General features: G+C 39.0%; 8 protein-coding genes, 2 long non-coding RNA genes, 3 other non-coding genes and 1 pseudogene across 15 annotated transcripts; 11 read left to right on the top strand and 3 right to left on the bottom strand.

Annotated features, from left to right (window-relative positions):
- Positions 1–3,809: 3,809 nt before the first annotated feature.
- LOC122656246 (RING-H2 finger protein ATL67-like) lies at positions 3,810–4,600 on the top strand. The gene has a single exon (XM_043850733.1). It carries the CDS (start codon positions 3,915–3,917, stop codon positions 4,521–4,523), a length of 609 nt encoding a protein of 202 aa, XP_043706668.1. The 5' UTR covers positions 3,810–3,914; the 3' UTR covers positions 4,524–4,600.
- A 4,956-nt stretch (positions 4,601–9,556) lies between these two features.
- Positions 9,557–10,892, top strand: LOC122656264. The gene is made up of 4 exons (XR_006332071.1): positions 9,557–9,804; positions 9,891–10,096; positions 10,475–10,479; positions 10,881–10,892. It is a non-coding gene; the product is annotated as an uncharacterized LOC122656264 (long non-coding RNA).
- A 1,931-nt stretch (positions 10,893–12,823) lies between these two features.
- On the top strand, positions 12,824–14,671 carry LOC122656228 (probable methyltransferase At1g29790). The gene has a single exon (XM_043850709.1). The coding sequence runs from the start codon at positions 13,099–13,101 to the stop codon at positions 14,515–14,517; it is 1,419 nt and encodes a 472-aa protein (XP_043706644.1). The 5' UTR covers positions 12,824–13,098; the 3' UTR covers positions 14,518–14,671.
- Positions 14,672–15,479: 808 nt separating this feature from the next.
- On the bottom strand, positions 15,480–17,507 carry LOC122656219 (glycosyl hydrolase 5 family protein-like). Its single transcript, XM_043850698.1, has 3 exons — positions 16,906–17,507; positions 16,209–16,806; positions 15,480–15,986 (listed from the first exon to the last, which is right to left on the bottom strand). The coding sequence occupies exons 1-3, from the start codon at positions 17,491–17,493 to the stop codon at positions 15,550–15,552; spliced, it is 1,623 nt and encodes a 540-aa protein (XP_043706633.1). The 5' UTR covers positions 17,494–17,507; the 3' UTR covers positions 15,480–15,549.
- A 5,772-nt stretch (positions 17,508–23,279) lies between these two features.
- On the top strand, positions 23,280–29,502 carry LOC122656257. The gene is made up of 2 exons (XR_006332070.1): positions 23,280–23,334; positions 29,302–29,502. It is a non-coding gene; the product is annotated as an uncharacterized LOC122656257 (long non-coding RNA).
- On the top strand, positions 27,195–29,502 carry LOC122656236 (reticulon-like protein B2). Its single transcript, XM_043850723.1, has 5 exons — positions 27,195–27,512; positions 28,102–28,282; positions 28,365–28,506; positions 28,813–28,882; positions 29,004–29,502. Exons 1-5 carry the CDS (start codon positions 27,302–27,304, stop codon positions 29,171–29,173), a joined length of 774 nt encoding a protein of 257 aa, XP_043706658.1. The 5' UTR covers positions 27,195–27,301; the 3' UTR covers positions 29,174–29,502.
- A 4,927-nt stretch (positions 29,503–34,429) lies between these two features.
- Positions 34,430–37,336, bottom strand: LOC122656211 (pentatricopeptide repeat-containing protein At5g16860). Its single transcript, XM_043850687.1, has 2 exons — positions 34,681–37,336; positions 34,430–34,536 (listed from the first exon to the last, which is right to left on the bottom strand). The coding sequence occupies exon 1, from the start codon at positions 37,274–37,276 to the stop codon at positions 34,691–34,693; it is 2,586 nt and encodes an 861-aa protein (XP_043706622.1). The 5' UTR covers positions 37,277–37,336; the 3' UTR covers positions 34,430–34,536; positions 34,681–34,690.
- A 2,144-nt stretch (positions 37,337–39,480) lies between these two features.
- LOC122649292 lies at positions 39,481–39,632 on the top strand. The gene has a single exon (XR_006331256.1). It is a non-coding gene; the product is annotated as a small nucleolar RNA snoR145 (small nucleolar RNA).
- A 2,633-nt stretch (positions 39,633–42,265) lies between these two features.
- LOC122648193 lies at positions 42,266–55,089 on the bottom strand. 2 transcript variants are annotated; one of them, XM_043841444.1, is made up of 17 exons: positions 54,715–55,089; positions 52,046–52,167; positions 51,858–51,946; positions 51,619–51,654; positions 51,206–51,299; positions 48,585–48,627; positions 48,382–48,485; positions 45,881–45,945; positions 45,215–45,711; positions 45,042–45,129; positions 44,803–44,937; positions 44,008–44,576; positions 43,477–43,615; positions 43,331–43,399; positions 43,062–43,193; positions 42,707–42,914; positions 42,266–42,654 (listed from the first exon to the last, which is right to left on the bottom strand). In XM_043841444.1, exons 1-16 carry the CDS (start codon positions 54,933–54,935, stop codon positions 42,801–42,803), a joined length of 2,517 nt encoding a protein of 838 aa, XP_043697379.1. In that variant the 5' UTR covers positions 54,936–55,089; the 3' UTR covers positions 42,266–42,654; positions 42,707–42,800. The 2 variants fall into 2 exon arrangements, with proteins under 2 accessions (XP_043697379.1, XP_043697385.1); XM_043841450.1 differs by having other exon boundaries at positions 51,245–51,299.
- A 10,638-nt stretch (positions 55,090–65,727) lies between these two features.
- On the top strand, positions 65,728–65,811 carry TRNAL-CAA. The gene has a single exon. It is a non-coding gene; the product is annotated as a tRNA-Leu (tRNA).
- A 3,046-nt stretch (positions 65,812–68,857) lies between these two features.
- Positions 68,858–122,804, top strand: LOC122668517 (S-type anion channel SLAH3-like). The gene is made up of 5 exons (XM_043865072.1): positions 68,858–68,942; positions 119,066–119,269; positions 120,557–121,327; positions 122,145–122,176; positions 122,273–122,804. Exons 1-5 carry the CDS (start codon positions 68,883–68,885, stop codon positions 122,676–122,678), a joined length of 1,473 nt encoding a protein of 490 aa, XP_043721007.1. The 5' UTR covers positions 68,858–68,882; the 3' UTR covers positions 122,679–122,804.
- On the top strand, positions 73,755–84,881 carry LOC122668498 (annotated as a pseudogene).
- LOC122668484 (S-type anion channel SLAH2-like) lies at positions 106,547–111,988 on the top strand. 2 transcript variants are annotated; one of them, XM_043865044.1, is made up of 5 exons: positions 106,547–106,721; positions 107,146–107,682; positions 109,757–110,527; positions 111,247–111,278; positions 111,375–111,988. In XM_043865044.1, the coding sequence occupies exons 2-5, from the start codon at positions 107,158–107,160 to the stop codon at positions 111,694–111,696; spliced, it is 1,650 nt and encodes a 549-aa protein (XP_043720979.1). In that variant the 5' UTR covers positions 106,547–106,721; positions 107,146–107,157; the 3' UTR covers positions 111,697–111,988. The 2 variants fall into 2 exon arrangements, with proteins under 2 accessions (XP_043720979.1, XP_043720985.1); XM_043865050.1 differs by lacking the exon at positions 106,547–106,721 and having other exon boundaries at positions 106,886–107,682; positions 111,375–111,733; positions 111,874–111,988.
- A 1,043-nt stretch (positions 122,805–123,847) lies between the features above and the next one.
- Positions 123,848–123,931, top strand: TRNAL-CAA. The gene has a single exon. It is a non-coding gene; the product is annotated as a tRNA-Leu (tRNA).
- The last annotated feature ends 19,920 nt before the right edge of the window (positions 123,932–143,851 follow it).

Here is a 143,851-nt window from a genome sequence, read left to right as displayed (position 1 = left end):
TTCAAGTAAAGTTGTTGATTACTAAGAATAGATGGCAATAATAATTGGGATACGGGCGCATCATAAGCCGTGATGGGGGGAGAAATAGTCATCGCCGCTAACCAGCGGGAAACATTGTTAAGGACCACCACCGGGTCCGCAATAGCGTTACACATAACCACCTTGTTCCTTACATCCCATACAAAATAACATGTTAAAATAAAAACAGAAAAAAACCGACGGAGGGAAGCCTTATCCAACTGAAGATTGCCAAGTAAAGAAGTAACGAGATCAATGAGAGATGGAGTAGCTAGATGCTCAGTTCTCAGTCCAAGGGGACCCGAAGCCCATATATGCTTAGTCCAATTACAAGACAAAAATAGATGGCAGATGGACTCAACACTAGAGCCACAGAGAGCACATTGAGGCTCGATAGCCATCCCATTCGAAAGGGTGCCACGAGTTGGTAATCCTACATGTAAAACACGCCAAAAAAAGATTTTAAATCGTGGATGAAGTGGTAATTTCCAAAAAAACTTCCACCATTTGGAATGAGAAGACTGTGGGGGAAAGGAGCTATGTAGAAATTGAGCCATTTTTTGTTGGAGAAAGTTCCATTCTTCAAAAGGGTGCACCACCACGGGTCCTCATCCCCATGAAGTGGGATTTTCAGAATAGGGTGCACAGTAGATGGATGAAAACAGCCGACTGATGTAGGAACCATCCAGGTATTATGAGAAATAAATTCACTAACACAACTGTAATTAGGTAAAGGAAGTTTTACCTGGGGCAAATCCTGTCCTGTCTTGACTTGAATCCATGGGTCAAACCAACAGGACGTAGTGCAGCCATTACCAATCCGACGAAATACAATTTTCCTTAATCCAGGAAGGGTTTTTGCAATACTATTCCAAGTCCATGAACTTCTCCTTTTCCCAACTCAGGGGTCAAAAATTGATGAGTTGGGAAAATACTTGGCTTTAAGTATTTTGGCCCACAGAGAATGGGGTTCATTTAACAGCCGCCATCCAAGTTTAGTGATCATCGCTTGGTTGTGGATGGACGACTTACGGAGACCAAGCCCTCCAGCGGCCATTGGTTTACAGATCTTGTCCCAACCAATTAGCCGACTATTAGCCTGAATCTCCGAACGATTGTGCCAAAAGCGACTGTAAATTTGGTCCAATTCCTTACAGGTTTTTTTGGGTAATAGAAAGTGAGGCATATGATAGGCCGGGGTAGAAGCCAGCACAGATTGCACTAACACTTTCTGTCCAGCAAATGAAAGAAAATTTGCCTTCCAGGTTGAAAGTTTAGAGCGGACTCTATCCACCAACGTAGACAAGTCCTTATGCTTAGATCTAGAATGGCAGAGTCTGGTTCCTAGATATACACACTTAGAGGTCATTCCCTTCATGCTGAGGAGGCGACACAGGTGGGTTCTTCATCCCTCCTCAACATTTTTACTAAAGAAAATTTCACTTTTACCATATTTAATCTCCTAACAGTAAGATCCGAGAATAGATCCAGAACAGATTTGATTGTAGAAAAATCTTCCTCATTTGCATGGCAAAAAATAAAAGTATCATCAGTAATTAACAAATGAGAAATTTTAGGAGCAGCTCGTGCCACCTTGATCCCTCGAAATAGGTTAAGGTCCTTATATGCCCCAAGGAGTCTGGAAAGAACCTCCATAGTAAGCAAAAACAGATAAGGGCTGAGTGGGCAACCTTGTCTTAAACCTCTTTGGGGGACAAGATAGTCAAACGAGCTGCCTCTTAATTTAATTGAAAAGGAGGCAATAGTCATTAAAGCCAAAATCAATGAAATCCAATGCGAGTCAAAGCCCAAGAATTTCAATAGGTTAGACACAAGCGACCATTCAACTCTGTCATAGGCTTTAGACATATCAATTTTTATAGCAGCAAAGCCACCCTTCCCTTTATGCCTGCGAAGAAAGTGAAAAATTTCTTGAGCAATGGCTATATTTTCCCCAATTTGATGCCCAGCCACAAACGCAGCTTGGAAGGGGGATACTAGTTGAGGGAGCAGGGGCCTGAGCCGGTTCGCAATGATTTTAGCAATGATTTTGTAGCTAACATTGCAAAGACTAATGGGCCGGTAATCAGCCACAGTTGTGGCATTGGCAGACTTGGGAATCATGCAAAAAAGTGTATGATTACAATCAGCTGGGAGGGTACCAGAACTGAAAAAGGCCTGCACGAACTGACCCACATTGGGCCCAATAAAGTCCTAGCAGTGTTGGTAGAAACAGGCCTGGAACCCATCCGAGCTAGGGGCTTTATATGCCCCAATCAAGAACACCGCTGTCCTGATTTCATCCACCTCAGGGGGTAAGGACAAATTGGTCAAAGACTGGAGAGCGGGAATGGGGGGAAAAAGACATTCAACAAAAGTGGTGTCAAGAGGGTTGGAGGTTTGAAAAATCATGGCCAGATGGTCAGAGAACATTCTAGCCATTTGCCTAGGGTCATCAACCTTGTGGCCTGACTCATTTAACAGAAAGGAAATATGTTGAGTCCGAATATGTGATTTAGCAACAGCATGATAATATCTAGTGTTACGGTCTCCATCCCTAATAAAGTCCTGTCCAGATTTCTGGAGCCAGAACAACTCCTCACCCCTGGAAATCCATAAGAGGTTTGAGTGAAGATGCTGCAGCCCAAGTACGTTTCCAGGTGTGGGTGCCACATCCTCCAGCAAGAGGAATTGCTCAAGGTAGTGCTTCTGCAGTGAGGATATATGCCCAAAAACAGATTTGTTCCAAACCGAAAGAAGTCGACCAAGGGCACAGAGTTTTGCTTGCAAAGGGTCAGGCAAGAGTAACTGCCATGTAAGAGAACAGAAGGACCAGAACTCCGGGTGACAGGCCCAGGCAGCCTGGTAATGGAATAATTTCCTAAAGGTTTTGAGAGGAGGATTTGTGTGAAGAAAAATCGGGTTATGGTCAGAACCAACAGAGGGTAGTTTAGACAGCCTAGAGAGGAGAAAAGCTAGAGTCCAGCCCGGGGAAATTAATGCCTTATCCAGACATTCCTTAATAAGGTTAGGTGGTTTCTGGCGATTGGACCAAGTAAAACACGACCCAGCCGGGGTGAGACAGTCAAGTTGATGATCCGAGATAAGATCCAACAACCCCTGAGCAGATGAGTGAATGGTAAAAGGTATCCCCCCAAAATTTTCAGTCGAAGAAGTAACTTCATTAAAATCGTCAATTATGAGAAAAGGAGAAGATAAGGTATGAAGAAACTGGGAAAGGGTGGTCCAGACCCCACCCCTTTCAGATGCATGGGGAGGGGCATAAAGGAAAATTACCCAAACCGTGGGTTCTATAGCTTGATGGACAGAAACAGCCACAAAGTGCTGGTGGGCGACACCAACCACAGTCTGAAGATGGGGTTTAGCCAATATCCAGAGTCCACCCTGTTTGCCCGTGGACCCTGTACTGCCAATATCATTAACAGTTCGAAATTGAGAGGTGAGAAATTGAAATTTCAAAGAGTCATGGTGCATGCATTTTGTTTCACAAAACAAAACCATATCAGGGTAGATTTTATTCAAGTGTTGCATGATGCAATTCTTAGTAAATGCGTTGTTTACTAAGAATAAAGTAGCAAGTCCAAAATGGGCTAGTTTTAATGTTGAAATTACTGCTGTTTCAATCCGATTTGGGCCTCTGACGATCCATCAACATGAAGCCCATCAACTCCCACCTATACCGTATTTATGAACCTTCCATACTTATATAACTTTCGTATTAAATGCTGCAGCTGGAGAAACCCACCACCTCGGAAGAAAGAGAGAGAGAGAGAAAGTGGAAGAAAAAAAAAAAAAATCCTTCCCGTTATTCTCTCTATCACTCTCTCTCCTCGCAGAAATGAAATCTGCTGCATCTTCCACCACCTTTCCTCAAAATGTCCAGCAGCGTTTCTACCGCCTCCACCGGCAACGGTGGCGGTGGTGGAAGCTCCGGTTACTTCCATAGGAACTTCACTAGTTTCGGCCTCGGCTACGCCATTGCTATAGCTCTAGGGTTTCTGGTTTTCCTATCCACCGTCCTCCTCGCCTCTTACGTCTGCTTCCGCGCCCACTCCCGCACCCGTGCCCGCTCCCGGTCTCCTAATAATCCAGAGAGCGCCGACACCTCAAACGCTGACGGCGTCATCCTTCCTCGTATTATCTTCGTCGCCGAAGACGACGACGGCAGTAGAGACGAAGAGAGCGTCGTCGGGCTCGATCAAACGGTAATCAATTCGTATCCAAAGTTTCCGTTCAGCAAATCTAGGGATTGTGGGAGTGGAGATTCCATGTGTTCGATTTGTCTTTGTGACTACAAGGATGGGGAAATGCTAAGGATGATGCCTGATTGTCGACATTTCTTTCATCTCTATTGCATCGATGCTTGGTTGAGACTCAATGCTTCTTGCCCTGTTTGTCGCAATTCACCATTGCCCACTCCGTTATCGACACCACTCTCGGAGCTCGTGCCGTTATCACAGTATCCATGGGATCGGAGGAGGTGATTCTCTGTTCCCAACCTGCGATGTTTTGATCTTCTCGCTTTTCTGTGAATATTGAGTTGGTAAAGTTCTTAGGTTGTTAGAAAGATTGGATTTTTTTTTTATTTTTTATTTTCTTTCGTTTCCTTCATTTGCTTTTTGGGGCTAATGGATTGTATTTATTTAGGGGTTTTGGATTAAATGTTTTTGCAAAGAATTAGAGCAAAACTAGATACTACTCTATGTGAACTATGGGAACATTGTACTCTGCTTCTAAAACTAGATACTCTGCTTGTAAGAGTTTGAAGCAAAACTAGATACTTCTCTTTCATGCCACATGCATTAGTGTTCTTCTCCCTGGCCTCTGAAGCTCTGTTTAAACTGTGTTGCTGTCTTTTGAAGCTTTGAATTGCTTTTCATCCTTAAACACAGCCAATAAATTGGGTCACTGGAAATGAGTCTAATAGGGTAATATGTTAATGCTGTATTGGAGTGTTCAAAGATGGGGAATTCAATCAGGTGCTCTAAAAAAACCATGACCACTGGTTTGCACAAAAGTAATTTTAGCTTTCTTTTTGTATTTGTATACTTTTCTTAGTTATAAACTGCAGAGATGCAGAGAACAGGATAAGTTACAGTTGTGGGTGTGTTTGTCGACTTAAAATTCCTTGCTTTAATCAAAGCTTTTGGGAAAAAGGTTCTGCTTACCCCAAGCTAGCGCTTGTTGTGTCTATCTATCTCTTTTCCCTTTAAATTGACCCATACTTTTCTTTTATGATGCCTCCGTCCTGTGGCCTAATTAGTGCTACCCGTTGGCTTACCACTTGCGAGCGGTAATAAGGGAAAAAGAACATTGCCTTGTTGCTTGGATCCTGCACCCCAAACACGAGCATGCGAGATTAACACCCCAATCCTATTGAAATACAAATCTCATCCATGTTGATGCCAATGTCACATGCTCTCATTGTCCCCTCCATTGGTGCAAGGGCCATGTGACTAGGCAACGATCTCTTAACCTAAGAATAAAAGGGCAAAAGAACACTACCAGGCAGCGTAGTGTATGCTAACGCCTCCTATATATATATATCTCCTCCCTCCTATGAAACTCAATCCCCCCCCCCCCCCCCCCAAAAAAAATAGGGGAGGAATCTAAACACTGCCCACTTATATTGCTTATATTGGCATCTGACATGTCAAGCCAATAATAGGCAGCATAAGAGTATATTTAAAGATAGAGAAGGGAACCCCCGTATTTAATATAAGAGAGAGAGAGAGAGAGCTAGTGCACCCTCCGTTGTCGGCTTAGAGATCTTTTTTCCAAGGTGACCAAGGTGGACTCAGGCTTAAAAAGATAAAGGGTTTTCTTCCCAATCACCATGCCTAGTGAAGTATAATACTTCAGTATCTGTCACATCCACACAACATGTGTTAGTCCATGTGATAGACCAGGCAAGCATCTCATTGTTACAAATTTCAGCTTAATATGAGTAGAGGAAGTAGTTAAAATTACAAAAGACGTCATTGTATTTTTATAGTCATCTCCATTTGATGGCATTTTGATAATTTGATTAAAACTTTGAATCAGAGTTTGAGCAACTTTCCTTGCTCACTTTGAGTTAAAATTTGGTCATATATATATATATATATAGGGTGTCCTTTATCTTCTATGTTTTTTGGTAATAATAGGGTGTCCTTTATCACATGGACTAACCCATGTACTGTCAGGTGACTAATAATAAATCGCCATAGTGATGCCTTGAAGGACCCAAACATAAAAGATACAATCTCTTGCATAACATCAACTAATTTAGAGTAGCTGTGGATGATGCGTCAATTTCCCCATCTAAGATTTCCTCACAATGATGCTTAGGAGTATTAAGTTGATGAGCTTAGCTTAATTTTTTCATCCATTGCTCCACCGACAAAGTAGCAATTGGGTTTGACTTAAATCCTAAATTTAGGCCAATCCAATGGCCTAGACAGACTATTGTGCTTATATGAATTGTATCGTAGAACAGTTTCTATGATTTGAGTGTTTATAGGGTCGGATTGGCAAGAAAATGTTATTTATTTAGGGGAAAAGATGGCTACATAGTCTCAGCTGGCTGCTGCATCAGTGTAGGGCCCAATGAGAGCATGTGCAAGAGAATTAACATGTACAATTATTAAAAAAAAAGAGGGAATTAACATGGATGAGATTTTTTATTTCAAGGGGTGGGTGGTAATTTCATTTGCTCCTAAGTCGGGGCGTAGGATTCATATGACCAGACATCATTCTTTTTCCCTTTGTTCTATTAAGGATTTTCTTTTGGACTGTCCTTAGAATGATATTTTATGAGAAATTTTACCTCATATAAAATTTTTCTTATTTTTCAATGTAGTTTGTGTATTTTACTTCAAAACAACCAGTGAAAATTTCTGTTTTAGGAGAAATTTTTTGTTAACATAAAAGCAAACTGAGTCTATGGAAAATTGGTCATGGATCTCTTTCTTTCCTGTAAATTATTGAAAATATTTGTTTCTTTGAAAATGAGTTCTATAATAAGAAGAATTATTGGTTTTATGAGTAAGACAAAGTTAAAGGGAGAGTGTGTGCAATTCCCTAGGGATTGCATTTTGATGTAAAATCAATTCCTATCATAGTGAAGCGATATCCTTGAGGGCTGGTTTTGATGCGATGGTAATGGTTTCTCCATTGTGATCAAGTGGTTAAATGGTTATGGGTTCGAGACTAGAAATAGTCTCTTTGTAAAAGCAAGGATAAGATTGCGTACATTATGACCCTATTCAAACCCTGCAGTGGCCTGAGCCTCATGCACTAAAACGGGAAAGGGTATCAAGAGGGTATTTTAAAACATATTCTTAGAGGGTTTGTGAACCGTAGGATGGTGGGTGAACCGTCAAACGGAGGGAAACTTAGTCCTGAAATAAAATGAAATTTTTTGTTAAGAATTCCCAATCTTTGCAATCGATTCTACCATTGGAAATACAAGGCAAGAAGTGGAATTTTTAAATCTAAAAAAGAAACTTCCATAGTCATAAGTCATTATCTCACACGATTATATGAGTAACTCCAAATCATTCTATTTTTTGTTATTAATGTCACTTTACTTTATATCCATTAGATTTGCTTAATAAAAAAATCCATTGGATTTGAAAAGTAAAATAAAAGTACATCTACAAAATGTCTTTTTTTTTTGGCATAAAATTTAAAAAATTTTATACAATTGTGTTGGATAATAGTTACAAAAATTTTCCCTTTAATTTCCTTGCAACCAAACGTAGTCCCTAAGAGAAAAATATGTCAAACAAGGGGAATCATATGATAGAATTAATGTCTCAAATTTGACATGAGAGCAATACAAACATTCTCTTCCCATCCAACAGTGTGGATTCGCTCACTTACCAAATGCGGAATGGGAGCTGCCTTCCCTCTCTACACCTTCACAGCTACCTGGTCTCAACCAAATTATAAATTTGAAACATTCTATTAAAAAAAATCCTCACCTTAATTAAGATCATAGGTGGGGGGAGGGGTAGATAATTATGACCGTAGATTCATGGGTGAAGGAAAACTTTCCCCTTCAACCAACACTATATTCATTAAGAAAAAAAAATAAAACTCCATATTTAAGTAACTTATAATGGGCATATAGTTGGTTTTTTTTTTCAAAAAAAAAGGACTAAAAAAAAGAACATGTTTCTTTCACCCATAGTGAAGGGATTCCTTATTTCAACGTCGTTGAATCAAACTCCCAAGGGTACAAACGGCTTTGTACAATAGGGACCAACATATTTGACTATTGATTTATTCCATTGTCGGTGAAGGAGTACTTAAAAAAAAAACGGAAAAATTTCATGGACACCCCCTAAAAGTATCTAATATCTCATAAATTTATCATACTTGGTGAAAATATCACCGACACCCTCTATTTTTTTGAATTTATTTCAATTTAGTCCACTCCGTTAGTCTATGCAGTTAAGAGCCTGTTAACTCTTTTTAAATGGCAAAATTACCCTTACCACAGTGAAATCCCTATAATACCCTTAATGATGAATTAATGATGTTAGAAGTTAGTTTTTGGAAAAAGACAATTTTGCCCTTATTTTTATTCAATATTTTTTTTTATTCCTTTTTTCTCCCTTTCTTCTCCTTCTGCTGTTTCTTCCGCCGCCGCCACCGCCACCGCCACCCTCTCCAGCCCTCCTTCTCTTGCTCCCCTGCAACCCCGCCACCGCCCTCTCCAGTCTCCCCCGTCCGACCATGCTCTCAGCAATCCAACCCAATAAAAACCCTAACTCTACAAATTAAAACCCTAACCCTACAAATTAAATGCTAAATGGACATCAGCGAAGAATCCATCGTCGTCTCTCTGCTGTCTCTGTGGGTTTCTTTCTCTCTCTCTGTGAAGCAGGAAAAAGGCAAAAATGGACATCAGCGAAGAATCCATGGCAGCTCACAAGCGAACTTTCATGGATTTCTTTCTCTCTCTCGAGCATAAGAATTCGGGGGAGTTTTGGTCGAATTCGAGCAGTGAACAATCGGTTTCCAGGAAAAACGATTTGGGTTGTGGTGATGTGAGAGACTGGGAAAGTGGATTTGGGTTTTGAAGAATCTGGGGAAAGCAAACGAACTGAACCTAAAAGCATGGATTCGGCCGAGTTTTGGTCCGATTCTGGTGGAGATGGATCCTCTCCTGCGAAGATTGAGAACACTGAGGGAGACTCTGGCTCAGTCTCTGGTGATTACAACCCAGAATTTGTCACAGGGGCTAAATGGGTCGAATTCAGGTGCGATCATGGAGGTTGCAGCAGCGGGAAGTGAATTTTTTGGAGTGGCAACCATCTCAGGGGAAGAGGGGAAAGCAGGAGAGGAAGGGAAGAGGAAGATTGTCGCAGGATGGGAAGGTGATGGTCGCCGGAGACTCACAGTCACCTTTCTATCTCTATTTCTCATGTCAACTCCTTTGTTAAATTGACTCACAGATGATTCTCTCTCTCTCTCATGTCAATTCCTTTGTTGAATTGACTCACATATGACCTCTCTTCTCTCTCTGTCTCTCTCTCTTTCTCTCTTTCTCTCTTTCTCTCTCTGTTTTTTCATGTCAATCCCTTTTTGTTAAATTGATTCACAGATGACCATTCAAAGGTAGGACTTCTCAAGAACTTCCCTGAAGCAAATACCAAATTACGGCTGTTCAAGGCTGATATCTATAACCCAGATGAGTTCAATCTCCCCATCCAGGGCTGCGATTTTGTGTTCCATCTGGCCACTCCCTATCAAAACAGCACCCAGAGCTCTCAAGTCTGTTAATTTCTCTTTCTTTTATCTTTTAATTAATTCTTCATTCATTCTCACTGGATTTTTGTTATATTTTGATGGTTAAACAGTACAAAGACACAACTGAAACAACCGTAGCATCAGTGGAGAACATAGTGAAGTCCTGTTTATGATCAGGAACAATAAAGAGACTCATATATACTGCCACGGTGATGGCTGCATCACCATTGAAAGAAGATGGTTCTGGTTTCAAGGACTCCATGGATGAGTCTTGTTGGACACCTCTTGATCTCCCAAATGATTATTACCGTTCCAAGTTTCTGAAGGTGATTAATTACTTTTCTCAGTTATTGAGTGCGACAATCTTCCTCTTCCCTTCCTCTCCTGCTTTCGCCTGGCGAAACCAGGGATGGTTGCCACTTCCGTTCATCTTGGCCGGAGCAGGTGGTGGTCGCCGGAGCCGCAGCCATAGAGGGAAGAAGATGAAATGACAGTTTTGTCCTTTTATTTAAATAACTAAGGAGTAAAATGGATATTTAGGGAAGAAGATGAAATGGCAGTTTTGTCTTTTTATTTACATAACTAAGGGGTAAAATGGATATTTCACCTTTGATACCGACTGTGCTTAACGTTTGGAGTGTCTGTGACATTTTGACCAAGTATGGTAAGTTTCTGAGATATTGGATACTTTTAGGGGCTGTTTGTGAAATTTTCTCCAAAAAAAATATAGCTTAGGTCATTCTAGGCGTCACTATGCCTAATGAAGTATAACACTTCATTTTTGCCACTTCGCACTACATGGGTTAATCCATGTGATATAGGAGAAAACAAACATCTCATTTGTACAATAGGAGAAAACAAACATCTCATTTGTACAATTTCAGTTTTAAACAAGTAGAGAAGTAGATAAAGTTACAACAGATGCCATTTTGTATCGTATATTCATCTCCATTTGATAACATTTTGATAATTTTACTGAAACTTTGAATTAGAGTTTGAGCAACTTTCTTTACTTAATTTGGATTAAAATTTCACAATTGAAATGTATGTGAGATCTTCTATTATATGGACTAACTCATGTATGATCAAGTGGCAAATAGTGAAGTATTATATTTCATTAGGCATAATGATAGGGAAGAAAACCCATTGATGCGGGCAAAAACTGAAGGTGCGGCGCAAAGCCGTCAAATGCTCCAGCCTGCACAAAAGAAAGAGGATACAAGAGGTGAATTAGGGCTAGCCCCGGTGTAATCTTCTGATGCCTAAGTCAGTTTTCGGGGCAACTAGCCAAGGGGGAGAGACAGATTCGAGAAGAAATGTGGAACCAGATCAAGGATCCTTGACCGTAGTCGAATCACTTCCAGAACTAGCCCTAAAGTGGTAGATTGAGTTCAATTTGTCTTACTTGGAGTCTTTAGCTAATCTTTATAGGCGATCGAGAGGATGTGTCTTGATGTGACACAATGGGACGTTGAGTCCATGCGCGACATGAGATTGGTCGACTTATGCAAGCATGCGTTAAATGCAATGCGGCTTGTCAGGAGATAATAGACCCTTTCGGGGGATATTTGATCAACCTAAACATGCCTTCATTAAATGCTTCTGAATTGTAACGTGCTTCGAGATAGGACGTATCGGGGATCTGGATGATAGTGGTCTGTTCCCCATCCCCCAATGCCAAATGATTGACATTTTGCGTTGTCCTGGCACCTGCACCGTCATGATATGTGTTTCAGATACAGGCTTTATATCCTATAAGATATTGGGCTAGCCACCCCTGGTTCCAAAGGCTTCCATGAATCAATATCGAACCCTGCTTCATGCAAACCGTCTGCCAAGCTTTCCGCATGTCACTCATTTGTAGAACAAACTTTTAGTGACACATCACCCATCTTTTAAAAAACAAAGATGGATATCTGTGTCTCTTGAGGTTAAGAAGGACCGGATCCTGATCTTCTATGGTGTGCTTCCTATAGCGGCGTAGTCACAGGGTCATGTGCAATGTCTGCCTTACCCCTGCTCGGGCAAGGGTAAGGCGGAAATGGGTGCAGCCCTGGGAGTGCACCGCTAAGGCCGCTACGGGCAGCGCACCGTAGAGAATCTGTATTGAAGAAGGACCTCTCTTTCTGGGCTACCAACAAAACCTAAAGAATTGCAGGCATAGTGACACTTTGACCTTTGAGAATCCCCATTTGTTTAGTTGAAATCGTATGATGCTAGGCTGTTTGATCTGTTTATAATTTCAGTGAAAACCCAGTTGCCTTCACGTCTAAGGCTGATGTTACTTTAGAAACACAAATTAAATATAAAATTTGTAAGTCTTATTTCTTCCCCACGGCCTCCTTTTTAGAGTATACGTTGCCTCTCACTGAATGTGGGGTCTGGAGTGGGGAGAGGGGCTTATTATTAAATTAGGTCCAGAGACTCACAAACCCAGGAGTGCCTTTAGTGGAATAATAAAAACGAGAGAGTGAGAGAGATCCAAGTGGGTTTGGCATGGTGATGTCTGATTTGTTCCAACTGGTCTTGGGAGCTTTCCTCGCTGTTAGTTAGAAACCCATACACAGACTGTACTACAGATTTTGACAAATTGTGATCTGCCTCTGTTCCTCTGTCCAGTCGCTGAGTGCCGCAGCAAATCTGATTGATGAATCACTGCCACATAAAGAGAGAGAGAGAACAAATTACCAACAGGGTCATGGTTTGCAGTAATCACCACCCAGAATTTGTGGTGATTGCAGATGAAAAATGGGCATAGGAGGTGTTCCTCTATAATTTATTGGGTCGCCCATTAAACCTACAGAAGGAGAGAAGTGAGATATTAGCATCACATGGGGTGACTTGGATAAGTAAGAAATACGAGAACTCCCAGTGACCAGAACTGTAGAGTTGAAAATTTTGTGATGGAAGAAGTCCAACCAAAAAGCCAAAACCCAAAGGGCATCAGAGTAGAAAAACCAAACCTCACGGGCTTTGATCTTGAAATACTCGTATTCAGGCTATTCTCAATATTCTATTAGACTTCGCTTCTTGATGGGGGAAAATTTGCATAAATGGTAAGTCGCAACCTTCCCAAGTTCTTCCTCTTCCCCCCGCCCCCCCCTGAAACTTTGGTATTGGAAGCGTTCTTCCCCATCTCTAGTTTGCTTCACAATGAATACACCTTTCTACTGCTTCTCTTATCCTTCTCTAGTACTTTGTTGGGTACCCGATAAAAGATTTTGGATCGGCTTCATGGTTTGTCTCGAGTTGTTCTTACCGACTTGATTTCTGCAAGTGATACTGGTTATGTCCTTCACTTAGCAACGAGATCAAAAGATGCGGAGCTCAAATCTCTTTTTGAAGTTTGGAGCATGGAGAGGGATACACAGGGTTATCTTCATAGTGGGTTTACTTGCTCTTCTCCTCAGTGTTAGCTCCTTGTCCAACTTCTACTCTCTCACCTCAATTCTTAACCCTGATAATTTCTGTAAGCATATGAACCCTGTGGATCAAGACAGAAACAGAAACGAAACAAGCAAAACTTTAGAGACGGTGATCCAGAAGATTCATGAAGAAATGAGACACATAAGAGAATCACCGGCGGAGTCCTCTGTGGTGAGACACAGTGCTTTCCTTGGAGACATTTTGGGTTTGCTAGAGTCTGTGCAGGCATCTCTGTCGTCGATTGAAGGAACCCATCAGACACAGAATGGAATCGGTGCTGCCCATCCTCTGTTCAGGCCCTCGCAACAATCTGATGAGCCCGGCAATTACTTTCTGGTGGAAGAGATTAGAAAGTATGTGAAGATGAAGCCCAATCGATTAGGCAAACAAAACTTCATGGGAGCAAATGGGACCTTCACCAGCATCGGTCATGCCTGTTTCTCCATGAAAGCAGAGCTCCAAGAGTACATGGATTACGATGTGGGGGACATTTGCAATGACGATTGGAAGCTCGCTCAAAAGCTCATTGTTCATGGGTGCGATCCATTGCCCAGGAGGAGGTGTTTGTCAATAGCTCCAAAGCTGTACAGAAAGCCCTTCCCCATTAATGAATCTATGTGGAAGCTCCCTGACGATCGAAATGTTCGATGGAGTCAGTACAGATGCAAAAACTTCAGTTGCCTGGCTAAGAAGAACACGAAGAAGGGGTTTTTCAAGTGTGCAGATTGCTTTAATCTAGTGGATCATGAGATGCCCAGATGGATTAAACCTGTCAATGTTAATCCAATTTCAAATCTAACTGCCGATTTCCTTATACCTGAAGTATTGGGTATCAAGCCCGGGGAGATCAGGATTGGACTGGATTTCAGCATTGGTACTGGAACTTTTGCAGCTCGGATGAGAGAGTTCAATGTCACTATAGTCTCGGCGACCATTAATCTAGGGGCTCCCTTCAATGAGATGATTGCCCTGCGAGGGCTCATCCCTCTCTACTTGACCATAAACCAAAGGCTCCCATTCTTTGACAACACTCTTGACCTTATCCACACAACAAGATTTCTTGATGGTTGGATCGATTTTCTGCTATTGGACTTCGTCTTGTATGATTGGGATCGTGTTCTGAGACCGGGTGGTCTGCTTTGGATTGATGACTTCTTCTGTTTGAAAGAGGATTTGAATGATTTTTTGGAGTCATTTAAGATGATAAGGTACAAGAAGCATAAATGGGTGATTGTGCCAAAGCTTGATAAAGATGACAGAGAGGTCTTCTTTTCTGCAATTCTAGAGAAGCCACTTAGGCCATTCCGATGACCACATCAGAATAATACTTCAATTCTGTAAACTTTTCATATATTACCATTGTTTAATAGCTCCACTCTTGTATTCACTTCTCTTTTAGAAAAATTTGTTCCTTCAGAAAGGAACCCCCATGAAATGGAGAGTTTTGAAAGGCTTAATAGTTGAAGCAGAACAAAAGTCTGTTTTTTTTTTGACAATTTGTGTTCATTGTGAGTGACTAGGTGCCTCCACAGCTCAAAACAGGTGTTCTATCCAATCCCTTGCTAAGGTATGTGTTTCAATTCTCATCTCCCTCCCCCCCTTCCCCCCTCTTCTTCTGGTTACTTTACTTCAAAACAAGCGGAGCCTAAGTGTAAACTCATCTAAGATGTTCAATGGTAGTTAAATGTAGGTCTATTTAGGTCTGGGTGGGTCAGTTGGATGAAAATCATGGAAGGTACATGAGTTATATGCAAGGGGGTTTATGTAGAGGGTGAAAGAATTCTGTTTTGGAATTGTTGGTTGCTATCTTTTCAACCTTTTTAATTCAATTTATGATTTCCAATTCTCTACCAAAAAAGATGCTCAATGGTAGTTTCCTTTGTAGCATTGTCTCAACGGAGCATGGACATGGCTGGACCATTTGGTTTGGTAACCAATCATCAAGACCTGGATGGCCTACACCCAGTTCATTTTTTTGAGATTTGCCTTCTGGAATTGTAGTTTCAAATACCAGATCAATGTCAAACCCAAAAAAGTGAAAGGATCTGCTTTTGGTTTTCCTGGTTCCATTGCTTGTTTTCACTAAAAACTGGGAATCATTACCCAAGTAATCCAACACTGTACATTTGTTATAAAATGGAGATGGCAATGATTCTGGTAGCAGTATATATAATAAATAATTAAGGAAATGAACAAAGAAAGTCCCATGGAAAGAGCTCCCTTCAGAGTCTGTCCTATATATTGAACCCCCCCCCCCCCTTCTATTTTTCCATCTTTTCTAGATTCTACAATTACAATTCTCACATGACTATGCGACAGGAGAAACCCTCGCGGGACAAAAGATCAATTTAGTTTTAGATTTGTGGGAATAAGTTTAAACCATTTAGTTTCAAGATTCTCATCACAATTGTTATCATCTATGGAGCAAACACACTTGCTTGTCAAAATTGTTGAAGAGTTGGAAGAATTGATCTCCAGGCATAAAGCTCTTCCCTCCACATCCTTGGCAGCTACATGTAGCTTGGAGCTTGAAACTATGCTCCAGTTGCTCTGTTCACTAGAGCAGGTAGATGAGAGAGTCACTGGAAGTCCATCCCCCGTGACACCCAAACAAAGGCCTGTACCCAACAATCTGATTGGAGCTTGGCCTCCCTCGTAACTCCAGTGGCTCCGGTCTCGACAATCACTTGCTTCAACACTGTTATTCTCGTTCACTCGGACACACAGGCCACTTAGTGGATGGAAAATAATGTGATATGTTGGAGTATCAGATCTCGGATCTGCATAAGAAGATATCAATCTTTTTATGAGTTGATCCATATAGAGTGAACTAAAGGAATACTAAATTGCTAACCTCAATGGAGGCTTAATTAATTTGTTAACCTTTTTAAACCCTGTTTTGCACTGGGGCAGTTTGGGAAGGTTATCAAATCCACTAGTTTGGAAGGTGAAGATTACTTTTGAAAGAAAGAGATGTGTTAATAAGAAGGAAAAGATCATGCCTTGGATAATCTCTTGCAGGAGCCTAAACCTTTCTTGAAATTTTGGATTCCTGGTCTGGTCCCAATTTCCATCTAACACACCATATGTTTCCTCAAACCCAGCTTGCCCATTCCTCAGGTAATAACTTCCTTGCAGAGCCCACATAGCCCAATCCATATCTCTTTCCACTGCAAAGGCAAGAAAGCAGCTCAAGAATCTATTATCAGCTGGGTTCTCACCTGTTTGGTCCACACCAAATTCACTGATGAACATAGGGACTGGGTTGTCTCCCTCCATCACAAAGCCTGCTCTGTCTTCAAGTCTTCTGATAGCATCAGCACACACCTGCCCTGGTGGTTGTGTCTTCCAGACTAGACGGTTTCCTTCACTAAATGAGTACCAATGTGCCTCATAGACCAATTTGTTATCCAAGTTAACTCCTAAAGGAGTTCCCTTCAAGAAGCTCAACTCTGTATCATAATTCAACCCTGAAACAATCACAAGCACATTTGGGTTTGCCTTGTGAATCTTTTTCACTCCACGTCTAATGTACCGGTACCAATCTGTCTCGCTTTGTCTTGGCCCTCGTAGCTCATTACGAATGCTCATCCCAACTACCTGCATTTAAGTGAAATCTCATGAACAATGAAGCATTTGAGAGTCAAATTTGGCATATAATCAAATTATCTGAAAAGCAAGTGTGGCTCAAGTTCAAACCTGAGATTTACCACTAAACCGTTTAGCTACAATGTCCAATCCTTGTAGCCATTCCTCTGGGTCAAAATAAGTATCACCAAAGAACCCATTTCCATCGTTGTCACCACAGCACCACTGCGGCCGGCTAACATGGTTATCAAGCACCACCATAAGGCCATTTGTGCCAAGCTGGTCGACGACGGCATCATAGGCTTGCAGTAAGGTGAGATTGAACAGAGAGGGGTTGTTGCTAACTATACCTATAGCTGCTTCTCCAAGGCCTAAAGAGTTGAGTGATTGAGCAACAGTGAACTTCACAGGTTGTGTACGAGTGAACATGTAGGTTGCCCATGTGAGGCGTACACAATTGAAGCCAAGTGAAGCCACCTTAGAAGCAATATCTTGTAATGGCTTCTTGTCAAGCCCTTCTGCTACCATGGGTTGCATATGGGCAACCCAGTTCACACAGCTTAGCTTCACGCGACGACCAGAAGCCATGTCCACAACCCATCTAGCACTTGTTGAGAGTGACAATGAATTACCCAAACCAAGAGATCCAAAGAACAATAACGGAATTAAGAGAAAGCTTTGCAGGGCTATACTTAGCATCTTCTGTGTATGGATCACCAATGGACCATTCTAAAAATCCCAACCACAACTACAAATATGCAACTAAGATTTAAGTGGTCTTGTTCACCTAATATGGAAGTGCTTTTGATGTACCTACTTTTAGTCAAAAATTTATATTCTTGGTCAAAGTAATTGAATTACATCAAGATTATGTTATGCTCCTTTTAAGATTTGAATGATAAGAGAGGAGTTTGAGATTGGGTTAGGTTGGGTTAGTTGGGTTCCCAAGCAAATGACTTTGGAGACCAAATGTTGTTGATCTTCTACATATTATGGATTCTTTTTTTTTGTTTTTTGTTTTTGGTAAGACATATTATGGATTCAGAGTCATAATTGGTTGGCAGATGAGGGTAGAAAAACATTACCAAGGGGAGGAGTGGAGGACCCCAATCAGAACAAACAGTACAACCATCCATCAAAAGGAATAAAGGTAACAATATAGGCCAATAACAATTCCATAGGAAACAAAACATCAAGTTTTTCAGTCTCTTGATTGATAGCAGATAATATGGGGAGAAGCTAATGCGATGACTCTGTCTCACTATATAAACACTACAACCCACTGAAACATCTGATTTTCTTTAGAAACAATTGCATCAATTTTGTTGAGATAGGCAGAAGAAGAAGATCGTCACCTAGTAATATGGAGAAAGGGAAAATTCTCACCTGGATCCACACTAGTTTCATGAGGCAAAGATTCCTGGATCTCTTATGAAGAGGCAACTAAAGAGCTATCAACCTCATAGATCACATCACATGTAGACTTCTAAGTAAGGGTCAAAGACGAAATAATATTGTTTTCCCTCCGAAATCCAAACCCCAAGTCAAAGAAGTCTTGAAAGTAGGGGATATCGAGTTTGGCTCAGGTTCACGTAGAACCATCTCATATGCCCCTGAGCCAACGAGATGGAATCCACTTTTGGAAGTGATTAGTTTTCCATTATTAATTTTTGGGTTACTAGATTAATTTTCAAGGAATACAGACACATGGGGTGAAATGATCGCTCCACCCCCCATAAAATGTGCAAATGACGCTCTAGTTGAAGCCCCACGTGCTCCCCCATTGGCCCTTGCCCACATGAGAACACTTCCCCAATTTTCAAATATTAAATACTGGGTTGTGCAGAACTTCTAGAATTTCGATTCTGCTCATCTCATAAGCCCGAAATGGAATCAGAGGTTTATAAATTCATGGGCTGATGTTCTTTGTGCTGCAGCGTGCAGTCTGCGTCCAAACACATGGGCCTGTCATTGGGAGTGGGAGGGGGGGGGAGAGGGTGGTCATTTCGCCTACCCATGTGCTTGGGCGCAGCCTGCACCCCAGCACAGAGAATCTTTGGCCTAAATTTCAGATTGGGGCAATGGGCTGGAAAGTAGTTGGTTCTCTGATTCTCTAGTGATGGCCTAAGAAAACGTTTGCATTGACAAATGCCCAGGCCTTTTAGCATATTCCATATTCCAACGGGTGGATATGCCTCCAAACGATTCCACCCAACAACCATCCTCTGTTTTCCCTGTGAACCAGAAGGCTCATTCCAAACTCAAACATGGCCATGGGGGCGTCAAGCGAGGGCAAGTAGTGTAGTTTTCCGACAGAAGATGGGTTCAGTAGCTTCTTCTTTAAAAGCTTTTCGAGGTTATGATGGCTTCAACCAAGGCACCAGTGTAACTGCTGGCGTCATTGGCTTCTCTGCGACTACAACAAGCTTTGCTCCAACCTCATTTCCTCTCACCTCTCAGTGCCTTATTTTGTTTCCTACAGATTAAAACGGGGTATTGTTCTTTAATTGATGTTTTGTTTTCCTGAAATTTATTATTCTTTGATGCTGATTGCAATATTTATTTCAATTTTAAATCCATTGATTTCGGTTCTTGAATGGTTTTCCCACGTCGTATGATTTTAATCATAATCTGCTACTTAATACGATTCTTTCTAGTCTTTTTTTTTTTTTTTTGAAAAGGGCATTGACAGTTCACGGTGAGGCCGGTTTTATGATACCTTCCCGGATTGAACTCATAAGTTGCTCTCACTGAAGGCCTTTTGCATTTGGAGTTCATGTTCTTACCTCATTAGGAAACTGGAAAACTAAGGGTTTGAAATGGTTGTAGAAACATAACCCAACAACATTTATTTCAACTCTCCCAACTGCAGAGAGGTTTGAGTATTTTAACTGAACTGTAGTACTCAAAAGCAAGCAAAGCCTGAAGAGTGAGTTCTTAGATTTCACTCTGAATTCGCTGGCGACTACATTGAAGTGCTGCGTGGAATCTGTATAACTAGATGATAAGAATGATGATATACTTTTGTAGCATTTGACCATTTCAAGTTGGGCTATCCCAAACTTTGTAGCATTTGACCATATAAAGTTGGGCTATCCCTCTTTCTTTAGCTCAAAAAAGCTTTTTAATGACCAACCCAGGTGAGCCTAGTAGAGGCTGAAAATGGGACAAAAGTTACAATGTCTAAAAAGAGGGAAAACAAATGCAATTCTTTTCATTGAGTAGAAGGTTGCGATCTTTAAATATTCAAGTGAATCAAGTAAAATTGTATTGTCAATATGCTACGAATCGAAGCTATAGCTGCAGATAAAATGGGGAGAGTATTATAATTGACGAGGAACTCTGCTTTTATTATTTCAATTGGAATTGGGTTGGTGACTCTACCATGTTTTTGCTTGTTTTTTAAAGAATTACAAATTTATGGTTTTATGCCTGTTTGACCCCTCATCATGGATCAACAGAGGCTGCATGCTGGGGTGCTTCTTGGGTTTACAAAGGAGGCTTTTTTTCCTCCTTAAAAAGACACATAATCTTGACATCCTGCTATAATATTTTCAATGTTCATGTGGTATTTTGCCTTCTATAACCTTATTTGACAAAAAATTTTAGGGTGAAAATATTTTTGTTCACTCTGCTTTCATTGTTTTAGTTGCTAGCTTCCAGGGGAGTAGGCTAATGATCTATTGGCATTGGAGTGTCTCCCAGCAGGGCAAAATTTACTTGTCAAGGACTGGTATCTAACTTGCGATTCTATCCAAAAACTTTTATCCTTTTAGTGGTACTCTGTCTTTTGAGAAGTGTCTACAACATCTGGTGCACTGCAGAAAAGGTCAGTTCTTATGTTCTATATGGTTCTGCTATGTACCTGGTTTCTCTTCTTCGTTCACATGTTTTGGCGTCATTCATCCTGTACTTCTGATGGTTCAAATGTAGTCTGATTAAGTGATAGGCCGCCATCCAGAATATGGTGTTCACTCTAACTTCTACGGGACTTTTTAAGTTACTTGTCATGAATACAGGATGATAAGTGATGAGAAATTTGTCTTGTTTATACCTATACTTTAGTAACCCATTTTTGTAAACTTTTTTCTTTATATTTGCTTCTTTTTTAAAAAAAATAAAAGTTGGGACTGACATGAAAGGGGAAAGATGGATTTCATGTCTCTGCTCAAGAATGTTGCATCTCATAGGAACTAGGAAAAGGGTTTAAGAATGAAAAAACAGTAAGTATCCGTTCCCAAAAAAAATGAATACCTCATTGTCCAGTTTAAATGCTATACTAAATCTTGTGTTGGAACCGTCCTTTTCTTTTTTCCATGAAAGATATCCAATTGTATCATTCTGATGTTTTCTAGTAGTCTCGACTAATGTAAATCATGGATGAAAGATGCATTCCTTGTTCTGAAACACATCCGTAGGGCACCACAGTCCAAGTTACAATGCTATACTGCCTATTATCCTTCCCTTTTTCCTTAAAATATCAGAAAAAATGACAGGGTTCTCTAAGTTTTTATAGTAGTCACCAGTCCTTAGTAATGGGAGATCGTGAACGAAGGCTGCTATTATAATCAATATATTCAATACAACAATATTGGAGCCATAGATATGGTAGAGTTGATGTGAGACTTTTAAAAAGATTTGTTCTATACTTCCAGGAAAAAAGTTGCATTCAATGTACAACCTGTAAATGCAGGTATATTTAAATTCCTAATGAACAATTAATGATCCATAGAATAGAGCAATATGAGAAGAGGGAGAGCATAAGAAATATGATGATCTAGTCACTCCATTTACTGGAGACATTACGTGGATCTAGATAAAGACTTAGCTAATAGTGATGTAGGCTGTGAATGATTCTATAGAGCTGTTGGGAGTGGAAAATTAGTTGGTTTATAAGGGGCCTCTGAAGTTGACAGATTTGTTAGGGAATCAAATGAAGTGAGTCTGTTCCAATTGATGGATGTGAAATAGTAGTTTAAATTTCTTTAGCGTACTAGGATGATTGATATCCATCTATTCCTCGGAGGGAAATCTGAAGTATTTGGATAAGTTGTATTTTGCTCTTCACATATGTACTGGAGAAAATGAGGGTGGGCCTTGGTGCAATGGTAAGGTTGCTCCAATTCGACCTAGTGGTCGCTGGTTCGGGTCAGGAAACAGCCTCTCCGCGAAGCAGGGTTAAGGCTGCGTGCATTATGACCCTTGCAAGACCCGGACCTTTATCCCCTCAAATACAGTACTTGAGGTGATAAAAATTCCCAAGACCCTGCAGTGGCGGGAGCCTTGTGCACTGGGTACATCCTTTTTATATATACTGGAGAAAATTAAGAGCTCATCATTGGGTTTTGATTCTTCAAGTGCGTTATATGTCCTTGCTCTCGTATTTATTGAGTAAACAAGAGGGACAGCCAAAAAGGAAGCAGCTTAACCTCCTACATCCATAGGCCTCTCTTAGTGGAAACTTCTAAACTTTTCATTTTCTTATTTTTTGTACTTTTTGCTGTGCAGGCATGTGATTTAACACCATCAGACTACATCTGAGACAGTTCTTTCTTGCAATTGTCTTATGCATAAAACTTTGATTTTCTTCCAGAATATTATATCTTCACAGTTTTCTTAACAAACCATCATAGACTAAAACCTTATTTTATCTGAGCTGTAAGCTTCTACAACCCTAGAGTGTCGTAGCATGAGGTTCTACACCACATGGTTTGTTATAAGGATTCATTTAGGATGTTATAGTTAAACTTTACAGTGTTCCATGAACAGGACTGGGCAAGGCAGTGTCCTCCCCCTGGCACCCTTTCTTCATGCTTAAACTAGATCAGTGATGCTTGCAATTGGTTATTGAGGAAAACGCATACAAACAAAGGCAACTCTTTCGTGTTTTCGGATGCAGTGTTCAAAATATTGTTCTAGTTTGAAACTCATAAGGTGGGTTGTATATGAATGGAAACTAACAGAAAATTTCTTCCTTGTCTTGCATCTTTATTGGGTCGCTTGGACGATATGGCTGGTTTTTTAGTCAGCTCACTATTCACAACATATAATACCGCCGTATATCATGTTTTAGAAGTTGCTATAACTAAATAAGGTAAACTAAGGAATGAACAAATTAAAGCTAATTTATAAGTAGCTCTGATACATGATAAGTTGTGAGAAAGTCGTTTGAGGTGGCATGAACATGTGCAATGAAGGCCTTTGAATTCTCTAGTATAGAGAGGTCAGAGGTGATTTGATTCAGATTGAAGGAGCTAAAGAGCCAGATGTAGGCTTAAAATGACACTAGGAGTGAGGAAAGACATGCATAGTTTAGGACTAGTAACGAGTATGGCTTTGAATAGAGCTGATTGGAGAAAAAGGTTCCATGTAGCCGATTCCATTTAGATGGGATAAGGCTGAATTGAGTTGAGTTGGGAAGTAGTTATAATTAAGCTTCACTTCCTTTTTTTTTTTTTTTTAATCATTATAAATTTTGTGAGACACTGTTGGCACTCCAATTTTGTGCTTGAAACAGTATATCGCACCATTTACCCAGTTGTATTCCTGAAGACAGGTGAGGTGTTTGGGTCAAATAATGTTGTGTCAATAACCTCATCCTAACTTTTTTTCTCCCCTTTATGGTTCATTTGCATGCTCTTTGATGCCTTTCTATCACACCCAGTAGAGCAATAAGATAGGAATCATGGTGAATTTAGTTCCTGTTCGAGGAAACGGGTCAATTTTCTGTATGCTTTTCTTAATTTGACAGCCCAGTGTTAATTCTCTGCTCCATATAACTCTTAACTCATTGTTGTTCTATTTACTTATTTATTATAGTAAGACAGAGTTGCTGCTTATTGGTTTTCAGACTTAACTTTCAATGTATATATAAGGTTATAGGCCTATCAAGCCACTCTGGGGTAGAATGTTGTGCATTAGAAAACATGTTCTTGGCTTAGTATATCTGAGGTAGAATGTTGAAATGAATGAATGGCAAGACTAAAGGGATAGGATCCATTTCCCGGGGGGTGGGGGGTGGAGTTAGGTAGTACTGTTAGGTGACTGGATGAGGAAATTTGACTGAGATGGTTTGTTCATGTAGGCTGCATGCATCTGACTGCACACAGGGAAAGGCTAAAGAGAACTGTGTCAAGGTAGTTAGAGAAGACACAAGAGCATTATTTATGTGTTTTAAGATTTAGTAGAATTTGAGGGGGAAGGGGGACATGAGAACTTAAAGATTTAGCAGAATTTGACTCTAGATAGAATGCAGTATGTAAAAAGAGTGAAAATGCAAACATGAGTTGGGGATAGACATGGTTCTTAGTATCAGTATCGTATTTTATGTATTCGCCAATACATATTGGTATTGCCGGTGCTCAATATCGATACAAATTGGATGAATTAGCTAAAAAGTGGAGCAAGTAAGCCAAATCGGCCTGATACTGCCCGATTCCATCTGATCCATATCGGGATTGGCCGGTACCGATACTTATAACTATGGTGCTAATTAGTGGCTTTGCTACCATGAAGTCTGAAGAGAATTATAGAATGTGGCTTCCCCTGGCTGATCCATTAGGGCAAGGTGGGAGGGCACCTTCCCAACAGAGGGAGAGTGGAGGGCACATCTTTGATAATTTGTTGACTCCAATGATCTGGGCTTCTGGCAGTGTGGGCCTTTGTTTGGTTCCTAATTCCTAACTCTTGAGTCCTAATGTGTGTGTTAAATAGTGTATCAGCGGTACAGACACCATTGTTGTGCCATTTTCATTGCCGGTTGATGACTGATAAGGTATGATGGGTAGCTTCATTTTAGGGTTTAAAAAACACAAATCGGCCTTGGGTCGGATCCGAATTCTTCCCGATCAGGTTCGGGTCGATTGTGCACGGAAAAACCCTTAAATACCTGGAATATATATACCGATTACCCTGCATTTACTGTAGTATGTCGTGAGGTGCTCCGTTAGGGTTTGGGTTCATTTTTTTTTCCTGTTTGTCACTTTTGTTGGATCCATGAAACCGGAGCTTTCCATCGTGTGGACCTCGTCCTTTTGAAGATGTTTCTCAAAAATGTGAGACCGTTTACTAACAGTTACAGGTTCTCTAATCTCTCTAATCTCTCTACTCTCTACACCTACCCTCTGAATTAATGTCTACTGTCATCTCCCTATCTACTATTCCAACCACCAACCATTTTAAAATGGAAAACTAACCATTTTTTTTTTCAGTTTCTGGTGGCCAAATTGATCTTTGCTCAATGGGGGGGAAAAAAAAAAACTGATTACTTACTCCCTCCCTTTGTGTAGTTTGGTTGGAGTTGAGATTTGGGATTCACCTGCACCAATTGGATGTTGATATATTCAGAATCTATTCTCCAATGACATGAAGACACGTGTAACAGAGCCGAACTAGAGAACGGTTCAAGAGATAAGAACTCACTGCCCGGTCGGACACTTAACCACAGTCTCACGCCAGAGCCATGTGTAAAGAACTTTACGCGTGACCTGCCAAGAGCACAATCAATGACAATACTGACAAATTCGGTTAATAGTTCCCGCTCGGTTCTCCCATCTAACTTAAGGAATATGCAACCCTAAAGAGAAGGACATTTGAGACAACGTCGTATAAATAGGAACAGGGAAGAGAAAGAAGGTGAGATTCTTATGATTGTTCCATGGGTTGAGATCGTGAAGCTTTAGAACCAAGCTTTTCGACTCTGGCCCTGTTAACTGTTGTTTTACTCTGAGATCTAACTTAGGCATCGGAGAGTCCCTCCCCCCCCCCCCCACTCCATTCCGGGGCACTCAATCACTCTATTTTCTGGTTCTATTGTATGCAGGGCATAACCGGACCGCGAGTGGAAGATCTGGGTTACAACAGATGGTCTATATCAAGGGATTAAAGATTTAGAATCAGAACCGTTGAATTAGTTGTTTCGTACCGGAATTGGCTGAGATTGACCGTTTTAAATCGGGATTGGTTGATACTAATCTCGATCATGGATTGAGGAATCCGTAGCAGATCAACCAATCTGGCCAATTTGTATCAATATCAGTGGAGATTGATACCGATACACCGATATTGATACCGATCCCGTATCGATGGATCGATACAGACAAGTAAAATTGAAACAAAAAAAAAAATTTAATTAAAACAGAGCCAATCTAGATCGATATTGGCAGAGGCCACCGATTATTAAAACTCTTTTATCTCTTTAACTATTTCCCATCTTTTGTTGTTCTTTTTTCATGTCTCACTCTTTATTTCTTTTTCTTTTTTTAACTATTTCCCATCTTTTTCGTGCTTTGTTTTATTTGGATCCATATAGCCAGTCCGTTAAGTTGGGTTAAAGTTGATTTTATTGTTGTTGTTGTTGTTTAGCAATCCAGCTTCCAAGTTTAGGGTAGATTCAACCCAACTCTGATGTGGATCTCGATTCTAAGTTTTCGAACCCTGATTTAAGCTCTAGAGCACAGTTTCAAAAATCGTAAATCAGTTGCTTCGAACTGAAAGCGATCATGATCGATCTCGACATTTTGAATATTCTGGAACCGTCGATTCTAGGGATTTTAGAGCAGGTCGCTCGCTTTTAAAATCTGAAGAGCCGATTCTTGGTCTTAGGTCCAATTTCAACCTAAATTTTGAGTTTAAAATCCTTCGTCGTGCCCCATGCGTCTACTCAGATGTAGGCATCCATTTCCTTGCTCGTTTGTTTCTCTATCAACGTGATAGCCATGTTCTCTTCACTATCAGATCTTAAACTAATTACCGTATTAGTGGAAAAAGTTTCCTATGGTAGCTCGCGATACATGAGATAATTCTTTTTCCTTCATGATGATCGCATTGACCTGACTTTTATTTATCGCTTCCTTCATGGCCAAGTTCTGGGGTTCCTTAGTCGATATAGTAGTAGTAGTCTATACGGTAGTAGATGGTGTAGGCACCGAAAGCATGACTCACCAGTCCAGTGAACGGTTCATATAGTTCCACGTGTCCAGTTTTTATTACTTTACTTTAGCGTTACATATAATTGGAACCGGGAGCCTCTCCTTCCACCGGCCAAGCTGGCCACCCTACCAATAATGTAGTGCCACGTGTAAAAGTGACCTTTTTAGGTGGGGTCGGCTGTGTATTGACGTCAGACGTCGGTCCTGACTCTCCTGATTGCCACGTACAAAGTAACTGACGACAGACGACTGCCGTCAAATGTAACGATCTCCGTTGAGCCTCGGAGAAAGAGATGTGAGAATTTTTTCCTCTTTTCAAACAGTGAACACTCCGAAGCAAGAGGTTCGGAAACGAAACCGGAGGTTCGGATTCAGTGTCGATCGAACGGCTGAGATTGCATTTCTTACTTCGCTGCGTTATTTAGGAGTTGGGACGAACGAGGAAAGAGTTCACTTTGAGTTGAGGGAGAAAGAGCTGAGTTTGCTGTGGAAAGGGTTTTCGACTCTCTATTCTTTATCAGTCATTTCGACGGACTTTTTTAGGGTTTCGATTGAAGTTGTGTTGTAGAGAGACAGCAATGGCTGAGCATGCCGAGGATTCAAACCCTGCTGAGCAGTCATTGATGGAGAAGATAACGGAAAAGCTTCATGGTCATGATGGTCATGATTCGTCTTCTTCTTCGTCCGATTCTGAAGACGAAAAGTCGTCTCCTTCAGACATCAAATCGGCGGTTTTTCGGCTCTTCGGAAGGCAGAAGCCTGTGCACAAGGTCTTGGGAGGTGGAAAACGTACGGAAACTGCTGGAATAAGTTTTTCTTTTCTTCTTTCTTTTTTTTTTTTTTTTTTCCATTCAAGTAGTTAGTGATTGCAGAAAAATACCGATCTTATTATACCCTACTTATTTCATTTCTTCAAATTCCGTTATTGTGGTATGAAAGTGATCTTCTATTTCTCTGAAGTTTTTCGATCTAAATGGATACAGATCGGGCGGGTCGTTACTCCGAATGATTTGTTCTTTCGAAGTTCAAAGATCTTCTTATGTTTAATTTAATTCTTGAATTTTTTTTTCCGTGGGAAGGGAGGAGTTTTTCATGTTTTCTTCTCTCTTCAGTGTTTAAAGTTTGGTTTTGGATCCTCTTTTTTCCTTAATTTACTGCTTAAGAAAGGCTTAGTATTTCAGCCTATACAGAGGACCTTTGGTTTTGATGGTTACGGTTTCGGAAGGGCTTTTACAGTATCGTCGTTTCAAAATTTTGCTTCTCAGACTTCCTAAATCCCAAGATTTACTTTTTTTTTTTTTTTAAGTCGCAAGGAAACTTACTTACATCTATCTCCTTCCCTATAGATGCTAATATCGTTTGGATATTTTTGCTGCAGCTGCTGATGTATTTTTGTGGAGGAACAAGAAGATTTCTGCCAGTGTGCTTGGAGGAGCCACGGCGATGTGGGTATTCTTTGAATTGCTTGAATACCATCTGCTCACTCTAGTCTGCCATTGCTCGATCCTCTCTTTGGCCATTTTATTCGTCTGGTCTAACGCTACCACATTCATCAACAAGTAATGAGTCATCTTACCCTCCACTTCCAATTGTCAGATCTAGTTTTGTTTAATTCCTGACTTAATTGTGTTCCGCCCTTAGGTCTCCCCCACGCATCCCAGAAGTGTCTATTCCTCAGGAACCGATCATCCAGTTTGCTTCTGCATTGAGGTTTGAAATCAACCGAGCATTAGCTGTGCTAAGGGAGATCGCATCAGGGAAAGATCTGAAGAAATTCCTCGGTGTATGTTGATTTCTTTGCAAAATTGTGCCTGAAATTTTCTTCCAATAATTTTGCCTCTAATTGGAAACATGATTGAGGTTTCAAACTTCATCTGAACTGCAAATAAGCTCATTAATTACTCAAAGTGCATAATTGGTTGATGACCTAATGTTATGATCCTTGTGTTTGGAATTTTACGTTCTTCACCGTTGTTAGGATTGATGTTGTAGGCATATTTTCCTTCTGTGCATTTTTAACAACCTTATCATATCAGAAGCTAGAGATTTCATGGCCCTTCTAAGTTTATGTTGCTTCTCTTGATCTCAGGTGATTGCTGGCTTATGGGTACTATCAATCGTGGGGAGCTGTTGCAACTTCTTGACCTTATTTTACATAGGTATTATCAATTTGATGGTTCTTACAAATATATGCTTTATTTTTAAGTTTCTTCTTCACACTTCGTAGCCCATTTCCTTTTTTTTGATTTCCCACACGGACTTGTCTACTTTTGGAAACAGCATTTGTGTTGTTGCACACGGTGCCCGTGCTCTATGAGAAGTACGAGGACCAGGTTGACTCGTTTGCAGAGAAGGCAATGTTTGAGATCAAGAAACAATATGTAGTATTTGATGCCAAGGTTCTAAGTAAGATACCAAGGGGGCCACTCAAAGACAAGAAGAAAGCTTAGTGAAGCTGAGGTATCCTCAATAGACAGTAGTAGAATATGACGGACATTTGGTTAGCTATGCTTTTCCTTGTTCCTCCATTTTTTTTTTTTTTTTTGTGGGCTCAAGTTGTTGTTGGGACTCTTCCCAGTTTTCTTGGTATGTGTTTGGGTTCTCTCCATTTGGATGAAAACGTTATTTTGTAGGAATTGGTTAGTAGTTTAGAATCTTGTTATGCTTTCACAATTGCAGTTGGACTATTTTGCATGGCTTTCTTTGCTATGAGAGATGAATGTTGTGACATTAAGATAATGCTCTTGTCAAACAGTGCTGTATACATGGGATTTATATATCTTCTGGTGGTCTTGCATTTGGGAAAATGAGTTGATTGGCGGGTATGCTCTTTGTCTATATTTGTGCTACTGTGAGTTTTTGACCTTCAAATTCTCTTGAAATCTTATTAGCAAGTTTGCTTGTTCTTGCTGGCTTTCAAATCATAGATATGGGACAGAAGAATTAGAACTGTGGAATGCAAGCCACTTCCCAAATTATCAAAACAGTTGGTGGTGGGGTGGGTACATGGCCAATGGCTATTCAAGTGAAACAGTGCCTCAGGGTTTCATTGGAATCACCGATTTAGGTATCAGTATATATGAATCGGTATCAAATCAGTGGTATTGATATTGGTATCAGTATTTTTAGGGGTAAAATGGTCTGATCCTACCGGTTGTGGCTGATCTATAGTGATATGTTAATTGATCAGTGGTCTCTCTCTCACAGACAATCTGGAATCTCCTATAATTGTTCCACAGGGAGACTTGGTGTGAGCCCATATTGAGAAGTCTATCGAAAGAGAAAAAAGAAAGACTGCGTTAACAGTGTTTGATTCCTAAATTCCATGAGGATACAAGGATATTGGTTTCCATTTTGACAAGTAAAATGTAGAAACTAGTTATTTCTCCAGGGTTTGATATGAATAGAAACCATCGCATGCCGCCAGTGTGTATTCCTTATGCAGCTGTGTGTTTAGGGCATAGATGTATCGAAGATAGCCAGATAGGACTAAAGAAGAATTGTTGATGATAAGATGGCCCACCCACGTGAGGATTAGACACAGTAGTTGTCATCCTTTGTTATCGATCCAAATCTGAATCATCATTGGCGGGTTCTTCTTTTGACAATCCAGTAGGAATACACCACTTTTTTAGAGCTGAGATGTTACACGGAGGTGTGATTACATAAGGCCGATTCCATCTCCACTGAGTTCAGTTGAGTTGAGTTGGTCTTTTGTGTGTGAGTAGCTCTTTGGTGCCAGAACTGGTTTACGTGGTTTAAGTTAGCTTGTGTTCCTGTCATTAGGGATTTAAAAATGAATCCAATCGGCTGTTCTGGATTGGAATGATTCCCTTGTATGGTAACTAGGGTTATGGATCTGGGGCTGATCTAGACCAGTTCTGATCCAGTTTGGATTGAAATCGGCTGGGATCAATCCAGATCCCAATTCCATGTTTATAAACGTTGGCTCGATTAGTTTTGCCCGTATTTCTTTCTTAATTGTCCTTTTTATTTGCTTTGCTTTAATATTAAAAAGAAGAGAGAGAGTATTTGCACATCGAGTGGGCGAGATGCATCATATCGGAGGGACGGAAGAGTCATTTCATGGGGGAAAAGAGATAGACACAACGGGCACTAGCAGTTTATATTGTTGATGATGTGCTTTTAGGTCACAATTACAATTTAGTTAGAGTTGAATAAATGGACAATAGATTAGTGAAGTTTCACATATCATAATTTAAGTGTTGAATTGCAATACATGGCAGAAAGTCGAGGCTCATGACAGAATCTATATGTGCGAACTGGAGAGATCTTTTCCCAAAAAAATAAAAAAGGAAAACCCAATAAGGATTGCGATTGTGGGCTCCAATGTTCGGCATAGACAAATTCAGAACCTAACATTTCGTTTTCAAGCCCCTCTCTCTCTCTCATTATGAAAAGAAAAGAATTGTATGATGGACTATCCGAAAAGCTTTAATGCGGGTCTCTATTAGCCTGTACATCACTTTATTTCTTCTCAAAAGCATCTCTGACTTGAAATTCAAGTTCCACCAAAAACTGAGCGGGGGGAAAAACAGATCTTAACAAAGGTAAGGCTATGAAGGAATAGGGATATTCAAGGCTATTTGTGTTGATCTTTTTCCCAGATTAAAGTTGTTCATTTCCATGTGTTTGTCTTTTTTCTCCTCAAAACTAGATTAAAGTTTTTCTTTTCTTGCCGAAAGAGGTTATCGAGCCCTTTTGAGGAACACTTCACATTCTCTAATAGTCTTTTTAAATTTGGATACAATAATCATGATACGGAGAGGAGAATTGGAGTACAAATGCTCTTTCACTTCGAAATTAAAATGCAATCTTCACCCCTCCCCACCTCCTTTCTTTCAAAGTCACAGCCTTTCAACTTCACTTGCGGGTCCTTATGAGTTGTCTGCTTTATTCCTCCACCAGTAATAGCTCATACATCAGGTCGAAGGAAAATGGATTCTTTGGTGGGGTGGGAGTTAAGGGGAGGGGATAGTTGTACGAACTTTCGCACCCTATGAGATATTAAGTCGTTTTAGTAGGGTGGGAAATTGAGTCGACAATCTTTTGGTTGTCAGATTTTACCGTCGACCTATATGGACAACGATTTCTCTTACCTCACCACATTGCAAAACATAGTTAGCCAAAACGGGAACGGTAATAAAATGAAATTTTACGGTATGGGTTTTAAATGGTAAAAAATTGCAAATAGACGGTCAAATAAAACAATCAAAAAAATAGAGAATGGTAAAAAATGAAAAACGGACGGTACGGATTTTAAACGTTTATATTTCAAAAAATTGTTACTATTCTCATATAAATTGAGGAATTTTTATTTGAAATACATACTTCCATTTCCGGTATCGATGCATTGACTTTGAGTTGAAGGTGATATCATGAAAAATGTAGCTTTTTCGAGTCATCTTTACGTCGGTGAAAGAATCAAGCCGATCGGAGTTCGGGAGAGAGAGATATGGTCAATTAAGTCCAAGGTCTTAAAAAACACCAGAAAAAGGAGAACTTGTTTTAAATGCTTTTAAAACGGAAATACTTGCCCTTGCCCTTGCCCTTTTTTATCGTATATTTGAAAAACATAGAGCAAAACGTATTTAAAACGATAAAAAATGAGAACGTGTTCAAAACGGATGCGTTATTGCTAACAATGTTGCAAAGTACTATCTATTTGGTGGGACTTTTCTGGAAATCCATGGGAAAGCCGTTGGAAATGGCCTCTATAACCCCCCCTTTGTTGCAACTTATGAAATTGCCACCTCTTGTGCAACTTATGAAATTGCCACCTCTTGTGCAACTCTGTGGAACCGCCCCTCTCTGCAACCAAGTACCAACACTTCTTCTGTGCACCTCTTCTATAAAACAAGGTTCCACATTCTCTTCCCAAACGGACCTCCTCAACCTTCGCTTTGGATTTATTTACACAAAAGCTTCTATCATCATCCATCACTGAAAAGAACAAACCTAACTCGATTCACTGGAGGTGCACAAGTGGCCTGAGATTATCAGTCAGCCTAGCGTCAATCCCTCTGGCTTTGGCATTGCACCTGAGCTTGGGCCTGAGAGAGTACTTCGGTAAAGGCAAGCTACTAGGAGGAGATAGATAAAAAAAAAAAAACTAAAAACCTACACCACTCAACTCTCCCAACTCTCTCTGAGAACTTGCAACCTGTCTCCCTATTCAACCCTCGTCCATCTTCGCCAATCCTCGCCATGATAGCCTTGAACTCCCGCGACTCCTGCCCCTATAACCCCCAACCCCTGCGAGCTAGCCTCTATAACCCCATTTGAGACTTATAAATAAATGACTACCTGTTAGGGTGTTACCTAAACGGAGATGGGAACACAATGAAAGGATCTCGTATGAATTTGGTTACAAGTTTCACGAACTCGATCAATCTTTTACAATCTTTAGATATCTTGAAATGTTTCTCATGGAGAATTCCACACCATAAATCCTTGGAAATAGATGGAATCCCATAGAGAACACTAGTGATTTGGTGAAAAAGATTGAATGAGAGAGACAACTCAATGTTGCAAGAATCCAATTAGGTTTTGGGGTGAGAGGTGACTTGATTATGTCTATATATAATCAGTCTCCACTTCCTCATAGTGTCCCACTCTAAATAGAAAACATAAACAGGGAAGAGATCAAAAAGGGGAAGGGCACTTCCTTAAGTGGCCAACCTACCAGTCCCAACGGCTGCCAGCCTGACTCCACTGCAAGTCCCACTCCTATCGCGCATCACCGATGCAAGTCCTACTCCAGCCGCACATCGACGCTGCAACCCCCAGGCCATCAAAATCCCTCACCCTGTCTTGTAATCACATACCCACAATCGATGGGAATACATTAACCCCATGAAACCTGCAATATCCACCTCCACTGCGTTGATCTTCCACGCCCTCTCTCTCTCTCTCTCTCGCTCTCTCTGGCTTTCAATTTGTAGAACATCCTCCCCCCCCCCCCCCCCCCACCCCCAACCCCCAACCCCCAACCCCCAAAATAAAAATTCAAATTGGTAAAGTAATTGTGGGATGAATTTTCCCGTTATTTTACTTCCCCATTCTTCATCCCACTATGTCCCATATCCCATAACAATCCCACCCCATGGGGCCCCACTAAACAAAGGGGCCTTAAGTCTTAAGAATATTTTTTTGGGTGGTAGAAATAGAGTTGGATAAAACAGTAGGTTTTCTTCACTTTTCTGTGTTTCTTTGGTGATCAAAAGAAGAAGATAACAACTACAAATTGGATTTTCCTTACCTTTTTGGACTGATCTATATTTTGTTCTATAGAATAAGCAGAAATCAGAATTGATTTCGATTTGAATCAGCTGATTCAATCCGATTTTTTAAATCATGTGGTAGGAAGTACTTAAAATGCAGCCAGCTCAATTGCCAAAGTTTCTTGCAATCCTGGTTTCCTCTTAAAGCAATTTAGTCAGATATATTTTATATAGAAACATGCTGCCCTCATCCCGAAACTTAGAGACCCGGAAAGGATCAACTGAATTAAGATTAAATATTCTACTGTGAAGAAATAAGATTGAGTATGCAAGCTAAGGGTGAACTTGATTATGCTGCTTCGTACCTATCAAATGGTAAAAAAGAATAATGGGCATTAGGCTGAGTACAGAGGCAAAAGAACCCTTTAATCCCTTAACTGGTTTCATATTGAGGTTACCAGCAACAAAATATCAGGGAATTTCAGGTTTTTACAAATGTTCATGGACTCAATCTATCCTTTTGGGTAACACAAAGCTGGATCCCAAACCCACAAGCTTAATGCAACTAACTTGAAAGAGTGCATAGTAACTCACCGATCGAGAATGGAGCTAAGCAATTCAGTAGGGGAGCGTTCCACCTTAGAGAGAAGCACCCGCTCAAGCAGGTGTAAGAAAATTCAATAGAGCAACAACTGGTACCATAGACGATCGGCCATAGAACCATTACCAGTAGCCCCTGCAAGAACACACCCCCATCTTAAAATGATGGAATCGGCTGGAGTCCCTCACGATGATTTCATGATCAACAATCCTTGAAATGAAGGTGATGGCAGTGTGGCAGTCTCCACAGACTCGCAGGTTCTTGGTTATTTGGATTGGAGCTCCAGGAGCAGAAGTGAGAATACCATATGCAAGAGCCAACTTCTCACTATGCTCAGCTAGAAGATCACTTTTCTCCTCATCATCAACATCGTGGAGAGCAAAGCTCGTTTCAGGAACATAACCTAGGGCCTTAATGCGTCCAATCAAGTTTGCAAGGACCTCATATATCTGCTGTGATTGGGGATGGGATCTGTCCCCTACATAGAAGGTTGCAGTACCATTCTTTCCTTGGACCCAACTGCACCCTGGCCTCTTCCTAATCCCTGTCTTCTTCATCAAAGACCTGATTCTTGCCACATCTTTCCAGCGCCCAGCATTGGCATATATGTTTGAAAGCAGCGTGTATGAACCATCGTTCTCTGACTCCAATTCCAAAAGTCGCTTTGTAGCATATTCTCCAAGATCGACATTAGCATGGGTCCTGCAAGCACTGAGCAATGCTACCCACACAATTGGGCTAGGTTTCATTGGCATGCCCTTTATAAGTTCCACAGCTTCATCCAAGCGACCAGAGCGGCCCAAAAGGTCCACCATGCACGCATAATGTTCCACCCCTGCAACTACACCGAACTCACTGCCCATTATATTGAAGTAATCCATGCCCTGATTAACCATCCCAGAATGGCTGCAAGCATATAGAACAACAATGAAGGTTACCCCATCTAGAACAAGACCTGCTGCTCTCATGCTGTCAAAGACCTGGAGTGCTTCCTCACCACGGCCATGCATCCCATAACCTGTCATCAAAGATGTCCAGGAGACGGCATTCCTGTGTTCCATCTTATCAAAAACACGTCGAGCTGCATCAACATCTCCAGACTTGGAGTACATGTCTATGAGGCAATTGGCCACAAACAGCATAACAGATTCAAAACGATTTCGCATCACGTAAGCATGGATTTGTTTACCAAGCCTCAATGAGGCCAGCCGAGCGCAAGCCATCAGAGCACAGGAAATGGTAAAAGCATTAGGGATCCTGGCATTAGGTCCCCGGAACATGCTGGAGAAAAGCTCCAATGCATTATTGGCATCGCCATGCTGTGCATAACCACCAACCAAGACCGTCCAAGTAACCACATTTCGCTCATTTGGGGATATCAATTCAAAGACGGCATGGGCATCTTTTGCACGCCTGCATTTGGAATACATATCTATGAGAGCATTGTTCACCATTAGATCATCACCAGGATCACCATCATTTTGGTTCAAAATGCGCCTGATAGCATAACCATGAGTCTCTTTTCCTTGAAGAAGAGCTCCCACGGCAGCACAACCCGACAGAAGGGAGATTAGTGTGACCACATTGGGTGCCGCACCAGAAATCTGCATTTTCCGGAATACATCCAGGGCTTCACAACCACGACCCCTTTGAGCAAAACCAGCAATCACAGCGCTCCAGGTCACTACGTTCAATTCGATCTTCTCTTCCTGCATTCTCTCGAACAGTTGCAGAGCATCTTCAAAGCTGCCGCTCTGAGAATACCCAGTGACCATAGCATTCCAAGAAACCACATCTTTAACAGGCATGCGATCAAACACCTTCTTCGCTGCCTCCATCATTCCACACTTGGCATACAAGTCGACGACAGCATTACCCACAAACACGTCGTCTATGAGACCACTCCGTAGCGAGAAGCCATGCGCCCCCCTACCTTGCAGCGAAGCTCCCACCGAAGCACAAGCGGGAAAGACATTAACAAGGGTCACAGCTTCGGGACGTAGCCTAACATCCTTACCCATCCTAACGAACAACTCCAAAGCGCTGGATGGATGACCACCCTGCACGTAAGCCGCCAGAATCGAGTTCCATGAAACGACATCATCTATCTTTCTCTGTAACACCTCGTCAAACACTTGACGTGCTTCTTCCAGAGCACCACATCGACCGTACATCGCTACGAGGGCATTGCAGACGAAGACATTGGATTCGAAGCCACGGGCGCACACGACACCATGGACAGCAGTACCTCTTCGGAAGGAAGGAAGCTCGCCGCAAGCTTTGAGAACAAAAGGAAAGGTGTACTGGTCAGGCCTCCATCCCAACTTCTCCATTTGGCTGTGAAGGGTAAGGGCGCCGTCAAGGAATCCAAGGCGAACATCTCTCCTGATGAGGGCATTCCACCAGAAGACGGCTGGAGGGGAGGGTGTGAGGCGTTCGAGTGCGGCGAGGGCGTAGACAGGAGCGTCGCAAGCGACGTACATAGCGACTGTGTCGCTTGCCATGCCTATGAGACCTCTGACCAGTATTTGTTGATGGATGCATCGAGCTTCGGAGAGAGACTTGCATTCCTTCAAGAGGAAGTGAAATGGTGTGGCGGTGGCGGTGGATGCAAGGTTCCTGATGATGAAACGGTAGAATCTTAGACTCGGAGAGTAGTGGTGCTGTTTCAGTTGGTGGCGTAGTAGCCTCAGAGAGTAGAGAAGCATTTATACATTAGTCCCATCGCATACTCGAAGAAGGACTTACTACTCGATCGCAGCTGCAATCTGAAGCAGGTGAGATAACTTCTTCAATTCCTTGATGTCAGAACTCAGATTCCACCCATGGTTTAAGCATTTGAACCAAAAAAAAAAGGTTCGAATCTGATCTGATATTCTGAACCGCAATTTTAAAAGATCACAAATAAATAGAGAAGGAAAGTTTTCTTATTGGAGGAACCGAGGAGCTATGATTTTCGGTAGGGGTGTAAATTAATAGTCGAAATGATTTTCTATCCGTGTCCTGTCCGTATCCGTTGAGCATTATTCAAATTCGTCCGAAAGCTAAAGAGATGTGGATACGGATAGACTATAGCTATCCAAAAAACTATATTTACATGTAAATGGATAAAATATCCGATCTGTATCCGTGTCCGTATCCTTTTAACACTATCCGAATCCGTTTCTATAGCGGATGCAGATATAGCACTATCCGAGCCAAATCCGATCCGTTTACAGCCCTAGTTTTTGGTATAGATCAAGGGTATAAAGGTCAAAAAACTCATTTCTTAGACTTACTAGATAAGAAAATAAAGGACAAAAGATCTCTAATTGATGGTGTTTCCTATGCGCCTCATACGACACTTATGAAATGATGCCTCTATCCCCCCCCCCTCATTGACCTAGACACTTGTTTTACATCTACTACTTACTATGAAAATTTTAATTATTCCTCAAAGTTTTTATTTTTTTGGAGTAAAAATCCCCAAAGTTGATACTCATGCGAAGAAAATAAAAGTAAACTTCTAATATTTTTAACTATTAAAAAAAAAAAAAAAAGACTTCCTCGAAAAACCACCATGACTCTGACACGTAGTCTATCGATGATAAGGAATGTCATGTGATAGCAATGATAGAGGATGGGAAAGTGGCAGAGCAAGGGTCTCACTCACATCTCTTGAAACATAACCTAGCGAATGGGGGAAATGGATTTCCTCCAACCATGGCAGGAGCTGGAGGGTCCAATCCTACTAAACGACAGCAAAAACATGGGTGGGCTGGTCATTCCACAAGTGGGTCCCACCTGGGCCCCACTTGTGAAATGACCAATCCAACCCTATTTTTAGGGGGGTTTCCGAGCGCTAGACCTTCCAGCTCCCACCATAGATGGAGGAAAGCCAAATCCACACGCATGAATGCATGGTACAGTTGCAACGGGGAGGGCATGCTAACTTCCTCTCTCTCTCTCTCCTTCCTTCTTACATGAAATGATCTCGCTACCCTCTTACGAACAAAATCATTCAGTCGCATTTCATTGATGTTTTCCTCTATGCCCCTTGCTCAAAAGATCTCTTCCATTTTCTTTTTTCTTTTTTGGGGAAAAAGAATGTTGCCAAATTGCTCAGTGCAAGTACCACACAAGAAGAATGAAAATGACCCCTTTGAAATGAAAAATCCCATTTCTATTGGATGCCTCACGCACATTCATTCATTAGCCAGCGCACTAGTATTGGGGCCATGCAACCTGGCAGCAATCCTCCTCCCTTAATTTATAGGAAAAAATCATATATATCTTCCTTGAAATATGTGGCCAGCCTGGCTATATTTCTGGCTCAGACCGACTCAGAAGAAATAGTGCTAATTGCAAAGTTGGCTGGTCGAGCATCGGGCTGGCCCAGCCCAAATTTCGTCGTTAGGGTTCTTATACATTCTATCGCTACAGCTACAGAGGGCTATTTATTGAGCTCATCTCTAGGGTTTCAGTTGTTAACCTTGACTTCAAGAAGTGTTTAGCTTTTAACGTTTATTTTTCTCTTCTGCGTTTCTGTTGTTGTTTGGGAGAGATGCAATGAAGAGATCGGAAGAAGAATGTCATAGATTGCAGGGTTTTCGGATCCTGCAAGATGAACGCCTTCTGGTTCGTATTCACTGAGCATCATTTATTTCTATATATATTTTTTTTAATTCGATACGAGGGACCTATGGAGGAAGCGCTTTTGAAAGATGCGCTTTCTTCCAAGTTTGCCTTCGAAAATTGAATTTATATGAAATCAGATTGCCGGACCTGATTTTTTTTTCTGCGTTCGGTTCCTATTTTAATCTATCATTTCATACATGCAAACCTCGAATTAAAAATCTCTTCTTTTTTTTCCCCTCTCTCGATCAAATTTCACTGCGTGTGAAGCGTATGTTTGAGTTCATTGAACAATGGAAATCGAAGGTCCCAGCAGAGGGGTAGGAACTCTAAGATGAGACCTCTCTAACAAAAATAAACCTTCGAATATCGAGAATGTTTTCAGCCGTTACGTTGGATGCCCAAAGCAGTTGCCATTTTGGATCATCTACATCTCGCGGCTACATACGGTCCTCTCCTTCCACTCTCACTATCTTCTGTTTGTCTCCGTATCAAAATGGATAGACATTCATCTCCCCAATCTCGTATCTTAAGTTTTTTTTCATCCCCAATTTTATCACATTTCAGAACCTCAAATCCAAAGCAAATACTCGAAATCGTCCCAAATTCATCTCTAGATTTTTGAAAGACCAGTTATAAGATGTTCTAATGTTAGTAAGATGGATGCTTTTAAATTCTAATAACTTTCTGAGCAGAGTTTTTTTCATTTGTTTTGGGTTCAAACAAATTTCAGATCATTTGTTTTGGGTTCAAACAAATTTCAGATCGGTAAGGTAGTTATCAAGGTACTTACATATCAAGTTTCAATCCAAATGAAAATTTCCATAAAAAAAAATGTTGTTTGCCCAAATGAAAAAAAAAAATACCAAGCAATTGACAGCGTAAATACTAAGCACTAGCAGTGATCATTTTGTGTATTACTCGTAACCCACCTACACCTGGACATGGATATTGGTGCTACCCTTGGTTCCTGCCAAAGTAAGCAGTACAAGGGATTAGGGGTTGCTCCCATCTGAACTCTGAACTACGTTTGAAGTATAGTAGAACTGGCTGTGACGTGTCTTCTCTATTTTTGCAGGAAATACGGTAGAATTGGTATCCAAATTAGCATTGCAGGTTTTTAAGTATAGTAAGACCATGGTTTAAGTATTGAGAATCGAAATTGGATTGAATCGGTCGTGATCGATCTTGATTTTCACCAATGGACAGATTCTAGGGTTTTTAAGCATTGATTGTTTTTTTTTTATGTAGTCTTGAGATCTATTCATTAGAACAGAGGATAGGCCTTCCTGGCCAGATATTCCTTTCTTTGGGAACACTACTAAAAGAACACTGAAGAAAGTAAGAGGACAATTGGTTATTGTCATTGAGAATAGGGAGAACAAACAGAGGGGCTTCGTGTTGCAGTCCTATGAGTGAGATGAGTTCCTTAAGCAGATGATATAACCAATTCCATAGTTATTCTTGCCCATTGGTTCGTCTCCACAGTTCACCTTAAAAATCCTGGGTTGGGAGAGCGCCAAGGTTTAGATATGTGCTGATTTTGATCAGTTAGTGGCTGTGTTTGGTTAACCTGGACTTGAGCTTGAGCATTAATGTATTACAAGGGTGCAGCTTGAACACGTTGGATAACTAATGTTGGAGAAACAAAGTTATCTCTGAAGATCTGACCATTGCGGGCCAACCAATTGTTCCAGGCAATAAAGCTACGTCTTCTGTGCTGTATATTTCTAGCCCTTTGTGGTTGTCTATTACTTTGTTGTGTAAAGCAAGGTTTGTAATCTTGGATCGGTCAATATCTGTCGTGGCTGATCCAGCGATCTTGACCAGGTTTTCAAATTGGACTCCATTCAATACGAAAAAGGTTCTATTGTCCTTTCTAGAGGTCTTAAGACTGTGTGACTCCCTATCTTTTAGTCAATTCATTCTTTGTACCAAATGCCTCACTTGATTTCTGGAGCAGTGGTGAATGGAAGCCTTAAAGAGATGAGAGTGAAGAGGAATAGCCTTGAGATCGCTCACTCCTTTGTTAATGACCGTCTTAGCTTCCTAAAAGCAAACCATGGATCGCTCAAAAGCCTTAGGGATGCCTTAAATGTTTACTACTGGACTTCTTATGCTTGCCAAAGCTTCTTGTTGAATTGGGAGTGAAGGGACTTACATATAGAATACAAAATTTAGCTTTATTGGTTAAATTGGGATGACAACTCCATTCAGAAGCAACTCCTTTGTGAGCTAGATTGGTGAAAAGTATTAACTCTGCAAATTGAGCTAGTTCCAATTTTAATTTGCCAGCTACTTGTTTCATGGCTTTAATTTGAGCTGTAGATCCTACTCTGGAGACCGAAATTTACTTGTTTGATGCAAACTTCATCCAGGCTTCTGTAGGAGATGAGCAATCATGGGCTTGGATAAGTATTTTGAATGATCAGAATTTTTAGCAAAAGGGATTGCTATGGATAATTGGCAATAGCTCTTTTATACAAATTTGGGAGGGTGTCCTTGATCGAAGGCTACACTACTCCCTCAAACCCCCTTATTGCTCTCTTGAAAGGGTTTCAGAGCTTAATGGAATGCATGCAAAGTGGGATTTGACAAAATTGAGATCGTTGTTTTCAGGTCTTGAAGTAGAGGCTATTCTTACTATCCCCTATTAGCTTTATGGGTTTCCCCTGATAAATTTTGATAGGAACCCCATCCAAAAGCCTCTTTTTCGGCGAGGTAACTTATAGAAAGTGCTTTAATGTCTCCTACTACTTCTCAGCCACTTGTGATAGCTATTTCTGACTACCAGGTGCTTATTAACTGCCTCTCTCGCTCCCAATTTTTCCACAATAGCGTAAGATACATTGTGGTTAAAGGAGGAGCTTTCCTTCTGATCTTTTTTGTCGTGTAATTAGATCTGCAAATGTTATCGCTCACTCTATTTCTAAATGGGCTACTTCTTACCCTTGTAAGGGTTTATGGGAGTCCTTTCCTGAGAATCTTCTCTCTATTGTAAAGCAGTTCTTGCTTAGTTTGGCACAATATATCCCCTAAGGGATCGTTGCACCAAATAAGGACGCAAGAGTTAATTTCAAGTGAATCAAACAAGCCAGTTTTGCAATGGCTGCATGATATTAAATGATCTCAACAACTTATTCCTCTCTTCCTACATATGAAAATCATACACACTTCCCACTACTAGTCAGACAAGAAAATTTGTAAACAAGAAGAACAATAAACACCCAACACCCACCACAATCAACACAAAAGCAATTGGCGGCAGTTGGCGCCGAGATAGCCTCTATAACTCTAAAACCTGCATATGTAGACAAGTTCCTCTAATTTGTCCCCTCAATGTATTCTCAGATGAAGCATCTTAGAAAGAAAACCAGGAACCTCCTCCAGCATTGTACGTAATAGCTAATATATTATAGGTGAAGAATATCCAACATCAATTCGAGCTCACTAGAATTGTTGCAGACTACCATGGCTTGGATTTTTTTGCCACTAGTGCTTTCGATTGATGCTTAGCCCCAGAAACTCAAGTTTCAGGTGGTAGCCTCAGTCAAAAGCCTTCACTCATTTTTTAAGAGAATGCCACACTGCACTATAAGATGCCTTCTTTTTTCTACTTCAAAGGAAGTATGATAATTGCTCCTTCTTCCTAGAACCTCCTTCACCATACAACTCATTCCACTGCTTCAGCTCACCCATTATAGATCCCCCGGCCGCAAAACTGGCTGCGACCTGCATTAAATTTAATAACACGAAGATGTAGACATTCAGACGGAAAATGGAAAAATCATTGTTCACTAAAAATTGGCCTTCCACAAATGAGAACTATGTAGTTAAAGAAAACAGTCAAATGAGGGGCAAGTCCCACTTAGATATTACCTGATTCTTTGCCTGTCTCATGTCTTCCATATTCAATGGTCTGAGGGTAATTAGTCCCTCCTCTCTAGGTGGTTCTTCTGTATCTGGAGCCTCTTCTGAGGTTTTTCCTTTCTCAGCTCTCTGCTTTCTCTCCTACAACAAGTTAACCACAAAAAATTAGAAAATAATAAACTATACACCCATGTTACAAAAAGGTTGATCGAGAACCCCAAAGACACACAACAGACAACAATAATGCACCGCCATCACCACCAAATGAAAATACTTACCAAATCCTTCAGTCTTTCTTGTTGGATTAGCTCTCTAACAGGTCGATAAGCGGCTGTTGTGCACAAGTTCTGTTTTCAACAGATACTTCCCTCGTTAATTGAAGCTAATCACAAATCAATGAATGATTTTTAAGTTGCATACAAACCTTTAGATCGCTTCCACTGTACCCCTCTGTCATGGAGGCAAGCTCCTTAAAATCTAGTCCTTCTTCAACCTTCTCTTTTGCCAAAAGTGTTTTCAAGATTAATTCCCTGTTCCCCGCAGATGGTAGACCAACCATAATTCTGTTCATTACAGCATGTAAGATCAGTAAACATTCCACTGAGCAACAATAACAGTTATTGGCTCAATTATCCTCCAATTCCTAGAAACAACTTAGAACACTATAAAGTTAATTACACTGCTTTTATCCGGACACTGCACAATGTTTTTGTTTGGATAAGTTATAGGTCTCAGCTTCACCACTGAAAACTGTAACAAAGATAAAGGTGATGGTTTATTCAAGTTGGCTTGTTAGGGTCCATATATTTTACCATATACTAAATTTAAGATTTCTAGGGTCAAAATTCAAAAGATGGTGATTATGGAACAATGTATTTTATGTAAATGACATTGGTGGACAGTAAAGTGAAAGCAAAATTCAGTGACAGAAATTGTAAATTTTATGCAGACATACCGACGCTCAAACCGCCTAATGATTGCTTCATCAAGATCGAACGGTCTATTTGTAGCAGCAAGAACAAGGATCCGCTCGCCAGGTTTTGTCAGCAACCCATCCCAATGTGTCATAAACTCATTCTTAATTTTCCTCATGGACTCATGTTCCCCAACTCTAGTCCTTTGCCCAAGCATACTGTCAACTTCATCCACAAAAATAATTGTAGGAGATACCTTTGCTGCAAGGGTGAACAGAGCTCGGACATTCTTTTCATCTTCCCCAAACCATTTTGAAGTGATGGTAGACATGGAGACATTAATGAAGCTTGCTCCAGCCTCATTGGCAATGGCCTTGGCCAGCATTGTCTTCCCAGTACCAGGAGGCCCAAATAATAATATTCCTCTGCAAGGTTTTAGAAGTCCTCCTTGGAAAAGGTCTGGTCTTCGAAGGGGGAGCATGATCAGCTCCTGAAGGGATTCTTTAGTCTCATCTAGTGCACCAATATCAGCAAATGTCACTCCAATCTCACTTGCAGGGATGACTTCAGGTCTTATGCGCTTCTCAAATTCATTGTCAGGTGGAACTTCCTGTCAAAAAACATAATAAAAATGACAGATTACTTCAACACATAGTCAAGGGGAACTTAGGAACTGGTAAAGAAGCAAAAATCTTGAGGAAACAAATAACCTAGGTCATCTACAAAGCTGAAGTCCTTACAGTAAAAATCATGAATTTTGAAAGAAGACTGTCTATAGAAGCAGAAGTCATAATCATTAAAGAACCCTGATCTGATATTTAATAAACTGCACTTACAGGCACTTTTGATGGGGAGGCTTGATTTTCTCCATCCTTCAGCACAGGAATTGCTGCTTCAGTTTTGTTTTCAGGGGTCTGACCCTCAGCCTTTGATTCAGGCTTCACTCCACCTGCCTCTTCTCCTTTTGGTTCCTAAAACCAATGGAAGGAAGAAGCAAAATCAGATCATATTAAGACTTTTAACATCAGTTTCATAACTCCCAAGTTATTCAAGTAATAAAGGAGATAGAACAGACCTTAGCAGATTCAGCATTTGCTTCCAGTTTTAGGGTGTCTTTCCCACCACACTCACCATCCTGGAATATACTCAACCCATGGGACAAACTGTTCCATAGAAAACCAGTAAGAAATAGAATTGGAATGAAGTTAATCATAGTTAACAATTTATAGAATTATCTGTTAATCTGACCTATTGGATGAAATAACAAGCTTGCCGTTTCTGTATTCAGGATCCTTGTTATTCATCAAATGGTAAGAAATCGCCGACACTACAATCTCTTCAATGTATTTACTGACAACCATTGTGTCTGCAAGGCAGATTGAACCTAGATCATCACAGTCAAGATCATTTGCAGCAAGAACCTCAGTAATGTGGTGTCTATTATCTTGATACTGGATCATCTTCTTGTCCTCTTCCAGATGTGATTTCCAGCTCACAAGGTGTGTCTCTTCTTCAGGTGGCCTGATTTCTATATTATAAGGAAATAGAAGGGTAAGCCTCTCATCCACTTCACTGTAGTCATTACCCGAATCCAACATCCGTGAACCAAGGATCAGCACTGGTCCTGATATATTCTTCAGCATTTTCTGGAACAATGCGTATATCCTTTGTGACCTAAAGAGAAGTTTTTCAACATCCCTGATGTAGAGGACAAGGGGATTGTTTTTTGACTCTGAAACTAGAACCTGCAGAGATGAGTCAAAATCGGTTTGTTCATGCAACATGAACAGCTAATGATTAGATCATGCGAAGATATCATTTTTAAAAAGTGAAAATTAAAACTAAAAACCAAGAGAGAATGTCATAGAAATCTGTTACGTAACAACAATTGCAGCTCCTTCACAACAACACTACCTTGTATAGTGACTGTATAAGAAGTTTTTCATCAAAAGCCCAGCTGCTGTTACGCTTTAGAGCACCTGAAGAATTGAAAAGAGCATAACAGATTGTAATAGTAAGAATTATGTTATTCATTGAGTATGAGATGATGAACAATTCATATGACCAGTCCACAATGAAGCTTTCCACTTATTATACAGTATAGTGTGTAAGGTCAAAAAAAATAATTTCAAATATCCTTTGACATAAGAAAAGAATTAGCGATTTGCACAATAAAACAAACAGGAAGGAGGTCATTAGTCTTCAACTCTGAAAAAATTTACAAATAAAATATCATCCACAACCATGAGAATCAAGCACTCGAGGAAAGAAGGGTTTCCTGACTAACAGAATCAGGACCAGAAACTCTGTGAATAACAATAATGGACACTGGCTATGGTGTAATACAATATATGTGATTGGAAGAATAAAACCAACAGGAAAAAAAAACAAACAAATAAGTATAGGCACCACACCAAAGCATACACACACACAAATACATGCACGGCGAAATTTAAATAAAAGAAACCAAACATATAAGTACAGGCACCTCTAGTGAAAAGGAATATAAAGGAAGATTGCCTGAAAGTATAGGTACATGGTTCAGAAAATATGCAACCACCAGCTAAATGTTTCACTACAGAACCTAGCTTTTGAACATGTATAGACATAAGGATGGGATTCCTCTCACAACTGCCACTTTGAATTGGTAAATTTGAAAATTTAGCATCCATCATAGTAGATTAGATCGGATGCAAGGACAGCCCAAACATATAAGAATAAATTTATAACCATAAATTGTTGTTGGTTCCTATGACCGTCATGGCATTGAATAAGAAGAAAACCATTGGGGAAAGCAAAGATGTACTTGTACCATAAGTGGTGGGGTAAGGGTGCAAACATCATGTTGGTTGAGTCAGGCTGGCAGCCCACTTAAGCCCAACACTTAGAACTGAACGGCCAACAAGTAACAACACCAAATCTGAGAAACAACCCTTAGCACCCAATCGAGGTAGTCAGTTGGGTTGTGCTGGACAGGGTTTGGCTTGGACCAATTTTAAATAAAAGCTGAAACCTAGTAAAAGTTAGCATTATGAGACCTGTAGTCACATATTCTCGCAGATTAGAATACTATTCTAACCATTAAAACAAACATTAGCCGTTCATTTTTTATTATTATTATTCATATATAATATCATAAACCTTATGTAGTATGTACCATACATCCTCAGGTTTGGGTTGCACAAGCCGAAGCACTAGCCCAACCTAAAAGTCTGAAACTTCCGATCCTTCAACTCAATCAACTCAGGTTGTGCACTGCCCGAGTTGCACCCATGTTGGGGCATTGCTTGAAGTAATGCTTCACGTCTCCACCTCTATATTTGCACAGATGATGGTAACAGAGACCATCATTTTGCTGAATTTTTTTATATTTAAGAGCTTCATTCCAGTTTACAAGATCACAACAGGAAACTGCAAAATGTCAAAAAGTGCATGCCCATGCCGGGGATTGGACAGAAAGCTATAAGAGTTACCTTTAAAGTAGGAGATAAATAGGAAGTTGGAACATAAAACATAAATGGGTCTAAACATTAATAGGAGAAAAGGCTAAAGATGCCAAGAGGAATGGTAATTTGGTATACCTCCCCTCCCCAATTTTTTTTTTTTTATTTTTTTTTATTTTTAAACTTTCAGAACAAATCAGAAATTTTTTCCTCTAAATTTTAGCAAAGGTTTTGGTTCGGAATCAGGTCACAACCTATTTTAAGACCAGAAATTCGCAGCTGAAACCCACCAAATGATGGCTCCTAGATCTCATTCAAGGAAAAACAACCTCAATGGATTATCTTAACCATCCTTCCGTTGTTTCATCCAGGTGATATAAAAATGGAGCAACATTGAACCCACAGATTGTTTCATCCATTTTAGTTGATGATATCAACAGGAACCACAGAAGATTGAAACCTAACATATAAGGCAGATAGTGAGATAGATTTCTGCTATCTCCCACTTGATATTACATCACAAGTAACAGGCACCTTTATTCCACTAACCAATACAATTATCCAAAGAAACAGACAACATAATGTTGCAATGATCTCCATTTCACGTTATTTAATTGCAAGTAGTTTGATTTTAATAGAATGGTGTTTCAAGTTCTTAATATTATATAAAGAGATTGCCAACAGATAATTGATACTATTCATACCTCACAAGATTTTTTTTTTAAAGTTAAAACCCATAAATGCTAATTGGTTCTGCTCCATGGATAATTTTCTTTAAAATAAACCCAAAAATGTTGATTGGCTCTGCTCCTCGGATAGTTTTCTCTTTAAAAAAAAATATAAAAAATTAAACCCACAAATGCTAATCGGTTATGCTGCTCATGAAAATCCAGAATCATAATTCTCAGAAAGTGTTTTGAAGTTTGCACCAAAGGAAAAAAGTCTCTCAAGGCATTAAAGTTTCTGGCTAACCTCCTGGATTTATGGCAGCACATTGTGAAGCAAGGCTACTGATGTCAGCTGCAGCAGAAGCATTTCTACGCAGCTTTGGAGGATTATTAGAACATTCCATTTCCCTGAAAGTAAGAAAGAAGATACACATTTTAGATGCAACTTGGGAAAGGTAACTGAAATTTCTTTCCTCTGATCTATCAACAACCCCAAGTGTGCCATACCTTGATCTGATATCCGCACCACTGTTTTGCCTCCGTAATGTGCCTGTGGTGAAACTATATTTAGAGCTACAGAGTATTAAGCACGGAGAAAAATAAAATACTGTAAAAACCAGCAACAGGATATGGAAGGACAATTGCTAAAACCTAAAGTTGATTGTGAAATCATGAATGAAAAAATACTATAAAAGCAATAACACTTTCCTGCAGAAAATCTCAGAGAACTGTACTATTTATCCATCTGACCATTAAAACTGCTGGCTGCAACAGCACAATAGGAAAGAAGGGAACAGAGCTCCAACTGAAAGATCTAGGTTGCCTCTTTTAAAGTAGCACATTAAAGTACATGATTTCCATTAAATAATAAACTGAAGCAAGGTAATTATTCCATCAAAGCTTCATATCTGAAACTAAAGTGAAAGTTTTATATGTTCTGGCCTTAAGGCATGAGACATAATAAGCAAGTCTTTATGAGTACGAACACAGAGCTGCAAAGCTATGTTTAATCACCATAAGAAATAATGTCATTCAGATCATTAGCAAACCCACTGCGCATACCCTATTTCAAAGCTCAAACAATGACACATTTAATTGCCTAGCTTAAAGTTCACTGACTATGATTATGATGGCAAAATCTGGAACCCATCCATCAAACTAATCCACCAAATCAAGGTTTGTACTGGGCAATATTCAGTCATACTTCCACACAGGAAGGAGTGTTGAGTGCTGGTAGTTCTTAGGCATGTAGCCACAACGAGCAGCTAATTTTCATTCTTTTCAGCTGCACCTTGTTTGGTCCAACCAACCAATATCACTTCTTTATATTTTGTTTTGATTTTGTGTCTTCCAGATCAGATTCACAGGCTTTTCTGATTTAGCACAGCCAAGTTCTGCTTATTTCATATTAAAATTAAACTGGGAAGGGTACTGTACAACCCAGATAGAAGTATGAAACTGAATGTACACCTCTCAAGTGCCTCACTTGTACATTCTGCAAATATGAACTCATAAGAATTGTACATTGCCCTTTCCATGTTACATATGCAGTCTCTTAAGGTATGCACTTTTTGGTGGTAACGTATAACTTACCCAATACAGGAGGTTGTTGCTATTTCAAACAGAGTATAGAATTAAAAAATAGTGTCAAACTGTAGAGTTTTTTTTTTAAAGGGTCTTAACATATCATAGGCATGCTAATTTTTAACAATTCTAATTTAACCAAAAAATTTTAAATTAAAAAAAAAAAAAAAAAAAGGGGGAAAAAGAGCGCTGCCTGGTCATGTGGCTCCTGCATCTAGACACAGGAGCGCATGAAATTACTCCCCACCCCATAAAATAAAAAATCCCACCCATGTTGATGCCCCTGTGAATGCTTGCTCTCATTAGCCCTACAGCAGACGGCATGCGAATGCAGTGAGGATTCCATAATGGATAGAATTAGGGTTGGCTTTTCCAACTTGATTAATAAACAGTTGAGTGTATGGTTCTCATCTCCGGTTTACATCAAACTGAATTAGGGTTGGATTTTCCAACTTGATTAATAAACGGTTGAGAGTATGGCTCTCATCCCTGGTTTACACAGAAAAATCTTTCATTCTTACAAATTCTGTCATGTTGACACCACATATCCATGTTGGACAGTTACGACCAATGTCTCTATCCTAGACTCCTAATTATCTAGTACCCAGTGATCAGCCTCACTAGCCTAATCTTGACTATCGAGAAAATACTACATACAACAACAACAAACTCAGTCTTATCCCAACTTAACGGGGTCAGCTACATGGATTCAAATAAAGGAAAACTGAGGCCAAAACAAAAAAGGGAATGAAGAGATGGGAAATGAGATGAGAAATGAAAAATGGAAAATGCCAAATAAAAGAGGGAAAATAAAAGGAAAAATGAAAGATGAAAATAAGAGAAAAGAGGCACAGCCCAGCAAGTCAGGAGAATCTCAGCTAAATGAGCTCTGCTATATGGATCCTTTCCCTCCAATATGCTGTATCAGAGGTTATACTTGTTACAAGACCTAGACTATGCATGTCCTTCCTCACAACTTCTCCTATGGTCATTTTAGGTCTGCCCCTAGCTCTTTTTGCTCCTTCAATCAGGATCATATCACTCCTTTGTAAGAGGGCGTCCCTAGGCTTCCATTGAACATGACCATACCACCTCAAATGACTCTCTCGGAGCTTGTCATTGATCGGGGCAACTCCCAAGTCAGCTCTACATAATCGTCACTAAATAAATAAATGATGACGGGGTTTTCCAAAAATGGAAGGTTAAAACATACAAGATAACATGATTTGTAAGAAATAAGTGGATATTGAAGTATTAAAGGACAATATCAGTCTAACTAGATACAGTAGCACCCCATTATCCTATAACACAGATTTGCAGTCAACCAATTCATTTCAGTCAGAACTATGTTCTTCTTCTTGTTGCAGTTGTAGTGATTCTCCAAATATTACATAGACATAGACAGAGAACCAAATGAGTCATGGGATGGATAGAAAGAACAAAAACAGAAATCATTCAATTCGATACATTTGAAACTTGTTAAATAACCTTTCAAAATCCCACTCAAAACTAACCAACATTTTATGCAAAAAGTTCTTTAATACCTTTGGTTTCCTCTCTAGGAGGAAGGATTGAAAACGAACCAAGTAAATTGCACATTCGCTCCAGTGTCATCTCCGAGATGGATCTCGTGAAGGACTACAACAAAAAGAATTACAGGTATATGAGGATATACTCTGTTAGAAACTTGTTTCCTTATTCTTCCATACAATAGTAACAACATAATTGGCTAACTTATCTCTTCAATGGAAGCATCACAAAATGTGATGACTCATACATGTGCTGGAAATGAATGAAAATTACACAAACGCGCACAACTCTCTATGGGACAAGACAGCTTGAATTCTAAAAGTATAACATCCTACTACATTTGAATCTGAATACTTGGAAACTGAATGACCCAATTGATATAATGCACGAGAAATAGTGGGGTCAGAATCTACTGTATAAGACTTACAGGTTCGTTGTTGCTACTGCCATATTTGCTCTGCATCTGCACCGGGACAAAATGACTCTCATTATCATCATGTTTAACCATTGATTGACAACAAGTAAAAGAATAGAAGCAGTAGAAACCAAAGACCTGGGACAGGACCCATCTTTTCTCTGTTATCTGATAACCTGGCTGCTACCCAGCTCTCCCCCTCCCTCCAAAAAGAGATGGAAAGGAAATAAAAGTGGCAAGTTCTTACTAACCTTCAGAGAAAAGTTGTTTACATCTAACAAGAGCAACTTGGCTTCAAAGTAGTGGGCTAATGCCTTGGCAAGCATTTGTTGGTAAAGCTCTTCAAAACATATAAATTTGCAATCAGACTTAGTTGTAAATGCAAATATACACACATTTTCAAGCCAATACAGGAAAAGGATAAATGCAATTAAATTACCAGCAGGTCCTGAGAGCAAAATGGCCCGACTTGCAGGTGAGAGATTCCGAGTATACTTCGAAAATTCCGCTTGCTTCAGATGGACATAGGCAGCACTTGTCAGCAACACCCGTGTTTGCTCACTGTAATTGAGTAGATCAACAAGAAAATGACATCATTCTCAGAATACACCAATGAAGAAGGCAAACTTAAAAGCAAATAGACAACCACAAATAAACCATGGAAACTGTCTAGTATAGTAGGCTTCTATTATAAATAAATACACTTTATATCCTGTCATCTTCAAATGCATCAAATTAATTAATAAGACCAGTCATGCCAAAATCACTCTTTTTGTAGCAGCCCATGTGTGATGCAGGCTGAGCCTATCTACGTATTGATCTGACTGGTAAACTGATATTCTTGAGCATAAATTATCAACAAGAAAGATCCATTCAAAACACGAAGAACTTCTTCAATCAAAACTCACCCATGCTTCACACTCACACACTAGTAAATTTGTTTATTCTTCACAGTACTTTATTCCCAACTACTTTAATTAAAACCCACTTATATAAAAACGGTGTACTCAGTGCACGAGGCTCCCGCCACTGCAGTGTCTGGGGAGGGTCATAATGTACGCAGCTTTACCCCCATTTCGCAAAGAAACTGTTTCCCGACTCACCCACGACCACTTGACCACAATAGAACAACCTTACCATTGCGCCTAGGTCCGCCCTCTTAAAACCCACTTATATATAGCATAAAATCTCCCGTAACAAGATTTTTGCAGAGTTGCTTACACAAAATGCAAAAGATATGGACAGCTTGGCCATGAAATTACCCAAATAACATTGTCAAACACTCGGAACTATTTTGCGCAACGATCTGAGGACACAATAAGTGGGCAAGCCTTGGCACAACGGTTAAGTTATGCTATTGCAACATGTTGGTTGCAGGTTCAAAACTTGAAAACAGCGCCTCCTTCACAGGGCTAAGGCTGTGTACATTTGCCCCTCTCAGACCCTGCAGTTGTGGGAACCTCATGCACTGGGTCGCTCTCTCTTTTATCTGAGGATACAAAAATTAAGTTGTCCAGACCTTTGGGCAGGAGAGTCCACTGACAGTTTTGCAGATTCACCACCAGAGTCAATCTGTTACACAGACCCATCCATAAATAACTAAATGCGCGCGCACACACTCACAAGTACATTTGAGAATGACTTCTGTTCTGTTTCTGTACACTATGAAGGCTGCAGAGGCGGCATATTTCCGCCATACATAAGTATGAGATGGTAAATCCATAGCAATCTTAGAACTTACAATGTGTATGGTATCCTTGTCCACATCAACCTCGGTTCCTGAATGTTTCTTGTAGTTAATGGATAATAGATCCTAAAAGGAGAGAAGCCTCTCTCCTTTCTGACATGTGGCTTAAATTAGCAGTATGCTACAAGGCTGAAGCCACATGAAGAGAGGGTAGCATGGAGAAATATGTTGACTGATTTTGGAATATCATGTATAGACATGAAGTATAACCAGATTTCTATTTAATTTTGGAAATCAGAGTAGGAGCTACCATTTTAAAGATCAACAAAGCCTCATTAGAGATCAGTAAACAACAGTTCTGAGCTTAAAAAATTTTGAACAAACTGTCAAATCATTTGTTTGCTTTCTCAATAATTTAAAGTTGCAAAAGGGCAATAAAGCCTAGATGAAGAGAAAAAGAGAGAAAGATGGTCTGTATTGATGTTTTGTAAAGGTATTCTTCCACATGGTATGATGATGTGGTTGCTTTGAAAATTTAAAGAGTGAGGAACTGACGTCCAAAAGAAGAATACTAAATCATTTAGTTACTCTGTAGTTTTGTTTAGGGCCATTGCCCATGGAGGAGATGCTGGTGATGGCGATTTTGGCCCTACTTAACCCCCGCAAGGGTATCTTTGTCTCACTGGTGCTGGCCGCTAGATCAGCCAGATCCAATCTATACATTATAAAGAGCAATTTTTTGGACAATTTTGAAGTTACGTAGAATCTTTTGAGATAGTACTGAACAAATTAAATGTCAGAATTTTTTTTTGGAGAGAGATGATGGGGTTGTGGAGCCTGGAGGAGGTAGTTTATTATGATAAGATAGTACTGAATTGGAATCTCTCTCCATGGTTAGGTTTGGAGATGGATTTCAGTAATCGGCACGGTAATAAGAAAAAAAAATTCATTTTAACTAATTAATTTCTAATTATAGTCAACGAGTTTTCGTATTCGCAGAATATCTAAAGTTAAAGTAAAACTACAAAATTAGGTAGGTAAACCCATATAGATCAAGTAAATTTGATACTGCTAAACAGCAGGGAGAGATCAACAAGCGAGAGAGAAAACCCAGTAATTTCGAAATCCGAAGAGGAGAAATTAAATCCCACATGGAGGTCACGACCGCCTCGAATTTAACAGAGTAAGAGAACACGGAAGCTAACATATCTCCCGACCAAAAGTAGAATAATCAAAAGGGTGGTGTACTCTGCAAACTGTACACTGAAAACCGCATGTCTTACAGCCTAGAACTCGTATAGCTCAAAACAAACAAATATAATACGCAGGACCTTTGAGACTTTGAATGTTCTCTGAAAAACGAACAGTAAAAGAAACCAGGATGCCCAGAGTAAGAATGTGTGCCGTCTCTTAAGACTTACCTGAGGTAATACGGGAACTCATCGAAGGTGATGTTGCTTTCTGTGCCGTTGACGATCTGTCGCAGCAATTCCTGCTCGATCCGCTCTCCGGTGATGACATTTGGAGAAGAATTGATTCCTCCGGTCCACTTACTGACTGTTTGTCCAGAAGCCAAACCAAGCCCGACTCCGACACCGAGCCCCACGGTCAATGCCGACATGAGAACATGTTTCTGTTCCATCGCCGCCTTCAAGCTCCTCGAACCTTAAACCACTTCTTCGGAAGTTCACCTTTCCTCTCGCGAACCTTAAATTACAAAAACTCTGTCGGATAAAGAAACAGGAAGCGACAACCACTCGTTGAGCAGAAGCGAAGAGCCAAACTTGCAAATTTGCAATTCTTTCTTCAGTTCTCTGCACTCAATCAAGAGCAACAAATACGAAGAGCCCCTGTTTAGAAAGAACAACATGAAATCCAGGCGGAAGTAAAAGATTTACGACGAATTTCTATCATCATCTAAAGAATCTTCAAATAAAGTGCACAGAACATATAAGAAACACTGAAATCTGCAACTACTTTGTCAATACTTAAACGAGAAACAGAGATTCAGAACCTTCAGAAACCGAGTTTCATTTTAAATTCATGAAAAAATCTAAAAAATTTAATACTATAGAGGTGATTCAATCAGAAATTGAATCTTCTAAGTATCGAAATCGACAGGTAAATTCTAAAACATAATATCTACTTCGAAGTTCAAACCTAACAGATTTTGTTTCTTTGGAATTCCAACAAGATGATGACCTTAGGCTGCGATGCTTGAGGTTGAGACGTGCTCCAGTCCTGAGTCCTGACTGTTTCTCCCTCTTTCGCTATACTTGCCAGTAAATCTCGTGTTCACCTATTATCGCTCTCCAGAGTGGTGACTTATTTATAACCACAAAGGTTTGAGTATCCCAAAGTCCATAAAGAAAAGCAACGCTGCACAAAATAATAGTTTGAGCAGCTTTTTCTGTTTTTTACTTTCCGGCGACCGGCAAATCACATTTCGCGGTTAAAATAAAGCCGGAGATACTTAGCTGAATTTCAGGATTCTTCTCTCGGTTTATAAAGCTTTTGAGGAACCTATGACCTATCAGCCTATGCCATTTTACAGTGAGGACAATGGTCCTTACGTGTCATGATGTTGACGATTTAGATTTAGTGTTTGACATTCGGATCTCATATTGACGCCTTCTTCTTTCTTTTTGCCTTTTTTGACTCTTCTTTGATAAAAGGAGCAAAGACGCCGAAATTCTGAAGCCGATGGCGTACGCATCCGACTCATCGGGTCTGTATTAGGTAGAATTTAGAGTATCGATCAAGTTACTAATATTTGGTATAGAGTCGAACGCTAAAAATCTAAAAGAGGATGGATCTGGCTTTTCTTCGGGAACCCAACACTTAGAGAGTGGCATTCAACCATTGGATTATGCCACACACATCTCGATAGTTAATTAGGCGTGTGTTGAGATGTGTGCATCATAACCTAATCCTTGAATGCCTTCCGGACACTCCCTATGTGTTGGGATCTCTGGAGAGGAGTCGATAATGGACAAGATAGAATACACGGTATTAAGGATTGAATCACTCCCAACCATGGTTCGTAAGCTCGGATCGGATTGGCCGATATCAGTCGGATCAGATCAATATCAGTTGAGGTTGATCCCAAGATTTGACTGATACGAAAAGGTTTAATTGGATCGTTCCTTGGAGATCCGATCCGATCCTTGATCGATCCAACTGAATATTTATTTATTTTTTCAAAGTTTTTAAGTTTTTTTTTATATTATCTAGATCGATATTGATCGATACTGACCAATACCAATCGATATTGACCAATCCGATCCCAAGATCAAAATATCCCCTAACTTTGGCCGATACATGACCCAATCCATAAAAAAAAAAACGATTTTTTTTGGGGGGGGTGGTTTGACCGATCCTGGCCAATTTGTATAGATTCAATCCAAATCCGAAAAGATTTTGGCAATGATCGATATCAAGTTCGATACCTAGATTTTGAACCTTGCTCCCAACCAATTCCGATCCGAATGAGATTAGAATAACTCCAAAAACCCTAGGATCGTTTCAGATCATTTTAAGGTTGTGTGGATCAAAAACCCTAAGGTTTTTTTTTTTTTTATCATTAAAAAAAAAAGGTTGTGTGGACCAAACTTCAGTTAGAATCAAAGATCGGTCATGATAAGCCGATTTCAATTTTTTTTCTTTTTAAAATGGTGGTTGAATGTTGAAACATTTACAAGCCCTAGCCGCCTTTCATAATTTACAGAGCGAAGTCCCAAAAGGATAATTTACCACGTTCGTAACTTATATCTTCTTTCCACGTGTCAATTAGTGTCACACGAGAGGATAAGCCACGTGTCTAACCATTCCCAAGGATGGTCGTGACGAGAATGAGTAGACACAAGTGTGCAGCCAAGGTGGAACGAACTGAAAGACTGAAACCTGAGTGTATAGGCTGATGGACGGATGAGATCAATCAAAGAGCAAATGGTGGACGGCCACGAAGGCAATGGCAGCTGGACTTCTCATAAGGGACAAGAAGGTTTGCGACAGCTTAACAGACTCTCAACCTCTCACCCACTCGCTAATATTTGGTACTCGCTGTTTTGGACATAGGAATATTTTCAATTAAGCCCAAACTGATTTCACCTAGCTCTACGGTGGTTGAAGTATGGGAGTGGGACCTACATTCTCCTTCACCTTATTGGGTATTATTTTATTTAAAATAAAGGACAAAGATTTCATTTATGGCCTTCCAAACTTGCAACGGTCGTGTCCCTCTCACATGGAGTCGAAAAGACATAAATCCTCCTCTACAGCCATTGTCCCCTCACATGCATAGCTTGTGCATGAAAACTTTCTCCAATAAAGAAGGTAAAAAATATGAATCTTTATTATTTTAGGGGAAAGGTCTTATACATGATTGTGTAGACATATGATCGTACTTTCAACCATTGGATGCTAGAGAGAAAGAAGGATATGTTATTAAACTTTTACCCCCATCTCATTCAACAGTTGAAAGGCACGATCGTATACAGACGTGGACATGCATAAAATTAAATTATTTTTTTTAAAACAATAAGGGAAAAGTTTTCATATATTTGGGGAAAACTTTCCCCAAACAATAAATATAAAATTATACTATAATATGATATAAAAATGCCTTAAGTTCAAAGAACCATGGTTTTTGTACATGGTATCGAAACTGTTATCGGCAACATGGAAAATCGATACGATATCGGCCTGGATAGGTTGTATCGGACAAAATTATCACTTGATTTCATTAAAAAAATGAGTTTTCAAACCATTTTACCCATTGTCCATACTATACTACCGATACGGTATCGATATCGATGACTAGCAAAACCGATATCGTATTGATACCGATACTTAGAACCATGCAAAGAACCCTTCCCATATCATTTTTGTCCCTTATAATGAGAATAAGACAATCTCTTATTTAATGAAGAAAGGCAATTATGTCTTGTTAATAGTCTTAGAGAGCAAAACCCAATTATTAACATGGACATTCATTTTAGGAAAAGTTTTACTTCAATTTTAATGCCCATATTGTGCGAAGTCCAAAATGCCCCTGTCATTATTTTATAATTCATATCCAACAGCCAGAACATGGATTAATATATTCTCTTTTCCCTGTGGGTGAAGAAAAACTTGGTTCTTTCTATTTAATCTTTTGTTACTTTAAGGCTGCAAACCCTAATAGTATGCGTATAGATGGATTGAAAACCTAGTTTTGATGTTGAGATATTGGATATGCAATTAAAAATTGAAGTTAAATAAAAAGAATTGTTTAAATTATTAGGGGAAAATGTTTTATGCATCGGGGGCACCAAACATATAAAGGTAGACAAAATAATCACCACGCCCCATGTGTCTTGGCGCAGCCTACACCTCTCTGCCCTGCGATTCTAGCTGATACCTATCTAATCTTATACTCCTATTTATAATTTATCGATATAGTTTATAGGGTGCTTCTCAAAAGAAAGGAGTGGGGCAGAAGAAAAAGGTTAGCTAGTATACCAATGTGGGTGCTAAGCATGTGGAGATGAGTCAACATTCCATATTGTACTATGCATCTTGGATCCCTATTAGCTGTCCAGCCACTAAGGTAAGTTTGCATCTGATCAGCAAAGCTAGGCCCAATCCTACCTATTTGGATCGATCTGGTGGAGGTATGACCCAATTCCATAGAAATTTGTGGTAGGTGACCCTGATTCTCTAATATATTATATTATTATTATATCATATTGTAGGGTAGAGGTTTCCTACGACGTCAGAGTGAGAATCACACTGAATAAGAGGACACGAGATAGATACATCCAATAGGGGATTCACATTTTGTCCGAGGAAAGAGAATGTTACTGTAAACCCTATGACTCATTATGTGAGAGGGTGCGAGAAGGAATCCTCATTCCAGTATCATGCGAATCTATTCACAAGGTTGTTGATCAGTATGAAGAAATGTAAGATGAATGGGAAATGGTAGTTTAGCTTTGGTAGAAGACAGCTTTACTTTTATTTCTCTTTCCTTCTTCTTCAAGTAATCTATTCACAAGGTTCTTTATCTTTTATTTATTTTTTTTCCTTTTATTCTTTCTTTGGTAAGAATTAAAAACATGAAATAATAAAAATAAGAAGAAAAGCATGCTCCGTAGGGATGCAAGTGGTGGACAATACAATCACTTACCTAATCAAGCACATGTTATTATATAGAGTTATAACCTTTACAGCTTTATTCTCACCCAAAAAAAACCTTTACAGCCTTATGTTGCCAAAAGTTGAGCGGGAGATTTAAGAGAGTCCAAACTTTTTGGACTACTACAAAGCTTGGAAAGGGCAAAGCAGGAGCGGATCAGTATCACACACGTTTTGGCTTTGTAATAAGGAGCTCTATCAACTACTGAATTTTCCTAATAACAAACCTATTCCCTGGAATCTTATAAATAGTTTTTTGGTCTTGGCTGATGCCACTGCAAACTTCTCTAATATAGTCTTTCACTGTTGTATAGATATCAAAGTTCCTAAAGATGCCCTGTTGTACCTTTTGAGCTAAATTTAATACATATTTTCTTTTTCATTGAAAAAAAAAAAAAGTTGAGCGGGAGAAAGGCATACATTAGAGAATTTATTAGTTCTCAACTTCTCATTGTAATAAGAGAAGGATCGATTTTTTCTTTCTCCTACAGTGAAGGAATATTTCTCCCTTGGCAAAAGAGGTATTCCCAGGTATTCCTCATCTGTGGGCCTTAATGAGAGTGAGATGGATGCATTTGGATCCTCTACTGCTGAACTGCTTCGTCCTGTCGTGCTGTGTAGACATAGCAAGGTGGGAAATGATTGCCTTACCCCTATCCGAGTGAGGGTAAGGCAATCATTTCCCACCTTGCTGTGTCTACGCAGCTCGACAGTAGAGGATTCGGATCCGAGATGGATGTTATAATAAGGAGATGAGTATTTCAAACCTTCAATATTAATGGTAGGGGATGGAAGTAATATTGACTTATGTTCATGGATGATTCTTTCTCCACCAGAGAAGGAAAACTTTCTTCATAAAAGAATCTCAATAGGGCTGGAGATACTCTTATGCATATATCATATATGTATATAGAAGTGAATACTTCTTCTTCTTTAAACATAGTTAGACTCGAGCAAGTCACCTAAATCAAATAAAAAAAAACACATGAAACCTGGTCATTAGTCATAGAAACTCGTTCAGTTTAAAAAACGATTAGACCAGGTCGGAGTCAGTCAGAGTTTTTATTAACTCGATGTTTTTTTTTTTCTGAGTCATGTGAAACTTAGCGAGTCTGTTTTTTTTATTATTAAGCTATTTACTATTCATAGATCATAAGTTTGGTCTATGGTATTAAAAAGTAAATAAATAAATAAAACCTAGATTTTTTGTTTGTTGTCTCAAGTATTAACCCCCTATTTTTCTTTGACTGTCAAGCAAACATAGCCTCAGTCTCTCCATACTCGAGAAGAAGAAGGAAGAAAGGAAGGAAGATATTTACGAAAAGGGCTCATGTTCTCTGTGTCGCAGCGCAGGCTGCGCCCAGACACATGGGCCTGCCACTCAGAGGGGCAAGATGGTCATTGCGCCCACCCCCATGTATCTAGGCGCAACCTGCGCCCCCGACACAGAGAACATTCTCCCTTCAGAAAATAAACACTACTTGTCCTGACTAGGTTGGTTTCACCTGACTCATCAAATTTGAAAAGAGCGAATGGAATAAAAAAAATCTGATTTTCCAACTATGATTTCAAGAAAATTTATTTGTCCAGAAGACAACAAAGAATAAACAAAGGACCGAGTTTTCCTAAAACCCCATTTGTCACCAATGGCCATCATTGCACTTGATGAATGGTAGGGAACAATAAAATGCATTTCGGACCTCGAACATATAGGGAGGAGTCATTATGACCTTAGATTCGCGAGTGAATCCTTCATCGTGGATGAAGGAAAACTTTTCCCATAAAAATAGCTAGACATGGAATACACGGTGTCAATTTACCTAAGGTTGCATTTATTTCGTTGTAAATTTTTTTTATAGTACTTGTTAAAAATTAATACAAAATTTTATGAAGGTTAAAAGGGGGAAAATATTTTATGAAAAATGTAATAAATAAAGATAGAAAATAATAGAATTAAAATCCTCTACAGTTCAGGCATCTTACGGTGCCTTGCAGTTCGAGCATGAGAGGCACCGTTGGATGTTCCATCTTCCACGTGTTGAGCTCTCATGCCTAAATTGCAAGGCACCACAAGATGCCCGCGCTATAGAAGAATTTTTTTTCCAAAAATAATATCCACTTCAAAATTCAGGATTTTTTTTTTTTTTTTTTTGAAAAATAGTGATGGTATCTGGATCATGGGTACTCTTGGGATTCATGCAGGGCTCCAACCCCATCATGTTTGGATTCATGTTTTTACTCAAATCATGTTCAAATGTGCTTTCTGATCATGACAAACAAAAAAAGAAAACTACAAAAATATGTAAAGTAAATTTTATAAATAAATAATTATTTATAATATATGGGATCTAAGTGTACTTTGATAAAACACATAACTCATTGGATACAAAGAATCACACATCACTCACTCAATAAGTGAGCAAATATATATTTGGATTTCCAATGAGAGAATAAAAAGTCGATCTTCCACTAATGCAACCGTGTCCCATTAGGAATGAATCAATACAATAAGTGATGCATGGAAGTATAGTAGTATATATATATTTGAGATGAAAAGGACAAGTAATAAAGTGATGGGATCATGGGAACCTTTTTTTTTTTTTTTGGGGTGACCGTCGCTGTTGTATCTAAGAGAATACGAGAGAGCAAAGGATCAGTTGAGTAAGTAAAAGCCAAATTTGTAATTCGTGCCGACCACAGTAAAGTCATGAGAGGGTAAAGGCCGGCGGCCGGCGGCCATCTCTTGTGCGATTGTAGTTGGTCAAAAGGCTCAACACCTCAAAAGAAGGGGGTAAGCAGAGGATGTGTAAAGCCACTTCCAACTTTTACATAAATTGACTAAAGAAAACGAGAGGACCTTTAACTTTCGAAAGGCACATGGATGGCGAAAAATATCCTCTTAGGCCATTCAATGCGTGCTGCACTTATTGGCACGTTGGAGAGGATCCGGACTCCACATGGATGTCATCAGTTTTTTTTGAGAAATTTACAAAAGTTAAAAACCTCTCTCTCTCTCTCTCTCTCTCTCTCTCTCTCATATGTATATGTATATTTTTTTGGCAAGTGATCATTGTCTGATCGTATTGAACCCTGTATTTGTACGGGTCAATGAAAGCTTGTACAAGCCATTAAAGATTTAACATTGATGAGATTTTTTATTTTATGAGAGTGGGATGGTAATTTCGTGCATTTTTTTGTTTAGGCGTAGGATCCATGTGATCAAACAACGTTCTTTTACCATATTTTTTTATGAGAAAGAAAATATTGTTCGATTAAGTGGCCCCTGCATCAGTGCCATGACCAATGAGGGAACATGCAGTGGCATCAACCATGGGAGGAATTTTCATTTAGTAGGAAAGGGGGGCAACTAATTGCAGAGGGTTGTGTCCGGGCCCAGGGACCACGCAACTAGTTAACGTTATTTTAAGGATAACAGTTGCCCTCAATGTTAGATTGAGATACTACATCAGTGAGAGATAGGAGACAATTTCGTTTAGTAGAGGAACCTGCATTTTGTTTGAGGAGAGAAAGAAGCCACACTCAGACATCGTGGATTCGTGGATATCTTTTTCCCTTATGCTCAATTTGGTTGCAGCCTAATAAATAAACTTTTGTAATCATTACCTCACATGGTTACATCACTACTTCCAATGCATAAGGCTCTCGCTTCGCAAAAGAGGTTGTTTCTAAGTTTTAAACCCACAACCAACTGGTTACAAAATTGAACCAAACTATTTATTATTCAACTTTAGTCTTCAAAATGAGAACCAAACCAATTCTTAATCAATATATCGTTTCTCGTTTAAACCCTGCTATTTGATTTTGACAAATGATTTCGATTAAATATTCACATCCATATCCGAAACTCATCATGGGGTGATTGAACATGCATATGAATATGGATCGGATGTGATTGGATCCAACTACCTCTAGGCCAGATATGGATGTGATAAACCAAAAATATACGAGCCAATCCCGAGATGCCACGTATCCTGACCCAAAGAGGAGGCCAGCTCAAGCCCGATCGTGACAGAACCAGTTCGGTAGCCCAAGAGGAATAGGACCCAAGAGGCCACCCCAAAGGCCAAGTTTACCATGCAAGCCACAGGGTCCAACCATGACATCATCGGCAAGATCTACATTATCCTATCACTAAAATATCATAACTGGAGGTATACCAAAGGGAGGACTATCCCAAAGAGGTATAAACCTAACCAAACTCAACACGAGAAGATGACGCTTAGGGGACCTCTTCCCTACTAGGGCTCTACGTCTCACAAGGAACTATTCCAAATACAACTCTACTATGTGATGATCTATCCTGCGTAGCACATTCATCACCGATGAGGACTCTCCACACCGCCATACTCAACTATAAATACTCAGGTATGCCAATCCATTATTCATCTTGAATTCCAGTAATTCATCTGTTGCTGAGAGAGATTTAACTTAGGCATCGGAGAGTCCTAGGCCGGAACCACACCGGTTCTCCCTTGTTCCTGACGTCCTTTTGCAGGTTGCAACACCCGAAGGACCTACCGGAGATTTCCTGATGCAACAGGATGCCACCCGGCTCCGGATTTTCAACTATCTTTTGACATCACTAACTTGTGTAATCCAAACCTTCCTCCTCCTAGTGTATATGATTCGCTCTTAATCCATGTTTCTTAGTTGTCTTAGCTCTTTTCCTTATTCTCTAGAACTGTAGAGTCTTCAAGAACCCTCAAGATCATTAGATACTCAATTTTTTCTATTATTAGTTCATATCTATTTGAATATGATAGATTATGTTTCAAATTATCTAAATTCAGGTCCAAGTACCCTTTGATCGGATGTGGAAATTACTAAATAGATATATATGCAAATTGAATTTGGTTTTTCGATTATCCATTTACATCCCTGCGTACAAGGTAGTCTTCCAACCCAAACGTCTTACCTAACCAACCTCCATCCTATAGTGTCATGTTTGTCTTCATCAATTACAAACACTTCCCCATTGTCCGCCTACAACTTCACCTAATAAACACCGAATGGATCTTAAATTACACTCCCAATTTTGGAAAATGACTCAAACTTCTTATAAAATTAATCTGATGATTTAATTTTTTGCACCAAATAGAATTTGTTGATTCCATCCTCATAAAAAATAAGAATAAAAGAAAGGCGAAAATTTTCCTTCAACCATAGAGAAGAAAAAATTCCTCACCATGGGTGAACTGACCTCATGATTGGACTTTTATACTCCCACCTCTTATTGACAATGTCAAAACTATCCTCTCCCATGGCCATCCAATAGTATCGATGCCCATTAATGGAAACTCGGTCCATAGAGATAAGGGTGTCAATTTTGTACCAGAATTGGAAACCGGATCGGAACCGACCCACACAATAGCTTATTGGTCCGGTTCTTGAACTACCGAGAAGTTATTGGTCCGGTTCCGGATCTACCAATTAGGAACCGTTGGAGCCGGTACAAATTCACATCCTAAATTTACGCATTATATAATTCTTAAGACTCAAGGTCATGAGAGCTAAGATCAAATCCTTTATTTTTTTAGTCTTTCAATTTTTGCCGGTATCACTAATTTAAAGATCCATTTGGAAATGGTAACTTAAGAACATACATTAAAATAATCCTAACTTATGGAACGGTACAATCACATCATAAATTTACGCATTATATAATTCTTAAGACTCAAGGTCATGAGAGCTAAGGTCAAATCCTTTATTTTTTTAGTCTTTCAATTTTTGCTGGTATCACTAATTTAAAGATCTATTTGGGAATGCTAACTTAAGAACATACCTTAAAATAATCCTAACTTATGAGGATGGTGGTGTTCCTACTTATTAATTAATATAAAACAAGAGGTAATTTAGATTACTTCTACGATTTGAGGGGAAAAAATGAAGCATATCTCATGTGATTGAAATTAGTGTCTTATTATAATAGCATGTGTTAGGGGATTTTTTTTAAAAAAATTGTGATTGCTTGGAACCGTTTAGGTACCGGACCGATAACTTAGAATTAGACCAATTGACACCCCTACACAAAGATATACATGTAAATATACTTGAACATCAAATTCTTTGGTGAGCGTGGTACATACATACTTGATCAGTGAGCTCTATGAAGAAGCTTGACCAAGCTTGTGTGATTTGGTTCAACTAACTTGTTTCAACCTCAATTTGTAAGTTTTGTACACTGAGATTTTGTGCTTTGTTGAATATTACATTTTCAATATCAATTAAAGTATCAAGTCAGGATGGCCGAGTGGTCTAAGGCGCCAGACTCAAGTTCTGGTCTTCGTGAGAGGGCGTGGGTTCAAATCCCACTTCTGACATGTTATATTATATGTTGTATATTATTTTTATTACACAGAACATGGGCCTCCTTCTATTAATTCCTTTTTCCTTTCTTTTACGATTCTCGAGGGGTTTTTTTTTTTTTTTTTTGGGGGGGGGGTGGTTGTTGGGGTTGGGGGAGTAATTATCTGCTCCATTTCCCAAGTCCCTCTAATAGGGGGTGTGGACTCCACTCAGGCAGTGTGTTCGGGCAAGGGGTAAGGCGATCATTTCTACCCCTCCTACTAGAGGAACTTAGGGAAATGGAGCAGATAATGATGGGGGGGGGAGGCTTGATCAGCTGTAAATTGGGTTATAATGGATTGGAATTGACCAATTAAAGTCCAAAATCAGAACATGGGCCTTCTTCTATTATTTTTTTTTTTTGAGCATCGGGTTCTTCAATTCATATTTTTTTTCTTTCTTTCTTTTAAGATTCCCGAGTGATTTTTTTTGGGCCATAATGGATTGGAGCATGGGCCTTCTTCTATTAATTCCTTTTTTCTTTCTTTTATGATTTTCGAGTGGGTTTTTTTTTTGGGGTTGGGGTTGGAGGTGGGGGTGGACCCCACCAGGGCAGGGGGTAGGGTGGTCATTTCCACCCCTTATTAGAACATTTTAAATGCATGCATCACCCTATGTGGGAATGAAACTTGAGCACCTGCCCAAAAGACTCCATAAAACCTAAACTTTTGTCATTTGGATCAAGTTTTTCTTCACCCATAGGGAACTTAAACCACGACATATGAGCTTTGAATTAGACTAGAGGGATATTTTCAACTGGGAATAATATGGGTGTGAGTTTGGTGATGAAATTGATCCCGGGAAATCTAATCATGAGGTTACACCCTGGTGGATGCATGAAAATACTCTCCAACGTGCATTGGACAGATGGTAGACTGGCACGCACCTCCAATGACCAGCTCTAACAGTCCGATGTGTGCTGGAGAGGATCCTGGTCCCATGGTGGATGATGAAATTTTATCTGCAGTCCAATCTAGTCCGATACGACTGATCTGCATTGATATCGACAAGGCGATACCTAAGACTATTAGGGCTATGATAGTTTTAGATTGGGCCGGGCTTTAAAAAAGAAAGAAGTCACCATGGCCGCAGATGTAGATAAAAAATAAGTGAGATTGGAAGACTGACTATTTGTCTTGGTTCCGTACTCTGACCTTACAAGTGCCTCACATAATCGATACCGGAATCCCCAGTCGGCAGGTAAAAAATCCATTCGAGAAACAAGAAGATCAATTTCGGGTCGAACCAACAACCAGATTGTGTAGTTATTTTTTATGCAGATAGAAAGTCCTCGGTCATACTTGAAGCTGATCGATTACAAATACCTATTGCATCTTTAGTGGATTCGAATATTCCATTGGGATCCTATAAAAGAATCAGGGTTGTATAAGTAGTAGTAGAAGCAGCTTGTATAAGTAGTAGTAGAAGCAAGGTTCGGTTCCGTAACTGAAACTAAAACCTTAGATTCTTGGTAAGGAGGTTTTGGCATGCTTAAACGTTTTTTTAGAATTTATTTGAATAGAAAAAGAAAAAAAGCTCATAGAGGCCAGTTTTTGACCGATCGATTTGACGATTGTAGATCAGATGATTTTGACTCAAGCGAAAGCGAAAGGTGAAAAGCTAAGAAAAGAACAATTCAAGCGAAAGAGGCTTTCTCAGGGACAAGCTCAAGCCAAGCTCATGGTTCCTTTCCCAGGTTCAGTTTATCGAGTTGTCCGAGCTCGAGTCATTAGAAATGAAGCGCACGAGCAGCTTTTAAGGGCGGAATACACTATTTAGTTCGATTTAACGGTTTTAGGTTTGAAACGAAATTGAACCGAATCGAGAAAAGAATCCGGCTTTGGAAACCAAAACCATACCGATTGGTTCGTTTTAAACGATCGGTTTCGGTTCTAGCTAAATTGACAAGCTCAGTTGCAATTCCTTTTTTCTTATAGGGTTTTGGCGGAAGTCGCTCCCTACCTATGCGACTTCAACAAATTTAAAATAAAAAATGGCCGATTCCTTCCGTAGGGTTTCAAGTTTCCACGGAACTCTCTCCCCAGCTATGCGACTTCAACAATTTAAATAAAAAATGCCTACGTGGCAACTAAAATCATCGTTTTGTCCACGTGGAAGGATCCAAACTCCTCGTACACATAAGAATAAGAACAAGACATATCCTCTCCATCCAATATGGCGGGGAGCGTAGTATGAAAAAGTTGCAGGTATCTCCAATGCTCCATCTTCCCCATCCATCGATCTTTCGCGAATCACGGTCCTTGTTGTCTGCCATATCTGCTGACTCTCGGTGTCTGTATCTCTCTCTGTCCGAGTACGAAGATATCTATTGAAACTGATGTCTCGAAAGCGACAGTTGCTGCTTGGATTGCTTAGGCTTATTTTTGCTTCTAAATCCTTGATGTTTTCTGTTCTCGGCGAGACATTGGTGATAAATTTGGGTTTTCAATTGGAGATTCGGATAATTTGAACTCTTAAAGGCCTGGATCGATCAAGTTGGAGTTCTACTTTCCACCACTATCTTCACCACCATTCCTTTTTTTTTTTACATCAACTCGAAAGTTTTGGACATTTCGCGAGTGGACAGGGTTTGATGATGGCGGCTTCTGATTTTGATCCGACAGGATTTCAAACTTTCTTATGCGCTTTTTGTATGATTTTTATTCAATCTCCTAGAGTAATAACCCTATTTTACATGGAATTCGTATTCTCAGTGGATGCATTTAGAAGCGATGCGTTTAAGTTAGCCACCTCTAGAAGGGCTATTTCCTGTAGAGTTGGGGAAAGCTCTTCGATATATTTAGGGTTTGAGAGCCCGACTTAAGCGATGAACCGTGATGAACTAGTGCGATGGTGGGTGGTGAAGGTTCTTTCTTTTAGTTATTTATCTGCTTGTTTTGCTGTATCTGGTGACTACTATTGATTTTTATAAAGCTGCTTTAGACATTTAGCTATTAGGCGTGGTTCTTGACTTCCTGGCTCTTGCTACTTAACAATGTGATATTGATGGGTTACAGGTTTTAATTTTCAAGAAGCGGCCACGCGTATGAGCAGGACTATAACCTATAAGATTGGGTTTCATTCGGACGAAGCTGTCCATTTTCAGGTAGTAAATCTTCATTGTCCAGCATGCCTACCGTGTTATTCTTGCCTGTTTTTTGCATAATAATATATTGGGTTTTTTTTTTGGAAGAAAGATATATTCCGTGTTTGAGAGGAAAACTGGAGTCTGTTATTATATCTGCTGCGTTTAAATATGGATACCCTTATCCAATCTCTTGATTCAGATGTAAAACTTCAAATATAAATTATATTTTAAAATTTTCTTCTCATCATTTTTGTTGGCTTAGATTGTGTTTTCTATACATTTTTTGCCTTGTTTTCTATGTCTCTGTTTGCTTATTCAGTTGTCCTCAATACTCTGGAGTTGTCAGGAGTTGTCAAGACTCCAAGAAGTTCTCTTTTGTTTGCTTTTAACTCTAGGGTGTGTGTTTTCTTCTTAATGTATAAAGTAAGGTACACCTATCTACCGGAGATAAATTTTGCATGAGATGGGGATATGAACCTAAGTGTTCTAGGTGTCATCCATCGTTCTTTCTCTTATTTATGGTCACTATTTTTATACATTGTTTATGTTGCTGTAGTTGAAAACCTAAATGATGAGTATTTTTCAGTTGCTAGCTTGAGATACTGGGATGCCCCATAGTCCAAAGATGAAGGATTTTAAGCGACTGATTTATCAGGTCATTTAGCCATAATAAAACGGATTTCTCCGTTGACGACTGAAACATACTAAAATATTATCTTATTTCCTTTAAAATGCTTAAAAAGTATATTAATAATATAATTAATGATGTCCCAAATATTTTAGTAGATTTATATTTTTCAATATTCTGATTTGTTGGATATGTACTTGTATGTTGGTATATAAAGATTCACCGGTAGATTTTGTATCAACCTATTGATGAAATCCCAATGATGGTAAAGGCTGATAAATCAACAGAAAATTAAAAAGAACCATGGTATAAAAATGTTCATTATCATTAAGGACCACTCCTTTATATCAAAAGTGTTGGAAGTTCTTAAATTATTTTATTATTTGAGATCCTAGATAAGATCTTGAGTTCTCATCATGATAGCTTAATGTGAAAATGATTATTCTTTTCTTACCAAAAGAAAAAAAGAAAATGATTATTCTTTTGAAGAATCAGACTGCCCTTCCTGCTCTACCTCGACCCGAACTCATCGGGTGGAACAAGACTTTGATTCAGAAATTGTGGTGTTCTGCTATTTTACTAATGATACATATTTTCTCTTTCACGGGTGACCTAGTTATATATAGTCAAAACCATTGTTAGAAAACCAGGTTTCCTGACTTGACTTGCCATTCAACAAAACCATGTGACTCAGGTGAGTCTAACCTGGTCAGAGCGAGTCATTTTTTTCCTTCATTTTTTAAATATAACAAAGTATAAATACACATCAATCATTAAAAAATAAAACGAAAAAATGAGATAAATCAGGAAAAAAACAGAGAATCACAAATCAATGAATTTTGGTTGTTAAGTAGATGGGGAAGACAAAGTTGTCACTTTTTAACACTAGGGCGAGTTTTCAAGATTCTTGACCAGTGTTTTTTTTTACTTGGCTCGGATGACTTGCCCGAGTCAAGACCTGGTTTTGCAACCAATGGTCAAAACCAAGGTTGGTGATCTAGATACAAATAGTTTGAAATTACAATATTGATGGTTGGGTTATACAACGTGTAGATGCTCTGCTATATTATCATCAGTAAATGTTTACTCATTTTCTTTGCATTTGACTCCAATGGCTCTGTTTACATTTGTTTTTTTTGTCTCAAATTATTACTTATATATTCTTTGTCCTTCTTGGGTCTTGAAGCGTTGGAATTGTGACAGTTGTTATCATTATGTGTTTTCCACCTAATGGATGTGACATTCTTATATGTAAGTTTTTTTTTTTTTTTTTATATTTTTTTAAAAATAAGGATGATGCTAGTAATTGCAAAAGGAACATATGCTTCAGTCTACCAGTTCTGCTTTCTCTGGCTGGAAGACATGGGTTGTGAATCATATATATTTAACCTGTGTTGTGTTCCTGAACCATAGGATATTTGATAGTTTTCTTGAGTTTCATCTGATATGTTTTGGATGAAATGATGAGTGCAGAGTACTACAGTTGATCGTAAGGTTTGATTTCCATACAGATTGGAGGAGAGGGTTGTTTCTGACATTATTCCTAAAGAGTATTGGTTCAAGGTTAGAGTTTGTGACTTTTTATTCAACAGGATTAGCCATGGAGTTGCACTCTATGCATGCACTACTTGTGATTTCTGAGTTCTGTGCTTCTAATGTGAAATCATTGTCCTTTTTATTCAAAAACCACATCTGGCATAACCATCTACAAAAGGTTACTAGACTATAATGTTATCATAAGTTCATGTTTCATGAGCTTTGGCTGGGAAAAAGCATCACTTGAGTTAAAGTGTTCTGTCTGTGGAACAAAATTCAAACAATTGATTGTTGCCTCGTATACTTAGTAGAAAGTAATTATCAAAATACTACTGGATGTTTGGCTGGCAGACCTGGTCTTCAAAACTGGGAAGTTAAACCTTGGATTGGATCATGAAATCTATGTTTTGCTAGCATACCCATGCGAGTGAGTCCCTAATCAGAGATCACATTTGCTTTTTTATGTTGGAAGTTCTTCTGTGAAAATCCAATAAAGATTTCCTCATTCCTTTTGTCATTGTTTTTTGGTGCTTGATGATTTTCTTTTGAGAACATAAATAACTTTCTTTAATACATCTCCATAAATTCCCTGTTAGAATGAAATGGAATTACTTAAACACTACTAACTGGTTCATTGATATGATTTAGTTTGAGCAGGATTTATGTTCTGTTGTATCAACTAAGAATAGGCAAATGTGGTTCCCTTCAGAAAATTAATTCAACTATCATTGTTTTTTTTCTTTTTTTTCTTTTTTTCTGTTCTAATATATCTTTGTATAATTTAGTTTATTTTATTTGTACATTATGTCAACGGAGTTCTTTGATATGTTAGGCATGGAAAGAAGAAGATTCAAATATGTGTAATAAATCATAAGAGAACATTAAACTGTTATGTTAGAATCAGAAGTGATCTGGAATTGGTTATATTTTGCGCCCATCCATGCAGTGTCTCAAATTGCTTTGGGTAGCCAAGGAGTCAATTATTATTAGACAAAGCTGTATCACACCCAGGCACAACTTATTCCACTCTAGTATGCTTGATATGGAGGTGATGCCCTGATGGAGAGAGCAGTGCAAACTAGAGTCGTAGATTTAAACTATTTTTTCAACCTTTTTGTCTCATGATGACTGCCTGACCAGCATCCTTCTTTCAAGAGTTCTATCTATATTTCTCTTTGTGACTGAAATATTTGTGTGAATTTTCTGACTTGCTGTAGCAAATTCTTTGTTTCGTTTTCCTCCAATGACTTGTAGTAGCTAATATTTCTGAGATCTCAAAGTCACAGACAAAAGAAAAACAAAAATTTAAATTTCTTTGCTGGCTATTAAGCTGTTTAAATTTTGTGTCTAATTTTATTTAATCACTAGATTCTAGAAACAAGAATGAGATGAGTAACACATGAAGGTAATTATGAAAGAACTTGTTCATCTCTGACACAAAATAATCTAGAATTTTGCTCGATATGTATGGGAGAAGAAAAAGAAAATAGAAAATTTCCATGACTGCTGGAAAATGTTGTGTCACCTTCGTAGGAATACAGATAGCTCTGGGGAATTTTCAGCTTGTTTCCCAAGCATCTTGGTTGTTAAGAACTCTCTAACTTATTTACTAACCTGGCTGATCTTGGAATTTCTTCTCTAGAACTTCGTCTGCTGAGTTATGCTCCCTTGGCCATGTATTCATTTCTGATGCATTTATGCCTTCTGTTTGCTTATTTTGACTTGTTAAATATGAAATTTAACCACCTGGTCCACCTCCATCGTCACCCTGACCAACAAATGTAACAGAAACCTGTAAATGAAAACTACAAAATGGTGACATTCTCTATATCATCTTGTGTAACTGCTATGATTGAGCTTACCCATACCTTTTTCATAATTTACAATTTTTTTTTATGAGAAATTGAAGATTTCTTTGTAATTTAATTGTAAGGTTCCTATACGAACCTAAACCAAAGTGTATCGAAGTGGATGTAAGATCTTGAAATATAGGGGTTTAGGGTTTTGTGAAAAAGGATGTTATTGATGGTGGGATTCAAATGTTGGAATTTAAATAAAATAACTAGAAAAAGTAAAGAGATAAAAGAAAATGGTGGACTCTTGGCTGCTGAACTGAGATCCTAGCAAGGATAAAATATGGGTTTGAAAGCAAATACTAGGTTTAATTATGTTTTCAGATGGAGTTTATAAAAAAATTGGTTGAGGAATTTGATGGGAGTTAAGTCTTGTATTGGTCCTTAGAAATGCCATATAACACTTACTGGTTAAGCCCTTATCTGGACTAGATAACACTACCTTCTAACCAGCAAGATTACCAAAATACTTGGGTTCTAAAAATAAAAGAGAACCAAAAGAAAACAAAAATATTCAGCACCAACTAAGCTCCTTAGCATAACCCCAAGAGGGGGGGGGGGAGCTCAGTTGGCAATGATCAACACCTCACAATTAAGAGGTCATGAGTTCAACTCTCTTCGGGGCCTAACTATCAAAAAAAAAAAAAAGTCTCCTTAGCACTTGAAGGGGGTTCCCATCAGTTGTAAACTCCCTTTTTTTTTGTTTTTTGTTTTTGATTTGTGTTTTTTTTTAAAAAAAATCAGATCACCGTTTCAGTCAATTTGCTGAAATTTCTAAAACTTCTGTACGAAGGTGCTATTTTATTCTGCTCTTGATGACATATTCCATTCTTTCCTCTTCATGCAATTAGTACTCCCAATGGTAAAAATTGTTTGCATGGTGTAGGTATGGTTGTGTAATCATGGACAACGGGTCATATCTAGATTCAGCAGAGAAACTCTACCCTGAAGAACTTCCATCCCTTTTCAACTATGTAACGTCCAAAAGAGTAGCTGGATTTGATGATGTTGAAGACAGTAGCCCAAGTCATCTGTGTCAGAAAACTCGGTCTTCAACGTCCTGTCCTTCGCCTGATTGTGCATTAGCTAAAGTAAGTAATTTCTTCAACAAGATGCTTTCAATAAGGAGGTTGATTTGTTTATTTCGTAGCATGTTAGATGATCATAGCAGTTTAGAGGTCACTAGTAAGCAGTTTGAGGCTTTAAGACTGTTCTACCAGAAAAAGGGATAAAACTGAGTATGTGATCTGATCTGACATTTACAAATGATAATCAGCATACCTAAACAGGAGGGGATATACTAATTCTAGGACTATTCATCAAATTATCTTATGATGTTAGTGTTGCCTTGATATTTCATTATAATTGTGACAGCAGAAGTACACTCTTGACAATGTAAACTTCTTCTGCAACCTTTCATAGCTTCACGAGGGTGATTTGCATGCCCAAGGTGAAATTATCGAACTGTTTCACTGTTGAGCTTGGGTTTTCACATCATCATTCATTTATACAGGGTGTGGAAATGATGGCTTCAGAGTGCGAGATTGATGCATCTCAATCAATTAATGACTCCCACTGGCAAATGCATTCAAGTTCCATCAGCAAGCCTTCTTCTCCTTTGAGGCTTCAGTTAGAAAGCAGTAAAGGAGTTATCTTCAGTGATCAAGAAGGAAGAAACGTCAACAACTGGATTCCAAATCCTCCTGCTACATCCAATGCTGCTAGCACTGAACACCTGAAGCTTGCAAAGTTTTATTCTCATTCCATACCTGCCGGCCCTGCATATTCTGGGGCAGCTATTAATGGTGAATCCCTCAATCTTTTAGAGAATCAACATAGATATCCAAGGATGGATAGGCTCAAGGATAGGCGGTTTGATTCTTTCAAAACTTGGTCTGGGAAACTCGAGCAGAGTGAACCAGAACCAAAGGCCAATGTTTCACAGAATGCTGAGATTGAGGCTGTTAGATATATGGCCAGAATACCGTGGGGGTATTCTGGACCTTTTCTTTGTTATTTTGTTAGTTTTTGTATTATGTGGTTTAGTCCCACATTGCTCATGTACATATTTTACTATTCAATTATTCTTATAAATAAGAATGTGCTTGGGATGGATTAATCATCCAAGCATCGAGTTCTAAATCTGGTCCTCTTAACATGGTATCGAGCTGGATTAGAACTCAGTTTGCAATCCACGATCTCCTTCCCTCTCTAATTCTCGATCTTTCTCCCTTTCTCTTCTCTTTTCTTCTCTTCTTCCCTTTGTTTCGTTTTGTTCTTCTCTGTCCCATAGGGCAGCACTGATGAGGTGATCAATTGATCCAGCTGCTGCCCTCCTTTACCTCATCCCATGATATGAAGAATTGATCGATAAGGTGCTGCACTCCTTTGCTGCGAATATTGAAGACTTCAGCCTTCATTGGACAGATTCACACTATATTACAAGGATTTTGTTCACTATATTGGAGCTTCAGACTGCGGCAAATCAGTATTCCAGCACCTACATCAAGCTACATCAAGTTCCAGCCCTCAAGATCGATATCTCTTCACACTTTCGGGTTTTTTTCAAAACCCGACAATTGTCGATCTTGGGGTTCCACTTATCGCTTAATTCTGATTTTTTGAGGAGTGCTTCACATCTGTTCAAGTGTACTTCGACCGCAATTTCAGCCTCACACGGTCATTTTCCAGGCCTCATATCATCTTATCGATTTCAGCAATTTCAGGGTTTTTTCAAAACCCCGAAAATATCGATCTCAAGGTTTTCTCGCCTGCTGTTGCTGATTCTTGGAGACACTTATTCCTTTATTATTAGAGGGCTTTCATCCTTGTTTCAGCCCTTAACTTGGAGGTGTTCTTGGCTTTCTCTTCACAACAGCCCTCTTCTCCGATTTGGGATTCTTCACTGTCTCCATGGGTGACTCTATGGATTCGATGCTACTTATGTTGGTGATGGAAACAGCAAACCGAGTATCATACTTTCTCTCCAAATCCAATCAAGTTGGATGGCACCAATTACCTACTTTGGTCTAGGTCTCCTCCTTTGCCATTCTTTGGCCGTGGCCTTACTCGGTCATATTAGGGGATCCACTCCTATGCCTACCGAGGTTGGGGCTGCTCAAGACAAGTGGCTTGCCAACAATGGAGTTCTTATGTCCTACTTGATTGGTTCTATGGTTACGGATCTACAACACAATTTTCTTCTTCTTGATACTGACCTCGTAAATTTGGGGCGCTTGCGAGGAGACTTATGGACACTTGGCAATGATGCCCGGGATATGAAATCGGGAAGAAGGTCCTTCACACTACTCAGGGAGAATTGACGTCTCCAAATACTATGCTACCTTGGCAGCCTTTGGCAACAATTGGACCATTTTTCCGATTTTCACCCAAGTGCATGCCAGATATTACTTCTTATAAGCAACACATGGACAAGATCAGGGTTTATGATTTCTTGCGGGATTAAATGTGGAGTATGATCAGATTCGGGTTCAAGTGTTGGGTCACAAGCCTTTTCCCACACTTCAACAGTCCTATGCCCTCGTCTCCTCTGAAGAAAACCGTAGGGCTGCCATGTTGCACCCTCCTATTATCGACGAGACGCTCTCCAAGTGCGCCCCCACTCCTACACCTAGTGGCATTGCTTCTCTTGGTGATTCTACTACAGGTCTCGTTGTTTGTGAGTACTGTCACAAACCTTACCACACCAAGGAGAAGTGTTGGAAACTTCATGGGAAACCCGCTGATTTTGAAACTAAAAGGGCTGCAAGACAAAGATAAAGACAAAGACCAAGGCCCATCGTGAGAGATCTATTCGCAACTCCCCGCTCATCGACACGGTCTATCCCGGGATGATCTACAGCCCTCCTTCGTATGCTCAGGACTTCCGCTCGCCTCTACTACATCGCCTCGCCAATTCCTCGCCTCCTTCAGTTCACACTTTGCCCTTCGGGTATTCCATTTGTAGGTCATTGTGCTTCGTGGCTTCCCATCCTTGGATCATGGATTCTCGAGCTACGATCATATGACCGGTTCCTCTAATCGTTTCACGGATATTCTCCCACTCTGGGAAAGATAAGGTCAAAGTGGCCGATGGGTCCCTTTCTTCAATATCCGGAAAAGGACTCATCAACCGCACTTCCTCTCTTCCTTTGTCTTCTGCTTTTACATATTCCTAATTTTACTACTAACCTTCTTTCCATTAGTAGTATTACTCGTGATCTTAATCGCAAAGTCACTTTTTTCCCTCTCATTGTGTGTTTCGAGGATCGGCCTCGGAAGACGATTGGATTGGGTAAAGTGCATGGTGGCTTGTACTGCTTGATGACGGTCGCTTCTCTCCACCACCTTTGCCTTCTCCGCCGCATCGAACTCCTTGGTCTCTTCTAACTTTACCAGCTGGCACTCTCGGTTAGTCACCCCCTTTAGGAATTTTAGCTCATTTATTTCCTCGTTTGGTCACTCCTACATACTAAGGATGACTTTTTTTGAGGCTTGTGTTCACCAAACAGACACGTTCAAATTATCCTATTTCAAATAAAAGGAGTTCTTCTGCTTTAATTTGGTACATTCGATGTTTGGGGCCCAATCGCAAGCCCTCTATTTCTCGGTCATCGGTTTGTCTCTTTTATTGATTGTCATTCTCGGAACACTTGGGTATATCTTTTGCACACTAAAAATCAGGTTTTCTCATGTTTTCAGATTTCATAAGGTGATTCAAACTCGGTTCAGTGCTACTCTCCAAATATTGAGAAGTGATAATGGAACCGAAGTTCATCAATCACAATTTCAAAAATATTTGGCTGATCATGGCATCATTCACCAAACTAGTTGTGTTGATACCCCGCCTGAATGGTGTGGCAGAAGGAAAAACCGTCATTTGTTGGAAATGGCCCGGCTTGATGTTTGGGAGGAATGTTCCTTCTCAATATTGGGGGATGCGGTTCTCACCGCGCCTATCTTATCAATAGGCTCCCTTCTCGGGTTCTTAATTCCCATTCTCCCCGATATTTTTCTGGGTCATTCCTCCTTTATTGTCCCTCCCAAAGTATTTGGGTGTGTGTGTTATGCTAGGGATACCGGATCTCCAGTGCTTGAGCCTCGTGGGCTCCGTTGTATTTTCTTGGGTTATTCTCCAACCCGAGAAGGTTATAAGTGTTACCATCCCCTTCCCGTCGTACCTTGGTGAGTATGGATGTTGTTTTCCATGAGACCCTTTCTTATTATTCTTCACCACCTCTTCAGGAGAGTTCTAGTGAAGATGTGCCCTTTGAGATTCCTCCACTAGAGGTTCCTCCGGCGCGCCCACCTCCTTTGATCGATGCCCACCTCCTTTGGATGATGTCCCAACTCCTCCGGCTGTTCCTCCCTCACCTAATGGGAATCCTTTACAGGGGAGACCATCGAAAATAGTGTTGTTAATGTTCCTCTTCGGGGAGCTCGACTCCCGCAGAACTATTGGTGCATTTCAAGAGAATTGACAATTCCAACATACTCACCTACACGAGGGCGAACCAACAGAGGGCAGTCAATCCCTTTAGCACCAATACCCATCCAATTGCCTCCGATCCGGATCCTCCATCTCCTGGTAATCCCTCTTCATCCGACCTACCTATTGCTCACCGCAAGGTACTAGGACTTGTACTTTACATCCCATATCTCGTGTTGTTTCTTATAGCTCTCTTTCTCCATCTTTTCGTGCTTTTGATCCTCTCTTTCTTCCTGTTTCGATTCCTAAAACTTGGCGGGAAGCATCTACAGATGGAAAGTGGAAGGCAAGAATTGGAAGAAATGAGAGCACTACATAAAAATAATACATGGGAGCTTGTGACTCTTCCTCCGGAAAGAAACCAGTTGGATGTAGATGGGTCTTCGTGGTCAAACAAGGTATCGATGGTTCTGTGGATCGATATAAGGCACGCCTGGTGCAAAGGGGTTCACTCAAACTTATGGAGTTGACTATCGGGAGACCTTTGCACCAGCCGCGAAGCTCAACACCGTCCGGTGCTATTATCTTGTGCTATAAAATCTTGGGTGGGATCTTCAACGTAGATGTCAAGAATGCCTTCCTCCATGGGGAGCTTGAGGAGGAGGTATATATGGACATTCCACTGGCTTCTCGATGACAGACCAAGGGCAAGGTCTCGTAGACTGAAGCGTGCACTTTATGGGCTGAAAGCGATCACCTAGGGCATGGTTTGCGATTTCACAAGACTATGATTTCAGCAGTTATAGTGCGAGTAATGCTGATCACACTTTGTTTATCGGACGAGTGGTGACAAGGTAACTCTTCTCATAGTCTATGTGGATGATATTGTGGTCACTGGTAATGATGGTGATGCTATCGGGATTTGAAGCTCCTCCTGGCCGTGAATTTGAGGTCAAAGATCTTGTCCTCTCGAAATATTTTCTAGGGATAGAAGTTGCTCGCTTCTTCAAAGGGCATCTTTCTTTCTCAACGAAAATATGTCCTTGATCTATTGACGACACAGGGTGCTAGGGTCATCCTTCGATACTCTTATGGAAGCTACTACAAAACTTAGGGAGAAAGAGGGTGAGCCTGTTGACAAGGGTATTTATCGGTTAGTGGGCAAGTTAATCTACCTTTCTCACACACGACCTGACATTGCAGCTTGCGTGAGTTTGGTGAGCCGCCATGCATGATCCCTATTCCTCTCATATGGATGCAGATCATCGTATTTTGAGATATTTGAAGTCCGCCTCCTAGGAAGGGAATCCTTCTATCTCCCACGGGTCACCTTAATATTGAGGCCTATACTCGATGCCGATTGGGCTGGTTCTCCGACAGAAATCTATCTCTGCATTCTTGTTCCTTTGTTGGTGGGAACCTTGTCACATGGCGTAGCAAGAAGCGAATGTTGTGGCCAGGTCCAAGTCTTGAAGCCGAGTTTCGTGCGATGGCCCAAGGAATTTGTGAACTTCGTGGCTTAGAGGATTATTACAGGATATCGGTATTGCTATTCATCTTCCCATGATGCTTTATTGTGACAATAAAGCAGCCATTAGCATTGCTCATAACCCTGTCCAGCATGATCGTACTAAACACGTGGAGGTTGACCGACATTTCATCAAGGAGAAGCTTGAGGCCGGCCTCATTTGTGTTCCTTTTGTGAAGTCTCCGATCAACTGGCTGATGTGTTCACCAAGGACTGAGTAGCAAGTTGTTTCATCCTATCTTAGTCAAGTTGGGCATGCATGATATATATGCTCCAACTTGAGGGGGAGTGTTAGATATATGGCCAGAATACCGTGGGGGTATTCTGGACCTTTTCTTTGTTATTTTGTTAGTTTTTGTATTATGTGGTTTAGTCCCACATTGCTCATGTACATATTTTACTATTCAATTATTCTTATAAATAAGAATGTGCTTGGGATGGATTAATCATCCAAGCATCGAGTTCTAAATCTGGTCCTCTTAACAGAGGCTTTACCTGTGGATCGGTACTTCGCTGCCTCAGCCTTAGAAGGGCCCGAATTGGATACTCTTAAAGTATGTGTTCCTGTCTTTGTTTTGTTCATATTCTTTTCCCCCTCATTCAGTCCTTTACATAAATAGTCTCTGTTAATATTCCTTGACTGTTGTGACATAATTCGAACTGACTAATCTGATTACCTTATTCCTTATATTATGACATGCTCTCATGATATTGATATAAAGGAATGAGAGAAATATATACAAGCCCAATTTTAGTGATACATGTTGTGTTTTATTCTTAGACATCTTATGTTTGCCTCTATTCTATTCGAATCTTTTTTGGGGGTAGGGGTGTGAGGTCACTCCCTTGACCGCAAAGCCGGCGTGGTCTGCCTCGGAACACTTGAACCATTCCTTCATCGTCTCTTAAAATACTCAAAGTTGCGACCTAGAATAGGGTCTAGGACCCATATTTATTTACATGTTTTTTTTAACTCAATAGTGACTCCAACCTGTCCAACTGTAAGATCGGATATGGGTCTGGTTACGGTTCGTGAAATTGTTAGGCACCCCAGTCCGTCCGGTTATACTGGTCTTCCATTCTTAGCATTTTAACTAAGCAATCAAGATTTATAAGCCAAAAGGTAAGAACTTAAACCATCCTATCCAAGGGAATAGAGGTGAGTAATCTTACATAAATTTTGCCACGCTGTAAAAGGAAAGTTAGTAGGTGCAGCATAGATTATTCCAAAAATATTTAAATGACTAAAAAGGAACGAAATCCTAAAGAACTATCATCTATTCTAAGTATGTGATATTATACTAGAGATTAATGAAAAATTATGAAAAACTCCTAAAATGACGAAAATTATATCTAACATGCTTCTGTGATGATTTATTAGAAAACTAAAATTTTGAATTTTCTATGAATTTCTTTGGATTATGGTAAAATGGCCAAATGACCAGAATACCCCTCCATGAAATACTGTACTAATATGTAAATAAAAATGTAGGAAAAAGGCTTAAAAGTGTCTAAAAATTACGAAATTTAGTATAATGACTAAAATTAGCTATAGGCAACTTCTGATGGGTGATAAGCACAAATGGGAGGTTAACTAATTTAACCGAATAAAAGCTAAAAACGGTAATTTAAGGAAAGTTCTAAAGGATAATGCATAATAAATAAAAAACAGAAAAGGAAAAACTCAGAAAATTACCAAAAAACCCTACCATTAACAGAGAGTTGATGAAAAAAAAAATCGAAGCTAAACTCAACAAGGAAGTCAAAATAAAAATTATTTTGGCATGCCTTCGATGCCCTTTGGAGGGCACTGGCAGCGTGACCTTAATGCATAACTTTCAGTAAATAGAAGAAAATTTAGATTATTTCAAAAAAAATAAGAGAAGGCAGTGATTTTCGATACCTTCACAGCACTACCAAGTTTAAGACGAGGGGTTGCCCGGAGCTCAGGCAGTGATTGTTGGATGACACTCAAATCAAAGAATCACCTCAAGAATAAAGGGGTTTCTCACCATTTTTTGCTTGTTCTGGAATGAGGGGTCGGGCCGTATTTATATATATATATATGGGCGCTGTTCTCTGTGCTGCAGCTCAGGCTGCGCTCAGGCACATGGGGGTGGGCGCAATGACCACCCTGCCCCCTGCAGAGGATGCCCATGTGCCTGGGCGCAGCCTGCGCTTCGGCACTGAGAATATTCTCCCATATATATATATATATTACCATGCCAAAGGAGGCAGTTCACTGATCTTGGAATGCCCCTAAGTTTGGTGTTTAAGAAGTTATATATATATATATATATATATATATCACCATGCCAAAGGAGGCAGTTCACTGATCTTGGAATGCCCCTAAGTTTGGTGTTTAAGAAGTTAGAATCCAAAGATTTGTTGACTAAAGTAAATCCAAGGCCAGTGCCTGATCCTGCACCAAAGTGGTATAAGCCTGAGCATTATTGTATTTATCATCCGCAGAAGGACCATGCCACCGATAATTGTCTGTTACTCGGACATGCCATCCAAGACCTCTTCAATGAAGGAAAAATTTAGAATACTGACTAAGCAACAGCCCAATGTGCAGACTAATCCACTACCGTTAAGGTGTCAAATAATTTGTAACCTTTTTTTTTTTTTTTTTTCCATTGATGGTAAATTCTAATACACCTATAGAGGTGCCATTTAGACAATCCCATATATAAATATATAACCACCTCTATGTTTGCACCATTTAACATGGGGGTTTTCCTTGTAAAGTGGATCATGATGATTCTAGCTAACAATACCTAAAATTCTTGGTTCAAATTTTGAATTAAAGGGGTTCTACTTGTATACATAGAGCTTTTGTCAGTTAGAAACAGTGTTTTTAGCTCTCAATCTACAGACTACAGTCCTTACCCTGTCATTGCCTGATAATTAATGAACCTCTATATTTTTCTTGCCTCAACCCCCTCTTAGCTTTGAAGATTGTGTTACTACAAATTGTTGAATTTTGTATTAAATTTTCTCATTTCTCAACCTTATTTACTATTTATAGATGGACTGGAGGATTACTCTTTATAGAACATATGGAACCTATTTCAGATAAGCTAAGGAATTGCATAAATATATATATATATTTTTTTTTCCAAAGGCTTCAGAGGAGTTGGTGCTCCCAGAAGACAAGAAGTGGCCGTTCCTTCTGCGTTATCCAATATCTTCATTTGGTATCTGCCTTGGTCTTAGTAGCCAAGCCATCCTGTGGAAAACCCTGGCAACCTCCAAATCCATGAGCTTTCTTCACATCAGCCTGACTGTCAACCTTGTCTTGTGGTCTCTGTTGCTCTTGTGGTCACTGTTTTCTTCATCTACTCTTTGAAAATCATATTTTACTTCGAAGCAGTCCGTCGTGAGTACTACCATCCTATCCGTGTCAACTTCTTCTTTGCCCCATGGATAGCCTCTCTTTTCTTAGTTCTTGGTGTCCCACCTTTGGTTGCTAAAAGCCTTCATGCTGCCTTCTGGTACATTCTCATGACTCCAATTATCTGTCTTGAACTTAAAATCTATGGACAATGGATGTCGGCAGGTCAGCGAAGACTCTCAAAGGTGGCCAATCCTTCAAATCATCTCTCAATTGTTGGTAACTTTGTGGGTGCATTGCTGGGTGCTTCAATGGGGCTGAAAGAAGGGCCTATCTTCTTCTTTGCTGTTGGATTGGCTCACTACATGGTCCTATTTGTAACCCTCTATCAGAGACTTCCAACAAATGAGACGCTTCCAAAGGAATTACATCCGGTGTTCTTTCTTTTCGTTGCCGCACCCAGCGTCACAGCTATGGCATGGGCACAGATTCAAGGAGTATTTGATCATGGGTCGAGGATTGCATACTTCATTGCTTTGTTCCTATATTTCTCACTGGTTAGTTTCTCTCTCAAACATGTGCATATCTCTGTTGATGTTTGAGGGACCAGTTGGTTAGGACAGAAGCAAGGGCGAAAAACTATTATCCCTACCCATGCTGTTCTTATGATTGAATGAGAAGGATGGAGTTTATTATTGGTGTAGCCTCTCTAACAATGCATGTTCACCTCCTGCTTCATTTGCACCTGCATACCCCTAGGTCCACACAGTTGACCCATATTTAAACCAAACATCATCTTGTCTAGAGGACACCATGGATGGTTTATATTTGGATTGGAACCATGCCAAGTGGCAACGTTGGTGGGTCCAAGTGATATGGCACACCATATATCTGTCTAAAATGAATTTAAAATGACAAAAGATTACAAACATGCCCCTATATGAAATGACTTTCTTGTAATTTTTTGAAAATTTGAACAGACTTTTCAACCACTTCCTTTTATACTGTTTGGCACTGGAATTTAACCAATGAGATGAGTGTGAGATCCTCCATGCCGCTTGATAATAATTGAGATATGAGGCCAAGTAAAATGACATCAATAATGGTATCAATAAGATTTTCCTTTAATAAATTGATAAAAATGAGTTGACTATTTTCTTGCTTTGTTTGCAATGGATATTGTTCCACAGGCTGTTCGAATTAATTTTTTTCGAGGTTTCAGGTACAGTATGATTTGTATTTCTTAGTGAACTCTTCTACTTCAATCCCTTAAATCTGTTGGAGCCACGTTTCTGAAGTTGTTGTTCATACCATTTCATAAGTTCTCACTGGCATGGTGGGCCTACACTTTCCCAATGACTGGGGCATCTATTGCCACCATCAGGTATGAGGTCACAAACCCAGTAACGCAGATTCTGTCCGTTGTTCTCTCTAGCATTTCGACCTTCACAGTAATGGCTCTGTTCTTCTCTACTATCCTCCATGCCTTTGTGTTGCGAGACCTCTTTCCAAATGATATTGCCATAGCCATTTCACAGAAAAGGTCAAAGATAGGCAAGAAATGGTGTCATCTGTGATCCGGAAGTTCACATACCAAAGACATGGAAGCTTCTCCAAAACCAGCAACCTCTGCCAGCTGATTGAGAACATTGGAACCTGTTGTGAATAACACTAGGATTTCGCGGAAATCGTCTATTAAGTGCGGGTCTTAATGGCACGAGAAAATGACGCCAAAACAAACACACACAAGAAACACAGGGATTTACGTGGTTTGGCTTTTAGCCTACATCCACGGGTGAAGACGGCGAGATGATTTCACTATTGAACAATTTGAGAATACAAGAACACTCTCTCACACAAACCCAAAGCCCAAATACACCCCCTGAATTCTTCCTATCTCTCAAACAGAAATATTACAAGAATTCTATGTAATTCTTTGCTTAGGTTTGCTGTACCCCGATGAGCTTGTGTTTTCAAGGACTTCTCCATTCCTATTTATAGATGAGGAGAGGTGAACAATTCTGCATTTTTCCATCGACATGGTTGGTGGAAGTTGCAACTACCAATTCTTTGATAACCATGCACCGTCCCTTGGGTGCATTAATTACCCACCTAAGATGAAACCAATTTTTCCTCATTTAGAATGTGGTGTCAATGGTCGGTGCCCTCTTACCTAGCAACACCTTTTTATTTTTCAACAAGGTGGATGCCGACCACATTGATGTGGTAGAGACACTCTTGTCTCCATCTTCTTTAATAAAATGAAGACTTTAACTTCATTGCCATTAAATGTGCACCATTGTTTTGACTTATTCAAGTCACAACACAACAATTCTCCACCTTGACTTAAATTCTCACATGCTCAAAACCAATATTCTCTAGCTATCTCCACCTCAGTTCCCAATGGGGCTCTCACGTGATACTGACGCCGATCAAATCCAAACAGTGCTTGAACTTGACTATTGGAATATGCTTGGTCATCATATCTGCTGGATTTTCTGTCGTTAGAATCTTCTTCACCGAGATTCCTCCTTAAGAGATTATATCTCAAATGAACTTAACTCTAACATCAATATGGTTGGTTCTTTCATGATACATCTGATTTTTGGTCAAATGTATGGCACTCTGACTATCACAATACACAACAGTCTGATCCTGTTGCAAGCCCAGATCACCAACCAAACCTCTCAGCCACAAAGCTTCCTTCACTACCTCCGTTGTAGCCATGTACTCAGCTTCTGTTGTAGACAAGGCAACAACAGATTGTAATGTTGCCTTCCAGCTAATGGCACAATCAGAGAGAGTGAAAACATAGCCTGTTAGAGATCTTCTTCTATCTAGATCTCTAGCATAATCAGAATCAACAAAATTAACGACATGTCCACTAGAATCACTATTCCTGTCATACACCAAGCCAATATCTGTAGTACCCTTCAAGTAAAGCAATATCCATTTCACTGCCTGCTAATAAACCTTACCAGGGTGTCCCATATATCTATTGACAACGCTGACAGCTTGTGAAATGTCCGATCAAGTGCACACCATGGCATACATTATGCTATCAATTGCACTAGCATAAGGAACACGAGACATGTGCTCCTCCTCCTCAGTCTGAGGTGATAATTCACCTGAAAGCTTAAAATAAGCAACAAGTGGGGTACTTACAGGCTTCGAACTTTGCATATCGAATAGCTCAAGCACCTTCTCGATGTACTTCTTCTGAGATAAGTACAGCCTACCTGCTCGTCGATCTCTACGTATCTCCATACCCAAAATTTTCTTAGCTGCTTCCAAATCTTTCATCTCGAACTCATTACTCGACTGAGTCTTCAACCTTTTAATTTCTGACATGTTCTTGGAAGCAATTAACATGTTATCAAAATACAATAATAAGTACACAAAAGATCCATCTGAGAGCTTCATGTGATAAACATAGTTATCATACTTACTCCTTGAGTATCCGTGTTCGATCATGAAAGTGTCGAACCGCTTGTACCTTTGTCTAGGAGACTGCTTCAGGCCATACAAAGATTTCTTCAACAAGCAAACATGATCTTCTTTTCCTTGATTAGTAAACCCCTCTGGCTGCAGCATATAAATTTGCTCCTCCAACTCTCCATGTAGAAAGGTTGTCTTAACATCGAGTTGTTCAAGCTCTAAGTCGAACAGAGCAACCAATGCTAGCAGCCCACGAATAGAACTATGTTTCATGATAGGTGAGAATACTTCGTTGAAGTCGACACCTTCCTTCTGAGTTTAGCCCTTCGCCACTAAGCGTGCTTTAAACCTTGCATCTTCAACCCCTGGAGGTCCCTCTTTCTTCTTGAAGACCCATTTGCACCCAACAATCTTTTGGCCTTTGGGTCGTTTCACCAACTCCCAAGTATGATTCTTGTAAAGAGATTCAATCTCCTCAGTCATGGCAACAGTCCACTGGGCAGACTCAGAACCCGTGATAGCCTGCTGATACGTGGAAGGCTCTTCTACGTTCTCAGCCACAGATAATGCATAAGCAACAAAATCTGCATACCTCCAGGGTTGCCTGATTTGTCGTTTTTGTCTACCAGTGGCAATAGTGTACTGTTCTTCCTCTTCTTCTGCTTCCTCCTGGATGGGCTGTGAATCGTCTGGAGTTTCAACTTCTAACTCCACTGTTTTACTGACACCATGGTCTTTTCTTGCATTTATAGACTCCTCCTTTTACTGGTGTAGCATCGCAGACTCATCAAATTTTACATCTGTGTTGATAAGAAACCCAGGTGACTTAGGATCTGTGCACCACAACCTGTATCCTTTCACACCTGATGCATAGCCTAGGAATATGCATTTTAGTGCCCTCGGCTCAAGTTTACCATCATTCACATGAGCATATGCAGGGCAATCAAACACTCTCAAAGTAGAGTAATCAGCAGGAGTACCAGACCATATTTCTTCAGGGGTCTTGCACTCGATAGCAGTCAATGGAGACCTATTCACCAAATAACAAGCATTGTTAACTGCTTCAGCCCAAAAGTCCTTAGAGAGACCCGCGTTTGAGAGCATGCAACGCGCCCTCTCTAAGAGAGGTCTGTTCATCCGTTCTGCAACTGCATTTTGTTGTGGTGTTTTTACAACAGTGCAGTGTCTCACTATACCTTCGTTCTTGCAGAACTCGTTGAACTCATTTTCACAAAATTCCATGCTGTTGTCGGTTCTCAGGCGCTTGATTTTCTTCCCAGTCTGCTTCTCGATCAACGCCTTCCATTGCTTGAAGTTGACAAAGACATCATTTTTGTGCTTCAATAAATACACCCAGACCTTTCTCGAAAAGTCATCGATAAAGGTCAAAAGATATCGATAGCCACCCTTTGATTGTACAGGAGTGGGACCCCAAAGGTCTGAGTGGATGTAATCCACTGTACCTTTGGTCCTATGGACCGCCGTGCTGAACTTGACTCTGCATTGATTACCAAAGACACAATGCTCACAGAAGTCCAACTTTTCGGTGTTCTGACCGCACAACAAACCTCGTTTGCTCAGAATCGTCATGCCCCGTTCACTCATATGCCCAAGCCGCATATGCCATAGCTGAGTGGTATCACTTTCTAAGTTTCTTGACTCAGAAACTGATGTAGTACCTGATACAGTGTTACCTTGAAGGTGGTAGAGGCCATTGATCAGTTGCCCCTTCATCACGACCAGAGCACCCTTACAGACTTTAAGAACTCCACCTACAGATGAATATGTGTAGCCTTTGGAGTCGAGAGTTCCCAAAGATATGAGATTCTTCTTCAATTCTGGAGCATGCCGTACGTTTGTCAAAGTCCTCATAATGCCATCATGCATCTTGATTCGAATTGTTCCTACACTAATAATTTTACAAGCCATATCATTTCCCATCAAGACAGTGCCACCATCGGTTGATTGATAGGTGGTAAACCAATCTTTCTTGGGACATATGTGAAAGGAACAAGCCGAATCAAGAATCCATTCATTTTCTGAAAGACCGGTGGTCACGGATAAGACATTTTCTGCAACATCAGAATTCTCCTCTACGACAGCTGCTTCAGCACTTGTAGAGGCTTTACCTTTATCTCTTTTATCTTTTCTCTCTGGACAGTCTTTTCTAAAGTGCCCTTCCTTGTGATAGTGGTAACATTTAATTTTTCTGGACTTGGATTTTAAGCGACCTCTGTTTCTTGAACCTCTTGGTTTGTCTCTACCTCTCACAACCAGACCCTCTGTCTGATTTTCTACTCCAATTTCAGATGCTCTCTTTCTCAACTCCTGAGAGTTCAAAGAGGCTTTAACATCTTCCATAGAGACAGTATCCTTTCCATAGAGTAGAGTATCAACGAAATAGTCATATTTGGGAGGTAGAGAATATAGCACAATCAAGGTTTGGTCCTCATCACTAATTTTATTATCAACATTTTTCAAGTCCATAATGATTTTATTGAACTCATCAAGGTGCTCATTTATTTGTGTACCTTCTTTCATCCGCAGGGTGTATAACCGTTGTTTCAGGTACAGCCGATTTGTGAGAGATTTTTGCAGGTACAACTTCTCCAATTTCTTCCATAGATCGGAAGCCGTCTCTTCATTTGCAACTTCTCACAACACCTCGTCCGTCAAGCTCAATTGTAAAGCACTGTGAGCCTTTGCCAGCAAGTCTTCCTTGTCTGATTCTGCCATGGTTGTAGGTAACTTTTCTTTACCCTCTAAGGTCTTGTACAACCCTTGTATAACAAACGAAGCTTTCATTTTGATACGCCACAGGCTGAAGCTGTTTCACCCATCAAATTTCTCAATCTCATACTTAGCAGTTGAGACGTGTGCTGCACCCATCGTAACAAGACACCAGTAGATAGCATCTCTGATACCAGTTTGTTGTGAATAACACCAGGATTTCACAGAAATCGTCTACTAAGTGCGGGTCTTAATGGCAAGAGAAAATGACGCCAAAACAAACACACACAAGAAACACAGGGATTTACGTGGTTCGGCTTTTAGCCTACATCCACGGGTGAAGACGGCAAGATAATTTCACTATTGAACAATTTGAGAATACAAGAACACTCTCTCACACAAACCCAAAGCCCAAATACACCTCCTAAATTCTTCCTATCTCTCAAACAGAAATATTACAAGAATTCTATGTAATTCTTTGCTTGGGTTTGCTGTACCTCGATGAGCTTGTGTTTTTAAGGACTTCTCCATTCCTATTTATATATGAAGAGAAGTGAACAATTCTGCATTTCTCCGTCGACATGGTTGGTGCAAGTTGCAACTACCAATTCTTTGAAAACCATACACCGTCCCTTGGATGCATTAATTACCCACCTAAGATGAAACCAATTTTTCCTCATTTGGAATGTGGTGTCAAGGATTCTTATCACCTCCAGTTTCCATCCCCCAGTTTTTTCCCCAGTTTCAGTCTCAAAAGATGACACGTGTCATATAAAAATCCAACCGTCCATTTTGAATTTTGGAAGTTAACCTTGGTTAACCCTAACCAAGGTCAAACCAAGAATGAGATTATGATGTTTCCCGCCCTTGTTTCGCAAAACTCATCCTCTGCCACTGATACCTCTCACGAATATTCACGGTGACCAGCGTCGGCGATAAAGAAGACAGGTTCTGTTCTCACGGCGTCGGCGTCGACGACGGCAACTGTTAGGGTTATCTTCTCCCTACCGCTCTCACAGACCATGCGATGGTGAGAGAAGGGACTCCCTGTTCTACCCAAAAAATAAGAGTGTTTCCCGCCTCTGTCTCGGGTTACTTGTGATCCCCTCTCACGAATCTCCATGGTGATCGGCGTCGGGAGATGAAGGAGATAGGGTCTGTTCACGGCGACGACTGCAAAGGAGGCTATTTCTACCCACTCCTACTCTGTGAGACCCTGCGACGGTGAAATCGGAGATACCCACAGAACGACGACAACAAATGAAGTGAAGAGAGACTTCTGATGCCTCTTTCACACCTCTGTAATTCTGTTCTAATCGATTGGGAAAGGAAACACCGTCGTGGCCCTGTTCTAACGGTTTTCTCCAATAGCTGAGGTTCGTTTTGTTTTTCTTCCATCATCGATTGCTTCTGTTCATTAAAAATACCATCTCCTCTGGGCCTGTAGAAAAAAGTGGTTGAGTTTTTCTTGTAGAGCGTGTGGGTTTTACATCTCATTGTTTGATAAGGTATCATTTTCTTCAACCAAACATCTTCAACTTTTCTCTTTTGCTATTACTATTACACAAACCGAATTCTGGGAGAAACCCAAATACGTGTCTTGAATAATGTTGTTAATTTTTTCAATCAACTTGACCCTACAGGAGAAGAAACCCTGCCACTAGTTGTGTTGGTGTTGGTGTTGGGGTCCGAAATTATGATTTGATATAATTCCACAGGGTAAACCTAAGATTCTTGAAGGCTAGTGAATGTTACCATGTAACAGCACATGGATGAGTCCATGTGAAAAGAGATCAAGCTCTCAACACACATGCCACTCTTGAAATTTAAGTCTTCATTAACCTTGATCATGAATGTTAGAAGGCCGTATTTTCCCAACTTTGGTTTGGTACATATTGTTATTAGTGAAGTTTGATCTCAGACCTTAACCCAAGATAGACTTTGGTTTGGTACATATTGTTATTGTTATAGTTCCCAATAGAACTATAATCTGTAAGCAATTTTGTTATTATGCTTTGTCCCTTCATTTTATGAGCTTTATTGGAACAAATTCAGGGGTTTTCAGTTTGAGATTTTACTTATACTATTGGCCAAATGTGATGAGTACATTTTTACTGCAATGAGAACAAATTCATGGGCTTTCTTCTTCTTAGTGTTTTTCTTTTGAGTTTCTTTTCACTTTCTTTCTTTTTTCTTCTTATATAAGCCTGATCTGTTCTCTAACTAAAGCAAAAAACTTTAAACCAGAAGTAATAAAGCATCAAGCTCTAATTTAAGGAATTATGAGTAGTGTAACTTAATTGGAGAGTTTGGAAAGTGATAATGATTTTATATCCTCTCAGTTCACAGGACTGGAGCAATATTTATTATGTTCATATCACAGTGATTCATTATTAACCTGAAATTGGACCAGCCATCTTCCTACCTATCTATTTTTCATGTATTTTGAATTAGGACAGATATTTGCATGTGTTTATAGATCAAAATCATGCAGAAATATATTGAAGTTCATTAACCACTGTATTTTTTTTTTATCTGCTTCAAAGTTGTTAGTTATTTAATGTATGTTTTTTTGTCTTTAGTTGTATAGTTGTTCAATAATACTTTAGTTTTGACTTTATTGTTGGGCCAAATATTGTTCAGGTGGGCTATGGATATTCCAATAGATACACCGGATAACGACATAGGTCTAGATGATGAGAATAAGCCTAAGATTGGTATGCAGTTTAATTCTGAGAATGAGGCATTTGAATTCTATAATAGTTATGGAGGAGTATTGGGTTTTAGTGTCAGGAGAGAGTATGCAAATAGGAGCAAAAAAGATAGGTCAATCATTACTTCAAGGAGATTTGTATGTAATAAACAAGGGAATCGGAAAGTAGACAATCGTGCTCATGTAAGAATAAATATTCTTCGAGCTGAAACAAGATCCGATTGTCCTGCTCGTATGGGAATAAAGATGTTGGAAAATGGGAAGTATCAATGCCATGATCTCATTGAAAATCATAATCATGAGCTTCATATATCATCTACTACTCACATGATGCGATCACAACGGAAAGTTTCAGACATACATGCCATTGAAATTGACTTGGGAGATGATTCTGGAATTAAAACTAAGGCTATGTTTGAGTACATGAGTAAACAGGTAGGTGGTAGACAGAACCTTGGTTATACACCAGTGGATCATTACAATTATCTCCGAAGTAAACGTCAGCGTGACCTACGTCCTGGTGAAGCAGGGAGTTTGTTACAGTACTTTGAAAAACAAAGCAGTCTGAATCCCTCTTTTACCTACAGGCTACAGTTGGATATAGATGAGAAGACAACAAATATTTTTTGGGCTGATGCGAGAATGCTAATAGATTATGCACTTTTTGGTGATGTTATGACTTTTGATACAACATTTTATACAAACAAGGAGCATAGGCCTTTTGGTATGTTTTCTGGATTTAACCATCATAGAGGAGTTGTTATATTTGGGGCAGCCCTTTTATATGATGAGACGGCTGAATCCTTTAAATGGTTGTTTGATGCTTTCTTGAAAAGTCATGGGCAAAAGCATCCGGTAACATTATTTACAGACCAAGATGCTGCCATGGCAAAGGCAATTTTGGAGGTTTTTCCTGGAACATGGCATGGTTTGTGTACTTGGCATTTAATGCAAAATGGGATTAAGCATCTAGGTCACTTAATGAAGGACGGATCAAGCTTTCTATCAGATCTTAAGAGATGTATATATCATTATGATGAGGAAGTACAATTTGAGACTGCATGGGAACAATTGAGGAGTCAGTATCGGGTTGAAAATGGATCATGGTTAGATCGTATTTATGTACTTAAACACAAGTGGGCCAAATGCTAGATGAAGAATACATTTACAGGAGGTATGCGGAGTACTCAGCTAAGTGAAAGTGTAAATGCTGACTTGAAGGATTATACAAAGTCTACTTTAGACATTATACAGTTTTTTAAGCATTTTGAAAGAGTAGTCAATGATAAGCGTGCTAATGAATTGAAGGCTGAATTTGATGCAAGAAATAAGCTCCCAAGGAACTCTTTTCCCCAAACACCCATTATGATACATGCATCAGAAGTCTACACTCCGTTAATCTTTGGATTATTTCATAATGAGAATGTACGGGTTGGTTCTTACTACATAATACAGAAGGATGAAAGTAATAGCTTGCATAAATATGCTATTGGTATTCTTGATTCAGATATGACATTTAAGGTTGAGTGTGATCCATCCAAGTCCATTATTGAATGTAGCTGTAAGAAATTTGAGACATTTGGCATCCTATGTTGTCATGCTTTGAAGATAATGGATAGGTTGGATATGAAGTCTATTCCTGAAGCATATATTTTGAGTAGATGGACACGTGCAGCAAGAAGCATTGTAGTGGAAGATAGCAAGGGAACACAAGTTGAAGAAGATGTAAATTTGAACTCTGCACAAAGATATAGAGTTCTTTGTCATAAACTGGTAAAGATTGCATCACAAGCATCCAATTCAAAAGAGGGATTTGCATTGGTGAACAATGTTGCTAGTGATTTGTGTAAACAATTACACAGTCTTGAAAATCATGACACAAGGGCACATCAAGATGAGTCAACTGAAGAGCCTAATCTGAACATCGCAAAAGGGCTTAAAAAGAAAGAGAAGAAGAAGGGTTGTGGATCAAGTAAACGAAAAAAATCATGTTTGGAAACAAAAGGCAATAAGAATAAGAAAAAGAAAAATGAGCCAAACACAACTAGTACCTCTCTACCAGCCCTTACACCATGCAATGTAGTACATTTGAATCAATTGGATGGAACTCGAGAAAGTGAAATCAACCACAGTTACATGGATCCCATTATGGTAATTTCAACTCATGTTGGTTCTTGTATTTTTTGCATCTCTGAATCATTTTTAAGATTAATCTCTTGTCTGCTATGTTACAGTCACAGGGGTCACTTGAGCAGTCTATGCATACTATATGTTCTTCCCAGACCTCCACAGCTCAGGTATTGCTTTATTAGTTTAATGATGTGCTGAGATAGGGTATTAATTTTGAGACATTCTTATCTGTGTTTAATTGCTTCATGAGCAGGCTCATGAACAAAACAGTCATCAAGGAGAAACACTCAGTACCCATCATGGGAAATCAATGGCCTTGTTGAGGTCCCAGTTCATTTTGGGAGGAGGGGTTTAGGTCCCAGGTTTCCTTTTTGGTAAAAGGTTTTTTTTTTATCAGTTTACTGTACATAATTTCTACCACATTAAAAGTGGGTACATTCCAAATTCACTTTGGGGGGAGGGGTTTAGGTCCCAAGTTTCCTTTTTGGTAAAAAGGTTTTTTGATCTGTTTAGACAATATAATTATACTTGAATTTTACACCTAGTTGTGCCCCCATTGAAGGATGATGTGGTAATTCAGATGTATGAATATATTTGAAATGACCTAGATTGATCATGTGTCAAATTTATTATAATATCTCTCTCATGTGTTCCATGAATTTTTGTAAGGGGGGGGGGGGGTTGCCTTTATTGGGGTATAAAGTATATAAACTCTAAAGATGAAGAGGCATCAAAGGGTTTAATGATTTTCGTTTTAAGTATCAAGCTCAAGGTTTCATGGATCATTTTTTCCAATAAGAAAAGTACACATATATGTCATTTGCTCTGGATAAACTATAGACACTATGAAAAGCAAATGAAAAAATAGGATTTAAAAGGGGGATTAAATTGGGTGAGGTATTAGCAAAGCTTCACTTTCAACAATTTCCTGGTCATAAAAAATGGTATTTTGCATGTGAAGAGAAACTTCTAAATCGTTCCAAAAAAGTTGATAATCATATTTATTATGGACTCTAAGAAGTAAACATCTTGAATGCACTCTGTTTAGAGTGAGAAAGTGAGAAACTGTTACATGTCATGGAACAAGATTGGGTACACCTTAGATTTTCATGACTCAGCTGGGTATGATCTAGAATTTGATTTATAATAACCTTATACATATCTGGTCAAATTTGGAGCTCCTAACATTCAATGTATTTTGGCAACTTGCAGGTTCATCTCCTATTTGATGCTTTTGATTTCTATCCAAAAGACAAAGATTTCACTACCCAAAAAAATCAATTAAAAAATAACAACTGTATCATTCAAAGTTCCTTTCGTAGCCTTACTGTAATGTTAAAAAACAGTTGCATCATACAATGGCTAAATTGGAAGAGGCATTCTAAGCCTCCCAAATATAAAACAGTAAGTCCTCGGGGCCCTTGCAACACTAAAAATGACCGCCACCCCCTCTCCCCCATTTGGCTCTCGGCCATTCTAAGCCTTTCAAATAGAAAACAGTAAGTCCTCATTGCCAAGCCTTACTGCATGAACACCATATTCAGGTTCGTTGGCTTTGGCCCATCTTCAAAGTTACATTTTTGAAGAAATCCTGTGAAAGAAGAATCAAGAGGATTCAGCATTGAGAAGCAAGAAAAACAAACAAAAAAATTAAAGGATTTTAATTACTTTCAAAAGATCAGAACCTTTAATGAACTCAAAGATTAATAGAGAAACTGAAAAAGGGAGTGATGATAACTGAGCACTGAGAAAAGAAAGGTTGTGGGGAAGACTAAAGTGAAGACTGAAGAGTTGGGAAGAAATTAAAAGCAATGGACAGATGGATGGAGTCTTGAAGTGGGTTATCTTTAATTCAAAAGATGCATCACTACTGAAGCAATCAAGTAGTTTGTTGTAAGAGTTGAGGGACTTAGAGTTGAAAAAACCATCCACTCCTCCCCCTTTAGCCTTTGCTATTTGCTACAGAGAATTCATTCACAGAGCAAATTATAAAGCAATTGAGACATAGTACTCAATCTTAAGCAATGGATGATGAGAGCTGGATTGCTAATCCTAAGGAGGAATGACATTGTAGGACAGTAAATTAAAAACCTTTAAACAAAGGCAAGGACAGACACCCATCTACGAGAGGCCATGACCCATTAAAATTGCAGTGGCAATTAGCAAGAATCCCGCTATGATGATTGAAAATTTGAGATAGACCATAAACAATAAACCCATCTGACTTTTTTTGTATACTTTGGGGGTAGGTTGAGGAGAAAGAGGTGTTGATTCTTGAAATGTGCTGTGGGGTCTCTCTGCATTTGATGATCAGATCAGTTGATGAGTTAAGTTGGTTTTTATTTTTTTTTATTTTTTTTTCATCTGATGCTCATTAATCTGTAGTTAAGGTATATTAGATCTAGCCAGATTCGGTCACAAGGACACAAATGGATAACCAAAACTACTCAGTACTGCCCATGCTCACTATTAATGGATGATGATATTATGTACATGGGACTATTTTGGAGAAGCTATAGCCATTAGCTTAGCCCAAATACATCTCAAACTCACAATATGGAGAAGATGATTGAAGATGACAATGGTGGTGGTGAAAGTGGGAACCATGGAACGTGGTGGTGGAACCGTGGGAAGACCATTAAAAGTCATTGGGTTGGGGATCGAGGACTACTACTCTATATGAATTATGTAGTTTGGAACTTTTGTTTGGATTCATTCAACCAGAACTTTATACGAACAGATGGTGTCAAAAGTTTAATACTTCCGCACAAAGAATCTTTTGCAGTTTTTGATCAAAGGACCAAGGACTACCACTATCCTTCAATATTAGGCAAAGTTCAAACATAATATACAGATGGAGTACCTTCAAGGGAGTCATTTCCTGTGGTTTCTCCTTTGTCGCCGTCGCCTAAGGATGCAGAGCATGAACCGACAGTATTTCCTTCCGCCGTCGGCTGGAACAGAGACACAGATGTGCAAGGGGATCTCAGAGGAGGAGTCTGTCTTCCTTTGTCGCCTAAGGATTCAGAGCAGGGGAAGCGAGAAGATTTTTATCCCCAGTCCCTTCTCTCACCATCGCATGGTCTGTGAGAGCGGTAGGGAGAAGATAACCCTAACAGTTGCCGTCGCCGACGCCGTGAGAACAGAACCTGTCTTCTTTATCACCGACGCTGGTCACCGTGAATATTCATGAGAGGTATCAGTGGCAGAGGATGAGTTTTGCGAAACAAGGGCGGGAAACATCATAATCTCATTTTCGGTTTGACCTTGGTTAGGGTTAACCAAGGTTAACTTCCAACATTCAAAATGGACGGTTGGATTTTTAGATGACACGTGTCATCTTTTGAGACTGAAACTGGGAAAAAACTGGGGGATGGAAACTGGAGGTGATAAGAATCCGTGGTGTCAATGGCCGGTGCCCTCCTACCTAGCAACACCTTTTTATTTTTCAACAAGGTGGATGCCGACCACATTGATGTGGTAGAGACACTCTTGTCTCCATCTTCTCTAATAAAATGAAGACTTTAACTTCATTGCCATTAAATGTGCACCATTGTTTTGACTTATTCAAATCACAACACAACAGAACCTCTTTGGAATCTGCAAGCTCAGTTAGTAAGGATTTGTGTGCTTCCAAATTGAAGCCTGATCAGGGTGATGGCAATAAGGAACTTAGGTGATCATTTGCTTATTGGTTAATCCTAACAACGGTCAATTTTCTTTGCCTACACAAACTGGCAGATGGTCTGGGAGTTATGGCTGAAGCTAGTGTCGGGATTGTCTATGACATGAATTTCTTTAAAGAGTGTATAAGTAGAGAAGACAATGTAAAAATTGAGAATTCAGGTGCCTTTTGTTATATCTGAACTGTTAAGATGGAATGCGATTAATATGTCTATAGCATGCTCACCTCCACCGGCCATGGCCTTGTGTACATTTTATTTTATTTATTTTTTAACCCGAATATTTTTTGGGACCCGGGCTGGCCCCTAGGCTTTTATTGAAAATCAAATAAATGAATAGTGCTTACAAGGGGGGGGGGGGGCCGGGGGACATACCCGCCTTACCCCAACCCGCAACAAAACAAGATACACACACACTCATCAGATAATCTCACTCCCATACAAAGCCCACCCAGAATCATTGCCTTACAGTTGGGATTCCAAGGGAATCCTCCCAGACGATGCAATCGAGGCCACCAGGTAATGCTACATCAGTCCCAAACCTGGAGTTAGTGTTAGACATGCACGCATAGTTCGCAAGCCAATCTGTAGCTCTATTTCCTTCTCTGTACATAAAAGCAATATCCGCCTGCAGCTCTTCCATGAGAATTTCTATTTCATCATGGCCTTGTGTACATATCCATGGCTAAAATTGCAAAAAAACTCGTCTCTTAAGTAAACCACTTATAACTTCTTTACCATCAAGGGAGGTTGCATAAATGGTTAGGAAACCACCACCCTAAGTGTTGATGTGGCAATATCAACCAACATTCTCCCACTTGCCCATATTTTCACATGCCAAGTAATGTTTTGAGTTGTATTTGATGTATGACCATACTTTAGACATTAGTTTTGCCTCCACATTTAAAATGAAAACTCAACCCATGAATCATGGCGGTAGATGTCCAATAGGTTGGTCACTCCCATCCATGTAGAAAATGAGTTATCATTTTCATAATGAACCCTTGTGTAGTTAGTCTCATCTTTAGAGAATCAACCCCATAATTAGTATGATTAGTTTTTGAAAGACGAGAGCATTTCAAATCATCCTACCGGTAGGGTCGGCCATTAAAAAAATTCACAACTAAAAGGGAAGGGAAAGATCTGTCATGTGTAACCTCACAAGTGCAAGGCCTATATGGGGAATATAGTCCCATGAAAGGTGGAAATCTCGCTCCCAAGATGTCAACACATGCGCTCTCATTGGTTGCCGTGCACGTGGTCCTTGCGCTCTCCCATAGAGAACTGCTACCCTTTATAAAAATATTCTTTAGACTTTATTTTTAATTTGAGAAAAATATCTTGTTACTCAAACCTAGTTAAGCTTATTTGCTCTCGTGTTAAGTTTTAAGGGGGAACGTAGGTTGCCAAATAATAAAATAAAGCTTTTAAAATCTAACACTATTGGAGAATGGGAGAAGTGGTTGGATTACTATAGGCATGCATTTGAATACACTAATGAGTATAGAGTTGGATCTTAATCTCAAATGATCTATTCGGATTGTCCACTATCCACCCACTTGTTGGAATCGCCACATCGTTGTATATGGTAAAAACTTATTGACCATCAAAGAAACTTATCTTTAAGGGGACTGTAAATTAGATTTTTTTTTTTTTTTTCAAAGTAAAAAGAAGGTTGTTAGACCACGTGGCACCTGCACCCAGGCACAGGAAGCTGGCATAATGACCACCCCAACCCCCGTGGGCCACTTTTCGGAGGACAAAAAAAGAAACCCTTGAAAGTGCTAGGAGGCTCTGTGAGTAGAGGTTGAACCTGTGACACCAAATCTGGCCCCAATCAAACCACCGCATGTGGCACTTTGGCAGTTATTGTCTTTCTTAGGCATCTCATAGGCCCATTTGTTTGATCGGGACTTTGGTACATCAAAAATTCTACTTAAGCGCTTCAACCCACTACACTATGGGACCTAGTCTCACAAGATTCCCACTCTATTCTCCAGTCAAACATTGATCGGCTTAGGGTTTTAGGGGACGTCGCTTCCTAACTATCCGACTTCAACAAATTTAAATTAAAAATGGTCGTTTGTTTGTGCATGTTTTAAAATTGAATAATTGATTATAAAGTAAAGTAAAATTTAATTACTTAGTTTGTAATAGAAAGATTTGAAAAAATAATCCTAAAGTTGTAGGGTTTGTTGTCGTGTTGACATGTAACCCCTTCAGTGATGAATTTAAGATGCCATCAACATGGTTTTGACCAGAATATACAACTCTTTTGTAAATCCAAGTAGGCAATTTGTTTTTTTAGGGATTGAGAGCTTTTATATATATATATATATGGGGGGGAGGGGGGAGTGACCTGGGGAGAGGGTAAGGTACCAGCCAAGGGACTCGAACTCGAGACCTACTGGTGAACATGGGCATGAAACGCATCATGGCTCACCAACTGAACTAGGCAATTGTTGGTACAAGTAGGCAATTCTATGAGAGAGTCAAATGATTATCTCTGAATCCTGGTCGTTCAGATCCAATGTATACTGTGTATTCCAGAAAAGTTGCTACTGCCTAAGCATACATGCTTAGTGCCTTCACTTTACATAATTTGGAGGAAGTTCTGAGATAATGTAGAAAGGGACATTTTAACTGCATTCAAAATCTTGTAATATTAATGAAATGAATTATTTGTCACCTAGTGGGTACAACACAGTTCCGATTAATGGTAAGAACATCTTGGAAACAATCTGTATCATGTTCCACTTAATTTGTTGTTGAAATGTTTAACAGGTTAAAAGTTGATTAGCTATCCTCCGTCAGATAGTGTTTTTTTTTTTTTGGAAAAGGATAAATTATACGTCACCCCCTGGTTTTCAAACGAAACTCAGATCACCTCTTTGATTTTTAAAAAAACTCAAATCACCCCCTCTATAGTAACAGTGTTAGTCTGTTGTTAGTTATTGGTGTGAAAGGACTATTTTACCCTTCTACTAAAACATTAGAATTAAATTTACAATACTACCCTTCCTTCAGCTTCAACATTGGTCAAGGGTAGTTTAGGGATTTAAATTTATTTAACTGGCTGACATCATCACTTAACAGCATAAAACTAACAGTAGAGACTAATTTGTCATATTGGGGTCTAAATCAGGAGGTGATTTAAGTTTTTTCAAAAATCAAGGGGTGATGTGTAATTTACCCTTTTTTTTAAAAAGGGGCGGAGGAGGTGCTTTTAATATTCATGTACTTAATAATTGAAGGAACATAGAATCTTCCTATGATTATATAATACCATCATAAATGTAGATAATAAATGTGGTCCATCTCCATTATTCATTTGTTTATAATAAGGTTGATTTGTTTGGATCAGGGCAAAGGTTTCAAAAATTTGGGTTCGACTCGGCCGGATAGGTTGATTCAGATTGGAATAGACCAAGGCCGATCCCTTTCCAAAAATTAGGGTTAGGGCATATGTAGGCTGATTCTTTCTGATTCTTCACTGATCCTAATCGATTGATCAAGATTGATCAAGATTGATCAAGATCCCAGGTTTTTACATCTTGATTAGGTTTGTGAATGACCTGTGAGTAAGGGTGTTAACAGTCTGGTTTCGGTGTAAACAGGTTTGGTTTTAAATGGTTTCGATTTTAAATGACTTTAAATGGTTCTAAATGGTTTTTAAATTCTTTATTCAAATGGCATCTTTTTTTTTTAATCTTTTTTTATTGAAATAGATGTAAATTTAACATTTAATTGAATTGGTTATTGTTATATGTTTTCTTATAATAATTATAAGGTTACAAATTTAAATTAAAAATGGTTGTTTGCTTCTGTAGGTTTTTATTTCCATTTAATGTCTAACAGTTTTAGGTTGGATCCTCCAACATGGTATCATAGCCCAAGTTCCTTTGTTATCAGGTCCTTTCCCGTCTCTGGCACACTAACAATATAGAATAGTAAGGGGTTGCTCTTTAGGTTGTGTGTCTCTCCTTTCATTGCAACGTTATGTGATTTTTGTTGTAATTAAATTTCCAAGCCAAAACCCCTCTTAAGTAACCAGTTATAACTTGTTTACAGTAAAGGAAGGTTGCATAAATGACTAGGAAACCACCACCCTTAATGTTGATGTGGCAATTGGGCCACATCAGCCAACATTCTCCTACTTGCCTATCTTTTCACATGCCAAGTAATGTTTTGAGTTGTATCTGATGTATGACCTTACTTTAGACATTAGTATTGCCTCAACATGCAAAATGAAAACTCAACCCATGAATCATGGCAGTACATGTCCAATATGTTGGTTACTCTCATCCATGTATAAAATGAACTATCATTTCCATAATGAACTTTTATGTAGTTAGTTTCATCTTTAGAGAATCAACCCCATAATTAGTATGACTAGTTTTTGAAAGATGGGAACAATTCAAATCGTCCTACCGATAGGGTCAGCCATTACAAAATTCACAATTATAAGGAAAGGGAAAGATCAATTACTTGTAACCTCACAAGCGCAAGGCCTATTCTGCCCAAGAAAGACGAAAATTCCACCCTCGAGATGCCAGCACATGCGCTCTCATTGCTCTCATTCTCAATCCAATGATTCACATCTTTATTGACCGAGACCGATACCTAAAGATTGCTAGCTATTCTCGGAGGACAGAAAAACACCCTTGAAAGTGCTAGGAGGCTCTATGAGACTATGAGTAGAGGTTGAAGCCTGTGACACCAAATCTAGCCCCAATCAAACCACCACATGTGGCACTTTGTCGGGAATCGTTATCCCCTCCAATTCCTTCAATTCCTCACATAGGGGGTGGAAATGATCACCCTACCCCATCTTGGGCACGGGGTAAAGTGGTCATTTTTCGTCCCCTATGAAAGGAATTGGAGGAATTAAAGCAGGTAACGAATTGGAGATAATAATTATTCCTTTGGCGGTTATTTTCTTTCTTAGCCATCTCATAGGCCACATTTATTTAACCCGGATTTTGGTACTTCAAAAATTCCACTCTTGTTCTTCAACCCACTGCACTGTGGAACTAGTCCAACAATATTTCCACCCTATTCTCCCGTCAAACATTGACCGGCCTAGGGTTTTGGGGGAAGTCGCTCCTTGACTATGCGACTTCAAAGAATTTAAATTTAAAAAATTGCCGTTTGCTTGTGTAGGGTTTTAACGGAAGTCTCTCGACTCTCACCCTTTACTAGGGATGTAAACGGATCGGATTCGGATCGGATACGGATCGGATGTTCCCTGGCCGAATACGGATACCTCTAAACGGATTCGGATGCGGATCGGATTCGGATTTTCGACCATCCGTTTACATATCTGCCTTGTGTAACCCGGACCTTCCTCCCCCTAGCGGATACAATTCTCTCTCAATCCATATCGCTTAGATCATGATTCTCTTTTCATCATATTCTAGAACTTGTTTAATCTTCAAAAACCCTAAAAATCATTATTTACTTAATTTTTTATTATTAAGTATTCGGATTTTTTTTCGGACGGATTTTAATCGGAGTATTCGGATTATTTTCCGGATATCTCTAAACGAATACGGATGCCCCTAAACGAATACGGATGCGAATTCGGATTCGGATTTCGGTTATCCATTTACATCCCTACCCTTTACCGACAAAAAAAAACCGAAATTCTCTCCCCAGCTATGCGACTTCAGCAAATTTTAAATTAGAGCCGACATGGCAGGATTTAAACTCCTCGATCACTTCCCCACTTGGGGAGAGGATCTGGACTCAACTGTCTTCTTCATCTTCGGCGGGGAAGTGGGGAATGTTTATCCTCTCCTGTTACAGCACGGTGTCTCCATTCATCGATCTTTCGCGGCCCTCGTTGTCTGCCATATCCGCCTATTGAAACTTGTGTCTCGAAAGCGACAGTTGCTGCTGCGATTGCTTAGGCCTTATTGTGCTTCTAAATCATTTCCGTTTTCAGTTCGAACTTTGGTTTTTCAATTGTAGATTCGAATAATTTGAACTCTAAAAAGTCCTGGATTGATCAAGTTGGAGTTCCACTACCTTCACCGCCATTGGTTTTTTCCTTTTTTACATGATCTCGAAAGTTTCCAAACATTTCGCGAGTGGACACAGTTTGATGATGGCGACTTACGGTTTTGATCTGATAGGAATTCGAATTTTCTTCTGTGTTTTTTGTATGACAATCATTCAATCTCCAAGAATAGTAATCATATTTTACATGGAATTCATATTCTCAGTGGATGCATTTAGAATCGATGGGTTAAAGTTAGCCCTCACTATATTGGCGATTCCCTGGAGATTTGGGGGAAGCTCTTCGATATATTTAGGGTTTGAGGGCCCAACATAAGTGATTCATCATAATCTGGAACCGTGATGAACTAGTCCGCTTGTTTTGCTGTTTCTGGTGAGTGGTTTCTACTATTGATCTTTATAAAGACGCTTCAGATATTTAGCTATTAGTTGTGGTTCTTTACTTCTTGGCTCTTGCTACTTAACAATGTTATATTGCTGGTTTGCAACTTTTAATATTGAAGCAGCAGGACCATAACCTATAAGCTTGGATTTCAATTGGAGGAAGCTGTCCATTTTCAGGTAGTCATTTATTCTTCATCATCCAGCATGCCTACCGTCTAATGCTTGCCTATTTTTTTGCACAATAATATATTGGCTTGTGTTTGAGAGAAAAACTGGACTCTGTGATTATATCTGATGCTTTTAAATATGGATACCCTCATCCAATCTCTTGATTCAGATGTAAAAAATTCAAATATGTAATTGTATTTTAAATTTGTCTTCTCATCATTTTTGTCATCTTAGATTGTGTTTTCTATACCTTTTTTTGCCTTTTTCTACTTCTCTGCTTGCTTATTCAGTTGTCCTCAATACTCTGGAGTTGTCAAGACTCAAAAGAAATTTTCTTTTGTTTGTTTTTTTTTCTTTTAAACCTGGGGTGTGTGTTTTCTTTTTAATTTATAAAGTAAGGTACACCTATCTACCGGTAATAAATTTTGCATGAGATGGGGATATGAACCTAAGTGTTTAAGGTGTCATCCATTGTTCTTTCTCTTATTTATGGTCGCTTTTTTATACATTGTTTCTGTTGCTGTAGTTGAAAACCTAAAAGATGAGTATTTTCAGTTGCTAGCTTGAGATACTGGGAGGACCCATAGTCCAAAGATGAAGATTTTAAGCTCTAATTTATCAGGTCATTTAGCCTTAATAAATCAAATTCCTCCATTGACGACTAAAACATACTAAAATATTAGCTTATTTTGTTCTCCTTTAAAATCCTTAAAAAGTATATTAACAATATAATTAATGATGTCCCAAATATTTTAGCAGATTTATATTTTTCAATATCCGGATTGTTGGCTGTATTTCTTTCCTTGTGACTGCAATATTTGTAGTGAATTTTCTGAATTGCTGTCTGGGATCTCAAAGTCATCGAGAGAAGAAAAATAGAAGTTTAGAATTCTTTGCTGGCTATTAAACTGTTTAAAATTGGTGTCTAATTTTATTTAATCACAGGATTCTAGAAACCAAGGATGAGATGAGTAACTCATGAAGGTAATTATGAAAGAACTTCTTCATCTCTGGCACAAAATAATCTAGAAGTTTGCTAGATGAAACTAGAAAATTTCCATGACTGCTAGAAAATGTTTGCTGTCACCTTTGTAAGAATACAGACAACTCTGAGGAATCTTCAGCATGGTTCTCAAGCATCTAGGTTGTTAGGACCTCTCTAGCTGAGCAAGTAACCTGGCTGATCTTGGAATTTCTTCTCTAGAACTTCATCTGTTGAGTTATGCTCCCCTGGCCATGTATTCATTTTGGATGCATTTATGCTTCCTGTTTGCTTATTTGTGACTTATGTTGAAATTTAACCACCTGGTCCACCTCCAACACCACCATGACCAACAAATGTAACAGAAAGCTGTAAATGATAACTACAAACTACTGACACTCTATATTATCTTTTCTAACTGCTATGAGTGAGCTTTTAAATAATTTTTTATGGTGGAGACATTAATAAGTTGCAACTTTTTTTGAGAAATTGAAGAGTTGTTCTTAATTAAATTGTAAGGTTCCTATATGGACCTAAACCAAAATACATTGAAGCGGGTGTAAGATCTTGAAATCTAGGGTTTAGGGCGAGTACATGTTAGGGTTTTATTAAAAACGATGTTATTGGTGGTGGGGTTCAAATTTTGTAATTAAATAAAAGAATTATGAAAAGTTAGAGATAAAAATGGACTCTTGGCTCCTCAACTGAGATCCTAGCAAGGATAAAATTAGGGTATGAGAAAGTAAATACTAGGGTTTAGGTTATGCTTTCAGCTGGAGTTTATGGAAAAGTTGGCTGGGGGATTTGATGGAAGTTAAGATCTTGTATTGGTCATCAGAAATGCCCATATACCACTTACAGATTGGAGCCCTTATCTGGACTAGATAACACTTCCTTCTAACCAGAAAAATTACCAAAATATCCTTGCATTCTAATTGAGTTGTGAAACTCTTTTTTTGTGTGTGTGTGTGGGGGGGGGGGGGGGACAAACTCCTGTTCTAAAATCAGATCACGGTTCCAGTCAATTTGCTGAAATTTCTAAAACTTCTGTATGGAGCAGTGCATATCTAGATTCAGCAGAGAAACTTTACCCTGAAGAACTTCCACCCCGTTTCAACTATGTAACATCCAAAAGAGTAGATGGATTTGATAATGTTGAAGACAGTAGCCCAAGTCATCTGTGTCAGCAAACTTGGTCTTCAACGTCCTGTTCTTTGCCTGATTGTGCATTAGCTAAAGTTAGTAATTTCTTCAACAGGATGCTTTCAATAAGGAGGAGGTTGATATGTTTATTTTGTTGCACGTTAGATGATCATAACAATTTAGAAGTCAGTTGCAAGTTAGATGATCATAACAATTTAGAAGTCACTAGTAAGCAGTTTGAAGCTTATGTGGTCTGATGTAACAGTAACAAATGAGAATCAACATACCTAAAAAAGAAGGGATGTATTAATTCTAGGATTATTCATCAAATTATCTTATGATGTTAGTGTTGCCTTGCTGTTACATTATTATGTGTGACAGCAGAACTACACTCTTGAAAATGTAAACTTCTTCTGCAACCTCTCATGGCTTCAGGTGGATGATTTGCATGCCCAAGGTGAAATTATCAAATTGTTTCACTGTTGAGTTTCGGTTTTCACATCATATTCATTTATACAGGGTGTGGAAACAATGGCTTCCAAGAGTGAAATTGATGCATCTCAATCATTTAATGACTCCCACTGGCAAATGTATTCAGTTTCCATCAGCATGCCTTCTTCTCCTTCGAGGATTCACTTAGAAAGCAGTAAAAGAGAACACCCGAAGCAAGAAGGAAGAAACGTCAACAATGGGATTCCAAATCCTCCTACTACATCCATTGCTGCTAGCAGTGAACACCCAAAGCATGCACGGTTTTATTGTCAGCCCATACCTGCCAGCACTTCATATGTTGGGGCAGCTATCAGTGGTGAATCCCTCAATCTTGTAGAGAATGAACAGAAAAATCCGAGGATTGATAGGCTCAAGGATAGGCACTATGATTCTTTCAAAACTTTTTCTGGGAAACTTGAGAAGAAGCTATCTCGTTTACATGGGAAGCACTGGGAACCGGAACCAGAACCAGAGGTTAATTTTTCACAGAATGCTGAGATTCAGGCTTTACCTGTGGATCGGTACTTCGCTGCCTTAGAAGGGCCCGAATTGGATACTCTTAGAGTATGTGTTCCTGTCTTTGTTATATTCATATTTTTTTCTCCTCATTCTGTCCCTTACATAAATAGTCTCTGTTAATATTCCTTGACTGTTGTTAGTTGTGACATAATTAGAACTGACTAATCTGATTAGCTTATTACTTAAATGATGACATGCTATCATGCTATTGAGGAATGAGAGAAATATATACTAGCCCAATTTATATTGATACACATTGTGTTTTATTTTGATTCATCTTATGTTTGCCTTTATTCTATTGGAACTTTTTTTGGGGGTAGGGATGTGAGGACAGTGACCGCCTTTAGCTGCAAAGCCGGCATGGTTTGCCTCGGAATACACTTGAATCATTCCTTTGTTATCTCTTAAAAGACTCAAAGTTGCCACCTAGAATAGGGTCTAGGGCCCATATTAATTTATTCATTTTTTAACTCATTGTGACTGCAACCGGTTTGACCATGAGATCGGTCAGGTTACAGTCTGGGAAAGTGTTAGGCACCCCAGTCCATCCGGTTAAACCGGTCTTCCATTCTTGACATTTTAAGTAAGCAATAAAGATTTCTATGCCTAAACACAAAGAAACAACCCAAAAGGTAAGAATTTAAACCATCCTAATCTAATGGAAGAGGTGAGAATCTTACATAAATTTTGCCACTCTGCAAAAGAAAAATTAGTAGGTACAGCATAAAGTATTCTAAAATTATTTAAATGACCAAAAAGGAAAGAAATCCTAAAGAACTACCACCTATTCTAAGTATGCAATATTATACTAAAAATGCATGAAAAATTGTGGAAAACTCCTAAAATGATGAAAAATTATATCTAACATGCTTCTATGATGATGTATCAGAAAACTAATTTTTTGGAATATTATCAATTTTTTATTAGGGTAAAATGACCAGAATACCCCTCCATGAAGCATTGTACTAATATGTAAAGAAAAAATGTAGGAAAAAGGCTTAAAATGTCTAAAAATTATGAAAACTAGTATGATGACCACAGTTAACTACATGCAACCTCTGATGGTTGATATGTACAAAAACAGTAATTTTAAATGAATAAAAGCTAAAAATGATAATTTAAGGACAGTGCGAAAGGAAATGCATACGAAATATAGAACAGAAAAGGAAAAACTCAGAAAATTACAGAAAACCCTGCCATTAACAGAGAGTTGATGAAAAAGTTAAAATTAACAAGGAGGCCGTAATAAAAATATTTTAGCATGCCTCTGATGCTCTATGGAGGGCACTGGCAGCATACCCTTCATGTAGGAATTATAGTAAATAAGGGGAGACTGAGAATATTTTGAAAAAAATAGAGAAGGAAGTGACTTTCGATATTTTTTGCAGCATTACCAAGTTTAAGTCCAAGGGTTGCTCGGAGCTCAGGTTGTGATCGTTGGATGACAGTCTACTCAGAGAGGCACCTCAAGACTATAGGGGGTTCTCACCAATTTTTTCTTGTTATGGAATGAGGGGTTGGGTCTTATTTATAGTTGAGGGAGTCCCTCTTCCTTTTTGCTGTATACTCATCACATCGCTCTCCATTTTCCTGTCATATCCGACTGTTGGGTATATTATTGTACATGTACACTGCTTCATATTTCATTCTTGACAATGGGGTTACACTACCTTCTTTACCTGCCCAAAGGTAAAGAATATATATATATATATAAAATCATCATCTCTATGTTTGCACCATTTAACAAGGGGTTTTTCGTTGTAATCTGGATCATGGTGAGACTATTCGAGGCTCAAATTTCAAATTTGAAGGGGTTCTACTTATGTACATAGAGCTTTTGTCAGTTCGAAACAGTGTTTTTAGCTCTCAATCTACAGTGCTTACTCTGTCATTGCCTGATGATTAATGAACCTCTATATTTTTTTCTTGCCTCAACCCCCTCTTGCCTATGAAGTTTGTGTTACTACAAATTCTTGAATTTTGTATTAATTTTTCTCAGTTCTTAACCTTAATTACTATTTATAGATGAGCTGGAGGAATACTGTTTATAGAAAATCACACATGGAACCTGTTTCAGATAAGCAAAGGAATAAAATTAATATAATTTATTTTTTCACAGGCTTCAGAGGAGTCGGTACTCCCAGAAGACAAGAAGTGGCCGTTCCTTCTACGTTACCCAATATCTTCATTTGGTATCTGCCTCGGTGTTAGTAGCCAAGCCATCCTGTGGAAAACCCTGGCAACCTCCAAATCCATGAGCTTTCTCCACATCAGCCTGACAGTCAACCTTGTACTGTGGTGTATCTCTGCTGCTCTTATGGTCACTGTTTTCTTCATATATTCTCTGAAAGTCATATTTTACTTTGAAGCAGTCCGTCGTGAGTACTACCATCCCATCCGTGTCAACTTCTTCTTTGCCCCATGGATAGCCTCTCTGTTCTTAGTTCTTGGCGTCCCACCTTTGGTTGCCAAAAGCCTTCATGCTGTGTTCTGGTACATTCTCATGACTCCAATTATCTGTCTTGAACTTAAAATCTATGGACAATGGATGTCGGGAGGTCAGCGAAGACTTTCAAAAGTAGCCAATCCTTCAAATCATCTCTCAATTGCTGGTAACTTTGTGGGTGCATTGCTGGGTGCTTCAATGGGGCTGAAAGAAGGGCCTATTTTCTTCTTTGCTGTTGGGTTGGCTCACTACATGGTCCTATTTGTAACGCTCTACCAGAGACTTCCAACAAATGAGACACTTCCAAAGGAATTACATCCAATGTTCTTTCTTTTTGTTGCCGGACCCAATGTTGCGTCTATGGCATGGACACAGATACAAGGGGAATTTGATTATGGATCGAGGATTGCGTACTTCATTGGTTTGTTCCTATATTTCTCACTGGTTAGTCTCTCTCTCTCTCTCTCTCTCATACACACATGAGCATATCTCTGTGGATACTTGAGGGACCAATTGGTTGGGACAGAAACAAGGGAGAAAAGCTTTTCTCCTTATCCATGTTGTTCTTATGATTGAATAAGGACAAAGGGGTCATTTTTTTATGGATCATGTTGAGGGACCTTTTGCTGGAACTAGTTTCACCTACAAACTGGATGACAAAATAGACCTTTTGTCTCTGGAGTTCCTTGTGGATCCCCTCTAACAATGCATGTCCACTCCTGCTTCATTTTGCACCATCTGCATACCCCTAAACAGTTGGACTATAACTGAACTAAACATTATCTTGTCTAGATGACACCATTGATGGTTACATGTGGATTGGCACCAATTTTCCAAGTGCAAACGTTGGTGGGTCCAAGTGATAGGGCACACCATGTCCATCTCACTCATAGAAAACGAGTTTTAAGTGACAAAAGATTACAAATTTTATGAAATTTTGAACTTACTTTTCAACCACTTCCCTTTACTGTTTGGCACTGAAATTTAAGATACTGAGATCCTCTATCACGTGTGCCCACCCATATATGCCACTTGGCAATCAATTGTGATATGGTGCCAAGTAAAATGACTCCAATAATGGTGCCGATAAGATTTTCTTTCAATAAAGTTGATAAAAATGAGTTGACTATTTTCTTGCTTTGTTTGCAATGGATGTTCCACAGGTTGTTCGAATTAATTTTTTTCGAGGCTTCAGGTACTGTATGATCTGTATTTCTTGGTGAACTCTACTTCCACCCCTTAAATCTATTGGTGCCACCTTTCTGAAGTTCATATTCATGCCATTTCGTAGGTTCTCACTGGCATGGTGGGCCTACACTTTCCCAATGACTGGGGCATCTATTGCCACCATCAGGTACTCAAATGAAGTCACAAACATAGTAACACAGATTCTGTCAGTTGTTCTTTCTGGCATTTCGATCATCACAGCAATAGCTCTGCTCATCGTCACCATCCTTCATGCCTTTGTGTTGCGGGACCTCTTTCCGAATGATATTGCCATAGCCATTTCAGACAAAAGGTCAAAGACAGGCAAGAAACGGTCTCTGCGATCCGGAAGTTCAGATACTAAAGACATTGAAGCTTCTCTGAAACAAGAAACCTCCGCCGGCTGAAACATTGGAACTTCTTTGGAATCTGCAAGCTCAGTTAGTAGAGATTTGGGTGCTTCTTGTCAGGTTTAGTATTGAAGTATGATCAGGGTGATGGCAATTAGTAATGTAGGTGATCATTTGCTTATTGGTTAATCCTAACAAAGGCTAATTTTCTTGACCTACACAACCTTGTAGATGGTCTGGGAGTTGTGGCCGAAGATAGTCTTGGGATTGTCTATGACATGAATTTCTTTAAAGAGTGTATCAGTAGAGAAGACAATGTAAAAATTGAGAATTCAGTTGCCTTTTGTTGTACTAAATTGTTAAGATGGAATGCGATTTATGTCTATTGCATGCTCACCTCAATGGGCCATGGCCTTGTGTACATTTCTGTTGCTAAAAATGCAAAACTCCTCTGTATATACCGTCTTTTCCTTAGTACTGGGATGGAGAATAAAGCAATCTGACATACCAACAGAACATTGCACCATCTGAACTTTGCAATGGAATATGGATGTAAGGCTTGCCAAAGCATCTCCAAGACAATTCCTTCGCAAAAATTGGCTCCTCATTGATAGTCAGGTATATGCATATCTATGGACACCAGGAAACACCCGAGACTATTGGGAGTGTTATAGAGCTATAGTCCCACATTGGTTTATTCAGGTCCTTGGTGCCTTCATATACTTTGACTAAATGGCTTAAGATTTTATTTGGACTCTTATCACAGCCAAGTCCCCCCTTTTTTTTATAATAGAATGTGAAATTAAAGTTAAATAAAAGGAAATTCTACATTGTTCCCCTGGAGTACAAAGCTCTGCCTCTCTTTCAAGGCAAAGCATGCAATCTTCTTTAGAAAAGAAATGAGTTAGAGTTTTTTTCAAGACAAAAAGATATCCCGGTGAGTGAGTCAATTATCTTCAAACAAAGAAGAATGTGAGTCCATGGCCATGCTGTGTGAGTTGGAGAAGGAAGTAAGTTTAAAATCTCTTTGTTGTTGCACCATACTTCTTTAACCTTGCAATCCAACGTTGTAGAATGCTCAAGATACTGAACTCCTCAGGTTCCAAAATATGACATGTTGTTATAGTTTCTGCAGCTACCAAAATAAAATCTCCTTCTAACAAAATGCTATAAGCCCAACTAGAGATGTCTAAGGCTGGGTTACTAATTCCTGCACAAATCAAAACAGGGTAATTTAACACAGGAATAAGTTCAGTTGCAATATATGGACAACACCCAAATAAGTCCCGAGTAGATGCATCATAGGGAAGAAAAAGGTTTGGGGGTTGACGGTTAAGATAAAAAATAAATCGATCAATATTCTGCAAGACCAAGGTGGGATTAGGCTTAGCTAACTCCTTAAACACTTGTTTCTGAGATCCCAAATAAAATAACAGGTTATAATAAAGATAGGAAAAAATCATTTAAGAGAAAGTTTATCAAGAAGTCTATTGGAGAGAGTAGCTAAGTAGAGCTTTTCCAGGGAAGGGTGGGAGAGACATTCAGTTCTCAATCCAAAGGGACCTGCAGCCCAAACAAACATGCTTAGATGACAACAATAAGTGCGACACAAAATAACAACAGGGCTTGGCGAAGCCCAATTCTCAAGTCAATTCTTAGACGATCGGGAAGGCAAGTTAGTTGATGGGGATAAAGTCAAGTCAACGTTTCAAGTTCAACGTACGCTTCGTTTAACGAGAAAGATTCTTTTCTTGGTAAGCAAGCTGAGGTCTTTCTATTCTCGTCAAGAAGAGAAGACTGAATCGTGATTCGGGGTGCTGCGCATCTTTAGCAACAGGCGAAGCCTACCGAAATGAAGGGGAAATATATTGATTGTATCAGGGAAATTTAACTTTCTTCCATAAGGCAAGATGCTATAAGCATGAAGTTCAGCGAAAAAGCTGTGTTTCGGGTGCATCCACGTGGTCATCTTGGAAGATTCCCACTGACTGGAATTCCTGCATGTAAAACGTGCCAAAAAACTATTTTAAATTTAGGATGTAAATTAAGTTTCCAAAGAAAATACCACCATACTGAGATCCAAGAATCTCGAGAACGGCATTTAGATGACAACAAAAAATCAGCAACTAAATGCGTAGAGAAACGACCATCCTTAGATAAGGATCACCATCATCTGTCAGCATTACTAGAGATAGTCACATTATCTATCCTTTCTATTGGAACATTAGGCAAAAGGGAGGAAAGAAGAGAAACATTCCAATGATTATTAATAAAAAAAAATGACAAATATGATCGTTACGCTCAACACCATCAAAGACAACTGGGATAGTGGACCCTGGGATGGAAGGAATCCAAGGGTCAATCCAAAAGAAAGAGTCTCTACCATTACCAATCTTATGAACTACAATCTTATTGAGAGTAGGAAGGATATGTGCAATACTATTCCAAGACCAAGATCCTTTTTTAGAGATCTCTGTAGTAAAAAACCGAGAGGAAAAGAAAATACCTTGCTTTTAAAACCTTAACCCAAAGGGCGAAGTCTGCTGTGAGTAATCTCCACCCCAGTTTCAAAAGGAGAGGCTTGTTGTGTGTTTCAGCCTTTCGAAGCCCCAACCCTCCCATGGAATGCGGGGAATAGATTTTGTCCCAAGATATAAGATAAGCCTTCTTTGAATTCCTTGTGTTACCATTCCAAAATCAAAGGCAAATAAAATCGAGGCTCAACAAACTTTAAGAGGAAAGAAAATACAAGACATAAGATAGGCGGGGATAGAGGCCAAGACAAATTGAATAAGGATCCAACGAATTGCAAAGGAAAGAAGATTAGATTTCCAAGACGATAATCTATTATTGGCCATCTAACCACAAAACCCATATCCTTGACCTTGGTTCAGGATGAAAGAGATTCATACCCAGATAAAGGGAGTCTTTAGCCATTTCTTTAATGTCAATAAGATTACTAAGACTCCTTCTATCAAAGGGAAAGACATTCTTGCTAAAGAATAATCCACTTTAGCAAAGTTAATTTCTTGACTTAAGAGGTCTAAAAACAAGTCCAAGACTGCCTTAATGAGTAAATCATTCACAAAAGCACGCTAGAAGATAAATGTATCATCAACAAAGAGGAGATGGGAGATCTCCAAAGCATTCCAAGCAACCTTAATACCCCTAAAAAGACCTATGTCCCTATAAGCCGATACAAGACGAGAGAACTTCTATACCAAAAATAAACAAATAGAGACTAAGGGGCCACCCTTGGCAGATATCCCTAGAAGCCTCAAAATAATCAAAAGGGCTACCATCCAACTAGATAGAGAAAGAGGGGGAAGAGATAAGAGTGTGGATAAGGTTACCCCACTCAACCCCAAAACCAAGGAAATCAATACAGCCCAAGTCCCTTTGCCATCCTCATGTTATCTTTCCATGTGTAAAACTAGGTAAGCTGAAGTTGAAAGACATACATCATGGCAGCGGAAAATTAAATATGAGAGGAGGATCACCTACCTCCATTAGGTCCCATCATGCCTCCAAGCATTTTTGTTTACTCCGGCATTCTCCGATATATTGTGGCATACTCTCCCGTCACTTTGGCTTGATAGTCTCTTCTTTAGTTACAACGTTAGATGCTTTTTGTTGTAATTAAATTCCCAAGCCAGAATCCAGGGAAGTTACGTCAAGTGGTTAGGAAACCACCACATTTAATGATGTTATGGCAATTAGGTCACATCAGCTAAAATTCTTCCACTTGACCCATATTGTCACATGCAAATAATGTTTTTGAGCTGTATGTAATGTATGGGCATACTTTAAGTATTATTTTTTCTTCAATATTCAAAATAAAAATTCCAACCCATGAATCATGGCAATACATGTCCAATATGTAGATTACTACTATCCATGTATAAAATAAGTTATCATTTTCATAATGACGATTTCCAAAGGGGATGGGGATGTTGACGTTATTATTTAGTAGCTATTAATTATTGTGGATTATTTTAGAATCTGATTCCTCTATCGTACTATAAGTTGTGTAATAAACATCCTACGTACTGTCTGTTGTGTCGTAGAATGTGCATCACACACCCTGCAATACAGCAACATATTTTTATATGTTATTTTAATATTTATGTAAGTATGTACGTGACTTAGATATAGTTATTTGTATTATTCTATTTATTGTGAGATAATGAAGGATATAATACGTTGAAAATCTAAAAAAACATCCCCATAGAGATGGAGGCAAGGTTTTCTCGGTAAAACCATTATCTTTCCCAAAAATCTCTCTCTCTTTCTTTCAATCCTTTCAATTCATTTTTTTTTGTGAATTGTGAATGTATCATTAAAAATTCCACTCCGTGGTTAGCTGAAAATCTCTCTCTCTCTCTCTCTTCCCTGATAGTGTTCTTTTAGTCAATGTCGTGCATGAGTGTATGACACTCTGGTGAACAGAGTATGGTCAGGTCAAATTCCACTCCGTGGTTAGTTGAAAATTGTAATTCATCATCCACGTGTCACCCATGTGATCATCAAATATCTTAATTAAAAAAAACCCCAAAAAATATATATTCCATCGAATGTGGCGGGAAAGAGTCTGTGAAAAAGTTGCAGGGAGCTCTATCTAATTCCACTGCTTATTACTCCATGACTACTGCTTCCATCCATCAAAACTTCGCGGTCGGACGCACTCGTTGTCCGCCAAATTCTATTTACCGTTGTCCATCTCGCTGCCTCGTACGGAGATATCTACTGGAACTGGTGTCTCGAAAGCCACAGTTGCTGCTTGGATTGCTTAGACCTATTTTGCCTCTAGATCCATGGTGTGATTCTGTTGTCGTCGAGATTTTTTTTTTTGAAAAGAGACGTACAGCACTCAAAGAATCAAAATACAACGCCTATTGGAAGAAGGGCCAAAGAGGAACATTTTGATTCTTGATTGACTATTCGGTTAATTTAAACTCTTAAATGGCTGGATCGATCAAGTTGGAGCTTCCACTTTTCACCACTACCATCTCCACTACCATCATTACCATTGCTTTCCGACGTGGATTATTCTCCAAGTTAAAGCTAGCCATACCTATAATGGCTATTCCCTGTAGATTTGGGGAAAACCCTTCGATATATTTAGGTTTTGAGAGCCCGACATATGTGATTCATCATAATCAAGAATTGCGATGAACTAGTGCGCTGGAAGGTTGTGAAGTTTCGTTCATTTATTTATTTATCTGCTCGTTTTGCTGTTTTGCTATTAGGTGTGGTTCTTGTGTTCTTGCTGTAGATGTCATCTATTGTTCTTTCTCTTATTTATGGCCACTATTTTCATGCATTGTTTCTGTTCCTGTAGTTGAAAACATGAATGATGATGCTTGAGATATTGAGGCATTGAGCCTTATAAATTGGTTTTTTTTCCATTGACGATTAAAACATACTAAAATGTTACCTTATTTTGTTCTACTTTAAAATGCTTAAAAAGTATAGTAACAATATAATTAATGATGTCCAAAATATTTTAGCAGATTTTGTTTGTCAATATTCTGATTTGTTGGATATGACCTTGTATGTTGGTAGATAAATTTCACCGGATAATCATAGATTTTATATCAACCTATTGATGAAATCCTAATTATGGTAAAGGCTGATAACATTACAGGAAAATCGATAATTTAGAGCCATGGAATAAAAATAATCATTATCATCAAGCACCATTCCTTTATATTAAAAATGATGGAAGTTCTTAAATTATTTTATGAATAAGTTGCAATTTTGTATGAGAAATTGAAGAGTTCTTCGTAATTTAATTGTAAAGTTCCTATATGAACCTAAACGAAAGTACATTGAAGCGGATGTAAGATCTTGAAATATAGGGTTTAGGGTGAGTAAATGGTTAGGGTTTTATGAAAAAGGATGTTACTTATGGTGGGATTCAAATTTATAATTTTAAAATAAAAGGAGGGACAATGTTTTCTGTCCAGGTGCATACCCTACACCCCTGGACAGTTGTGTCCAGCTCTCTCCGCCCCCCCCCCCCCTCTCATGTAATGATCTCTCTGGCCCCTTTTAATTATAACAACGGGGCTGTGAGTGGGTGTTTCCTGCCATCGTAGTGTACGACCCTGGACAGGAAACACTCTCCCATAAAAGAATTAGGAAAAGTTAGAGATAAAAATGATGGACTCTTGGTAATGTAGAAGGGGTTCAACTAAGAACCACTCTACAGTAGGATCGATGGCATGTTGCAGCAGAACACCAGAATAGCAATAAACCAGAATTAGTAACTTAGGAGGTAGAGAGCAAACTGGCCAACAAATGGCTACCAAACTTAGCTTGAGTGGAGGTGATGCTGATCAGGTCCTTTGCTCCAAATTACGGCCAATTTTGATGGCTGGATGTTGAGTTATGAAAAGGACTTGAAATTAGAAACCAGCCTTCAAAATAGAAGGTTACTGGAGAAACCAATCTGACCAGCAGTTGGGGAAACCAAACAGAGTCGATTGGTGAGCAGGTTGTACTCTCCATATGCTTTGAATATGGCCCCAGTAGGTTCAGTAGCTGAAGAGATCTGAAGCCTAGAAGTTGCAGCAGAATCAGTAGAGAAACAGAGCCGCAGGGTGCAACAGTCTTTCACTTGAATGTGTAAACAGCACCCGCAATACTTGGTGTTGATGGTGGAATCGATTCAGGTCTTCAAGGACTCTCCAGCAGCAATAGTTGCAGATACAAGAGACAACACCAAAGCACACTCGATTGGGAGCAGAGGAATAATAAAGAAGAGAAAATAGAATAGGACGGCAGGATAATGAGATTTGGTTCTCACCAGCCAGGCCCTCTGCCCTTCATCCTCACAATGGGATAATCAAAACTTGCACAAAGCAATCTAAGCAACTTCATTAATTCGTCTGGAGGCTACTAAGAGCCATTACATATATAGGCAGCAATAACTTGCCCCTCAAGTAAATAGAAAATAGAAAGTAACTTGCTACAAAGTAGCTTACAACCAAAATAGAAACTTCCTAAAAAATCTAGCTGCCTTATTTCAAAAGCGAAACTCCTATTTTAGAGAACAAAACAAAAATAGTAACAAACTGAGATTAGAAACCACCTAATATAATTTCTAAAACTGAAAATAGAAACTAAACTATGGCACCATTAGGATAGAATCTTTCTCCACTTGATGGGCCCACAAAATCTTCTAAAAAATTTCCCCACATAAGGAAAATATGGGCTGTGGCACTGTTCACGTGAACAGTAACATGAACAGTCTTTGGGCTCTTCTTCTTCATTTTTCTGTCCTACATCACTTGGCCACTGAACTGAGATCCTAGCAAGTATTAAATTAGGGTTTATGTTATGTTTTCAGCTGGATTTTCCACTCTTTCCTCTTCGTGCAATTAATAATCCTGATGGTCAAAAATTGTTTGCATGGTGTAGGTATGGTTGCATAATCATGGACAACAGTGCATATCTAGATTCAGCAGAGCAACTTTACCCTGAAGAACTTCCATCCCTTTTCAACTATGTAACATCCAAAAGAGTAGCTGGATTTGATGATGTCGAAGACAGTAGCCCAAGGTGTCTGTGTCAGCAAACTTGGTCTTCAACGTCCTGTCCTTCACCTGATTGTGAATTAGCTAAAGTAAGTAATTTCTTCAACAGGATGCTTTCAATAAGGAGAAGGTTGATATATTTATTTTGTTGCATGTTAGATGATCAATACAGTTTAGAAGTCACCAGTAAGCAGTTTGGGGCTTTAAGACTGTTCTACCAGAAAAGGGCTCAAACTGAGTATACGATCTAATCTAACATTAACAAATGGGAATCAGCATACCTAAACAAGAGGGATGTACTAAGTCTAGGATTATTCATCAAATTATATTATGATGTTAAAATTTATGTAGTGAGGGCGTTTTGGGTACTTTGGTAAATAAGCATGTATTTGACCTCCTTAGGTATTCTCATGTTAGTATGGGAGTATTTATGTAACCTTATATGTCTATTCTCAGGTAAGTAATATAGGGGAGAGAAATCAATTCTCTCCCCAAGACTTCACACTCTCTTTCCATCCTCTTTTCTCTCGTTGTTTTTTTTTATTATTATTATTTTGATCTAAATAGTCTTTTTTAATGCTCCTTGACTATTGTGATATAATTAGAATTGATTAATAAGATTAGCTTATTCCTTAAATAATGACATGCTACCATGATATTGATATAAAAGAATGAGAGAAATAGAAACAAGCCCAATTTATTTTGATACATCTTATGTTTGTCTCTATTCTATTCAAATCTCTTTCATTTATTATTATTTTTTTTTTTTTGAGGGGGGGAGGGTTGAGAGTGAGGGGTCAGTGATTTAATTTTTGAATATGAGACTTCATTTATGCTTTGATGTATTAGCAAACTGTGCTTTGCAATCCTAAATTCCACACACTTATATCAAATCAGATGACAACATTTTGAAATTTGAAACATGTAGAGCTGTTCTGTGACTTTGATGCCGTATACTCATCGTATCTTTCTCCATCTTGCACCATTTAACATTGGGCTTTTCCTTGTAATATGGATCGTAGTGAGTCTAGCTAACAATACCTAGAATTCTAGGCTCAAATTTTGAACTAAAGGTGTTCTACTTGTATTCATAGTGCTTTTGTCAGTTTGAAAGTGTTTTTAGCTCTCAATCTACAGCTCTTACTCTGTCATTGCCTGATAATTAATGAACCTCTACATTTTTCTTGCCTCAACACCCTCTTGACCATGAAGATTGTGTTACTACAAATTGTTGAATTTTGTATTCATTTTTCTCACTTCTTAACCTTAATTACTATTTATAGATGAAACAGAGGATTACTCTTATAGATAATAACACATGGAACCTATTTCAGATAAGCAAAGGAATAACATAAATATATATTTATTTTTCACAGGCTTCAGCGGAGTTGGTGCTCCCAGAAGACAAGAAGTGGCCGTTCCTCCTGCGTTATCCAATATCTTCATTTGGTATCTGCCTTGGTGTTAGTAGCCAAGCCATCCTATGGAAAACCCTGGCAACCTCCAAATCCATGAGCTTTCTCCACTTCAGCCTGACCATCAACCTTGTCCTGTGGTGTATCTCTGTTGCTCTTATGGTCACTGTTTTCCTCATCTACTTCCTGAAAGTCATATTTTACTTTGAAGCAGTCCGTCATGAGTACTACCATCCCATCCGTGTCAATTTCTTCTTTGCCCCATGGATAGCCTCTCTATTCTTAGTTCTTGGTGTCCCATCTTTGGTTGCCAAAAACCTTCATGCTGCCTTCTGGTACATTCTCATGACTCCTATTTTCTGTCTTGAACTTAAAATCTATGGTCAATGGATGTCGGGAGGTCAGAGAAGACTTTCAAAGGTGGCCAATCCTTCAGATCATCTCGCAATTGTTGGTAACTTTGTGGGTGCATTGCTGGGTGCTTCTATGGGGCTGAAAGAAGGGCCTATCTTCTTCTTTGCTGTTGGATTGACTCATTACATGATCCTACTTGTAACCCTCTACCAGAGACTCCCAACAAGTGAGACGCTTCCGAAGGAATTACATCCAGTGTTCTTTCTTTTTGTTGCCCCACCCAGCGTTGCTTCTATGGCATGGGCACAGATTCAAGGGGAATTTGATTATGGGTCGAGGATTGGATACTTTATTGCTTTGTTCCTATATTTCTCACTGGTTAGTCTCTCTCCCTCGCATACGCACAAAGCATACACGCACACGTGTGCATGCACATGAGCATATCTCTGTGGATACTTGAGAGACCAGTTGGTTATGACAGAAGCAAAGGAGAAAAGCTGTTCTCCCTACCTATGCTGTTCTTATGATTGAATGGGGATGGGTTCATTGTTGATGAATACTGTCGAGGGACCTTTTGTCTGACCTAGTTTCCCCTAAAAATTGGATGACTAAGTAGTCCTATGAGGTTTAATATTGGCTCGGGAGTTCCTTGGTGGAGCCCCTCAATGCATGTCCACCTCCTTCGTTTGCACCAGCTGCATACATTTCTACATACTCCATTTGCACCATCTGCATCCCCAAAAGGTCCACGCAGTTGACCTACACTTAACCAAACATTATCTTGTTTGGATGACCCCATAGATGATTACATTTGGGTTGGCACCAAATTGCCAAGTGGCAAACGTTGGTGGATCCAAGTGATATGGCACACCATATCCATCTCACTCATAGAAAATGAGTTAAAAATGACAAAAGATTACAAACATGCCACTAGATGAAATGGCATTCTTGTAATTTTATGAAAATTTAAAATGACTTTTCAACCACTTCCCTTTACTGTTTGGCACTGGAATTTAACCAATGAGATGAGTGTGAGATCCTCTATCATGTGTGCTCATGTATGCCATTTGGCAATAACTGTGATATGATGCCAAGTAAAATGACACCAATAATGGTGTCAATAAGATCTTCCTTTAATAAATTGATAAAAATGAGTTGACTACTTTCTTGCTTTGTTTTCAATGGATGTTTACAGGCTGTTCGAATTAATTTTTTTCGAGGTTTCAGGTACAGTATGATTTGTGTTTCTTAGTGAACTTTATTTCAAACCCTTAAATCTATTGGAACCACCTTTCTGAAGTTCATATTCATACCATTTCTTAGGTTCTCACTGGCATGGTGGGCCTACACTTTCCCAATGACTGGGGCATCTATTGCCACCATCAGGTACTCTGATGAAGTTACAAACCCAGTAACACAGATTCTGTCAGTTGTTCTCTCTGGCATTTCGACCTTCACAGTAATGGCTCTGCTCATCACCACTATCTTCCATGCCTTTGTGTTGCAAGACCTCTTTCCGAATGATATTGCCATAGCCATTTCACACAAAAGGTCAAAGACAGGCAAGAAACAATGTCATCTGCAACCCATAAGTTCACATACCAAAGACATTGAAGCTTCTCTGAAACCAGTGACCTCCACCGGCCAAGACATTGGAACTTCTTTGGAATCTGCAAGCTCAGTTAGTAAAGATTTGGATGCTTCTTGTCAGGTTAGTGTTGAAGTATGATCAGGGTGATGGCAATTAGTAACGTAGGTGGTCATTTGCTTATTGGTTTATCCCAACAAACTTTAATTTTCTTTGACCTATACAAACTTGTGGATGGTCTGGGAGTTATGGCCGAAGGTACTCTCGGGATTGGTTTATCAGTAGAGAAAGACAATGTAAAAAATTCAGGTGCCTTTTGGTATATCTAAACTGTCGAGATGGAATGCGATCTATATGTCTACAGCATGCTCACCTCCACTTCCACCTCCACGGGCCATGGCCTTGTGTATATATTCGTTGCTAAAAATGCGAAAATACTATGTATAGGCATTCTTTTTCCTTAGCACTGGGATGGAGAGTGAAGCAATCTGACATAGCCACAGATCACTACTCCACCTGAACTTTGCAATGAAATATAGATGTAATGCTTGGCGTATCTCCAAGGCAATTCCATTATGAAAATTGCCGCCTCATTGGTAGTTAGGTATACGAATATCTATGGACACCAGGAAGAAACGCCTGAGACTGTTGAGATGTTGGTAGTTAAAAGTTATAGTCCCATATCGGTATGATCAGGTCCTTAGTGCCTTCATAAACTTAAGAGAAGTCCTAAGCATAAAATGCTCATGATCCATGAAGGAAAAATGGAGTGATCTTTGGACATAGAGATCCAATCTATCTTGAATGATGAATGTTCCCTCTTTTTTTTTTTTTGGGAGAAGTGTGAAGAGATTCAATCAAAGACCTGGCCACAACCATCCAAACCTTCACCAATCTATCTCCTTTTCTCCCGTTCTATTTTGGGCATGCAATGTTGTGTTGTAATTTTAAACCCCTCCCCCCCTCCCTCTCAAAAAAAAATGACCTGAGTTTCCCTTCACCCACGGTGAATGGAATACCCTCCCGATACCCATTCCTGCCCTCTCTTGCCCCCTGATAAATGGGATCCCATAGAAAATAAAAGAAAATAAATATAACTTACAGCCTCAAAATTCTTGGGTGAACGTGCTACTTGCATAACATGTTTATATGATCGGTTAGGGCTATGAAAATGATTGATCAAGCTTGCATGGTTACTTCAATTCAATTAACATGATTCAACTTCGATTTGTTTAAGTTCTGCATAATAAGATTTTGTGCTTTGCAGAGACAGAAATGAATATTTATTTTTGTAAATTCATTATCCACAAGTCAGGATGGCCGAGTGGTCTAAGGCGCCAGAGTCAAGTTCTGGTCTTCGTGAGAGGGCGTGGGTTCAAATCCCACTTCTGACATTTATTTTATGTACATGAAACACATTTTTGCATGGGCCTTCTACTATTAACTCATTTTATATACATGAAACAAATTTTTGCATGGGCCTTCTTCTATTAACTCCTTTTTTTTTAACATTCTAAAATGGTTTATTCTTCTTCTTTTTTTCTTCCGGAGGGTGGGGGGTGTTGAGGAGTATGAAAGTAATACATTTTTCAACCTTGGAATATGAGAAGAGTTTACTTAGAAATTATAATTTTTGCATGAGCCTTCTTCTATTAACTCCTTTATTATTAATGTTCTTAAGTGGGAAGAAACAAAGCGAAGAATAGAATAGAATAAAGTAGGACCTATCAAAAAAAAAAAAAAAGAGAGAGAGAAGATACAAAGCAGAATCTGGTACCAATAGGCTTAGTACTTGATTGGTTTTTGCCATAGGGGGATAATATGGGCAACAAAAACCCTTACATATATAGAAGAATCGTGTGTTTCTCACATTTAATAAGTGTAGGTGAATTTTAGTTTGGGTTGGGCTTGCCTTCAAAAGCATTATTAAATTCATAGGTAGTGTTTGATTGGAAAAGAAATAAGCTTTGTCCAGAACTAAAATCAAAACTTTTTTAATCATACATTCTAAAATTGGTTATTAAATTTTCCTTTACTTTACATTTGAAAAATATAATTATCAATAGAGAAATTGTTACCTTTGAATTTGACAAGGGTTTGGCCTGCCCTAACCCGTCTTATGCCTTTTAGACGAGCAATCTCATTTTTGAAAGAATTATTGAGGAGCGATTGAGTAACATTGATTCATCAATTCAACCCTTATGAATTACTTTATTTATAGGGGAAGAGAAGTGAAATGGAACAAAACAATCCAATGTTGCTGGTTTTTTTTTTTTTAGTAAAAATGTTGCTGCTATAATAAGAGTGTTAATTAGTTACAAAATCATATTACCAAAAAAAAAAAAAAAAAGTTACAAAATCACAATACCAAATTTTCCTATTTGTTTAACCAATTTCATTTCCTTTCCATTTTTTTTATTCTGAACATTATCTGGGACCTGGGTTGGCCCCTGCAACTTTATTAGTAAAAGAAAATGAGAAAAAAATACATGGGGGACATAACCTGCCTTATCCCAACCCAAGGAGCCGAAAACTCTCACACACTTCAAAAAAAAAAAAAAAAAAGAATTCACCAAGAAAAACAAATTACATTTTGAACACTGGAATACCAGCTTTATCCTCCCTCATAATCCACCTTAATTGCAATTTCATTTTCTTTCCAATCATCACCTTTATATTTTTTTTTTGGAGGGGGGGGGAGGAGATTAAGATATTTCCTGATTTATTCCCTCTCACAAGAACCAAAACCTTAACGGTAGATTCTTTTCATTTTGTTTTCAGATGAACCACATAGATTACCAAATAAAAAAATAAAAAGCACATAAGATTTCCTTTTCATGTTTCAAATCCCACTTTGGACATTTTATATACATGAACAAATTTTTGCATGGGCCTTTTTATATTAACTCCTCTTTTTTTAATATTCTCAAATGGATTATTCTTTTTTTTTTTTTTTTTTTGGGGGGGGGGGGGAAGAGGGTTTGAGCAATATAAAACTACTATATCAAAAAAGGAAATTATTTCTACAAAGTAGAAAATTTTAAAGACGTTTTTAAACCTTGGAATATGAGAAGAGTTAGAAATTTTAGAGACATTTTTCAAATCCCATTTCTTGTTAGTGATGTGACCATGTGGTCTCATCCATATCCAATCGGTGATTCCGTGTTTCTTGGAAGAGCATTTAATCTCCAATGGTTCTTTTGTCTCCTAAACCAGCTATATGCAGAAGGAGTTGGGAGATGGAAAATAAAAAGTGAAACCATGGGGAATCATAGAGGAGCCCTAATCTCTAGTCAGTGATTTACGATCCTTACAACCATTGAGATCCAATACTAGTATCAGAGCTTTGCATTGAGATCCATTGCTCATTGTTCTCTGTTTTCTTTTCCTGTCCTAGTGTAAAAATCCTAGCCGGCTGAAGTCGAAACGGAAAGGAAAACTCAGGCGTATTTTTTTTCTATATCCAATTCTCTACCGAGTTGAAACACCAAACCGTGGTTTTCTGGTGTTAGATTGTTTCCATAAAAGTTTCACGTCAAGCATGGTAAAGTTTTTTCTTTTTTCCTGATTCTCATCATCCAACCTTTCTTCACAAGATCAGACTTAGAAGACGATAAGACGCTACTTTCAACTCATTCATCTGTTTGTGGTTTGAACGGCTTTGATCTGGAGATTCAGGTTACTGAGCTTCCTAGATCTATTTTTCAAGTTCAAAGCTGGAGCTTGGATTCGTGAGTTCTCCCATTGCTTGAGGAAGAGGTTTGATGCTCGATATTGCGGACAAAGGTGATAGAAAAATAGATCTACCGTAGTGACTGAATTTTTTTTGACTTGGTGATATCTTGGCTTCACCCATTCGAGCTCAAACCTCATAGCATGCTAAAGTTTCTTCATTCCTCAACTTTGACGGTTCACATATTCTTAGACAGAGAGAGAAATCATCTATTTGCTCTCTCTTGTTGAAGACCAGATCTGTTGTTGAAGCCACAATTCAATTTTTTTTTTGCTGGTGTCCATCTCTTTACAGACCGTTGCGGATACTTTCATAACTTAAAACTCTCCTCTATAATATTTCTACCCACTGAGTCACCAACAGAGAGGTAAGTACGACACTTGTTTCCTTTCTTTAACCTTACATTTTATATTATATTATATATATATATTGGATGGTATGTGGGGTTATATATATATTTCTAAATGAGAAGTGACATATGCAATAGTGAATAGATGACTTTAATGCTTAGTCCTTCTTTACAACGTACAACAATGAATGTCATCAACCCATATTAAATGTTTTTACTTTATGTCCTTAATCAATTTAATGCTTGGCATGTGCATATGTATTTAAAGACTTTAATGTTTAATCTTTTGTTACAACGTATGTGACAAAAATCTATTTTGACTTATAATATATATAAAGAGATCATTAATTGCATAAAATGCTTAGTCATGCTTATCTTGATGCATGTCAGATCTTCATGCGATTTTGATTTATTATATTAATATTTTTATATTGTGGTTCTCACTAAGATTAGTATGCTTCTGACACTAGGATTAGATTATTTTTTTTAAGCATCGATTAGTTTATATCATTTTGTTTTATGAGAATGTTCTACTATTCATATAATTGAACCAAACCAATTGACATTCTTATGTTAGACATCCAAACCTTTCTTGTGTCTCGTTTGAAGTCATACATAATCAATATTCAACATGGAACGAAGTGTTGGATTCAGTTTTTACTTGAACTAGTGTGTGGGAACATAATTAGCATAGAAACTAAAATATTTATTTATCTATATTTTTTTTACAGCACTTCATCATCATGGTCAAAAAATCCTTAACATCTGAAACAAATAATCTTGATAAACTGAATGGGCCGAATTATGAGACATGGAACATGAAAATCACGCATATATTGATATATGAAAAGATGGATCATGTTCTGGAATTGAAACCTGTGGTTGGGAAAAATACCACCCTAGCAGAAATTAAAGTTACTGAAAAATGGACTGAAGATGACAAGAGAGCCTGAAGTATGATCCTCATGAAGATGGAAGACCATCTGATGAAGGTGTTTAACAACCACAAGACGACCAAATCAGTTATGGATGCTGTAAAGACCAAGTATGATGTAAAATCTGAAACCCACACACAACTCTTGACACATAGGTATAACAGTTGTAAGATGATCGACGGTGAGAATGTTATGAGCCATGTCAACAAGATGCTTGTTTTGGCTCGGGACTTGGCTGATGTTGGATCACAAGTGTCTGACAACTACCAAGTGTCCACCACTATTAACAGTTTGCCTTCTTCTTGGGTAATGGCACAAGCTGCATTGAGATTTCTGGGGGACAACCTCACTCTTGACAAGCTTCCCCAGCAGCTATAGTATTATCAAGAGTGCATGGTGGGAAACCCTAAGAATGAACTACATGTGACTCAGACCAATCCAGTTTCGCCAACACTTGAACAAGCTGAATCACTAGCACATTAGCATCGGTTCCGTCCCAACACCAACCAAAAAAAGTTCAAGGGGAAGGGTAAAATGAAACCCTAGAACATGAAGAGGGTGCCTATTGGGGCATGCTATCGGTGTGGGAAATTTGGTCATTTTAAGGTTAATTGTCTCGATCCTCAGAAAAAGAACATCAATGGAACCCTACACCACCTGCAAACAATCAACATAGAAACTTTATTGGCACTATCAAGTGCAATCTTAATGATAGACAGTTTGAGGAATGGTGGATCGATTCGGGTGTAACACGTCATATTGCAAGGACCACAGTGGAACAACAAGAGTTGAAGTCTCTCTCACCTGGAGATCACAGAATCTACATGGGTAACTGTTCATACAGTGAAGTGCAGGGTGTTGCAGATTATGTCCTAGACCACGGGAAGGATAGTTTTCGTCTCAAAGATGTACTCTTTGCTCTCGACATGCGTCGAAATCTAATATCTGTGCCAGCCCTTGTAAAGAAGGGCCTTGATGTGCGTTTGTTTTACTGGCACCAAGGTCACTATTGGACAATACGGTCGCATCTTTGCTTCTGGAAGTTTTATCCCTGAACAAGATCTGTTTTTACTTTCCACTGTTAACAGTGTTCACAATGTAACCACCATTGTTGAAGGAAATGCATCTGGCTCTTTGGTTTACATTGATTGTGCAAATGTGGTTGATTCATACATTTGGCATATGAGACTAGGACACCCTGGAATTAAGAAAATGAGTCAAATAATTAAATTAGGGTTAGTTCCTAAGTTAATAAAAGTTGAATATGATGCAAGTGAACATTGTTTATCTGGAAAGATGACCAGGAAATCTTTCCCAATAGGAGTGAAAGCAAAGGAACTCCTCGGAGTAGTACACTCTGACATTTGTAAGCCGCTCAATGTAAGCACCCATAGTGGTAAAACATCCTTCATAACTTTTACTGATGATTTCTCTAAATATGGGTATATCTATTTACTCAATAGAAAATCAGAAGCATTTGAGCATTTCAAACTATATAGAACTGAAGTACAAAATCAGTTGGGAAGGAACATTAAGGTTCTAAGAACTGATCATGGTGGAGAGTATAACTCCATTGAGTTTGAGAAATTCTGTGAAGAACATGGAATTATCGAATTATCAAACAAAGGACAATGTCTTTCATACCACAACAAAACGCTGTAGCTGAAAGACGAAATAGAACGCTACTCAATGTAGTACGCTGTATGTTATCACATTCTTCTTTCTCCAAAAAGTTATGGGGAGAGGTCATTCTCACAGCAAATTCTATTATGAATAGGATTTCCACTAAGTCTATTGAGTCTATACCCTATGAATTATGGACAGGTAGAAAATCTAACTTAGAAAATCTAAAGAGGTGGGGATCAGTAGCCCACGTACTGATACCTGAATTGTATAGAACAAAGTTATATTCTAGAACTATCAGATGCAAGTTCATATGGTATCCAGAGGGATCAAAAGGATATAGGTTCTATCACCCCGAAAAAGGGGTCATTGAGAGTTGTGACGCGAAATTTCTAGAGAAACTAGAAGAGGAACCGTCAAGGGAGGATCCTGAACCCCTACATGTCATTGAAGATGATTATGATGTTGACTCTCAAGATGAACCAGGAAATTTTATTCAAGGAACTCAACGTCCTGGAGATTTTTTTTTTGATCCTCAAGGACAAAATCGGGAACTTAGGGTAAGTGGGAAAACCAGAGCACCCCCAGCTTATTTAGATGACTACTACCTTTATTTATGTGAGCCGTCTTGTCACACAGTTGATACAGATGTGGAAGAAGTAGTTGATCCTGTAACTGTAAGTATCGTGGTCCTCGGGACGAGGGTTCCTCAGCCTTTTGGCGACAAGGATTGGCTTCGATGAATAACGACCTATCGTTCCAATATATCATCATGGGTATTGGGATCATACTTCATAAAGAAATGGAGTCGCCACCTAGGATTAGGGCCTAGGACCCAATGGGTGTAGCCCCATCCGGGATTAGCAAAAAGAGCTATGTGATTCCATATGGTCTGGTCAGAGATTCAGGGTAAGTAGTTAGGTTACAAGAGTAGGAAGGTGTTAGGCACCCACCTCGTCCGAACAAATCGGTCTTTCTACTAGATGCATGTTTTCGAATATTCTCCCTTAATAATATATCATATACTAACATGCAAGGCTAAGTTATGATGTACTAATCATGATAAAGAAAGAAAAATCATTTACTATGTACACTAAAGCGACTTACTTTAATTGTCTACATTATGCCAAAAATAATAAGAAGAAAAGAGACAGATACCTGTCAAGAAATATAAGAAAATAATGAAAATGCACCAAATACTAAATATGTGATGTCCCATGGCTCAGGTAGAGACGGACAATCGGCTTGCCTCTCTCTTATCGGACAGAGTAAGGACTATACGAGATGGGTTTCGTTACTTAGACTTTGGGCAAAGTAACGACTGTATAAGGGATTCTCGTTATCTGTATGCAGACAGAATAACGGCTGTGAAGAGGATTTTTCATTTTTCGTACACTGACGGGATAACAAAGTTGCGGGATAAGAACCGCTCTTTACTCTTTAGAAAATTTTCTGTCGGGGGACTGCCTGCCCCCTAGACCCCCACGGCCTGCTAACCAGCTAGTTGGACCGCCGTGGTTGGGGAAGGTGAGCAGTGCCTCCTTCAACGTTTGGTAAAAGGGTTTTATAAGTTATTTTAGGGATGTTAGGGTGATTTGGTTTAGATGTAGGGACAAGAGTCCTTCTTGAGAAAGATACCGATGTCTGTCCGTGTCCTGTTGTCATCATCGTCGGGGGGTGACAAAATTCAGTGTCTACAGTAACCTATAGTGAAGCGATAAAATCGCGAGAATCAGGTGAATGGTTGAATGTCATGCAGGAGAAATTGATTCCATCACAAAGAATCAAGTATGGGAACTATGTGACCTACCAAAAGGTATAAATGCCATAGGTTGCAAATGGGTACTCACGAAAAAGTATAAAGTAAATGGGTTTGTTGATAAATTCAAGGCCTGGTTAGTTGCAAAAGGATTTACCCAAAAGGGTGGAATAGACTACCAAGAAACTTACTCACCAGTAGCAAAATTTGTTTCTATAATATTGATATTGACACTTGTCGCACATCTAGACATAGAATTATTCCAGATGGATGTGAAAATTGATTTTCTAAATGGTGAGTTAGAATAAACCATTTACATGCGACAACTGAAGGTTTTCAGTTAATAGGACAGGAAAATAAAGTATGTAAACTTAAAAGGTCTTTGTACGGGTTAAAGCAGTCCTCACGTCAGTGGTATTTAGTATTTCATAAAACAATTCTTAAATTAGGTTTTGAGGCTAACAAATTGGATAATTGTGTATATATCTTAAAGAGTGGGAGTAGTTTTACTATTCTCTCATTGTATATTAACGACATACTGTTAGCTGAAAATGACTTGGACATGCTGAACAAAACCAAGTATGAACTTAGTAACAGATTTAAAATGAAGGATATGGGAGAAGCATCCTATATCTTGGGAATTCAAATCTTGGGAGATAGAACACAGCAAATGTTGTGTTTGAGTCAAGAAAAATACTTGAACTCTGTGTTAAAAATATTCGGGATGCGAAATTCGAATCCCTTATCAACTCCATTTGTGTTAGGACAGACTTTGTCAAAAAGTCAATGTCCTCAAGAAGGACAGGAAAAGTTAAATGTACCTTATGCTCAGGCAGTAGGTCGTTTGAAGTATGCTATGTTGTGTATATGACCAGATTTGGCCTTTCCAGTCGGTTTGGTAAGTAGATACCAAAGTAATCCTGGTTCTGCCCATTGGAAAGCAGTGAAAAGGATTATGAAGTACATCAAAGGAACTAAACACTTGAAATTGTGTTTTCAAATGAAAAAGCTTAAGATCATTGGATACTCCGATGCTGACTTCGAAGGTGATAGAGATGATTTTAATTCTACCTCTGGTCATGTGTTTATATTTGGAGGTGTAGCTGTTTCTTGGGAGAGCAAGAAACAAGGGTGTGTTGCGAGACACACACAGGAAGCTGAGTATATTGCTTGGAGTATGACGATTACTCATGTAATCTGGATAAGAAGGTTCTTAATGGAATTTAAGTTGGATCTTGTAAATGGTCTAGTGAAAATTTTCTGTGATAATCAGACGGTAATAAGCCTGATACATAGTGGTGCAAGCAACTCAAAGGGAAACCATGTAGAAATACATGCAGTATCACTATATACGAGATATAGTAGAAAATGGTGAAATTAAAGTAACATATATACCTACTAACGATATGGTAGCCAACCCCCTTATAAAAGGAGTTCGTGCGAAAGCCTATATTAAATATGTAAATTTAATGGGGCTCAGAACAATCTGAGTCTGAAATTATAAATAAATGTTTAAAATATTTATGGGACTTAGAACAATCTGAGTCTGGAATAGAAAATTAACATTCCTCGTCATGACAATAAAATCTTATAATGATTGTTCTTGGAAATGAGAACAGAAATGAAGATTTCATGACTAATGTTTCTAGAAATGAAAACATGGATTCGGCCAACATGGCCAAGTGGGAGATGTTAGTGATGTGGCCTCATCCATATCCACAGTATAACAGAAATAAGAGGTATGGGCGATTCCGTGTTTCCTGGAAGAGCATTTAATCTCCAATGGCTCTTGTCTCCTAAACCAGCTATATGTATAAGGAGTTGGGAGATGGAAAATAACAAGTGAAACCGTGAGGAATCATAGAGGAGTCCTAATCTCTAGTCAGTGATTTACGATCCTTACAACCATTGAGATCCAATATTTCTAACATTTTATAAGAACCAAATTTTTGCATGGGCCTTCTTCTATTAACTCCTTTTTTTATTAACATTCTCAAGTGGGTTATTCTTTTCTTTTTTTAAGGGCGGAGGGGGTTCGAGGAGTATGAAACTATTATATAAATTTAGAAAATTATTTCTTACAAAGTAGAAATTTTAGAGACTCTTTTCCACCTTGGAATATGAGAAGAGGCTTAGAAATTGTAATTTTTGCATTGACCTTCTTCTATCAATTCCTTTTTTTATTAACATTCTCAAGTGGGTAAAAACAATGCAAAGAATCAGGTACAAATAGGCTTGGTACTTGGTTGGTTTTAGCCATAGGGGGTTAATGTGGCCCACAAAAACCCTTAGATAGTTAGATATATAGAAGAGTCTTATGTTTCTCACATTAAATAAGTGTAGGTGAATTTTAGTTTGGGTTGGGCTTGCCTTTAAAAGCATTATTAAATTCACATGGTGTCTGGTTGGAAAGGAAATAATTTGTACAAAACTAAAATCAAAATTTTCGTAATCATAACAAACTCTAAAAGATTCTAAATTTAGTTATTAAATTTTACTTTACTTTACAATCAAATCCCTTAGATTTTAAAAAGAAAAATAAGTAAATATTTTGGACATAAATTAGTATATTTGACTAGGCATATTGACTAAATACCTATGAGAGGTCAAATTCCAAGAGTAAGTTCATTTCATGCTTAAAAAGTTGAGTTGGTCGGAGTGCCGTTCGACTGGCTTGAAGCCGGTCTATGTTTTCGAGGCCAATGCTGACCAAAACCCTGCCCCTACATATCCTGCAATTTCAAGGCAACTTTAAGTGATCATAAAGTTGTAATTGGGCAAAATTTAAAACATGAAAATTGTAGCTCATTGAGTCTATTGCATATGAAAAAAGACCAGGTCATCCGAGCTCGTTAGAGTTAATTAGTTATGACCATTTTACCTAGCATGGGTCAAGTAAACTTGGGGGCAGGCTAACTGTACACACCCTGCAGTTTGTCCCTAGTTGGATTGTTGATTGACCGAAAATCAACTGGCTGATCATAATGGCTATAAAACGGTCATATTGCAATGGATAATTCCTAGGTGTTCGACCAGTCATCGTGTTAGTCAACCGAATCTATGAAAAATAGAGTTGTTTAAGACTCTCTTGGGCCATTCTTTTGGCAATTCCTAGACCTCTATAGTTTTGAGAGAATTTAATCAAGACTTTTGGCACTTCATTGGTAGATATAGCCTTGGTTTTAGAGCTTATTGAGAATCATTATTGTGCTTTCAACTTGCATATTTTACCTTTGAGGTTTAGAGCTTTTATTAGAAACTTCAGCTATTTGAGCCATTATTGTAATTTGAGTGGAACCACTCGAAGATTCTTCAAAGAGAATTGTGGTAGGAGATTGAGGAATCTCCCATGTTGTAAGGGTTGCGAGTAGCAACCCTAAAAACAATTTTGGTTTGAGTGTGAGCCCGGTGAAACACTTGGATTAATTATGAATCTATGAAAACAATTATAAGAAGGCCGGCTTGATCAATGCCATTTGAAATTTGATCACATAGTGGAAATTCCAAGTGTGAATTTATCATTTGGTCGAATCACTTTAAATCTTATTATGTACACATTTTCCCCTTCTCAATTGTGTCTTGCACTGTTTTATAGCATGACATTCATCTTTTGTTTTGAATAGTAAGTTCAATTTGGGCATATCATTGTGCTTTACCCAATTCATTCCCTCTTGGACCATCTAGAGATGTTATTCGACCTTAGAAAGTGAAAAAGGTTCACTTGAAAGTTGTAGGGAGGACTGTAATGATATCATGAAGATTCGAGCTATTCTAGCAAAAGTAATACTTACTAATTATATTTGATAGAAAACAATATCATTATGAGATTGTGGGAGAGAATATTTTAAAGGCATCCAACACCTTATGTGGCAAAAAACAAAGTCAAAAATCCATACAAAAATTCCAAGCAAAAGCAACTATAAAGTGAACTATAATGCAACAACCTCCTATTTGAGCAAAGTTAATTATAAAATAAAAAAATTCCTATGCACCTAATATCTAACACAAGTCTTTTAGATGCCAATCAAGTAGAGAAGGGTCAGCCTCTTTAGCAAATTGCTAGGGAATCATAATAAACATATTTGAGTAAAGTGTAATCATATCCCATCATTGCTTAGAACTGATTTTAAGGCAGACGCTTGGTAGGTATTCTTGGAATGTATTCTTAGTTGATAATGCATTTCCAGAAATCATACCAAACACAACCTTAGTCTTCTACCCATGATCATAAACATTTCGACCACTATTTATTTAATGTATATATGTCATCTCATCTTCTCAACCTCAACATTTTGTGGGTCTTGAGCACCTCACCCCTTGCAGATATCAACTTGAAATCGTGATTAAAGAGAATGAACCATACAACAATACTTTGAAAGTGTTTAAAATTGTAGTGGATTTTTTGAAAGTAAGATTGTGTTTGGTATGATTTCTTAGAATGCATTGTTGATCTAGAATGCATTCTAAGAAAAGTCTAGAGACTTTTTTCAACCTTAGAAAGTGAGAAAAGTTCATTTGGAAGTTGTAGGGAGGCTGTTTTTGAACTTTAATTATATCATAAAGATTCGAGCTATTCTAGCGAAAGTGTAGTTAGTTTATAATACTTGCTTTTAATTTTCTGTTTGATAGAAAACAATATCATTACGAGATTGTGGGAGAGAACATTTAAAGGCATCCAACACCTTATGTGAGAGAAAAAAAAAAAGGAGTCAAAAATCCATAAAAACACTACATGCAAAAGCAACTATAAAGTGAACTATAATATTACAACAACCTCCTATGAGCAAAGATAATAATAAATAAAAAAATTCCTATATACCCAATATCTAACACAAGTCCAACCCTCTCTTTTGTTACAAATAAGTAATCAACTTCTCAATACTCTGTCCATAATTTTTTTTGGGGGAAATGATTCTCTGATCAAGTGGGATAGAGGAGCACATCAATGAGGTGTGACCATAGTTTTAAATATATTGGTATTGGTCTCGACCAATATTGGTACTAATACATATCAATCAATTCTACTTCTTTTTTATTTAGAAATAACTTTTTTGGATGAAGTTACATTTAATAAGAACCATTACATCGATACGAGATCGGCCAAGTAACAGTATCATCCATCCGTTACTATCAAAATTCGATACCAATATTTGGAACCATGGGTGCAGCAAAATAGAGAGAGAAAGGGAAATGGCGTGCCTAGTGCATAGTTTGGGGAAGGTCATAATAACCACAGCCTTACCCCTTCTTCTGTAGAAAGGCTATTTCTAGTCTTGAACACGCGAGCAATTGATCACAATGGAGCAACCTTACCATTGCATCAAGGTTCACCCTCTGGTCAGATATATAAATATGGGAGAAAGAACCCTACTCTGTCCTGTGCATGGCGAGCATGCCTAGACACCGAACCGCTTTGGAATGCTTGAAAATGACCGCCTTACCCCCATGTAAAGGTGAATTTTCATCTAGAAAAGGAAGCTTCCGTCGTTCTCTAATTTCATAATTTCATTTTCCCTCTCTTTTTTGGCGCGTCCTCTATGAGCACAGGGCGGCGCACCGGTGGCGTTCTCTTTCCCTTTGAAGCTTCTCTCTCTCGAGTAGTCGAGTATCATCGTTGAGCGACCATGGATTCGAACTCGATATGGACCAGAACTCTGCAATCGAATCTTGGAATTTCAATTGGATCTACAACAGTTTCCGATTCCATATCGTCATTTTGACTACTGTTGCAGTGCTCTTTGGACTCGTTTACTTTCCACTCAGAAGATTTTCTGATCGTGACAAAACCTCCCAAGCCCTTCGTAGGTCCCAAGTCGATATCCCTTCACGAAGAAGACGAATTCGCGACAGCTGCATTCAGAGTGAGAGCCGTTGATTTGTACGCATAAGAAGAAAGAAAGATACATCTTCTCCAAATTCCAATGCTCATTACTCCATGCCTCCATCCATCGAACCTTCACGGTTGGACGCACTCGTTGCCTGCCAGATTCTGCTGACGCTTTCTATCTCGCTATTGCGTACGTAGATATCTAAATCCATTGTGTTATTCTGTTCTCGGCGAGATTCTTTTCCCCTTTTTTGAGAGGTAATATACTAATACTAATTTATTGAAGAAAAGAGATGTACAGGACTCGAAGAATCAAAGTACAACAGCCGTTGGAAGAGGGAACATTTTGTGTTTTTTTTTTTAATCGAATATTCGGTTAATTTGACCCCTTAAAGGCTTGGATCGTTCAAGATTCTTGGAGCTTCCACTTTTCACCACTACCATAGCCGCCATTGCTTTTGGAGGTAAATTAATTTCCAAAGAGGAACAATCCTCTTGTACCATGGAATTCGTATTCACAGTGGATGCATTTAGAAGCGATGTGTTGAAGATAGGCATCTCTATAATGACAATTCCCTGTAGATTTGGGGAAATCTATTCGATGTATTTAGGGTTTGAGAGCCGGACAGAGGTGATTCGTCATAATCAAGAATCGTGATGAACTTGTGCGATGGTAGGTGGTGAAGGTTCTGTTTTGCTATTAGATGTGGTTCTTGTGTTCTTGCTATTTAACAATGCAATATCGGTGGAATGCAGGTTTCGATATTCGAGAAGCTGCGATGCGTATGAGCAGGACTATAATCTATACTCTATAAGCATGGGCTTCAAACGGACGAAGCTGTAAATTTGTAGGTACTTGAGTCTGCTAAACGTTGAGTCGAACCACACTTAAGGGAACATAGCTGTCCATTTTCAGGTAGTCAATTCTTCTTCATTGGTTGAGCATTCCTACCGCCTTATGCTTGCCTGTTATTTGTATGATATTAAGAAAAAGAAAACAATATTGCATGTTTGAGAGAAGAACTGGACTCTATTATATCCACTGCGTTTAAATATGGATCCCTCATCCAATCTCTGGATTCAAATGTGAAAATCTCCAAATAAAAATTGCATTTTAAATTTGTCATCTCATCATTTTTGTCGGCTTAGATTGTGTTTTGAATCCTTTTTTGCCTGTTTTCTATGTGTTTTTTCTCCAATATTCTGGAGTTGTTAAGATTCAAAAGAAGTACTCTTCTGTTTGTTTTTCATTTTTTGTGTTCTCTTCTTATTTTATAAAATATCTACGAATGATAAATTTTTCCTGAGACGGGGATATCAACCTAAGTGGTCTAGGTGTCATCTGTTGTTCTCTCTCTTATTTATGGCCATTTTTTCGTACATTGTTTCTGTTTCTGTAGTTGAAAACCTGAATGATGAGTATTTTTCAGCTGTTTGCTTGAGATATTGGGGAAGTCCACGGTCCAAACTCAAAAGATTTTCAGTTACTAATTTATCAGGCCTTTGAGCTTTATAAAATGGGTTTCTCCATTGACGAGTAAAACATAGTAGAATAGTTGCTTTTTTTTGTTCTCCTTTAAAATGTTTAAAAAGTATATTAATAATATGAATTAATTGTCCCAAATATTTTAGCAGATTTATTTTTCAATATTTCGAAATCCCAGATATGACCTCATATGTGAGTAGATAAATTTTCACCGGTAGTCATAGATTTTATATCAACTTGTTGATGAAATCCCAATGATGGTAAAGGCTGATAAATCAACAGAAAAAAAAATATTATTAGAACCATGGTATAACAATGATCATTATCATTAAGCACCGTACCTTTATATTAAAAATGATGGAAGTTCTTAAATTATTTTATTATTTGAAGTCCTAGATAACTTAAGATCTTGAGCTTGCTTAGGTAGCAATAAACAATTCTGGGCGGTAAATTAGCATTCTGTACGTTTGAATTCAGAAATTGTAAAAGGGGGGTACCCATTGCACGAGGCTCCTATCACTGCTGGGTCTGAACTCAGAAATTGTGAAATTCTTATAGAATTATAAGTATTCTATATTTCATGGTTGGCCTAGTTATTTCTTGTCAAAACCATTGTTGGAAAACCAGGTTTTCCAACTTGACTCGCCATCAACAAAACCAGGTGACTCAGGCAAGTCAAACCTGGTCAGGACAAGTCATGTTTACCATTTTTGAATATTATAAATATACATAAATCATTAACAAATAAAAAAGAAAAAGATGAGATAATTCAGAAAAAATCAGAGTCACAAATCTATGAATTTTGATTGTTCAGTAGATGGGGAAGACAAGAGTTACAAGACCTATAATTGGTTGTAGACCATTACTAGACTCGGACTGAGTCTTCACTTTTTTAAAACTGGGCGAGTTTTCAAGATTCTTAACCTGATTTTTTTTTTTGACTCGACTCAGGTGACTTGCCCGAGTCAAGACCTGGTTTTACAACAATAATCAAAACCATGCTTGGTGACCTACATACAAATAGTATGAATTCAATATCAATGGTTGGGTTATACAACCTATAGATGCTCTGCCATATTAATGGGGTCGGCTACATGGATCCTAGAAGAGACAATAGAATAATAATAAGAAGTAAAAAGGGGGGCGGAAAACAACATTGACACAAACTAAATGGGAGTTGATAGAAAAAGGGGGTAAGAAGTGGGGGGGGGGGGCATAGAGCATCGACACAAACTGGACACAAACTCTACGACATCGATCCTTCTTACCAACATACCGCTTCTTAACTGCCCAACATTCAGCTCTAGGTCTCGAAGAGTACAGTAAAACAAAACAACTTCGCAACATCAAGTCCAACTAAATGGGATCGACTGCAAGGATCTTTGATCTCCGATCAGCTCTATTTGAGGTCATACTAGGAACAAGGTAAGCTAAGCATGTCTTTCTTCACCACTTCTCCTAAGGTTATCTTAGGTTTGCCCCTGGTTCTTTTGGTTCCCTCAATCCGGATCATTTCGCTCCTCCAGATTGGGGCCCCTGAAGGCCTCCGTTGCATATGGCCATACCACCTGATGCAGATTTATCATCAAACTGGGCTTCTTTTATTAGGAATAAGTCTAGGGTTGGGATATACATATATGTTGGGCTTTTGATCCCAAGGGTTTTCTATGTAATAAGCCATTTTAATGAGCCTATACTAGGGGTATATAGGTTGCATACAGGATTAGCCCAATACTTAATTTATTTTTATGTTTTTTTAATTGAACCGGTTCAAATTGGTTGCATCCAATTGGTTCAATTTAAGTGATCATGTGACTTGGTTAAGTGGTCATGTGACAACTTAAGTGCTCATGTGATGTAAGTTGGTCTGGATTAGGATTCTATAAGTCCAGCCAGGTTTTGAGTCTATTTCTTTTAGTATTTTAGTTTCCTATTCAGTTTAAGTTATCTAATAGGTTAAGGATTGGGTTAGACATTTCCTTTTTTGAGTAGAAGTCTATTTTTGAGTCTTTTATATAACGTTGTAAGGGGGCAAAGCCTTGAACACGAATTTTGATTAATAAAAACTCAGCTTTATGCTTGCTGCCTTTGTTGCTGTTGTTGCTCCTTGTGACTATGCATCCTTGTGGATCTCAAGGTGGAAAGGGATCGGTGGACTCCGGTTGACTCCTTACGTCGTGACGGATGGGAGGATCTCTCACTGAAGGTGATTCCATCCTTCTTTGTTTAAGCTGCTGCCGGTGGATTCCTGCTGTAAGTTTGAATTTTTAAATTCTGTTTTCATTCCTTTTCCTTCCCCCCAATTGATCCCCTTTTATTTTTGCATGAATTCCATTAAACCCTAATTCCATTAAACTCTAGATCTTGCTGCTTAGCCATATTTTTCCATCAAAACCCTAGAATCCCTGATGCAGATTTATCACCAAATTGGGCTTCTTTTATTAGGAATAAGTCTAGGGTTGGGTTACATGCATGTAGGGCCTTTGATCCCATGGGTTTCTAATGTAATAGGCCACTTTTATGGGCCTAAAATATGGGTAAATAGGTTGCATACGGGATTAGCTCCCATACTTAGTTTTATTTCCATACTTAGCTTTTTATTTGGTATTTTAAATTGAACCGGTTCAACCAATGGTTCAATTTAAGTGATTTTATTAGTTTTTCTTTTAATTGGGCTGGATTAGGACTCTATTTTGAGTATATTTCAGTTTCTTAGTCAGTTTAAGTTAGCTAATAGGTTAAGGATTGGGTTAGGCCATTCCTTTTTAGTGTCTAAGTCTATTTTTGAGTCTTCTATATAAGTTTGTAAGGGAGGCCAGCATTGAACACGAATTTGATAAATAAAAATTAGCTTTATGCTTGCTGCCATTGCTGCTGCTCTTTGTGAGTCTATATCCTTGTGGATCTCAAGGTGGAAGGAATTGGTGGATCTCCAATCGACTCCTTGCATCGTGAAGATCGGGAGGGCTGCTACTTATCTCCTTGCATCGTGAAGATCGGGAGACCCCATTGTTCATCTTCAAAGCTGCTGCCATTGAAGACCTGCAACAAGTAAGAAATTCTGTAACTATTCTTCTTCCTTCTAGAAGGTCACATACAAGGTGATTTTCGTGAGAATTCTGCCCAGCCAAATCTAACCATTAGGACCTGCTAAAAATTTGATCGAGTCTTCCTCAAACCCTAAGAGAGACTCGATTCAAATTTCAGCGCCATCCACCCAGCCGATTGTCTGCAATTACAGTTTTACCCCTCTCTCCTACTTCTACTAGGAAACCTCCATAACTTTGAATCTGTCCATCAGTTTCAAACCAAACTTTCAGCATACATCCCTTACATCATTGTTGACACTCGATCCAAGTTTCAGCCCCAAACTCCCACTCTAACCCCTTCATCTCCTTGCTCCATTAAAACCCAAACCTAAAACCCTAAAATTCAATTCTGCCCAAAATTGCAGAATTTCAAAACTCATCTAAACCCTATCCTTTTTATACCATATTGACCCCCTAGACCTGCCCATTAATACCCTATAAACCCCTTTCCCAATATCCAACCCAAATCCTAGGAATTGACCTAAATCCTAGTGCTGTCCATTCGAACCAGCAGCCCCTTTTGTTATTTGATCCTGTTGTTTGGCTCCTAGTAGGTCTCCTACCTATCTAGGACTACATTAATCCCCTTCTCCTACCTCCATTAGGAATTGTCTCAAAGAACCTAATCTTGCTGTCCAACTCATCTAACCTACTTCCATTCACTCAAACATCATAAAACCTATACCATTAGACTTTCCTATACCTGCCCATCATTACTATATAAGACAACCCTAACCTAAACCTAACTTTAACCCTAATTTGACCTAAAATACAATTCTGCCCAAAATTGCAGAATTTCAAAACTCATCCAAACCCTAACTTTTTTATACCATAATAGTCCTCTAGACCTGCCCATTAATACCCTATAAACCCCTTTCCCAATATCCAACCCTAACCCTAGTTTTGCCCTAAATTACTAAACCCTAACCCAATCGGCCAGCCTTTGTGTGTGACCCCATCACCCTGGTTCCTAGTGGGATTACTCCTATCTAGGACCACATTACCACCTCAGACGACTCTCTCTGGGTTTATCATGATCATTCCTTATTTAATCCTTCCTAGTTTTCCTACTCATCCATCTCAACATCCTCAACTCTGCAACACCAAGTTTATTTATATGACACTTCTTCACAGCCTAACATTCGGCCCCATACAACATAGCTGGTCTAATGACAGTCCTATAAAATTTTCCTTTAAGCTTTAAAGGGATATGCTGATCACACAATATTCCGGTCGTGCCTCTCCACTTCATCCACTCTATTTTAGTCCTTTGGGCAACTTCGTCATTTATGTCGCCCTCCTTGTTTACGATTGATCCCAGATATTATCATTGGTATATGTTTACTCATTTTCTTTGCATTTTAACTCTTATGCCTCTGTTTACATTTAATTTTGTTTTTTAAAATTTTATTTATATATTCTTTGTCCTTGTTGGGTTTCGAAGCATTGGAATTGTGACAGTAGTTATCCCTATGTATTTTCCACCAAATGGATGTGAACATATACTTTAGTCTATCAGTTCTTCTTTCTCTGGCTGGAAGACGTGGGTTGTCAGGTATGTACATTTAACCTGAGTTGTGTTCCTCGACCATAGGATATTTGTCAAATTGATCCTAGGTCATTAGTTTTCTTGAGTTTCATCCGTTATGTTTTAGATGAAATGATGTCTTCAATCAATCTGAGTGCAATTGATTGTAAGGTTTGATTTCCATTCAGATTGGAGGAGAGGGTTTTTTCTGACATTATTCCTGAAGAGTATTAGTTCGAGGTTAGAGTTTGTGACCTTTTATTCAATAGGATTAGCCATGGTGTTGCACTCTATGCATGCACTGCTTATGATTTCTGAGTTCTGTGCTTCTAAGTGAAATCATAGTCTTTTTGATTCAGAAACCACATCTGGCATCACCATCTACAGAAAGGTTGCGAGACTATAATTTTATCATAAGATCATGTTTCATGAGCCTTGACTGGAAAAAAACCATCACTGGAGTTAAAGTGTTCGGTCAATTTTCAGTCATTTAAACGGAATTCAGACAATTGCTTGTTCTACAACAACAACAACAACAACAACAACACAACTCAGCCTTAGCCCAAATAAATGGGGTCGGCTACATGGATCCTTGCCCTCCAATCAGCTCTATTCAAGGTCATACTTGTTCTACTTAGATAGACAGTAATTATCAAATTACTACTGGATACTTGTCTGGCAGACCTCGTCTTCAAAACTGAGACGTTAGACCTGGGGTTGGATCATGAAATCTGTGTTTTGTTAGCATACCCATGTGCGAGTGAGTCCCATTTTTTTGGTGCTTGATGATTTTCTTTGGAGAACACAAATAACTTTCTGTAATGCATCTCCGTAAATTCCCTGTTAGATGAAATGGAACTACTTTTTGACAATAGTGGAAACCACAATATCAACTAAGAATAGGCAATGAACTATCATTGTTCTTCTACTGTTCTATTTCTTTGTATAATTTAGTTTATTTGATTCGTACACCATGTCAAAGGGA

This window comes from Telopea speciosissima, chromosome 1, assembly GCF_018873765.1.
Source record: "Telopea speciosissima isolate NSW1024214 ecotype Mountain lineage chromosome 1, Tspe_v1, whole genome shotgun sequence".
Classification (NCBI taxonomy): domain Eukaryota; kingdom Viridiplantae; phylum Streptophyta; class Magnoliopsida; order Proteales; family Proteaceae; genus Telopea; species Telopea speciosissima.
This window is presented reverse-complemented; position numbering and strand designations above follow the sequence as displayed.

What these genes read in the sequence shown, in the direction of transcription:
- LOC122656236 (XM_043850723.1), top strand. Translation starts at nt 27,302, where the DNA reads ATGGCTGAGCATGCCGAGGATTCAAACCCTGCTGAGCAGTCATTGATG. An exon ending in GCTACCACATTCATCAACAA is followed by an intron (nt 28,283 to 28,364) that starts GTAATGAGTCAT and finishes TTCCGCCCTTAG; the next exon opens with GTCTCCCCCACGCATCCCAG. An exon ending in ATCTGAAGAAATTCCTCGGT is followed by an intron (nt 28,507 to 28,812) that starts GTATGTTGATTT and finishes TCTTGATCTCAG; the next exon opens with GTGATTGCTGGCTTATGGGT.
- LOC122648193 (XM_043841444.1), bottom strand. Translation starts at nt 54,935, where the DNA reads ATGGAACAGAAACATGTTCTCATGTCGGCATTGACCGTGGGGCTCGGT. An exon ending in TCCTAGAGAGGAAACCAAAG is followed by an intron (nt 48,628 to 51,205) that starts GTATTAAAGAAC and finishes GTTTCACCACAG; the next exon opens with GCACATTACGGAGGCAAAAC. An exon ending in ATTAGGCGGTTTGAGCGTCG is followed by an intron (nt 43,616 to 44,007) that starts GTATGTCTGCAT and finishes TGTAATGAACAG; the next exon opens with AATTATGGTTGGTCTACCAT.
- LOC122656228 (XM_043850709.1), top strand. Translation starts at nt 13,099, where the DNA reads ATGCGGAGCTCAAATCTCTTTTTGAAGTTTGGAGCATGGAGAGGGATA.
- LOC122668517 (XM_043865072.1), top strand. Translation starts at nt 68,883, where the DNA reads ATGAGCAGGACTATAACCTATAAGATTGGGTTTCATTCGGACGAAGCT. An exon ending in ACGAAGCTGTCCATTTTCAG is followed by an intron (nt 68,943 to 119,065) that starts GTAGTAAATCTT and finishes GCATGGTGTAGG; the next exon opens with TATGGTTGCATAATCATGGA. An exon ending in TGTTCCTATATTTCTCACTG is followed by an intron (nt 121,328 to 122,144) that starts GTTAGTCTCTCT and finishes GGATGTTTACAG; the next exon opens with GCTGTTCGAATTAATTTTTT.
- LOC122656246 (XM_043850733.1), top strand. Translation starts at nt 3,915, where the DNA reads ATGTCCAGCAGCGTTTCTACCGCCTCCACCGGCAACGGTGGCGGTGGT.
- LOC122656211 (XM_043850687.1), bottom strand. Translation starts at nt 37,276, where the DNA reads ATGCTTCTCTACTCTCTGAGGCTACTACGCCACCAACTGAAACAGCAC.
- LOC122656219 (XM_043850698.1), bottom strand. Translation starts at nt 17,493, where the DNA reads ATGCTAAGTATAGCCCTGCAAAGCTTTCTCTTAATTCCGTTATTGTTC. An exon ending in GGTTTAGTGGTAAATCTCAG is followed by an intron (nt 16,807 to 16,905) that starts GTTTGAACTTGA and finishes ACTTAAATGCAG; the next exon opens with GTAGTTGGGATGAGCATTCG. An exon ending in CCTGCAAGAGATTATCCAAG is followed by an intron (nt 15,987 to 16,208) that starts GCATGATCTTTT and finishes CTTCTTATGCAG; the next exon opens with ATCCGAGATCTGATACTCCA.
- LOC122668484 (XM_043865044.1), top strand. Translation starts at nt 107,158, where the DNA reads ATGGCTTCCAAGAGTGAAATTGATGCATCTCAATCATTTAATGACTCC. An exon ending in CCGAATTGGATACTCTTAGA is followed by an intron (nt 107,683 to 109,756) that starts GTATGTGTTCCT and finishes ATTTTTTCACAG; the next exon opens with GCTTCAGAGGAGTCGGTACT. An exon ending in AATTTTTTTCGAGGCTTCAG is followed by an intron (nt 111,279 to 111,374) that starts GTACTGTATGAT and finishes GCCATTTCGTAG; the next exon opens with GTTCTCACTGGCATGGTGGG.